Source organism: Rhinolophus ferrumequinum, chromosome 20 (genome assembly GCF_004115265.2).
Source record: "Rhinolophus ferrumequinum isolate MPI-CBG mRhiFer1 chromosome 20, mRhiFer1_v1.p, whole genome shotgun sequence".
Classification (NCBI taxonomy): domain Eukaryota; kingdom Metazoa; phylum Chordata; class Mammalia; order Chiroptera; family Rhinolophidae; genus Rhinolophus; species Rhinolophus ferrumequinum.
The window spans coordinates 33,157,765-33,301,943 of record NC_046303.1 but is presented as its reverse complement, the minus strand read 5'-3'; the positions used below and the strand labels follow the sequence as shown (position 1 = coordinate 33,301,943).

General features: G+C 38.0%; 3 protein-coding genes and 1 long non-coding RNA gene across 8 annotated transcripts; 1 reads left to right on the top strand and 3 right to left on the bottom strand.

Annotated features, from left to right (window-relative positions):
- Nucleotides 1-43,401: 43,401 nt before the first annotated feature.
- On the bottom strand, nt 43,402-61,745 carry SAMD9 (sterile alpha motif domain containing 9). 2 transcript variants are annotated; one of them, XM_033088795.1, is made up of 3 exons: nt 61,603-61,745; nt 58,598-58,693; nt 43,402-49,703 (listed from the first exon to the last, which is right to left on the bottom strand). In XM_033088795.1, the coding sequence occupies exon 3, from the start codon at nt 49,693-49,695 to the stop codon at nt 44,938-44,940; it is 4,758 nt and encodes a 1,585-aa protein (XP_032944686.1). In that variant the 5' UTR covers nt 49,696-49,703; nt 58,598-58,693; nt 61,603-61,745; the 3' UTR covers nt 43,402-44,937. The 2 variants fall into 2 exon arrangements, with proteins under 2 accessions (XP_032944686.1, XP_032944687.1); XM_033088796.1 differs by having other exon boundaries at nt 58,598-58,690.
- Nucleotides 61,746-68,466: 6,721 nt separating this feature from the next.
- On the bottom strand, nt 68,467-80,269 carry SAMD9L (sterile alpha motif domain containing 9 like). Of its 4 annotated transcripts, none has more exons than XM_033088723.1 (4): nt 80,078-80,269; nt 76,292-76,422; nt 75,651-75,732; nt 68,467-73,545 (listed from the first exon to the last, which is right to left on the bottom strand). In XM_033088723.1, the coding sequence occupies exon 4, from the start codon at nt 73,522-73,524 to the stop codon at nt 68,770-68,772; it is 4,755 nt and encodes a 1,584-aa protein (XP_032944614.1). In that variant the 5' UTR covers nt 73,525-73,545; nt 75,651-75,732; nt 76,292-76,422; nt 80,078-80,269; the 3' UTR covers nt 68,467-68,769. The 4 variants fall into 4 exon arrangements, with proteins under 4 accessions (XP_032944614.1, XP_032944616.1, XP_032944615.1 ...); XM_033088725.1 differs by having other exon boundaries at nt 68,467-73,541; XM_033088724.1 differs by lacking the exon at nt 76,292-76,422.
- Nucleotides 80,270-108,572: 28,303 nt separating this feature from the next.
- HEPACAM2 (HEPACAM family member 2) lies at nt 108,573-141,630 on the bottom strand. The gene is given in 14 exon segments (XM_033088009.1): nt 108,573-108,650; nt 108,652-108,687; nt 111,820-111,893; nt 113,244-113,281; nt 113,375-113,399; nt 113,486-113,506; nt 113,509-113,610; nt 121,666-121,962; nt 130,156-130,272; nt 130,275-130,379; nt 130,382-130,435; nt 133,777-133,998; nt 134,001-134,126; nt 141,492-141,630. Coding segments are annotated over 14 exon segments (1,374 nt in total). The 5' UTR covers nt 141,571-141,630.
- Nucleotides 134,630-136,788, top strand: LOC117012098 (uncharacterized). The gene is made up of 3 exons (XR_004421123.1): nt 134,630-134,775; nt 134,939-135,070; nt 135,871-136,788. It is a non-coding gene; the product is annotated as an uncharacterized LOC117012098 (long non-coding RNA).
- Nucleotides 141,631-144,179: the final 2,549 nt, after the last annotated feature.

Genomic DNA, 144,179 nt, shown 5'->3' with positions numbered 1-144,179 from the left:
CAAGGTCACATAGCTAGTTGGCAGCAGAGCCTAGGTAAAAACTTAGCTCTCTTGACTCAAAGTCCATTACTTTTTCCAGTATCCCATGTTACTGTGTGACTAAGATGTTGGAGATTTCAATAACTATGGATCCACACACATAAGGACACCAGAATAGGAAGAGGTGTAAGGTTACACAAGAAAATAACAGTAACAGCTGCAAACCTAAAATAATACGTCTGATTAATCCTTTAAGGTTGTAAGAAACAACAGCAGTCTCTCCAAGCATGAGGAGAGCAGAAAGGTGTGTGTGGGGGGGTGTTATTTGCAGACGGGTGCTCTGGGCCTTTATTTGCTGTTTAGCTCAGGAAATTGTGTTAAGAACGCAACTTTAAGAAAAACCTTCCAGTGATATTTCTTTCTCTCTCTCTCTCTCTCTCTCTCTCTCTCTCTCTCTCTCTCTCTCTCTCTCTCTCTCCTTTCTCTCTGTCTCAGACACACACAAAGGACAAAGGAAAAGTCCAATTAAGGAGCTTATCGGATAGAAGACTCTAGCACACTGTTCAATAATTATATTGCCCTTCTAGTTGCCAGGAAGAGGGTGGAGATCTGTTAAAACTGTACAATACACACGGCACTACAAGGCATCCAGATAACAGCCAACAGAACTGGTTATAAAAAGATTAGAAGCACTTGAAGTTGACCAAACAGGAGGAACAGATAACACACATCTGCAGGTTCTGAAGGCATAAGCGAGGGAATGGGTGAACCTAGGACTGCAGCCTACACAGCATCGAGGACAAGGCTGAGTAAGAATGTGACTCCCCTCAGATGTCACCTAAGATATTTTAGTAAAATAATTTTCTAAACAAAGTTGGTCTGAACAACTGGTCCTCGTTTTGGACAGTCTTCTGAAACCGAGTCACAAGACCTTGAGAAAGGGCACTCCAGGGACCTCTGATTCATAAAACTGAAGTGCAGTGTTCTAATGAAGTGGAAATAGAATGCAGACATTGACCACCTCCTGCAAGCAGGCGCTCCGCTAGAGTCTTGATTCTAAGACCCTCCCAGCTTAGGTGATATCCCTATTGCTCAGACCTCACAAAGGATTGATTAATTTGGATGAGGCCATTCCACTAGTAAATAAGTTATGGAGCAAAATTAGTCCTGGTTGTGTCTCGTGCCTACCCATTTCTCTCTCATACACCACAAAGTAGATCCACGGGAAGAGTTGTAACTTCTCATTTTCTTTTCTGCCAAGGTTGGAGCTGAGCGAGCTGCAGATGTCGAGAGGATGCAGATCAGTTTACCTTGTGATGGTTAATGTGCGCTTGACTCTACAGGAACGGATATGCTACAAAATTCCCCAAGTAGTTTTTAGGGGAACTTAGAAAGAGGTTGCCTGCCCGACTCTGGGCTCCCCAAACTGTACAAATAGGAATGGTTCCCCTATAACTACAGAATGAAATTTAGCATCCAAATTTTACATTCTGGCATTCACAACCCTCCAAATGAGCAATTGTGTTTAAACAATTTTTGTTGTGAGTTACATCAAGTAAATACAAAAGTACATAAACATGTATGTACAGTTTAAGAAATGATCATTTATAAGAGTAGCTATTATATTCTCGGCACAGCGATTAGTGCTTCCTTCCTATTACTATATTTCATCTTCACAAAAACTTCAGGTAACCTTATTTTATGAAGGAAAAAGCAGACTCTGAGGGTGGGTTGGTGTGGGGGGGATTTAAGTAATTTGTTCAAAATCCTAGAGCCACACAGCTAGTAAGAGAGAGAGGGTTTAGAATTGCCATCTGTCTGAAAGTAGAGTTATGTCCTTCCTATTTGGCAAAACATGTCTTTCCGACACTACTTAGGCACATCATCATCTTTTTCCTTCTCTATCTCCATCCTCATCAGACTCAGCCTTGGGGAAGAAATGGTAGGAGGCCAAGATTTATGCATGGGGGTGGAGACCATCTTGCTATTGCTTATTTGCTTTAGGGCAAAAAAAATCTTCCCAGCTGGGCTGCTCATATTGTTTGGTCCCTGATAGGGTTGACAGATAAGTTGCCAGTATAAGTATGTTCCAAATATTTCCAAATGGAACTAAAAAGTTATGCATAGTTTATATGAACTCCAAATCTAACTGTGTGCCCTGTATTTTATTTGCTAAATCTGGCAATCATAGTCTCTGAAGAGAAAGACTTCCCATGGCCTCCCATTCTTGAAATAAAATAAAAAAATAAATGAAAACAGCTAAAGTAAACACAGAGCTAGAAGCAAATGAGTCCGTGATCCCTAAAAACAGAGAGCAAAGCTCTCCTCTCTTTCAGTTCTCCCTCAAACTCTTGTACTTGGGGCGTCACAATTGAGGCAGGTGCTTTAGGAAAAAGATCTGTGTCAACTGGAAGTTGGACTTCTAACTCTAACTATGAACTTGCGCGACACATTTACTCTCGCTGAACCTAGTTTTCTCATTTGTAAAATTGAAACATGAGATAAAATAACCGCTGAGGTCTTTCCAGTTCTAAAGGTATTCTCCTTTTCATAAAGTGAAAGGAAATCAAAATGTGGTGAACATATATTGATTTCCCACTATTGTAAAAGATACTTTAATATCTTACCCTATTTAATTCTCAAAATAATTTAGAGAAGCAAATTGTATTATCTGTACAATCACTACATGGCTGCTTCTTAATGATGACCTTCATTTTGAAGAAAGACTAAGCACTTAGATGCTTTGCAGAAATGCGTTAAATTGTGTAACACATTAGTGAGAAATGGATAGCTTACTAAAGATTTGGTGGGGTGAGAGGTACCACTACCACACCAGGTCTTCCTGCTCTTAATTGTGAAGTTCCAATCTGGCACCAGCTACCATCCTTTTTTCTCAATTCTCAAGTTCCTTTCTTCCAAAAATTTGTCAAAAATTAATCAGCTATATACGCATATGGGTGGATCTACTTCTGAGTCTCTTCTATATTTATCATTATGCATAGCCTTAATTACTGTAGCATCATACTAAGTCTTGAAATCAGATGGTGGATGACCTCCAACTTTCACTACACTCTTTATAGAGTGATAAAATTTGGAAATATTGGGAGGGGATATTGCTTTTTCTCACGTAAGTACTCTGAGCACTTGTAGATATTCTGGAAGCATCCCTTTGCTTCCTGTAATAATTTACAACAGTTGCTACTAAGCTTTAAGTATTCCAAGCATTCATTATAAGTTTCTGCTTTCACGTTCTCTTTCGAATGAACCCCTTAAATGGATCACTTCGTGTCCATGACGTGTGCAATTTGTCACGCAGGTCACTAATGCCAGGTCTCCAGCACCATGGGAGGGAAGTGGGCGGCATTACTGAACAGTCTACTTTTCAGACTGTCAAGTTATCTGGCTCTCCCATGGTTTCCTGATGCTTGAGAGCCTGGCTCCTCACTTCAGAGGCTTTGAAAACAGGTTGTGCAGGTTGCATTTGAAATGGCAAAGCACTCACTTTTAAGTCTTGGAAATTCCAGAGAAAGTAGAATCACTTTCACCAATTCAACTCATGGAAATGAGGGATCAAAAACATTAGTCATACGAACTATTATGTAACAAATCAAAGGGATTTATGCTGCAGACAGACCCCAGCCTTGTCTTTGGAATGCAGGGACCCTCCCCTCTATTACCAAAGGGGTTTCAGACAGAAACATTTCATTTGCTGGAGTGTTTTCACAGTGGAAGAAGTATGGATTATATCACACTTAACCATTCTGTAATTATTTTCCTACCTGAAATTTTCTCTCCCCAAACTAGTGAGGGCCAAAACCTGATAAATATGAGTTTAATGGTGAGTGACAGTTGTCTTGGCATAACAGCAGCTCATTTGTTTAGCAATATTATTGAAGAAATGTAACAAAGTATGAGATCAAAAATTAAACATTTTTTTCCTAAAATGAATTGTATACTTGTCTTCATAATGGAACATGCTGAACAAATTTAATCTTACCTGGTAACTCAGGGTCTGTTGAGGATGTAGTGTTGTCTGCTCCTGTATGAAATGGTCCTGAATTATTGTATGTTTTACTTCTTGTGTTCGCTTAATAGCTTCTCTCCCCTCCTGCTGGCATGCCTATTTGCGATAAAATAATGAGATTACTGAACTACTATATTAGAAATAAGATGGTTGAGCTGGACAGAATTGTGAGAAAAGGAACAGCATATGAGTTCTGTGTAAGGCCCAACGGCTTCTCCTAGGAGTTCATGGTTTTTTTCATAAACTTTCTGACATGTTTTGTCTCCTCAGAGACTCACAGATTCTTGGCTTTGTAGTAGATAAAATTGCTAGAAATAACCAATTGTGTGTGTGTGTGTGTGTGTGTGTGTGTGTGTGTGTAGGTCTGGTGTGGTGTCTATGTGCTAAATGTGTGAGAGGTAAGTACATGAATATATACCTATAATATGTATTTTGAGTTCCTTAAGAGCATCTCTATAGACCTGTGCTTGGTATAAACTAAACCCTCAATAAGTGGTTATTGAATAAATGAAAAAAATACATGGACTTTGCATTTATCGATAGGTGATAGCCATAGCAACTTCGACAATTTTCTAATTTCTGCTGCAATGTGGGAAACGTGTTAGGCCCACCCTGAAATGATGCCCCAATTCCTTTTGGAAGAGATGGTTATTCTGAGAGCATTGTCATGACTACTGGCCACACCAGCTTTTGAGACTAAACTTCCAGGCAACAAGCTTTGTGTAAAAAGGTGTTAACTGCTCCTCGTGCACACATCCAGCTCAAAACCCCTCTCTAGGGACTGGGGGCACCTTTAGTTTAATTTTCCTCAAAAATTAAAGAGCGTATTGGCCACTTTCTAGATAATAAAATGCTATCTAGAATACTGGTATCAAAAGGCAGTAGCTACATCAAGATTTCCATGCTGCTATTGGATTGAAGGGGAGTATGTTCTTTAAATACTAACGCTATTAAGAGTCGATATAACAAAGCAGAATGTAATGGTTTAGAAGTTATTAACTGTATTTCCCTCCTAGAATCAACCAGTAAAACACAGTTGATCTGAGAGTGAAGAAAGGGTTATTGGACCCAACATCTCACATACTTCATCCGATAAATAAAAAAAAAAAATTAGGACTAAGAAAACTGAACTGTCTCCACCACGAAATAAGGTATTTGATTTGATAGGGTCTTGCTTAAAAAATTGTTTTCATTAACTTTTTAAAACGCTTTTTAATAATGTTTGGGGTCTTCATCCATGAAGGAGCAGTTACTGGTGATGATATCTCTAACATATCTCTCTTTAATGCTTATTAAATTAGTTTTGCATTCACATGTTCTTCTAAATAATACCAGTGCACCTTCATGCTTAAAATGACTAGTTTAGATCTCCGAATTGCTTGAAGTTGACAGTGATTTTGAATTGACTTACTTTACCTATAATGACAAGTCATATCAGCAGCAAGGAAACACTTAGATCACACTACAATCCCTGATGTAAAGATCACAGGCAGAGAGAACACAAAAGAAGACAGAATCGCAGGAGGCTCCAGTGCAAAACCTTTGATGATCTCTTTGTGAACTCAGGGGATCTGATCTAGCACCCCACAGCCCAAATCTATACATCCTTCTCATCGAAATACTCCTGAGGTTTTATCTGCTGGAACTCAAGTTCAAGATTAAGTGGAAGGACATGATGAAGAGTTAACCTTATGATATGGAAATCTTAATACAACATGACTCTTTGTAGAACTGTAACAGAACAGACTTTCTCACTGCAGAGATATAGTCCTTCTTTGAGCCTGGACATTGTACTACTGACCCAAACTGTACTCGTGCAGCATTCATTTTGTAGGAAAAGGTACTGTTACCAGTGGTGGATGTGTTGGGAAGCTAATGGAGCTTAACCCTCAGGACCCTTCATTTGCATGTGCCTTTTCTAAATAGATCTTCATTCACATCCATACATAACTTTGTATTTGTTATTTAAAACAATGCTTTTTCTTAAAAAAGCCCCAATGTGATATAAGCATTTTGCTCACTAGACCTGGCTTTGCCCAGCCATTTATTATTAATGGGGATTCTACCTGTGGATGATGTGATGGAAATGGATGAGCCTCCGTTATTTCCAACCCACTCACATCTAAACATTATCCTTTTGTTTCCACTGCTTATCCAACTTGGTTTTGTTTCTAATTCTATGTGTTGTTTCATAGCTTGCAGTATTTGTTTGTCCAAAGAGCATTTCTCTAGTCTGAATTTCCCTATGTCTGGCTGGTCTACCCATCTCTAATATTTCGGGGAAAGCCATGAATACCTCCTTCGATAGTGACGCAGCCAACAACAGCTCAGGCATTGTGCTCGCATCTAGTCTGGTGCAGGTAGCAAATCGTCAGCCTTGCTTGGGGTTTGGTGGATGGGCTGTTAAACATGCGTACCGTGTTTCCCCGAAAATAAGACCTAACTGGAAAATAAGCCTTAGCATGATTTTTCATCCCCTGAACATAAGCCCTAATGCATCTTTTGGAGCAAATATTAATATAAGATCTGGTCTTATTTTCGGGGAAACACGGTATCTTGCAAATCTCAAGTGCTTCTCATCCTTGGAGTTATGTGTACCCATTGCACAGAACTTGCAAGTATTTTTCTCTCCAGTCAACTGTCCTCCCAAATATTATCAAGTGTATTATTGTTGGAAACATTTTTGTGTTTGAGTGTCATAGAATCTCTACTATTACAGGATTTCTGGGGTTAGACTGGGGAGACAAAAGTTTGAAAAGTAAAGGCAAATTATTTTGTTATTACAGACAGTAAGCATTTTAAAAAATAAAAGTAAGCATGGCCTTTCCTGGACCTGGAGACCCAGTTTTCTTGGATGTTTTTAGAAAGCTTGAGGGGCACTGATAGCTGTGCAAATATTTGAAAACATATCACCTTGTCTGAATTAAGGGAATTTTCATACTGTCAGTTTGGATGGCACTGGTAAGATCTATTCATGATTGCCGTGTTGTGATGCTGCTGGCAGTTTACAAATACACTTTCCTACCTGCCTGATGGCCGGGGTCTAGACAGAGGCAAGGACTCGCTTCTACTTTGCTTGGCTCAGAACTCCCACTGCTGGCTTTTCAAGTGCAGCTGAATGGCACACACTGTGGGAAAACCATCATCCCATGTTAATTTTCAGAGCCAGTAGAAATGAACAGAGTTCCTCTCCCTGTTCCCCAGGCTGGACAAGAGCTTTCTTCTCACCAAGGCTGTCAGAAAAGCCAATCACTTACAAACAAAGCCGTCTGGTTACAAAGTATAGGAAGTTTCTGGAAAGTTCTGAATATGCTCTTCAATTAGAAAGTCGGACTCTGCTGTCCCTTCTTAGACATAATGCCCCTTGACTTTAGTGGATGTCCTGCATGAGGGAGGACTCTGGGATTTGTTTTTTAAAGAAGATAAATGTTGTAAATTGTTAAGGCTGAAAACTATCCACATACCCATTGACTAGCTCCTTTTCTTTTCAGGTTCCTATGAAAATGAGATGTCTGTTGTGACCCAAGGATGAGGCAATAAGTAATTAGTAAGATAAACAATTTTATACAAGGAAGAGTAATGTTTTTTCTCCATGCCCGCTAATTTAAAACTCTTTCTGAGCCGACATGGAATATCCCAATGCTCTTCTTAAAGAAAGATTAAGTATTAAGTCCCCTACCCTTCCCATCTGTTTCTTCTTCTTAAAAATGTTCTCAGGCTTTCTTCTTGCCACTTTTCCTGAGATCATGACAGAAGTACACAGATGAAGATTGATTTCAAAATAAGCATGTCAGTGCAAAGAAGTGAATAAAGAAAAAAGAATGGTGGCCTAAAAGAATGTGGAGGTTTACAAAACTGATGTACCTCCTGTAAAAATCGTAACTGCTCAGAGAGTCTCGGTTTCATGGAATGCCTCTTTGGAATGATTTTTTTTTTCAGTGGCTGCAATACATAAAGGCCACTGAAACTTGCTGTTACCCTCCCCCTGCTTTTTATAACTCCTCAAGTTCGGGTCAGTTTTCATGCATCTAAGCCCGGGTGGCAACTCTGGTTTAAATGCCATTTCATGCCTGATAAAATTTCATTAGGCATTTTAACTTTTAATTTCTTTTATTGACTTATCGTGCAGATGGAGAGAAATGTTTAGAAAGGGAAAAAAATTTAAACGGGGATTTACTGAAGTCATGTTTCAGTAAGGAAGGAAATACCATTGACTTTATTACAGCTGCCTAATGTTTTCCACAAACTGTAGAAATAATGTGTTGTATCTTGGTGACCTACAATAGCAGCTGACTGCTTGCACATGATGGAAATGCAATTTGGGTTTGCTAAAAATTAACTATTTAATGTCCTGGTGTCCATGTCTCATTGTATCTGTGTTCGGTTTGTTCTATATGCTCTTTCCAAGTTGTGGACAGTCACTTACTGCAGGTTTGAATGCGGGTGTGAAGCATCTTCAGAAGTGGCTGGGGTCAGATGGGGAGCGGCCTCACCAGATACCCATGAGTCTGTGCTCTCCTAAGGACTGATGTGACGATTTCTTCTGCCTCCTTCCTGAGCCCCCTTTACCTGCCCCCCGACCCCCCACCAGCCAACCCCGCCCAAACCCCTCCCTCTCTTCCTCCCTCTCTCCGTTCACTGGGCCTTATCTGGTATGTTCAGTGATGTGATAAAACAAAAAGGGAAGTTTTTGATTGCACGAACACACCCTTTGGAGGGATTCCAGCTAGAGAAGAGTCCGTTAAGGAAAGTGACAGCAGTGTAGGGAGGCCTAGGTGCCAGGACTGAAGAAAGTGCAAGCTTCAGAGGAAAAAATAATAACATGCTAGAATGGTGGTGGTGGTTTCGAGAGGTCTGGAGGGTGGAGGGAGTTCAAAAAGGAACTTGCCTAATGAGGCCTCTCTGAAGATTTACTGCTATGGCTGCTGCTAAGAAGAGGATCCGGAGAAAAGATGTTTTGCCCTGACGAGCTTCACAGGAAGTCAGGCAGGGCTTGTATTCTCTGGCAGGCAGAGGAGAGACTGCTCAGCCAGCAGCATCTAGGGACTTTCAGTTTAATTAGTTTTAAAGAGCCCCCTTCCAAAAGGCATTTGCGACATACATATTATATACTTTCTCAAGGCAGAAAAACAAAGAAAACATTCTGGACGAAAGCCATTCCTCGTTTGTCCTAAGAATGACCACATCAATTTCCAGAGGACCGTTTCCTCCTCTAACTGCACCTCTCCTGTAGCTCAGGGCTCGTCCTGCAGCCATCAGCTTCTTGGCTGCGGGGACATGACAGGACATCCATGGAGGGTGAACTGCTGTGTGTCCTTTACCCAGTGGAGGGCCTGGCCTCTCCCCAGTTCCCCCTGCACGACCCAAAGCCCCTCTGTCTTCCAGGGACACGAAGTGAAACTCCGGTGTAGATACCACAGCAGCGGGCAGCCTGCACTTAAATGGAGACGCTCCCTTCCTGCTGAAGGAGTTACGGTTATGAAATCACTAGTGGAGAATACTTTCTTTCAGGTGAAAGAACTTCATCTTTCCATGTTTGGAGCACACATAACCACTGCCATTTTACTTATGGGGAAATGGGCTTAGTGAGCAGAGTGATCTGCTCAAGGACACAGAAATATTTGGCCTTGGAACACTGCTATCCCGTTGACCAGGGGAGCCCACAGGCACCCCACTTTCGTGGACTGGCTGGTGCCATCCTGAGAACTCATTCTCTGGAATAAATCAGTGTCCTTCAAGAGGAAGAAAGACAAATGGGGTTCTGCGTGTTTTCTCACAAGAGACAGGAAAGCAGTCCATCTGGTCCACCATGTAAATCATAACAAGTGAGGCAGAATACGGAAAAAGATCCAGAGTTGGGAATTCTGACCCCGTCCTACAAACAGGATGAACCGGGCTTGAGTCAAGTAAACTCCACTCACCAGGAAGGCTCCAAGGTAGATGCAAGGTAGGGCTGAGGGCAGCCACGGTGGCGTGGGGAGGAAAGCAAAGGAATTCTCAGATGGCAGCCGGGTTCTTTGCTCATTTTGTAAAACAGACTGAGAGAAACAGAGCAGTGGGAGGACGGTAGTCCCCTTTTCTTCACGCAGTGGTGTGAGGCAGCAGGCAGAATGCCACGGGCCGGGAACCGTGCTTGGGACAGGTGAGTGTGGACGCCACGCGGGGGTCTGTCAGCTGTTCCTTAAAGAGCAGCAAGGGCCTTGGCAGGGTTGCGCGCGTGCGCGTGCGCGTGCGTGTGCGTGGGTGTGCGTGGGTGAGCAACTAAAAGGCAGGGAGACTGAGAGATTCACGAATTTGCAGAATAGGGCCTTTCATAGAGACATGCTTCTTTCTTGACTGAATAGGTGATAAAAGAACTCCCCACGGAACCGTAAGTAGAAAAAGAACTCCACGAACATCTTTTTTCATAAAAAGATCCAGAAGACTGCTAGTTGCCTACTCAACATATTTTCCCTTTGTTCTTTCGTAACAAAAACCTGATTTTTTGGGGGGTGGGGCTGAGGGTCGGCGTGGTGGTGAGGTGGGGTGGGAGAGGTAAGTTGCCTGCTTAGCTAAAGTTTTTATTCCTCAACCTCCTTTGCTGCAAAATTCTGGCCAATGGGATGTAAAGTAAATGTATTTGGTGGACTATCTAGGGAAGTTCCTTAAAAGAAAGACAGATGGCAGCTCTCATGTCATCACAAAGTGCAAAGCTAGATGCTGAGGATGTCAAAGCAGAAAGATAGAAATAGCCTGTGTCTCTAATGACGGCTTGTTGGCTGCATAAAGATTCTGGATTTCCTTTCCCAGATTTCTTTTACAAGAAGGGATGAATCCCTAATGTGTTTAAGCCACTTTGACAGGGTCTGTGCTTCTAATAGTCAAAGCCAGTTCCTAACTGTTGCAGAAGGCAAGTTGCTTGCTTTTTTCTCAATTTGTGGGGTAGTACACAAAGAAGAAGTGGGTGCCCAAACTATAAAGTAAGTCAATAAACAGAAGGGGGCAGATTCTAACTCAGCTCTATTACATTTAATCTTTAGATATGAATGTAATAACCTTTAACTTCCCAGACCCTTTTGAGAAACTGTAGGAAGCTGCAGACAATCTCCTTAGGGAAATGCATATATACATTTACATAGAAAATCTTCACATACAATCTGGAGAATTTTATGGAACCAGCAAAGCTTGTCCCCAGAGCCCTTGCTAAGAATTCTGCATTAGATTACAATTACTTCAAAAGTCAGAAAAGAGAGGATTAGATCTGGTTTGGTTAAGGGTCTGTGCAGTCAGTCTTTTTGTTCGTGAAGCTCAACATTAAATTAGGTTACCTGTATAGTCATATGTCTTTCCAGGGCCTTCTAGGAGAGCAACCCTCAATCTTCTGGATTTGGAGTTGGCTGGCGAGACATTTGGTGTCGGAGAAATCAGATGCCCCTTTGAGGCCTGGTAGGCCCCCAGGACCCAGGGACAGGACAGGCCATCACAGGGAGCTTCAAGAGGCTTCTGAGGCTAGCTGTAGCCCACGGTAAAACAAACAAATAAGCAAGTTGATTTATTCCTTAAACCTGAGCAAAGGATTTTGGGAAAGGTTTTGTGTCCAAATGTGAACTGTCTTTGGAAAAGTATCCATTCCTGTTCATTAGATTTTAGTAGATTTTGAATAGTTTTACAGGACTTTACATGTTTATGTGATACACTGACAAGACATTCTAAATGGTTGGTTAATGAAAATGTAACAAGATATTTTACTTATAGAGCAGCTGTTCCAATGTTTGGGCATTCCATTTCAAGCTGCTATGAGCTGATCTAGTCCAAAGAGGCTTTACTGAGAGTATGTTGTAATAAATAGTGTCTATTAGGTAAATTTGCCTAAATATAATAGTTGTTTGTGCATTTAGGTCTATGGGAAAAGACATATGATATTTTGGAAACTATTTTGCTTTGATTTCCCACCAAAGTAATCCTTCTCTCACAAAATTGTAATTATTATGCCATAGAACAGGCTTAATCCAAGGTGTAAAAATGTGTAGGTCCTACCGTATTAATCCCCTTTTGGAAGACATGTATAACTCATTTCTTTAGATCTTTATTATGCATGCTTTCCTCTTGAACTATTTGCATATCTTTCACTCCCTTTAAAAAAAACAAAACCTCACATACAAGGCAACAAATATCCTGATTCTATTTATTTCAGCCTCCATGATTACATGAGGAACATAATAGCATAGTGTTTGTGGAGAATGTTCTCATTTTTAATAGCAAACTAAAATATTCTGGGGCTGTTGTTCTCAAATTTCAGTATGCAAAAGAATACCTGTGGAGCATGCTAAAATGTAGATTCCAAGGCCTCTCAGAGCTCACATTCCGGGGGTCCATGGTATAGTTGGTAGCTAGCTGTGGTGTTTTAAGACAGCCACAGTTTGCATTATAGAACCAAAGCCTCTTTTGATGAAAGGTTGAGATTATTTGCTTCGCTTATGTGATTCTTTCCATTTGAAGATCTTGGAATGCCATGCAAAAAAATTAAAACAATCTTGTGCTAGACAATAATGGGAATAGTGACATCAAGGAGAAAATAGGAGGGAAAAAGTTTGGTTCTCATAGCCGCTTTGCCCTGGGTAGGATACAGGGTTACATTTGACAACATAAGAGATCACGTATATGCTGAGAAGATACTTGATCATTGGGGTGAATTCTGATGCACCCCATCATTCCTGTGGTGCCTCCTAAATATTGTCATTTAGCAACTGAAAACACCCTTCTCAGACTATTCAAGTAATGATTTAATTGATGACAATATCAGGAAGAGAAACGTATAAGCATTTCTCAGATGCTATTGCATCTGCTTTAGGTCATAAACCCACAGATGGTCTTTTCTCTCTTTTTAGGGACTTCTAACATTCTTGTTTTACAATGTTAGGAATTAAAATATATATGGTATGCTTCTCTGAAAGTGTCATTTATGTTTGTAATATACTGTCTTTTAACCTAGAGCACGTGTCATGTAAACTATAGATGTCTATTATTTTATATTTACGTGGAGGGTCTCAATTACTTGCTGTCTACTTTTACTAAACCTTAGTGTGCAAAGACTTTTTCTCTATATGTTTGACTCCACTTGTGAGAAGCAGGGCAAAGCTGGGTGGACGAATGGGGCTTCTCCTGAGAGAGGCCTATACTGAACAGGGGGTGTAATCCATACTAAACAGTGTTCAAGAGAGAGCAAGGCCAAATCAGGAGAAGCCCAATGTGTTCATCATCAGGGAAAACAGGGTGTGGATAGTCAGGAATGAGAAGAAGAAAGGCCAGATAATAGAAGGGGCAGGAGCTGATAAGAAAGGTGAGAGAGAAGTGAGAAGGTCCAGGCCATTTTCCATGAGTGGGTCTGGGATTCTCAAAACTCATTTTGAATAGCATAAAATCCCATTTGTAGGCAATACAAGCCTTTGTGAGTCACATTTTAAGTAATCATTCAAGGCTTTTAGCTCTTTCATCTACCTCCAAACAGGATCTGTAACAACTTTAGAATCTCATCTATTTATTCACAAAAGGTTGAAAGTATCTAAAGGGAACTCACACAGTCTCATGTGATTTTGCTACAGCTTCTCTGTTGATTTCGGCCACCTTTGAAGGCATTGAATGGTGCCACCATACTATGGCTACTGTCTACATGTGGGCACTGATGCCTTCACCTGGTATAGAGGTCCCTCGATGCCTTTCAAGCTGCCAGCCCTTAACATGTATGTGTGTCAGGCCCTGAGTACAAGGTGTCCCATGCTCTCTACACAGATTCCAGTCAACCAGTGCTCTAAATGCATTGTGGGGAGGGGACTAGCATAGCTGTGGCACGTAGTAGACGTTTAAATACTTTGAGTCAATTAAGGTTCTAGTCGTGGATGTGCAGACTATGTTATTACTGAAGGGATTTGTGTTATTGTATCATGGTACAAATCCTAAAAGCATTTCATCCATTCAACAACTGCTATTGAGCACCTACTATGTGTCAAGCACTGTGATAAGTACTTACTGTATGTACAGTAATATTAGAAGTTGATAATGTCTCTGCACGTGTGGAAGATTGAGTCTAACAAACCAAAACATGATACTAGTGGAATTTAAAATACTCTGTAGGGAGGGAAATAAACTTTGGGCATCCTCCTTCTCACAAATTACTGTATTTTATTTTTGGTGGGGTTTGGTGAGAATGATGGAGGGGAAAAATTTAGGAGGATTAGGACATTAGGTGGAATGATGGTGAGTAGTGGATTAAAAGAGAATTAAATGGACAATTTAAATTCTAAGTAAAAGATCATTCTGACAGGATGAAAATAATCACACACAAGCAGCCCCAAGTTTAAATGGTTTTTGATATTCAAGATGGCAGACTAACTCCCCAAGGTAGTTGGGACTCAAATTCAGTAAAACATGCCTCTATGGCCTGACTTAGGACTATAGTCATTCCATAAATATAGATATTCTGGAAAAATGGAAATTGGCATTTTTCTTAAGAATTTTATTGAAAAAAAATTCTCTTCTCCTTCAGCAATCAAATGCATGCACTTCCTTCTTCCTCTATAAATAAATTAGGATATACAAAAACGTAATAAAATTACACAAATACTCATAAAATTGTTTAAACCTTTATGAGTTACTTTGCATAAAACCGCCACATTTCACCTAAAATAGGATTATGTAAGAACAAAAAATTTTTATTATAAATTCAACAAAATTTTGAAACTTTGGAAGGACTAATAAATTTTGTGCAATATGTAGTTTTATTAGTCTCCAAATATAATTGGTTTTTAAAGGATTTGGAACTCAAACACTAAGGTGTCCTCCTACAGTGGACCAGACACTGTGGTAGGTGCATTTATAGCGATTTTCTCTTTTAATCTCATTTTATAAACAACATCATCCTGTGAAGAAGGTTTTATGCTCATTTTACTGGTAGAAAACAGGCTTGGAAAGAGGTTAAGGGAGTGGCCCAAGGTCATCTGGCTGGTAGGTGGAAGCACCAACATTTGAACCTCCAGTCTAGAGCTTCTTCCACTAGACCAAGTGGTGGCACCCAAGTCTCTACGGATGACAATTGTGACAACGTAGATTTTGCCTTTTATCTGAAATTGGTTTATAGTTTCTTTTCTAATTATAATGTATAAGGGATGTGGATTAAGTTATCCCATGGAAGCAGTTAGTCTGGTCTTGATTTAGAATCACCTTTGTATGACAAAATCACAACATCCTTTAATAATCTGACCTCTGGGTTGCAAGAAAAAGAGGGGACCAGTGGGCAAAGGGCAACAGGGAAAGGAAAGAATAATAAGCTTTTGGTGCAGCAGCAAGGAGCAAGAGATGCTGATTCCCATGAGAAATTTCCAGATGAATGAGGTAGAGACTCTTGCTCAGTCCCTAAGGACCTGGTTACCTACCTACTGTAGGCTCCTGAGGGCCACATAAACTTTTATATTGGGAATCTAGTAGGATAGTATCAGGACTGTTTATACTGGAAAATGGGCATTAGAGATTAGATATCTCTTACAGCAGGAAGCTCACTGAAATGTAACACTTTGCATTCATACTCATACAAAAACTAAAACTACTAAATACTGTAAGATTTTGGATGATTCCTGGAAATATACGACATTTGGTTTCAAGTATGTGCAGACGATAATCTGTTAATTTCCATTTCTATCCAGTGCAGAAATCAATGTGATAGACCAATTTTTTCTTAGATATATAAATGTTCCAGACCTGTATTGCATTTTGATAATTCCAAACACAATAAGAACCAGCAATAACTGTAAGCTAAAACCGATTAAAGAGGTATTTGAAATCCAGAATCAGTATTTACAATATAGCTATAACCCAGTTTTCTGCATGACAGGTGGTGGACATTTTAGTTGAATTTTAAAGACATTGCCCATTTGGGGCATATATACCTTCAAAGCAGAAAAATATGGAATATTAATATAATTTTGAATTTGCAGTTTATTTTTTTAAATTTCTAACAAAATTGTTTTTTTTTTACTATCCCTTTATTTCTATAAATTATTTGTAAAATGACTTAAAAACATAAAAAATGAATGCATATAAAGGATTTATTGGCCAAGATGATAAATTTTGATGACTTTTTCCTGGTTTACTAAAGGTTATTGTGCTCTGTGATATCCCAATGTGTATCAATAATTGAATGGATAAAGGAATGAATCTAGACCCAATTAATAAGAATGTGAAGGGTCTTCAAAAAGAATATACAATAAAAGGTGAAATAGCGAGATCAAACTGAAGGAAAAATCAATTTTCAATTTTCAATTTTAGGCCTTGAGAAATAGAGACAAATATGGCTACAGGTTGTAGAACCACTGAAGTCTTTTTAGCTGCAGAGAACTCTGACCATTTCTGTTCTTCTCACCAGTATTTCAAAGTTACATGGTAGATCCAATTCCACAGGCAGTTTAGTTACAACGTTGAAGACAGAGCTTTGTGTATCTACAGGTATGTTATGTGAAAGAACATATTCTTTGTGAGAACAAAGCTGTCTCATGACTGTGAAAAATAATACATTAGACACCCAAATGCAACTTTTAATGAGTCCACTTTCTGTTTCTGTAAGCCAGTTGCAGCTCACTGCTTTGCAACTTGCAGCTTTATACTTTATGCAACACCTGTTCTTCACTTCTAGCTGCCTGTTTGTTTCCACAGAGGCAACTGCATCTGATACAATATGCTTAAGATTTGTGATATAAGTGCAAGGATGTTTATGGTAGCATTATTTGTATTACTAAAAAATTTTGGATAACTTAAATGACCATAAATATAAGAAAGATTAAATAAACCACCATACATTGATAGTCTGGGGTATTATAGAACCATTAAAAAATAATGTGTGTTGTCCATGATACATATTTTTGAATAAAAATAAGTAAGTTGCAGAATAATATATTTAAAAGATCCCATTAAAATAATTCCTCTCTATATAGATATATTACATATATATTCCACTTATACGTGCATATGTAATACATATATACTTATGTGTGTATGAAAAGTCTGGAAGGATACTCATAGATTTATGTGATTATTTCTAGGGAGTTAGGAAATGTTCATTTTTAAAAAAATATTTCTGTATTGTCTTTTTTTTACAAGAAGGTAGTACATTTATAATTAAATTTTTTTAAAGTTACAGTTTTAAAATATCTACTCTCAAGATTATACTTTATAAGTGGATGTCCACTTTTTCGCGTTTTCTCCAGAAATGAATTGTGTGTAAAACTGGGTCTGCAGTACCTGATTTTTCATCCCTGGCTCAAATAAGTTTCCTAGGCTCTTAGAGCTGCCATTGTCATTTTCTGTCTGATGCAAAGAAAAGGCAGAGAGGTAAAATGATTTTTTAAATCATCATCCAAGCTCTTGGGGAGGCAGGCTTCCTACTTTTATATTCCAAGGCTACATTGGCAGTCAGGAGAACCTTTGAAACAAATAACTGGACAAATGAAAAAAACAATAACTCCCCCCAAACAACCCAGTGCCCCCAACAAACAAATCAGAATTAATATTTTGATTGGACACCAATGAAGTGATATCAAATTTTATTACATATGAATTTAAAAAACTCATAATGTCTGACACAAGCACAGGTCACAACTGCCTGCAAGACTTCACAGTCACTTCTGAGAAGTCCAGCTCTAAGAATGACTTGGGTATTTTATTTCCACTCTCACTCTCATCCCCCAGACAACAGTTATTGGGAAAACACGAAGCTGAATTTCAAATTATTTTACGGGGACAATTTTTTTTTTTTCTCCCCACTTTCAACTTATTTAAGGAGTACTTTTTTGCTGCCTGGTTGCCTGACTGTAAGATATCTTCATGTAAATTGCCCAAGAATGTAATCATGAATAGATATAATAACACATATGGACCTGCTGTAATTTTCCAGATATTTATTTGCCTTTTTCGGAAATACATCAGTTCTTCCACCCTCTTTTTAAAAAGTCATTCATTCATTCAGTTCTGCAAAGAGTTAGCGCCCTTATGTCTGAACATGAGCTTACATATCTACGCAGGCGCGCGCGTACGCGCACACAAGCTGAAGAATACCCGGGTACTAGCATGATACTGCAGGCCCACGCAGTCAGCCATTTACTAAACAAATCTAGGCTGAAGGAACCGTGGTCCGGTAGTGCTACCGGGAGCTTAGTGTGTGCATCCCGTGCGAAATAGTGCAGGCAAACAGTTCCTGAAAGGGTGAACAGCTCATCTGTAAACTGATCGCACGACAGTTCCCCTGCCGCTGCAGCCCAGCTCCAGAGCGGGTGAGGCCAGGGAAGCGCCCTCCCCCAGGCGGAGGCCGGCCGGGCAGAGCCGCAGGAACATGAAACACATTCCAGCGGTTCGCATCTGGGCGCTGAGCTGCCAGGCACAGCCAGTGTGTGGCCCTAGGGCAGCCGGTGCAGCGGGGAGGGCTGGGCAGGGCCAGCGGAAAGCGGCCGCCGGCCAGTTCGGCCCTGCAGGCTCAGGCCTGGTTACTGAGAGCAAGTTTTATCTAGAAAGCGTGCTTGGGGAGGCTGGAATCCCCCTGTGAGGCAAGGGCCTAGAGGGCAGCTTTGGCACTCCCGAGGCTTTGGGGTGACTCAGGCCAAAGGGAAGCCCCCGAATTACCACAAAGCCATCCCAGCCCTGACTTGGCATCACCAATCAGCTAAAAGCAATTTTTTGATGAGGCTTCATCTAGCACTTAGAGTGTTTGTGTCCAAGTATGTGTGTATACCTAGGCATATTTTAAAAAGTGAATTCTCCTGAGTTTTATCTTTGCAAATAGTTTGAGGTGGCCGGGGGAGAGGGTAATGCCTATTGGTACTTGAAGGGATTGGTTTTCACATGAAAGAGCTTCAGAAATGAGAAATTGCTGCAATTATGTGGTAGCAGTTTCTGAGGGACATTTACCATGGATTCACATTTTAAATCTCATTCACTCGAAAGCCAGTATGTTAAATTAACCCAAATCTAAATTTAAAAAAAATTCCTCAATTCTTCCAGGCCTACTTCACATCATCAAACTAGGCCCCGCCGGAGGCCCCATTAAAATGGCAGCTCCCACTGAGAGAGAGACAAAAGCCCCCTTTCTGAATGGGGATGCTGAAACAGTGATGGACTCTCAGAACTGCTTTTTTTTTTTTAATCCATTAAAAAAAGTTACCTCTGTATTGACTGTGAGAGAATATTTATTTAGCTCTTCACACTGTGGGAAACAGAGACGTTCTCCCTTAAAAGGATACCCAGAACTTCTTGGGAGAGAAGAGAAATATGAATCCATAACATGGCTGAACAAATTCCTCCTCGTAACTGAATTCATGGAATGTTTCGGTCTTGAACAGCTTAATTTTGGTGTGGTCTGGGACAAATTAATATGACTCAAATCCCACCTCACACAGGAAGCTTCTCCTGATGAAGTGGGTGGGGTGAGTACACTCACTTCCCTCAGAACTCTAACAATCGTCTCTATTACATTTAGATGTGGTGCCCCCACCCTCCAGCAAGAAAAAACTTTAAAAGGGAACAGAGAAATCAAGAACATACTAAAAATGTATCTAAAAAACTTAACTGTGCAAAATGTTCAGCACATGAATATGTTAAATTTTGGCTATATGAATGATACGTGAATTTTTATGCAAGAGTAAAAGCTCCTAGAGGGTAGTCCAGCACCTTTGTATCTGGGGAATAAATATATAAACAGTGATTACTCTTCCATTTTTATCGTGAAGCCTCTGGGACGGGTATTGCAATCATACAAGCTTAGGAAGTAACAAGGAACTATTCTCTCTTCCAGAAGATGGACAAGGCTTTCACCTTAACTAATCAGACACTTCTTTTCTCATAGAGAACCACTCTCTTTAGCAGTGAAGTACAGTTACCTCCCTCTTAAAATGAAATTTGATGTCATCTTCTCCAGGATTAAATTTTTTTACTTTTGCAAAATGGGGATAAAAATAATTAACTAACATATGTGGGAGTAGGTTCTCCAGTGAAAGCTACTATAAATATACCATATGTGTTGTGGATTTAGGAACTCGCAGATTGTTCACACACATCTCTTTAGTTACCTTGTATTTAAAGAAAGTTAGTGACAAAGATTACTTCTCAATGATCAGTAGTAGAAGTTAATTGTATTTGGCTTTGAATGCATCATATGATTATTCTTTTTGTAGATTTATGCACATAATTACATTTGGGTTCAGTTAGTGTTAAAATTAGATTACTTTCCCTGAACAGCTGATAATCAGGAGTGGTTCCCCCAAAAGCAAAATGGGTTGTTAGTCACTTAAGGATGGAATGGCAGGCAATAAGCCATTTTTGAGGTGCCTTTAGGCTGATATAAGCAGATGAGGGTGGTAAGACTTAGAGACCACGAACTGTGGACAGCATCAGCTGACAACATCACTCAGCTGGACTACGTCCGTGGTGGGGAGGGCTGTGTATGCAATCTAGGACAGTGCTCCATTCCAGACTAGGCTTTACAGAACATAAGTGTCTTTCCATATGCATCTGTAGTACGTTATTTTTCTATCAGAGTAGTGTTTTGGTCAAGAATCAATAGGGGAAATATGTAATATCACTGATAGGAGCCTCTGAAAAATGTTTATCAATAAATGGTGTAAATTTATGCATTCCTTTTTCATTACAAGAATTATAGACCTTTGGAGGTAGAAGGAACATCCTCGATAAAGGGTTTCCAAATGCTTTTTCCCTCTAGTAATGGACTCCTTTTAAAAATAAAATTAAATAAAAGCCAACATGGAATTCCAACATGTTAAAAAATACTAGGGCATCGTATTGAATTGAGGGAACATTTATAGTTCCAGGAGCTCATTTTGAATATCACTGTGTTAACGTGGTTTTTAAACTTCCTGAACAAGAAGCTATACAAATCATCTGAGAATGCAAAGGGACAGTACAAACACAGATGTCCTAAAATGTCAGGGAAATGGAATCATTGTACTCTGAGAGCATGTGCTTGACATATAGACAGAGAATGATGGTTTGCAGCAAGTGGACAAAGGTTGCACAGCTACTTTGTGACAAACTCAGGATCCAAATTCAATTTTTCCCCCCACTTGAAAACCACTATGTGATGCAGTCTCTGGAGTCTGGAATGCCTTTGAAATCAAGCTGTATGACTCTCTAACCAATTTTAATGATCTAAAGCTTTTAGACCTTGATGAAAATTTTTATAGCAAAGAGCAACTTTCCACATTGTTTTGTGATGTCACAAAACTCAATCATTATTTTCAGGGATATTTTTATGTTGATAGTAACCGTTTGTTATATTTATTCCGTCTGATATACGTGGGTTAAACACAGTCACTTGTATTCTGGAGTTGGACATGGGACATGACATCCCTGACCAGTAAATCCCTTGAATGAGTACATTTTCTCCTTCTGTGCATGTCTCCTTCTTGTCCATTGTCTGTCTTCTTTTCATGCCTGTCAGGCGGTGGCCATGACTGTGCACTTATAAAGGTCAGTGACCCAGCAGAGAGGGCAGGCCCTGCAGAAGGCGTGTTGATGAAGCATTCAATGCACACTGAATTTGTTAGCTCTCTGGCTTACTCCCAGAGGCAGGCTACAATTGTTTCCTGTGTGGCATGGCACCCACCCGGATCTCTTATGGTATGGGCCATTCCAACCAGGAATCTCTAAACTACATCCTAACAAAATAAACTCCTCACATTTCCCAGCTCACTAAATTCTTCTACCTGGCTCTCCTTCCTTTAATTTGTCTAGTATATTCAGTAAAACTAATTAAGACAAATGTTTCCCTTATTTACATGAACAGCCAGTAATGGGGATGTTTTCAAGGGAATATTTGTAAAACTGCAACACCACATAAACAGTAAACTCACATCTTTCAGGTTGAAGAATTTTAGAAGGCTGAGGTCCCAAGTTTCTATTACAAGTACAAAATTAAATGAAAGTAGACATGGTATTTTATTTGAGATTGTCTAAGGGAAGGCAACATTTGTCTCTCTCTTTGGAGCATCTACGTTTTAATAAAACAATGATTATCTACAAGTGGAAACCAATGATTCGAAAATGAAAGGCTTGTCCCCAAATTTTGAACTGTTGCAATATTTGCTGCCGGTGAAGAAAGCAGCTCTACTTAGGTGAAATCAACTGAAAAAGTTACTTATGTATGTTCTGGTTCTCGTCATGGTGGAATAGACTGTATTAGACTGTCCTTCCTATAGAGAGCAATTATAAAGTCTAGGCAGAATATTAAAAGACAAGTATGTAAATGTATTGGAGAGAGACCAAAGTAGGCAGAAACTGGAAGGAATTTGATCCTCAATATGAGGAACCACATTGGATAAGATCAATACGTTTATGGATTTTCCCAGGGGTACTTTGTAGTCTACCTGGTTCAGGACAACTATAATTCAAGTAGAAAGCCACAGTCTTATTGGCCTGAGGATTTGGAGAATGGAGTTTGGGGGCTATCACAGTAACTGGAAATTGAGTGGTAAAAATCCCAGAAAAAGGGATCACAGAGGAAGTAGGCTCCAAATGTGCTTGTATCATCCTCTTAAATCCTTGGCTGACCCCTGAATAGCACATGAGCAGGAGAGACTCCTAAGAGCCCAGTGGAAAACTGTGGCTGGGAGACTGAAAGAACAGAACAGAGATTTCAGCTCCTGTCCACTGAACGGAGGCAGAATTTAGAGTTTGAGTCCTGCCAAGTTTGAGAGGCTTGGTAATTTTTCAAGATTTTCACTTAAACTTTAGAAAAGTCATGCCTTAGGTATAAAGACTAGATATTATAATTAAAGGATTTGCCCTAGGGCTAATGACAGAATTGAAACAGAACCCATCAAAGCATCAACCAAGCCTCTCTAAGTTCAGAGTGATCAGCCACTAGTTTAACTGTCAGCTAGAAAAAAATTCAATACAGCTCAGAGAAAAAACAACCAGAAACCAGTGTCTATAATATATCCTCTACAATGACCAGTATATAATAAAAAATTACTAGACATAATGAAACAGAAAAATGTGACCAAATAGTAAATGATAAAAGATGACCCAGATATTACAAAGACTTTAATGCAAGTATATTTGTTTAAATATACTGTTTAACACTTATATTTGTTTGAAGGATGAAATAATTATAATGAGCAGACAGATGGGAAATTACAGCAAATAAATGGAATCTATATGAATGGACCAAATGGAAATTCTAGAACTGAAAAGTATAATATTTGAAATAAAATTCACCAGATAGACTTAAGAGCAATGTAAAGGATCAGGAAATTTGAAGGCATCAATAGAAACTATCCAATCTGATGAACAGACAGAAAAAGAAAAAAGATTTACAAGTATGTGAAAAGAATTCTAGTGCCAGTGAGAAAATATCAAACAGTATACCATACACGTAATTAGGTTCCTAGAAGAAGAGGGAGAAAATAAAAAAGAAAGAAATCAATTAAAAAAAAATAGATGAAAATTTCCCAAATTTGATGGAAAATATTAAATTACAGATCCAAGCATCTTAGAAAACCCCTAGCAAGATAAGTACAAAGAAAACCATATCTAGGTACAGTTTATCCAAGTTTCTGAAAACTAATGGTAAAGAGAAAGTCCTGAAGAATTGTTACAGGAAAAAGATATCATAAGGGGACAATGACACAGATAATTACTGACTTTTCAACAGACATTGGGGGCAGAGACAATATAATAACATCTTTAAAGTGCTGAATGATAAATTCAGTCAATCCTGAATTCTACATGTAGCAAAAATGTCCTTCAAACATGAAGGTAAAGGCTGACTTACTAAAGATAATATTAAAGGAAACTCTTCAGGCTGAAAGAAAATGATAGCAGGTATAAACTCAGACTAACAGAAGGAATAAAGAGCACCAGAAATAGAATTTTAAAAGTGGGTAAGTATAAAATATTTTTCTTCCAATTAAAACAAATAATTCACTGTTTAAAGCAAAACTTATAACATTGTATTTAGGTATTTATAATATAGTGGGTATATAATATGTGATTGGGCATTAATGGACTTTTATTGTTGCTGGGTTTTTACATTTTGCATGAAGGAGTAAAATATTCACTCAAGTAAGGTGTGGTAAGTTAAGAATACATATTATAATACCTAGAGCAATCACGTAAAATACAAAAAAGTAGAGTTAAATCCACAGGGAAATTAAAATGAATATTTAAAAAATGTGATTAAACCAAAATAACTGGGAAAGGAGAAACAAGGGGAAAAGATGGGACAAATAGAAAACAAATAGCAAAATAGTAAACCTAAATTTACTATATCAAATGGTAAACCTAAATTCAACTATAAAGTGAACACTAATTAAAAGACATATACTGCCAAACAGCATAAAAAAGCAAGATTCAACCATATGCAGCCTATAAGAGGTGCACTTTAAATATAAACAAACAGATGGAAAATAAAAGTGAAACAATCTATCATGCAAACTGTGAGCCAAAGGAATATGATAATATGGACTTTGAGCAAAGGGATATTACTAAAATTTAAAAACATTTCATATGATAAAAAGATCAATTCAACAGGAAGATATAATAATCATAAATGTGTATGCAGTTAGTAAAAGTGCTTTAAAATATATGAAGCAAAAACTGAGAGAGAAATAAATCCACAACCACAGAGACTTTAACATCACTCTCTCAGTAACTGATAGAAAAACTAGATGAAAAATTAAGGATATAAAATATTTGAACATTATCATCTACCTCAACCTAATTGGCATTTACAGAATACTATACCAAACAACTTCAGGATACATATTCTTTTCAAGTACACATAGAACATACATCAAGATAGACCATATGCTGGACCATAAAATAAGTCTCGAATTTCAAAGAATTGAAATTTTACAAAGTTATTTTCTTACATAGTGGAGTTAAATTAGAACTTAACAACAAGATATCCTGAAGACTGCTAGATGGACTGGGGTCAAATAAGAAATAAAAAAGGGAAACTAGAAACTACTTTAAAATAAATGATAATGAACATACAACATATCAAAATTTGTGGATTGTAGCTAAATCAGTACTTAGAGAGAATAAACTTTAAATGTTTATATTTTAATAAAGGAAAGACAAAAATCAATGATGTAAGCTTTCACTTTAAATTGCTATAGAAAGAACAAATTAAACCATATATACATATATAATGTAATTAAATTATTAAATTATATGGAAGGAAATAAAAAAGGTAAGAGTAGATATCAGTAAAATAGAAAATAATAGAGAAAAACTTTAAAAGCCAAAAGTTATTTCTTTGAAAAGACTAATAAAATTTACAAACTACTAGCAGGGTTAATCAAGAAAAAAAGAGAAACACAGATTAACTATATCAGGAATAAAACAGAATAATACTATAGATAAAAGAAAGTAAGCATTATACTTTTATGCCAACAAATAGTACTAGAACAATTGGATAAACATACAGAAAAGTATGAGCCTTAGCTCCTACTTCTTACCATACACAGAAATTGAGATACATTTTATATATGAACCTAAAAACTAAAATTAGAAAGTTTCTAAAAGAAAGCATAGGGGAATATCTTCGAGATCATAGGTTGGCAAAGATTTCTTAGAGGTGAGAGAAAACACTAAACATAAAAGGAAAATTTATAATTTGGACTTTATCAAAATTTAAAAAATTCTTACCTAAAGGACCCATTAATAAAATAAAATAATAAGCCAGAGACTGTGAGAAAATATAATACATGTATATGAGAAAGGACTTACATAGGGAATATGTGAAGAACTTCTACAAATCAATAATTAAAAGCCAAACAAGAATTGAAAAATGGAAAAAACACTTGAATAGATGCTTCACAAAAGAAATATTTGTATAAGAATAAATGCTCAAATATCATTAATTGTCAGAAAATTGCAAATTAAAACCATAATAATATATCATTTCATACCAAATCTTGGTATGACTGTGGAATGCCTAAAACTTTCATACAGTATTAGTGGGAATATAAAATGGTACCATCTGTATGCAAATTTTTTATGAAGTTAAAACTACTCTATCACTCAGTAATTCTACTCCTAGATACTTATTCAAAGGAACTGAAGATATGTCCATAAAAAGATGTGTGTAGAAATATTCATGGAATTTGGGTATAAGGGAACTTTCTGTGGTGATATAAATATTCTCTATTACATTTACCCAAACTCATTGAATTGTATAGTTTAGATATGTGAGCTTCACTGTATGTGAATTTACCTCAAAAAATTAAAAGGAAAAACCATTATTGTCAAGATGTCAGTTATTCCCAATTTGATCTATAGGTTCAATGCAATACCAGTCAAAAATTTGCAATCTAGCAAATTATTTTGTGGATATTGACAAACTGATTCTAAAGTTTATATGGAAAGGCAAAAGACCCAGAATAGCAAACATACTGTGTTTCCCCGAAAATAAGACCTAGCCAGACCATCAGCTCTAATGCATCTTTTGGAGAAAAAATCAATATAAGACCCGGTATTTATATATTATATTATATTATATCTAATATTATATTATATTATATTATATTATATTATATTATATTATATTATATTATATTATATCCTGTCTTATAGTAAAATAAGACCCGGTCTTATATTAATTTTTGCTCCAAAAGACCCATTAGAGCTGACTGTCCGGCTAGGTCTTATTTTGGGGGAAATACGGTAGTAGTGAAGAGGAACAAAAATGGATGCTACCTAACTTAAAGAGTTACTCTAAAGCTACAGTAATCAAGATTGTGGTACTGGCAAAAGAATAGACGTGTAGATCAATGGAATAGATTAGAGAGCCCAGAAGTAGACCTATAAAAATAGAGTGAACTGATCTTTGATAAAAGAGCAAAGGCAATACAATGGAGAAAAAACAATCTCTTCAACAAAGAGAACAACTTGACATCCACATGAAAAAAAAATAAAAAGAATCTAGGCATAGATTTTACACCCTTCACAAAAATTAATTCAAAGTGGATCATAGACCTACATGTAAAAATGCAAAACTATAAAAGTAGAAGGTAATACAGGAGAAACCTGGATGAACTTGGGTATAGAAATGACTTTTTTTGTTTCCCTTTTAAGGAGGGCACAGCTCACAGTGGCCCATGTGGGGATCGAGCCAGCAACCTTGGTGTTATTAGCTCCACGCTCTAACCAACTGAGCTAACTGGCCACCCTCAGCAATGACTTTTTAATACAATACCAAAAGCACAATCCATGAAAAAATAATGAATAAACTCAACTTCATTAACAAAACCTTTGAGAAAGACAATGTCCAATGTCGAGAATAAGACCGGCTACAGGCTGGGAGAAAGTATTATTTGCAAAGGACACAAGTGGGAAAGAACTGTTATCCAAAATATATAAAGAATACTTAAAACTCAGCAGTAAGAAAACAACCTGATTATAGAGACCATAACAAACACTTTACCAAAGAAGACATTCTCATGGATAAATAAGTGTATGAAAACAAATGAAGCAAACATTTGTTTGCTTCACAACAAATGTCAAATTAAAACAACAGTGAGGTAAATGCAAATTAAAACAATAATGGGATAACATCTATTAGAATGGCCAATAGCCAGAACACTGACAACACCAAATGTTGTCAAAGATGTGGAGCAACAGGAATTCTCATTCATTGCTGGTGGAAATGCAAAATGGTACGGTCACTTTGGAAGACAGTGCGGTGGTTCCTTTCAAAACTAAACTAAATTTATGTTATAAACATATAAACATAAATATGATCCAGCAATCACATTCCTTGGTAGTGTGATTTACCCAAAGGAGTTGAAAACTTATGTCCACACACATATTTCTAGCAGCTTTATTTGTAAGTGCCAGAACTTGGAAGCAACCATGATGTCCTTGGTGAACAGATAAATAAACTCTGGTCCATCCAGAAAATGGGATATTATTCAGTGCTAAGAAGAAATGGGCTGTTGAGTCCTGAAAGTACATGGAGGAAACTTAAATGTATGTTACTAAGTGAAAGAAACCAATCTGAGAGGCTACATACTGTATGGTTCAACCATGACATTCTAAAAAAAGCAAAACTAGGGAGATAGTAAAAAGATCAGTGGTTGCCAGGGGTTGGGCTGGTTGGGGATGAATCAGTGAAGCACAGAGGATTTTCAGGGCTGTGAAATACTCTGTGTGATACTATAATGATGGACACATGTCATCATACATTTGCCCAATCCCATAGAATGTACACCACGCTAGAGCTTTAATGTAAACTGTGGATTTTGGGTGATTGTGATATGTCAGTGAAAGTTCATCAGTTGTAACAAATGTATCTCCCTGATGGGAATGAGGATAATGTATGTAGGGGGGCAGGGAGTATATGAAAAACCTTTGCACCTTCCTCTTAATTTTGTTGTGAACCTAAAATTCCCCCCAAAAAATAGTCTTAAAAAAAAGCCAAGAAACAAATCAACCCCCTGCTTGCTACTTTTTCCCCATGAGATAAAGCAAACATTTCACAAAATTTTGGTAGAAGGATGCAGAAAGTATCCTTAAATGATGATCCTTAAGCTTTTGTATATTCTCTGTTTGTCATTCCTGTCTTCCTGTTTTGTGGCATAAGAATGGTTTCCAATTCATGTAAAGAGTTAAAAATAAAAGCCAAACTAAACTGTAACTTCGTAGAAACTCTTGAAGGAGAATTTCACGGGCCTATCAAAATTCTAATTTCTATATCTTTGACCCAGCAATCCCCATGTAGAAACCTGTCCCTAGAAATACATTAAGTGCAAAAAGATAAATGGGCAGGGAACAAATTGGAGACAGTTTGCAATGGTTAACAAATTGTAGCACATCAATGTTAACAAATACTGTGCAGCAATTAAAAGAAAGTATAAACATTAGATGTCTGTGCGATACTAATAGTTTTGTGTGAAACAGTTTACAGAACAGTATGAACAATATTATACCAGTTCTGTAAAAATGACTCCCTCCCTTCTTTCTCTTCCTTCTCTCTGCTCCTTTCCTTCCTTTTCTTTGTAAATGCATAGAATATGCCCTGAAGGATATGCAACAAACTATTATCAATGGTTACCACCTGGAGACGGGATGGAGAGACAGCAAGTGAGCACTTCACTTTTTTACTTTCTATGTGCCTATACTGTTTAATTTTTCTTCTCAATGAATGTATGGTTTTGTTATTAAATTTTTTCCAGTTTTACTGAGATGTAATTGACGTATAATATTGTATTAGTTTAAGGTATACAACATAATGATTTGATACATGTTTATATTGCAAAATGATTATCTCTATAAATTAATATAGCTGAGTTACTTTTTTTCTTGTGATAAGAACTTTAAAGATCTACTTCCTTAGCAACATTCAAACATGAAATACAGTATTATTAATTATAGTTATCATGCTGTACATTGTGTCCCCAGAACTTACAAGTTTTGTACCTTTCTCTTATGTCCCCATCACCTCTCCCCCTTCAACCCCCACCTCTGGTTGTTTCAAAAAGAAAGGAAAAGGAGAAAAAGACAAACAGAAAGGAAGAAAAAGGAAGGGAAAGTAAGGAGAGAGAGAGAGAGAGAGACAACAGGTGTTTGTATTGCAGACGCCAAGGATAACCTAATCATCAGAGTTTGCGCTCTTGGATGAATGATTCTTTCTAGTCCTGCCCTGACTTCAGGTAGGGCTAGATTTGACCACCACAGATGATTGTGAATATTTTTTATTTTTAGAGACAGAGTATTAGTGTCCACAACTTCCCGTGGTAACTATTTTCATGTGTAATGATCCCTCTTGTGAAGGACTGTCTTACATTTGAGTACCTCTGTCCCTTATAGAAACACCCATTAAGTCACACAGTGTTAACTGCATTACCTATGTTAAGGTTAAGGGAGGAGCAGTGACTTGGATGAGGAAACCCACCTGCCTTCTGTTTTTATGTTCCCTTTTTAGAGCCCACCTCTGTAAAGCTTGAAGAACCTGAAGAACAGAGGTGTAATGTACTAGCCCAGACTCGGAGTTCGGAGAGAACTGAAAGCCCAGCTTGGTCTCCTACCAGCTGTGTGCCATTGGGCAAAGTAATTAACCTTCCTGAGCCTCCATTTCCTTATTTGGAAATGGTTGTAATCATAATGGTAACAGTGATGATAATAATGCCTCCTACCTTGCAGGACAGTTGTAAGCATTATTAGAATTACAGCATCTTGCTGAAAGTAGGTGCTCAATCATGATTATATTTAATCCAACACCCTAAGGTAACTGAAATGCTAGTGGGGTAAAGTGATGATAAGAACCCATATCTCTACTTCAATTCAAGGTCAGGTGTGTACATTACAAAAAGCTTTTATTAGTCTCTTTTAGCACATTAACTTTGGGGTAGTTTTTACTGACCTGACAGTTGCTCATTGCTGCCTCTCTTCTTGAAATCCACTTTGTAGTTCATGAGAGCCTTTTACGCGTATTCCAGGATGTAAAGGGTTATTCTCTGCGTGAGGATGGTGCGCAGTTTATTCCTTCATCCTCATTGGAAGGGTTCACACTAGAGGAAATGGCATTAAACTTCACCAGGAGGGATTTAGATTAGAGGGGAAGAAGAACTTCCTGAGTGATGATTTCCTTCCCTGCAGTCTTTAAAAATAGAATAGTTCCCAATTTGTCAGTTTTTAAGATGCAGGCAGTTAGAATACATAGATGATTTCTCAAGATCTTTTTTAATACTGGTATGACTTTGTTATAGAGCTGTATTTCTAAAAGGAACTCACTTTATGTACATATATGAATTGAAGACAATTTAGAAGGATATTTTCCCCAAAAGCAATAGGAAATATGTTTTGTTTTGCTTTTTCTCTTGAAAGGCCTACACAATCATGCAAAACTGCTTTAGTAGGCTAATAAATAATTCAGAGAAAATATATGGAAACTTTTGTGTAATAAAAATTTTTATTTTCATAGCATGAAATATTATTTTCTCATTAGGTATTTGAGTCAAATCTAAAGGGGTTTATAGGGCTGGGTCTGAAATCTAATTGGTTGAACTGGATGGTCTTCCGAGCACCACACCGTGTAGGCAAATGAGAATAAATATAAAGTAACACTGACATCTAGTGGATTTCCTGTGTTGCCACCACTGTTCGAAGTGGCACTTAAACTCAGGTCTAATTCCAGTACGTATTCTACAAATAGGTCTGGACAGGACCTGGAAATCTCTTCTTATTTTAAGAATACATTTAAACAAAAGTTTTCAAACGCACGTTAGTGTTTAAAATTACTATTTTGTTGTTTTCTAATTTATTTTTATTGTGGTAACAGAATGTGATCTTTGTGATGATGACTTGGGATTTGTTAAGACCTCTTTGGAACGCTAACCTGTGTTAGTTTTTTGTCATTGTTCTATGTGCATTTGAAAAAAACATATACAGTAGTCCCCCCTTATTCGAGGTTTCGATTTCCTTGGGTTTCAGTCACCCATAGTCAGCTGTGTTCCAAAAATATTAAATGGAAAATTCTAGAAATAAACAATCACAAATTTTAAGTTGTGCATAGTTCCGAATGGCATGATACAACCTCGAGCCTACCTGCTCCTTCATGCCCAGGATGTGACTCATCCCTTTGTCCAGTGCTTCTGTTCCATGTACACTCCCCGCCTGTTAGACTGGTTATCAGGTTGACAGTGCTGTGTTCAAATAATCCTTATTTTACTTAAGAATGGCCCCAAAGCACAAGAGTAGTGATGCTGGCAATTCGAATATGCCAAAGAGAAATTGGAAAGTGCTTCTTTAAATGAAAAGGTGAATAGAGTTCAATAAGATATTTGGAGAGAGAGAGAGGCGTGGAGGGGTGGGGGGGGGAGGAGGGAGGTGCAGGGGGAGACCACATTTGCATGACTTTTGTTACATTATATTGTTATAATAGTTCTATTATTAGTTATTGTGGTAAACCTCTTAGTATGCCCAGTTTTTAAATTAAACTTTATCATAGGTGCGGCCGGTTAACTCACTTGGTTAGAGCGTGATGCTCATAACACCAAGGTTGCCAATTCAGTCCCCACATGGGCTACTGTGAGCTACACCCTCCACAACTAGACTGAAACAACTACTTGACTTGGAGTTGATGGGTCCTGGAAAAACTCTTAAAAACAAAACAAAACAACAACTTTATCATAGGTATGTATGTATAGGAAAAAACATAGTATTTATGGGGTTTGGTAATCACAGTTTCAAGCATCCACTGGGCAATCTTTGAACGTATTCCCTATGGGTAAGGGGGGACTACTGTACTTTCATTTTGTTTTGTTTCTTGCAGTGTTCTATATATACCTGTGAAGTCTAAATACTAATTTGATTGTTCAACTTTTCTATATCCTGTAGATTTGGGGGGTGGAGAAATTACTCAATTTATCATATTGTGACATAAATGAGATAAAAATCTACCTCTTGATTGTGGGTTGTCAATATCTTCTACTTTTGTCAGTTTTTTGCTTTATGTATATACATTGTTAAATGCACATAAATTCATGGCTTCTAAAGAACAGAATAAACGAACAAACAAATCAGAAATAGACTCATAGACACAGAGAACAAACTGAGGGTTACTAGGTGGGAGGGGTTGGGGGATGAGTGAGAAAGGTGAGGGATTAGGAAGCACAAATTGGTAATTACAAAATAGTCACGGGTATGTGAAGTGCAGTATGGGGAATGTAGTAAAAAATGTAAAACTGTATGGTGTCGGATGGGTACTGGACTTAGCGTGGGGTGGGGATATCACTTCATAAGTTGTATGGATGCCTGTCCACTGCACTGTACACCTGAAACTAATATAATATAGTATTGAATGTCAACTATAATTAAATACATAGCGGGGGTGCCAAAAAATGTACACACATGACTGGTATTCATCTTTTGTTATCGGTATATATTATTACAATTTTAATACAATTTTTTCCCTTCTTAAAATGTGTATACGTTTTTTTGGCACCCTCTGTTTATATAGTCACGGGATGTGAAATATAGCATAGGGAATATAATCAATCGTATTGTAATAGTTATTACCTACAGTGTCAGATGGGTAGTAGACTTGAGGTTATCAGTTTCTGAGGGGTATAAATGTCTAATCGTTATGTTGTTTTGTACACCTGAAATTAATTAAGAAAAATTCATGACTGTTCAGTCTTCTTAGTGAAATGTTCTTTTTTAATCATGAAGTTTCCCTCTTTATCCCCATTATTGCCTTTTACATTAAATTCCATTTCGTATAATATTAATATAGCTACAATAGCTTTTCTAAGGAAAGAATTGGCCTCATATTTCTTAAATCTCTTAATCTTTAACCTTTGTGTATCATTTTGTTTAAATTGTATTTTGTAAGCCTTACATGGCTGGCTTAAAAAAAGTTGGAGGATCTCTGTCTTTTCATAGTGACACTATTCTCTTTACATATATTGTGATTATTGATTATTTAAACTCCTACTTTTTTTTTTTACTTAGACATTTATCATTTATATCCCTCACACTGTGGACCCCCCGCCCCCCATCCACTATCTCTCTGACATTGCACCGAGCCATCCCATTTCCACTATCTCCACTCCCAATGCTGTACTCTGCCTATTGTAAATGTATACATACCTATATATACATACCTATATATACATATATATATATATATATATATAATATTGTAGTTGGCATTCATTATTGTTCAGCTTCAGGTGTACAGTGCAGTGATCAGGCATCTACATCTTCCCTGAGATTTTTTGTTTTTTTAATTCATGTTTTTCTTTGTCTTTTATTTTTCTTTTTTCCTGTGATCTTTTGGATTGATAATTTAAAAATAAATTTCCCTCTGCCATATTAGGATACATTGTATTACTATTTTTTCTTTTATATGTTATCTTTTACTATTAGCTATTTTTATTAAGAAATCATTCAACTCTACAGATAAGTATATGACAACTCGTGTTTCTACCTACCAGCTTTCCAAAATTTTAATAGTCCTAACATTTAGCTGTAAGTGCTTTAGATTTATTAAACAAGAAAAAAATAACGATTCAGTTGATGCCCCTGTGTATAACCTCTTCAGTCTCATTTTTCCTTCTCTTCTTCTTAAGAGTTAACCTCTGTTATGAATTTGATGTTTATTAATTCTATGTATATTTTTAATTTTTTTTCTGTTTTCTAGTTAAACAATTATAAGTCAATAGCTTTAAATATTGTGCTGGTTACAATACAATATATAAATGGTATATTATAGAGATGTATACTTGAAACCCATGTAATTTTAGTAACCAATGTCACCCCAGTAAATTTCATAAATAAATGAAAATCATAAATATGTGTCTTATCAACATGGTTTTGACATTCATTCATGTTTATTTATATACATCTGGCTTATCATTTTAGTTATTGTATAGTAATATAGCATATATATACATTTTTTCCTACTCATTCTCCTGTTGATGGATATTTTGATTGATACTGTTTTTGTTACTTCAAGCAATGTTAGAATGATGTTCTTTTACATTTCTCCAAGTACACATGCATGAGAATTTCTTTAAAGCAACTCTTTTGTTTACGTACCCCCTAAAATAATCTTGACAAACTATGTGATTCCTTGCACAATATTAAGATAACATCTAAATTTTCTAATGTCACATTTGAATAGTGGCAAAAATGATTTTTGGTTTTTTGTAAGTATTGATATTACAAAGTACAGCTGTTCAAATATCAAAACGGGTTGATAGGCACCATCATTATCGATGTAAAGAAACATAAGAAACTCTGTCATGTCAGCCTGAAATTTCACATTGTTTTTATTTCCTCCTTGAACTCACATTTCCATTCTACTCCACAGAATTTTACTCAAATACATTTTTTTGATGTTTGAAAATATTTTCTCAATCGTCCTATCATATTTCTCCACAACTAAATATAAATCAAAATTTTAAAAAGATTGTTTTCTTCATGACTAAAAGACTCTAAATGTTAAAACATTTTATTCTGAATTGAGTTATTACCACTATTATTAGTAGTACAAAATTGGCCAAGGCAACATAATTATTTTGGTGAATAGTTATTAAAAATAAATATAAAAATTTTATTAGAAACATTTGATACAATATATTTGAGTGTTAAGTTTATATATCCATGGAAAAATAATAGTTATTACTAGAAAGCTATGCATTAGCATCAATTCTATTCCTGCTTTTTATTATTATAGCTGAAGCTGTTGAGAATCTTATTCACATAAAAAAGTGGATGGGAATGGAATATTTTGCTAAAACTATATGAATTATTTGAACTTATGTTATACTTAAAAAATGTAATTATCTATCATAAATATTAATGAACTGTCATCTGACAACTCAATTAGATCTGCCTTCAATTTTATTGAAAACAAAGATTTAGAAACAGCCTGACTTGCAAAATACTTTGTTATACAGATATTATAGTCACCACATGCTCAGTTTCTGGGAAATACACTAAGAAAGTTTTAACAGTCCAATAGGAAAACTATTAATTAAAGTTGTTGCATTTTACTTGGAAGCATCTTGTTTAACCAAATATAATAAAAAAGTTTGGGAAAATATATATGTTCTTAATTTCAATATAGTTTCGCTAATACAATTTGATAAAATGCTGTACTCTCATGTTTTAAAGACATTTTCATCAAAATCTTAGAACTATAGATTTATCTTAATTCAATTTATTGAAAGTGGCAACCTGAAATTTAATTTGCAAAGCTATCAGCCAAATTAATCTTTTTGTTACGAAAAATGTGACTTCATTTTTTAAAATTCAAATATGTGTTAATACACATTTCAGTGTGAAAGCCAATGAGAAATGCTCCCTTAATTCAAAAATAGGTTTTTACATTGAGGGCAAATCACCATAATATAGTTTAGAATGACCAAGGGCTTGTCTTTGTATTAGTCAGGATAAGCAATTTATGTGGTAGTGACAAACAACCCCCACATTTCAGTGGTTTAAAAGCAATAAGTTCTAATTATCTCACCTTACATGCCATCTTGGATTAGCTGGGGCTCTGCTATACATTATCCCCATTATGGGATCCAGGCTGATACAGCAGCTGCCATCCATGGTGTTGCCAGTCGTTGTAACAAAGGGAAAAAGAATTCTGGAGTGGTTTTCTCTGGTAATTCAGTGCTCTCAGCATTGGAAAGTCAGAAGGGTATTTGTAAAAAGGGAGGAGGGAAAGACAAACTATGTGAACCATAGTGGATGCAGGAGGCACTTTTTAAGGTAGATCACTTTTAGGAAAGAATAGATATGAGAATTGAAACTCTAAAACTGATTTGTTTTTCCATACCCAGGTATTTCCTGGAATACTTTCACATAATCTCAAAAAACAAGTATTCTGGTTTGAAGATTGACAATTCAGGGGAATATAATTAGAAGTGGAATTCCTGGATTAGAAGATGCACATATTCTTCTTTATAGTATATAGCTAAATATATCATTATGTTATAAGTATATTATTTATTTCATATATATAAATAATCAATAAAGAAACATTGAACTTGAACTGTACATTAGGCTAAATAGACTTAACAGATACATACAGAACATTCCATTCAACAGTAGCAGGATGCACATTCTTTCCAAGTTCACATGGAGAATTCTTGAGGATAGATCATATGTTAAGTCATGAAACAAGTCTTAGCAAATTTAAGAAAAGTGGAATCATACCAAGCATCTTTTCCAACCACAGTGTTATGAAACCAGAAATCAATAACAGGAGGAAAGTGGGGAAATTCACAGCTATGTGGAAATTAACATACTCCTGAACAACGAAGAGATCAAAGAAGAAAGCAAAAGAGAAATAAAAAAATATCTTGAGATGAAAAGGGAAGCATAACATACTAAAACTCATGATATGCAGCAAGAGCAGTTCTAAGTGGGAAGTTTATAGTGATAAACGTCTACATTAAGAAAAAAAATAAAGATCTCAAATAAACAATATAACTTTATACCTCAGGAAACTGCAAAGAGAAGAACAAACTGAGCTCAAATTTAGTAGAAGGAAGGAAATAACAAAGATCAGGGCAGAGATAAATAAAATAGAGATCAGAAGAATAATAGAAAAGATCAATGAAACTAAGAGCTTTTCTTTTCTTTGAAAGAAAAACAAAATTGACAAACCTTAGCTAGACTAGAAAAAAGGAAAACTCAGATAAAATCAGAAAGAGGAGACATTACAACTGATACCACAGAAATACAAAGGACCATAAGTAACTACCATGAACAATTATAAGCCAACAAATTGGATAACCTAAAAAACAATGTATAAATTCCTGGAAACATATAACCTATTAAAACTGAACCATGAAGAAATAGATAATCTGAATAGACTAGTAATGAGTAAGGAGATTGATTCAGTGATCAAAAACCTTCCAACAATGAAAAGTCTAGGACCAGATAGCTTCACTGGCAAATTCTACAAACATTTACATAAAATGAGTGCCAATCCTTCTCAAACTCTTCCAAAAAAGTGAACAGGAGGGAACACTCCTAAACTCATTTTACAAGGCCCATGTTACCCTGATACCAAAGCCAGATAGGGACACTACAAGAAAAGAACACTATGGGCCAATATTTTTAATGAATATATATGCAAAAATTCTCAACAAAATACTAGCAAACCAAATTCAACGGCACATTAAAAGGATTATACATCATTATCATGGGGGAGTTATCCCTTAGATAAAAGGATGATTCAACATACACAAATCAATAACATAATACATCACAATAATATAAAAATCACATGACCATATCAATAGCTACAGAAAAGGATACATTACAGAAAATTTAGCATCATTTAATGATAAATACTATCAACAAATCAAGTATAGAAAGAATGTACCTCAATATAATAAAGGACATTAGTGACAAGCCCACACGTAAGACACACTCAAGTGTGAAAGTGTTCCCTTTAATATCAGGAACAAGACAAGGGTGCCCACTCTCACCACTACTATTCACCATAGTAGTGGAAGTCCTAGCCAGAGAAATTAGGCAAGAAAAAGAAATAAAAGGCATTCAAATAAGAAAGGAAGAAGTAAATTTGCTCTATTTGCAGGTGGTATTATATATGCAAACCCTAAAGACTCCACCAAAAAGCCATTAGAACCAATAAGCAAATTTAGTTAAGGTGCAGGATGTAAAATCAACATACCAAAATCAGTTGTGTTTTTATACACTAAAAATGAAATATCTGAAAAAAGTAATAAAAAACAATTCAATTTACAATATCATCAAAAATACTTAGGAATAAATTTAACCAAGGAGGTGAAAGATCTGTATACTGAAATCTGTAAGACATTGATGAAAGAAATTAAAGAAGGAAAGATATCTCGTGTTCATGGATTGGAAAAGTTAATGTTGAAGTGTCCATACCACCCAATACCATCTAATAGATTCAAGGCAACCCTTATCAAAATTCCAATGTCATGTTTCACAGAAAAAGAAAAAAAAATCCTAAAATTTGTATGGCAACGCAAAAGATCCTGAATAGCCAAAATAATCCTGAGAAAGAAAAACAAAAGCTGGAGGCATCATGCTTTCTGATTTCAAACTATATTACAAAGTTATAGTAATCAAAACAGTATGATACTGGCATAAAGATAGACACATAGACCAATGGAACAGAATTGACAGCCTAGAAATAAACCCACAATATAAAGTCAACTAATATTTAACAAAAGAGCCAAGAATATTCAATGGGAAGAAGATAGTCTCTTCAAGAAATGGTACTGGGAAAACTGAATAATCACATTCAAAAGAATGAAATTGGACCCCGATTTTACACCACTTATAAAAATTACCTCAAAATGGATTGCAGACTTAAATGTATGACTTGAAATTATAAAACTCCTAGAAGAAAACAGGGAAAAAGCTCTTTAGCAGTGGTCTTGCCAATTTTTTAGATATGGTATCAAAAGCACAAACAGCAAAAGCTAAAATAAACAAGTAGGATTACATCAAACTAAAAAGCCTCTGCACAGCAAAAGAAACAATCAACAGAATGAAAGGGCAACCTACATAATGGGAGAAAATATTGGCAAACTATCTATCTAATAAGGAGTTAATATCCAAAATATATAAGGAACTCTTACAACTCAATAGCAAAACAAACAATCTAAGGACATGAATCTCATTTTATGCCCCATCTGCATTCATGAGTTTCTCTGCATCCTCCCAGAATTTGGTATTGGCATTCTTTTTTTATGTTAGCCATTTTAATAGGTGTGAGTGATAACATGTTGTGGTGGTTTTAGTCTGCATTTCCCTAATGCCTAATGAGGGAAATTTTCCTGTGCTTAGTTGCCACGTGTATATCCTCCTGGATGAAATGTCTCAATGTCTTTTCATGTCCCTTGCTTCTTTCTAATTGGATTCGGTGTTTCTTTCTTTCTTTTTTTTTTAACAGTTGAGTTTTGAAGGTTCTTTATATATTCTAGATACTAATCTTTTATCAGACATCTGGTTTGCAAATATTTTTTTTCATTTCTGTATCTTGTCTTTTCATCTCCGTAATAGGTTCTTTCACAGGGCAAAAGTTTTTCATTTTGAGTAAGTCTGGTTTATCAATTTTTCTTTCTGTGGATGGCACTTCCACAGTGCTAGATGTTAAATCTAAGAATTCTTTTCCTTGCCCTAGATGCCAAAGACTTTCTCCTGTTGTTTTTCTAAAAGTTTTGTAATTTTATAATGTTAAAATATATAATTAAACCTAACCTGTGACCCATTTTTAGTTCATTTTTGCATTAAAAATGTGAGGTTTAGGATGAGGCTTATTTCTTAACCTATAGATGTACAGTTGCTTCAACATCACTTTTTTTTTTTTTTTTTAAGATTTTATTGGGGAAGGGGAACAGGACTTTATTGGGGAACAGTGTGTACTTCCAGGATTTTTTTCCAAGTCAAGTTGTTGTCCTTTCAATCTTAGTTGTGGAAGGCGAAGCTCAGCTCCAGGTCCAGTTGCCGTTGATAGTTGCAGGGGGCGGAGCCCACCATCCCTTGTGGGAGTAGAGGAATCGAACTGGCAACCTTGCCAACACCGTTTTTAGAAAAGGCTTTTCAACCATTTAATTCCTTCCTCCATTGAATTACTTTTACAACTTTGTCAAAAATTAGTTGAACATATTTATGTGAGTCTATGTATAAACTCTCTATTCTGCCCCATTGATCTCTGTGTCCCAGAGCTGCCCAATACCACACAGTCTTGGTCACTGTTTAAGTCTTGAAATCAGGTGTTAATTCCTCCATTTTATTCTTCTTTTAAAAAATTGTTTTAGCTATTCTACTTTCTTTGCTTTTCCATATAAATTTTACAATAATCTTGTTTATAGCTACAAAGAATCTTGCTGGGATCTTGATAGAAATTGCATTAAGACTATGTCAATTTGGGGAGAATAGATAACTTTACTGTGTTGAGTCTTCTAACCCATGAACATGATGAGTCTGTCCATTTTTTGAGATCTTTGATTTCTTTCATTAGTATTTTGTAATTGTCAGCATAACAGTTATGCACATATTTTGTTAGACTTACAATTAAATATTTCAGTTTTTAGTGATTATAAATGGTATTGATATTTTAGAGTCTGTATGTTCATTGCTCATTTGTAGAAAAAAATTGACTTTCGTATGTTTATTTTGTGTCCTGTGACCTTGCTGAACTCACGTATTAGTTCTAAGTAGGTTGTTTTGTAGAGTCCATTGGATTTTGTACCTAGAAAATTATGTCATTTTTAAATGGGAAGTTTTATTTCTTCCTTTCTGATCTGTTTTCATTTCCTTTTCTTGCCTTACTGTATTAGATTGAACTTGCAGTACAGTGCTGAATAAGAATGGTAAGAGCAGATATCTTTACATTTTTCTCAGTCTTATGGGAAAAGCATTCAGTCTTATACCATTAAGTATGATGCTAACTAGGTTTTTTTTGCCGATGCTCTTTCTTAAGTTCAGGAAGGCCCCCTCTATTCCTAGTTTTCTATGAGATTTTATCACAAATGGATGTTGAATATTCTCATCCTTTTTTCCCCGATCAGTTGATATAATCGTGATTTTTCTACTTTACCCTGTTAATATGGTAGTTGATTAATTTTTGATAGTTGATTAATTTTTGAGTATTCAATCAGCCCTTTATCCCTGTATAAACCCCCTACACTTGTGTAAATAGTTATTTTATTAAAATCTCATTAAATGACTCCTTTTGAATGTGCCATCTTCTTCCTGTCAGGACGTATACTTGTAGATCATCATCTTAAGTGGATCACTAAAATATGGACTTGAACTCTATTTCCTGCAACTAGGAAGAGATGATGATTGCATCCCATTTTAGGGTAGATTTCTAGATTTCAGAATGAATGATTTCCTTCTTCCACTAATGAAAGGAAATTCACTTTTTTACTTATGTGGAAGTTTTCAGTGGAAATGTAGGACTGTCAAGCTATAAAGGCTGCCTTAGAATTGGAAACTTGGCTACAATACTAGAATGATGGTGTACGTACAGATTTAAGTTTTAAAAACACAGAAAATAACAAGGAATAATAGTACACATATTTTAATTCTTGACAATAAAGAAGATGAAAAACATTTATAAATATTTCAGTGCATATGAACTCTTTTCTAGTATATTCTAAATCATGCAGCAGGGATATCTTTGGAGGAGCAAGGAATATAAAAATAGTATAGAAATAAGTGAGAAATTATTTTATTAAGAGAAATTAGTTTGTTTAATAAATGATTTCCCTTTGGTATTACTTTCTGAGAGCTTTTTTGCTAATCCACATTCGAAATAGCCAAGAATAGAATTTTGTAGTTTCCAAAGCTCATTTTTCCAGGCCACCATTTGTTTTGGGAATATTTTTAAACATTTACTTTTGAACACTAAATTAGGAAACTGCTGTATTATAATGACCTAATCAATGATTTTCAAGGGGACAATTAAAAAAAAATTCTGATGCCTTCTCACTCTAGGCTCTGTCTAAATAGGGAGATAGAATATGCAATTTGGAAAGATCTACTGAGGAGTTCTTTTCAACTGAGAACGGCTGGCCTATGGAAGAGTAGTTTAATTAATATTTAAATCTTACCTGTACAAATTTCTATTTTTCAAGACTAAATTCCATAGACTAATGGAATGTAGAAAGCTGACTGGGTAAAGAGTATTATGATAGATCAATATGCTTGTCAAATTTATCCAGCATAATTTGGCTGTGTTTTTATTTGCAAAAGGAAAACTCATATACATTTATTACTTTGCTGTTCCTTGGAAAAGTGGACTTGGATTATTATAATGTGAAAAATAAATTTTGTGTTAAAAGGTTGTTAAAATTTTAGCTTTGTCCCTAAAATGATAGAAATCAGATACCAAAATTAGGTGATACCCAAAATGCGTATTTTCTAAGTATATATGCAAGAACCAATTAGACAGCTGACTTAAAATAAAGACATACGAGTTGATAACATAAAGCAGGGGTCAGCAAACCTTTACTGTAAAGAGTCAAATAATAAATATTTTAGGTTTGTGGGCTATATGGTTTCTGTTGCAACTACTCGATTCTGTTGTTGCAGTGCAAAAGCAGCCAAACAATGACTTAGACAAATTAACTTAGACAAATGAGTGTGGTTGTGTTCCAATAAAACTTTATTTAAAAGACAGGCTGGATTTGTCTCACAGGCCATAGTTTCCCCTCTGCTGGCATTGAGGAAAAGAGGGTTTGTGAAGAGATTCTTTTGGCAAAACTTCTCCCAACCATCATGAGAATCTCATCTTGAGCCTAGAGAGCGAGAGTGGGGTGTGTGGGTGCTTCAAGAGGTCTACTTGGTGTGCTTGACCTGTGTCGTCCTGACTTTCATGGGGCATGTTGTTCCCAAGACTAGAAGTTAGCTGCACTTCCTACAAATGGTAGAACAATCATCCATGAGTGTTTCCTGTGCACCCAAGGTAGGCTATGGGGGAGAGAATACCTGCCTAGGCTGATTTAAGTTCCAAAGAATCACCTGCAAAGGCAAGAGGCCTTCAATAGAGACAGTTTGGTGTAGAGTAGACTGAAACCTGGGGCATAGTAGGAAGTGGCCCCAAAGAAAAATGTGATGGGACATTCTCATTTTCTGAATTGAGACTATGTTTGATGAGAGGATTTTTTCTTTTTCTTTTTTTAACCAAGAGTGAGCTGATAATATGGAGCTGAAATTTCATGTAGGAGCAAGGGAAATACCTCCCCTAGTGAAAAAATTTGAATGGAATTGTGAAGACAAAAACAAATTGCTTTTTTTGTTTTAGAAACTTTTTATAACAGAAAAATATATATTTTCTTTTTTTTTCAGTTACAGTTGACATTCAATATTAGTTTCAGGTGTACAGCGCAGTGGTTAGACACTTACATAATTTATAATGCAATAAAACCCCCCCCCCCGCATTAGTCTAGTATCGTCTTTGCACTATACATAGTTGTTGTAACATTATTAACTATATTCTCTATGCTGTACTTTCCATCCCTGTTTCTATTTTGTAACTACCAATTTGTATTTCTTAATCCTTTCACCTTTTTAACCCAGCTTTCCCACCCCTCGCCCCTCTGGCAACCATCAGTTTGTCGTCTGTTATCTATGAGTCTGTTTCTGTTTTTTTTTTTCTTTTTTTAATAACAGAAAATTCCAAAAGCACAGTTCAAAGAAGAGAAGAGTATAATGAACTCCCATGTATGCATCACACAGCAATTGTTAACTCAGGTCTGATCTTGTTGCAGCGGTACTGCTTATCTCGTTTCTTTCACCATCCCCATACCCCATGCATGGAATTACTTTGAAGCATATCCAACATCTGTATGTCCTTTCATTTTAGAGAAAGATCCAGAGGGTTGATCAGATGCAGGTTCAATTATTTGGCAAGACCATCGCATGGATGACGTGTGCACTCTGACACTACCTCAAGGCCCGTAACATCTGGTTCTCTCTGCAGTGTTAATATTGATCAGGATTTAGGAAAGTCTGATTCATCTGGTATAAAGTTTTAATCAGCTTTTTATCAGTTTTGGCAGCCATTGGTGATTGTCCACGTTCATAATGTTACTAGCGGAAAATAACATTTTGATTACATCTCACTCGTGCTTGTTCAACATGTAGGTTATATGTATATCTTTCCAGTAAGTTGGGATCCTCTGGATGGCGGACAAATTAGTCTTTTTTCACAAGAGTCCTTTTCCTTCATTAGCTTTGGAGTTTCAGTGTATTTTTGTTTTTTTTTGTAGGTCTGTATGCTCATTAGCTGTAGACACAAGTTTCACTTTTGCTCCACTGCCTCCTACTGCGTGAAGAGGCAGTCTATTAATTCTCTAGCCTGCTTTGGTAAGATCTGCTGACTTCTGGGGGTATGATCTTCAGAGAATTAGTTGGTCCTGCTTTGAAAGATCTTTGAGTGCCAAGTACATGGTACATTTCTGATCTGCTTGGTAAGAATAAATGTTGCTCCTCCATCTGAGAGGATTTGGCTTTTTTTGTCAAATGGTTTCCCAGATATCGTAATGTCTTGGAATCATAACTATTTTTTCTTTTCCTATTCTGAAAAATGTTTTAAATTGAGAAGAAAGGAGACAATATTCCTTAATTCATGTCTTGGTTGGGTAATGGGGGAACTGGTGGGGTTTTGTGTGGCTGACTTACTATTAATACATTCACCTCTCCTAATTCCATCCATAGCTCCTTTTTGGTGGTATCTTGTGCTTGATGGTGTTATCCAAACCAAGGAAGATATTTGAAACTTTCCACATTTCTCACTCCATTTTTTTTCACCACAGTCTGTGTAGGGCTCATAACATACTTAAGAGGAAATTTAAAGTATAGGTCTTGGATCTAAAAAATATTTAGGTGGTACTGAGACCACCTGGAGGGAAAAGATCAGGTTCCTAAATCACTTGAATGTCATAAGCCAGTGGGCCTCCAATAGAAAATCCCAGGTAAAAAGACACCTTTTCTATGCTTCTGCCACTTCTTAGTTGACCTAAGAAAGCAGGTGTGATGGGGATTGTGATTTTTTCATTGATTCCATATTCTACGTATAAACAATTATTTTCAGCTCGTCCCTTTAAACGAAGCAAAAGTTCTTTGACTTTTTCTTCTTTCCATACCTCTCCACTCTGCCACAAGGAATTAATGTCAGGTGTCTTTTCGAAGCATTGATCAATTTTCCCTTTGTGAACAAGTCCGTTCATATTGTTACTTTTCCCGAGAAAGAAATATGCAATTGGCTGCTTTGTACGATACATATGTTTATATTGCCCCCTGAAAGAATTTTGCAGCGACTGAGCATACTTTTCCATTTGTTTAGAATCTTGATTTAGTTGTTGGTTTTCTGGCCAGAATAAGAGGGAAGCTAGGAAATAAGGTTCTGAAAATCGATAAGTCAGTCCTACTTGTTGTAAGACTTCTCGAAGCTGATCTTTCAGTTTTTTAATTGGCTTCACTATTTTGGAGGTAGGTTTAATACAGTAGAGAATGATGTTAGCCAAGATGAAATTTTGCTTGTCCTTTGTCTGGATTCTGACAGTGCATTGTTCAAAGAGAAAAGTATATTTGCTCACTATATCTTCCATGGTGCTAACAGCATCTTCTTGACTTTTGATAAGATATTCCAAGAGCCCAGAAAACTTGTCTGCTTTTAAAACTGCTAAGCTTCTCCAATACAGCTCTGCTTGAAGTGGCAAGCTAAGCTTTGATCTGAGATCTCTGTTTTGTGATTCCTCTAAGGGACCAAATATATCTGCATACTTCTTAAAATATCCAGCCACCTTTCTCCGAGTTTTGGACTCTTCATTTTGCTTAATGTTGTTCCTTGGTTTTAGAAGAACAAAATAATCATCAAAAAAATCAAAGGACTTTTTCAAAGAAAATTGCAAATTAGTTAAATAAGGAATAAAGTTTTTGAGGGCCAATTTAAATTCATTATTTGAATCCCCAGGAATATCACTAGTTCCTGATATAAAATTGATCATATCTCTTTTAGATAGTTCATTTTGATTGTCAAAAAAAGGAATGAGCTGGAGAATCTGGATCGTGTAGAACCCAACTTCTATCTCCCCTTGATAACCAGCAATATTGTAAGTATCATACCGCCTTTTTGATTTCTGATAAAACCTTTCCGTCGCTTCATCCTCCCTATCTTCACTTTGCTGTTGAGATTCTTTGAATGCATTTGAGGCATGTACTGCTAACTCCAAAAGATCAGTTAAATCATCAACTGAAATGTTCCTGTTTCTTCCATTACTCTCTAGCCACCATCTTATTTTACTTTTGTAGACTTGACCCAGTGTATCTGAGATGTAAGAATTGCTAGGTTCTATCTTTTTTGCTTTATTTGCCCAAGAGAGGGCACTGGCAAAGTCTTTCTTTTTAATGTAGAAATGTCTTGCTAAGGCTTGGCAAATAAATGCATTTGAGTTGAACCGATGAATACCTTCAAGCAATACTGTTTCAACTGCCAGGTTCCCTTCGTCTTTATGTAATGCTTCAATGAATGGGGAAAACCAAGTTCCTGTTTCACCTTCATGTTCATTGCGCTGCCTTGTGAGCAGCAGTGTGTGCATATCTTGGACAAATTTGCTTCTTCCCATACCACTATCATAGAACAAATTTTCTTGGAGCATATCCAGCATAATTTGACTTTTATCCAAATTATAGCTTGTCTTCAATTCTTCCAGTGAGCGCATAGCAATCAGACGGTGAATGATGCGTACTCCCTTGTAGTTTCCACATTCCACCACCTCTGTTTTGATCAGAATTGTAGAGTAGGTGCCCATCTTGTCTTCAAATTTTTCTGTTCCCCAGAAAGCCTTCTTATTTGCGATTCCTAAGAAATTTTCGCACTGCGATAGTGAAATGGTGGTATCAGGTACATATGAATTAAGAAGAGCCAGAAAAGAAAAGAGCTTTGCTTCCTTGGTGGAAATATTTTGTCCTTTCAGGATATTTCTGACCACATTTTCTATGTATTTTTTATCAAAATTGGTTTTCATGATCATGAAAGAATAAAAATCTTTAAAGTTTTTATGTTGCTCTTCAATTTCTTTCAGTTTAAGCTCAAAAGCTCTCTGGTCTTTGGGAGATAGTTGTTGTATTAGGGCGACACTGTCTGAGGTCTTTGCACATTTTTCAGGATTCTGTGATCTTACACAATTTAGGATGATCACTAAAGGTTTCTCATATCGAATGTACTTATTAGCTACAGCTGTTTGAATAGAGGCCTGCAGAAGATAGACATTATCTTGTTCTTCAAAATCATCAACAAGAAGCAGTACAGGTAAATATTCCTGATGGTTTGTTGTCCCATAGGTGATTAAATCAGTCACTTGTTTTCCAATGTCAGAAAAATCCGTTGTCTTATTTTTCAGGACAGCACATCTGAATTTCTTCCTTAGTTCCCAGAGAATATGCATAGCCAAGGTTGTCCCACCACAGCCTGGATGATGATACAGATGAAAAATTTTGACACATATTGGCTTACAAGAATCTCCCCAGTTTTGAATCATTGCTTCAAGACTTTCATATTTTTCCCTTTTGACAAAAGGAGAAGAATAGTTTTCAGAAGAAAAGTAGAAGTTCCACCAGGATACTTTACCACCTCGATAGAAGTCTTCCTCTTTGGATGCTATGAATTCACGAAATTTATCTTTGTCCTTCTCTAAGAGTGTACCTTCACATTCATTTTCACAAAGAATTTCCAGAGCAGTCATAGTATCTTCTTCCTTTTTCAGAAGGACAGTAGATGAACCAATAGATGGCAAAAATCTCTTTAAAGATTTAGTCACAGATTTTACTTTAAGAATGGTGCCATTTATCTCTTCAAGACTTAAAGCAGAAATACATTGGCTTGATAATTCATCTTGTTGTTTTGTTAATCTTGCTTCAAGTAGATCTTTCCATCCCTGACATATGTATGAGTTAACACAAATGCATAATATATTTTCCATTCCTTTGAGATCTTGGTAGAAAGCACAGAAGGTCTCGATGAGGGGGTCTCTTGGGTCATCCACGGAGGAGAGTAATAGAAATACCACTAAAAACTTCCCTCTTGGCATTATGTCTTCATGTGTAAGAAATGAAATCAATTTCCTGACTTCAGATGCTTTTTCTCTTTGCCAGGTACTTGGATCTAAGGGTTTATATTTTTCACTGTCAAGATCTAACCTGCCATTGCAGAAAATCCAGCTGGGTTGTTGATAAAGATTCAGACTAGAAATCTTCTCATTTGGTGTGGTTGTCCCATCCAGATACTGACTTGGCAAGTGAAGGTTTGCTACTCGGCTTTCTTTGTAAACATTGACTACCCCCTTGCTCACCGATTCAGGATCAAACTCCAAGACAGCAAACCATTTAATTTCCTTTAGGAAATCTAAATGTTTTATTTGATTTGGGTGACATTTATTTGTTACAAGAATGTACCATTCATAGTATGAATTATCTAACAAATCCTGATTTCCTGTCAACAATTTAATAAGTTTTGGTCCCTCACTCTCTTTTTTCTTTGTTTTTACTCTGCATTTTTCTTCTGCTTCTTTTCTAGACTGCGCAAGTGTTTTTAAATTTAATTTAAATTCTTTGAAATCTGCACTTTTTTTCCTGATGTCTGTAGAACTGGCTCCATCCCGCACAAAGACTGAGAATTTTGATCCTTGTTCCCATTTTTGGTTGTAATTTTGCATTTTAATCTGGAAATAATCATCTTCACATTCAGAGTATTTTGGAATGACATCCACTTCAATAACAAATCTGTCAGATGGAATACTATTTGGAAGTAAAACTTCTACAAATCTTGGCTCCCGAATGCAATTTTTTGCTTTCTGGACCTGATGGTTTTCAAAATACTTGTGGATCATCTGATTGAAGTGATTAATGAGGGCTTCCTTGGTGACATGGGTGAGTTCCACACCAACAATTTTTCCATGGGGTTTGTCTTTGACTCCAAGATGAATGGTGCCATTGGTCCGTGAATTCATACAAGCTGAGGCAAATCGGAAAACTTCATTGCTAAATTTCATCTTAGCATCCTCTTCTGTTTTTGTATCTGTGAAGGCTTTGAATTCATGTACTGGATCGATGAGATTGAGTGGTCCTGTTTCAGGCTGTAGACAAAAATTCAGTTTGTAACGATATGGATCACTGAATTCATCAAAAGGGTATGATACACATGTCAGTTCTGTGGATGGCTGCTTTTCCTTTGCATCATCTATTTCATCTTCCATGGACTCATTTTTTAGCGACTTAGAATCTTTAGTAACTGTACTCATTGTAGAGGCATTAGCCATATCTGATTTCCGTTTATTCTTTTGTTTTTGCTTTGAAGCTTCTTCATTTTCCTTTTGCATCGAAGTTAGGGTTTTAGGAACATTTTTACTGTCTTTTTTCTTCTTACATGCCTGAACAGGATCTTCAGAGGATGTTTTCTGCAATTCTTTGAATAGATGTTCTATTTGGATAGCTGGTCCATGTGTTATGCCCATATCAACAAGGTGACTTTTAGTTAACAACTTCAAGATTTTTCCAGTCACATCTTGTGCAGTCAGGATTTCCCTGTGCTTTTGGTCAATTTCATGACTTTCTAACCACCGATTTACATCCTCTTTCGTCCAGTCATCTGTGTTTTTTGGCAGGTTCGGTTGCACTGCCATTCTGATACCTGTATACAGAAAAAGAAAAATGACTTAGTATTTTTATAAGTAAATTTTAAATACTCAATTTTTCAATAGGTAATATGTATGTCTTACACAGTTTTAAAAGTTTCCTCACTAATGGTTGTATGCTGTAATGTCTGTTAGCTATATTATTTTATCATAGGTGATGTTGTTATAGAAAATAAAAGAAACAAAGGATATATGAAACTTATGAAACTAAATACAGAAAGATGTATGAGATAAGGAGAATATATGAAACTAAGTACAGAAGCAAGTAGCGTGTGAAACATTTTATGATAGGTGTAGATAAAGTAAACAGAGCATATGAGTTTTACACATGAGAATGGAATAGGAGGGCTAAATAGTATATTAAATATTCATGAGACACTTGAAGCACTTGATATTGTTGAGGTCCTAATTGGGTCACTCATTAGTGACACCGTTCTGATCCTTTGTATCCTCTACTTAAGAAATGTAAATAAAATCCAGTACAGCTTCTCAGGCTAATTGATGAGCTATAGCTGAGGTCAGACATTTGTGTAACTCTGCATCTCTGATTAGAGCATGTGTAGAGTCAATGGATTGACTCAGGGCGTCTTCTATCAGTTGATTCTCCTTGGACAGACTTCAGAGTGTGTTACCCATCTCTTTCCCCATTTTTTGTTGTGCATTTCAGTTGATTTAATAAGGCGTGTGCCTTAAACATCTTAATTTAATGTGTGAACGGTTCTGTTCCATGACTTCTTGGACAGCTTGCTGTCATGACCATTTCTCAGATAGTGAACTTGGAGGCTACTATTATAGTAAAGTAATTTTTCACATAATAATTGGTAATAGTTGATTCTTGGGCAGTTAAAAAAATGGCATTACTATTTGGTCTGCAAATTGGCAGAGTACTCTCTGGTAAATTAATGGCAATCTGGGTTACAGAAATATAGCAATGGTTAGAAAAAACAAAATCCAAATAATGATAGTCAGTTTTAAATACAATTCAAAAATGTCTTTAAAATGTGAGCCATTCCAATGACTCTATCATGGGAGAAATCAAATTAACAGAGAGATATGCCTGAGGAATTATAGCACATAGATTATGTAGGCCCACTTCCATAAAATAATGTATGTAAATATTACCTCCCAGTGGTAGACACAAATTCAGGATTAGGATTTACCTTCCCTTCCACACAAAGAAGCCAGAGCAATGATTCAAGGTTAAAGCTATTATTTTGTTGTTGTTAGTAACTTCTATATGCATAGAAATTGAATAAAAATATATATCTTACAGCTATGTTAATACAAAATAGGCAAGGATATGCAAAATTCATGGAAATTTTACTCTGTTACAACACTATGGCAATGAGAAACCTAGAAGATTTAATGCCTTCTGAAAAAGTGAATTAGATTTAATTTCAGTAATTTGGCCTACAGAGATTAAGAAGCTCAAATTTAAAGGGATCTGGGAAGAAAAAAAAGAGTGAAGGGGGTAAAATTGCTTTAGGTGTACCAATCTTTAAGCCCCTTTTTGAAGTGCTGGCAGGCAACACTGTTTCTTTGTGAAGCCCTTCCCCCACCCAGCCTGCAGGCACAGGTAGGTGCCAAATCTGAATTCTCCATCAACATGGCTAACACCATAACCCTGCCTTGGTGATCTGAGACCCCCATCCCACCCAACTCATGACCAGCCAGAATCTTTTCCAGTGGCAGGTCCACGCAGCTCACCCTGCAGACTTTCCTAAAATCTCTCAAAGATTCAAAAACCCCAAACAAGCAGCGTCAGGCCTTGGTGTGCCCCATACTTCTTGCTAAGAGGCTCCAAGCCCTGCACTAGTGGCAGCTGGCCTCAGTTCACAGCTGAGCCTCTCCCAGGTGCCTCTAAGCCCAGAACAGGTGGTAACAACATGCAGATCACTTTATAGCTCCTATGAGGTGGCCCAGGGCTGGGCACAGGCAGTAGCTGACTTTGGCCTGCACCAGAATCCCCTCCCAGGAGGCTGCAGAACCAACATACCAGGTGGCAGGCTTTAGACCACACTAGAGCACCACCCAACTAGTTCCACAAACAACACATTCAAAGGGTGGATCTGGCAGGCACCAGTGCCCTACTAAAGTGAATCCTGATGCGTGGGGTCAGCCCTTGCACAACAGCTTGTCTGCTGTTGTCATGACCATTCCTCAGCCAGTGAGCCTGAGGGTCAGTCCCTCTCACTGACATCACAACAGCAGTCAAGGCTCAACTACAAGAGGATACACAGCCCACACAAGGGACACCCTTGGAGCACCCGGCTCAGGGAGACTACTACTGGACTCCACAAGGCATCTACTACATAAGGCCACTCTGTCAAGACCAAGAACTACCTAATATATATAAACAAACACAGGGAGGCAGCCAAAATGAGGAGAAAAAGGAACATTTCCCAAATTAAAAAAACAGGACAAAACCCTCAAAAAATAAGTGTGAAAAATGGAGACAAGCAATCCACGAGATACAGAGTTCAAAACACTGGTTATAAGGATGCTCAATGAACTTAGGCAAAGAGTATATGGTCTCAGTGAGAACTTCAACAATGAGAGAAGAAACATAAAAAGAGCCAGGCAGAAATGAAGAATACATTAGAGGGAATCAACAGTAGATTAGATGAAGCAGAGGATCAAATCAGCAATTTGGAAGAAAATGTAGCAGAAAACACCCAATGAGAACAAAAAGAAAAAAATAATTTAAAAAAATGAAGATAGTGTAAGGGACCTCTGGGGGAACATCAAGCCTCCCAATATTTGTACCATAGAGGTGACAGAAGGAGAGGAGAAAGAGCAAGGAATTGAAAACCTATTTGAAGAAATAAGGACAGAAAACTTCACTAACCTGGTGAGGGAAATAGACATACAAGTCCAAGAAGCACAGAGAGTCCCAAACAAGGTGAACCCTAAGAGGCCCACACCAGGACATATCATTAAAATGCCAAAGGTTAAAGATAGAGAATCTTAAAAGGAGTTAGTTACCAACAAGGGAGCTCCCATAAGAATGTCAGCTGATATCTCAACAGAAACTTTGCAGACCAGAAGGGATTGGTAGGAAATATTCAAAGTGATGAAAAGCAAGGACCTACAACTACTAAGGAAGGCTATCATTTAGAATTGAATGAGACATAAAGAGCTTCCCAGACAAGAAAAATCTAAAGGAATTCATCACCACCAAGCCAGTATTACAAAAAAATGTTATAGGGAGTTCTTTAAGAAGAAAAAGAAAGGTAAAAAATATGACAATAAAATGCCAGTAACTACATACCAGTAATTACTTAATTGTAAATGGATTAAATTCTCCAATTAAAAGACATAGGGTGACTGAATGGATAAGAAAACAAGACCTATACATATGTTGCCAATAAGACACCCACTTCAGATCAAAAGACACATGTAGACTGAAAGTAAAGAGATGAAAAAAGATATTTCGTGCAAATTGAAATGAAAAAAAAAAAATCTGGAGTAACAATACTTAAATCAGACAATAGCCTTTAAAAAGAGACACATAGATCAATGGAACAGAATAGAGAACCCAGAAATAAATCCACACCTACATGGTCAATTAATCTATGACAAAGAAGGCAAGAATATACAACGAGGTAAAGACTACTTAATAAATGGTGCTGGGAAAACTGGACAGACACATGCAAAAGAATGATACTGGATCACTTTCTTACACTATATACAAGAATAAACTCAAAATGGGTTAAAGACTTAAATGTAAGACCCCAAACCATAAAACTCCTAGAAGAAAACATAGGAAGTAAACTCTTTGACATTGCTCTTAGTAATATTTTTTTGGCTATGTCTCCTCAGGCAAGGGAAACAAGAAAAATAAACCAATGGGTGTACTTCAAACTAGAGTTTTTGCACAGTGAAGGAAGCCATCAACAAAATGAAAAGACAACCTGTTGAATGGGAGAAGATATTTGCTAATGATACGTCTGATAAGGGGTTAATATCCAAAAAATATAAGGAACCCATACAACTTAACGCTAAAAAAATAAACAATCCAATTAAAAAATGAGCAGAAGACCTGGATAAATATTTCTCCAAAGAGGACGTATAGGTGGCCAATAGATATATGAAAAGATGCTCAATGTCACTAATCATTAGAGAAATGCAAATTAAAACCACAATGAGATATCACCTCACTCCTGTCAGAATCCCTATCATCAATGTCAACAAACAACAAGTCTTGGTGAAGATGTGGAGAAAAGGGAACGCTGGTGTACTGTTAGTGTGATTGTAAGTTGGTGCAGCCACTATGGAAAGCAATATGGAGGTTCCTCAAAAAATTTAAAATAGAACTACCATATGACCAAGCAATTCCACTTTTGGGTATTTATCCAAAGAAACCCAAAACACTAATGAAACCCAAAACACTGTGTCAAAAAGACACAGGCACCCTTATGTTTATTGCAGCATTATTTACAATAGCCAAGATATGGAGGCAACCTAATTGTCCATTGATAGACAAATGGATAAAGAAGATGTGGTACAGATATATAATGGAATATTACTCGGCCATGAAAAGAATGAAATCTTGCCATTTGTGACAACATGGATGGACCTAGAGGGTGTTATGCTAAGTGAAATGAACCAGACAGAGAAAGACAAATACCATATGATTTCACTTATATGTGTAATCTAAAAAACAAAATAAAGGAACAAACAAAACAAACAGACTTACACATAGATAAAAGAGCAAACTGATGGTTGCCAGATAGTAGGGGGGTTGGGAGGATAGGTTCAAAAGGGGAGGGAATTACACTGTACAAATTGCCAGTTATAAAAATAGTCCCAGGGATATAAAGTACAGCGTAGGGAATATAGTCAATAATGTGTTAACTCTGTGTAGTGTTAGATGAGTACTGGACTTATCGGGGTGATTACTTCATAAGTTATATAAATGTCTAATCACTATGTTGTACACCTGAAACTAATATAATATTGTATGTCAACTGTAACTAAAACTTTTAACAAGTTTTAGGAAAAGAAACAAAAGGAGTGGCTAGAGGAGCATGCTGTCAGCAATTGCTCATAAGCGCCTGACGATTATCCTCTCACGGCTAGAGTTCAAAAATTAAAGGGGATCCACATGTTTAGTATGTTTATGATGGGGATACTCAATGTCATGTGATCTTTTAAAAGGAAAAAACATATATCACAACAAATTTTGGAGATAATTAGCCTGGGATTGGCTGAAATTATGATACTAAACTGAGGGACTTGTTAAACTGAGAGTTTGGAAGAAAGAACAAATAAATAAAGTAAGCCCCTTTTGTGGGACTACATCAAACTTAAAACTGTGCATCAGAGGACACAATTAACAGAATTAAAAGGCAAGATATGGAATGGAAGAAAATATTTACCAATCGTATCACTGATATGATAATATCCAGAATAAAGTAAAAACTCTTACAACTCAACAACAAAGCAAATAACCAAATTAAAAAAAAAAAGGGCAACAGACTTGATAGCCATTTCTCCAAAGTGAACATACAAATGACCAACAAACATATGAAAAGATGCTTAACATCACTAATCAGTAGAGAAACTCAAACCGAAACCACAATGATACATCATTTCACATCTCTTATGCTGACTACTAAAAACAAAAACAAAAACCACGCTGAAAATAACAAGTATTGGCGAGGATGTGGAGAAATCAGAAGGAAATTCTTGTGCACTGTTGAAATGTAAAATGGTGCAATGTACATGACTTACTCTAAAATAATGGTTAAAAGAAGTTCTCTAAACAGAAAGGAAATGATCAGAGAAGGAACCTTGGAACATTAGGAAGGGAAAAAGAACATGATAGGCAAAAATATTGGTAAATATGATAGACTTTCTCCTTTTCGGTTTTTCTAAATTATGTTTGATTGTTGAAGTACTGTGTGATACGGTTCTAAATATAAGTAGTAGAAATATTTAGAATAAGTTTAAGTGGATAGTATAATGGAATATATGGGAAGAAAGATTTCTACACTTCACTCAAACTAGTAAAATAACACTATATACATATAATTTATAACAGTCTAATAGTGTTATTTTACTAGTTTGAGTGAAGTGTAGAAATCTTTCTCCCCATATATTCCATTATCCTATCCACTTAAACTTATTCTAAATATTTCTACTACTTATATGGGCGGGAGGGGTGGGGGGTGGGGGGGAGGGTGAGGGGATTGGAGGGCAGTCGGTGACCACAGGATGGCCACGGGTTTGAAAATTAATCTGGGGAACGTAATTTGGTGGTTACCAGAGGGTAAGGGGGTTGGGGGGTGGGGGATGAGGGTGAGGGGGATCAAATGTATGGTGATGGAAGGGGAGCTGACTCTGGGTGGTGAACACACAGTGTGACTTATGGATGATGTGATACAGAATTGCACACCTGAAATCTATGTAATTTTACTAACAATTGTCACCCCAATACATTTAAAAAATAAAATTAAAAAAAATTATATGTATATAATGTAACATTTAGAGCAACCAGTAGAAAAAGTAATACACTCAAAAACACTGTAGATAAAAATGGAATTGTTAAAAAGTTTTCGTTAATGCACAGGAAATCAGGAAAATAAGATAGGGAAATTAAAAATAGAGAACAAACAGAAACAAAAAGTGGTATTTAAATCCATATATTAGAAAAGAAGAAAAGTCTCAAAACAATAATCTAAGCTCTTACCTCAAAAACCTAGAAAACATTGAGAAAGAAAAGCAAAGTAAGCCAAAAGCAAGCAGAAGGAAGGAAATAATAAAGAACAGAAATTGATTATATAGAAAAAGAAATATACTGGAGAAAGCCAATGAAACAAAGATTTCCTTCCTTGAAAAGATCAGTAAAATTGACAAACCTCTAGCAAGACTGCAAAAGAATAAAAAAGGAGAAGACACATTTACCAATCTCAGAAATGAAGCAGTGGATATGAGTATAATTTTAAACCTTTCAGACATCAAAAGGATAATAAGGGAGTATGATGAGCAACTTCATGCACATAAATTTGACAACTCATATGAAATGGACCAATTCCTCAAAAAACACAAACGTCCACAACTCACTTAGTAAGAAACAGATCATTTGAATAGTCCCATAACTTGAAAGAAAACTGGATTTTTTAATTAAAAAAAAAAATCTCCCCCCACGTCTCCAGGCTCAGACAGATTCACTGGAGAAATGCTACCAAACATTTAAAGAATTAACACTGATTCTACACAATCTCTTCTGAAAAAATAGTGAAAGAGGGAATACTCTCCAATTCATTTTATGAATCTAGTATTATCCTGATAGCAAAACCCTTGCAGACCCAGCCTCCCCATGGGCTCCCATGGACCCAGACTCTGCCCACCCCAGTGCCAGGCCGGTCCCTGAAGCCCTTGGCTCCAGGCAGGCTCCTGCAGATCCAGGCTCCCACGGCACCTCATTGCCAAGCGAGCTCCTACAGACCCAGACTTTCTACTTACCCCAGTGCTGGGCTGGGCCCCATGGACTCAGACTCCAGACTGGCTCCCATGGACTAAGGCTCCCAGTCTGCCCCAGCCTCCAGGCTGGCTTCCAAGGACCTAGGCCCGCCAAGCACCAAGCTGAATAATAATAACGATAATAATAATAAAAGACAACAGATAACAAGTGTTGGTGAGGATATGGAGAAAAGGGAACCCTGGTATGCTGTTGGTGGGAATGTAAATTTATACAGCCGTTATGGAAAAGACTATGGAGATTACCCCCAAAATTAAAAATAGAACTATATATGATCCAGCAATCCCACTTACGGATATATATCAGAAGGAAATGAAATCCGTATCTCAAAGAGATATCTGCACTCCCATGTTTGTTGTAGCATGTTCACAATAGCAAGATATGGAAACAACCTAAGTGCCCATCAAAAAAAGAACAGATGAAGATATGATATATTAGGTTGGTGCAAAAGTAATTGCGGTTTAAAAGGTTAAAAATAATTGCAAAAACCGCAATCACTTTTGCACCAACCTAACATATACAATGGAGTGTTATTCAGCCATGAGAAAGAAGGAAATCCTGCCACTGGTGACAACATGGATGAAATTGGAGGATATTATACTAAGTGAAATAAGCCAGAAAGAGAAAGACAAATACTATCTGATCTCATTTATATGTAGATTCTTAAAAAAAACAAAACAAAAGTCAAACTCATGGAACAGTGGCTACCAGGGGCTGGAGAGGGAAGGGATGGACAGATACTGGTCAAATTCTACAGATTTGCAAGTATGTAGGATGAACGTCTAGAGACCTAACATGATTATACTTAGTAACACTGCCTCGAGCACTGGAAATACGCTAAGAGAATAGATTTCAGGAAACTCATCATAAAAATAAATGGTAGCTATATGAGGAGTGATATATTAGCCTGACCATAGTAGTCATTTAACATGTTTATGTGTATTAAATCATTATGTTCTATACCTTAAATATATACAATTTTTTTATTTAAAAATGCTACATTTGAAAACTTGTAAGATACAGTGTCAACAATACTTGGAGAAGGTACTATAGCCTTAAATGCTTTTATAAAACTAGAAGAATGACTGAAAAGCATAAACTAAATGTCAATTTAATAAGTTCAAAGAACAACAGAATAAAGCAGAAGTATTTAGTAGGAAGGAAGGAAGGAAGAAAAGAAGGAAGGAAGGAAGGAGAAAATAAAGAAAAGCAGAAATCTACGAAATGGAAAACAAAGTTACAACAGAGAGAATCAAAGAAATCCAAAAGTTGTTGAAAAGAGTAACAAAATTGACACACCTGTGGGAAGAGTAACCAAGAAATAAAAGAGATGTCAAAAATACACTCTATCAGATGCTGTAAGACTGAAGGGAACTGACCAAATTTTTTGAAAAATGTACGTACCAAAACCGACTCAAGAAGAAATGGAAAGAGCAGAGCCCCACTTCCCGGTGTGATGTTGTAGATCACAGCAGGCCACCAATACTCCCACTTCAACAACTAGAAAAAAATCAGATAAATTACAAAACATATTTTTGAAGTTATCAGAGTTTTCGATGGACTTGATGACACAGACTAGTTGAACTAAAATTCCAGAGAGGGAAGATCCCTTCCTAGGTAAGTTTGAGGCATTTGCTGATTCTAGGCTTGGGTTGAAGACTAGACTTGGCCTATTAGCAGGAAGAGAAACCAGTGCGGCTTTTGACAGTCACATGGGTGGATATGATGAATTGGAATCAGAAAGTGATCCAAAATCTTTGACTATCATGGAAATGCAAAGTAAAACAACAAGATAATACTGCATAGCTTACAAAACGGCTAAAATTAAAGTCTGACAGTACCAAATGTGGATGATGTGGTGGAGTCAGTAGGACTCTCATGCATTTTTAGTGGGAATATAAATTGTTTCAGTCACCTTGGGAAACTATTTGGTAGTTTTAATGAAGTTAAATGTGCTAGTAACAATAGAAAACATATCGTAGGATTCCATTTATATGAAGTTCAAGAACAAGCAAAACGAATCTATTGTAGTAGACGTCAGAAGAGTGGTTACCTTTTAGAAGGGAGATGCATTCTGGGAAGTGACATGAGGAAAACTCAGTGTGGTAAAAATATTTTGTGAAAATTAATAAAGGAAACCTCATTCAAAATGGAATCGGGAAGCCATAAAGAGAGAGTACACTCATGCACTACACCTTGTTGTAGTTTACATAACTAGAAAGAAGGAAGATTTCTTTCCTGCTTGTCTCAGCAACAGCAACTGCCTTTTGCTCACTGCCAGTAAGAAACTGCCACAACCTCGTGCTCTGGTTTCCCTCCCCAGTATCCTCCAAGAACCCCCCAAAAGATAACCTCCTTTTTGTCTCTTTGGATTTACCTCTTTGGGTTTGCCATAGTTCGTGTGTCCCGAACTGTAATTCATCTGCGTTACCCAAATAAACTCATTTGGTGCTTGATAACCTTTATTGTTTAATTTTTAAGATTGATACTTTTTATCTTGATCTGGTTAGTGGTTACACTGATGAACACATAAAAATTTCATAGAGCCATACCCTTAAGATTTGTTCATTTCATTTAAAGTGTATTGCATTTAAAAAGCTAAGGATGCCTCCAAACTACATGATAAACAGATGAATAAAATAAAAGAGGTTACTTGCATAGAAAGAGATGATGGTATGTTACCAATCAGGAATAATGATTAATTCAATTCTGGGCATTGAAGTCTGAAAGTTTTACTAGAGGTTTATTATTGCGGCCTCAGATTGTGGGATTAGCGTTTGGTTTTATATGCCACTGTTGATTCATACTGGTGTCATAGTTGTCTAAAACCTGACTCCACTTTCCTCTGGTAACTCTGCTAAGTCAGTTTTATGTTTCCATCTGTTAAGTCACATCTACTCCACCCTGTCAAAGTACAGCTCACTTCTCTTGTATCTCACCGTGGTAACACCTAAAGCACGGGGCGCCCCATCATTCTGCTGCTGGCTGTGTTAGGCTCCCAAGCCCTCAGACCTGCAGTTCTCATGCCACATCTCTTGCCACATCTCTTGCCGCTTCTCCTGAGGTCTCCCTCCCTGACTTCCAGTCACAGTTACACAAACTCAGCCCTTGTCTGCCTCAAAAACCAGATTATGACACTGAGTGGTGAATTAGTTGGATTATTTGATTTATGCCTGAGCTGCATACCACATACATGTAAAGACATAAAGCCAGGTGGGTCGGGACCTGGGCCTGAATGTTTGCTTGGGAATGTGAGCAAATTAAAAAGGAATGACTTTTGACTATTGTCTACCAGATTATGGATCTTTCAGTGATGATTGAACAGTTTGCACTTTCACACTGCTTCCTTTAAAGCCTTTAGCTGTGCCTTTCAATAACTTACTTTAAAAAAAAAAATTGTTGAAGATGCCATTCTGGGAGAATATACACAAGAGGCATGATTTCTATCTAACATCTGTGTTTTCCCCATTTACATCTCTGTTCAGAGGTATTTCATATTATTTCTTTATACCCTCCTTGTTCCAAAGTGGGTTTTAGATCATTCAGAAAATGATACAGGATCACACATATATGAAAACCCTTCGGTAAAGAAATCAGGGGGAAGGCTAATTAGGGGGATGACAGGAAGGGGAAAATGAAGCCAGGAATAATGTTAGTGCCTATAATAACTGTTTTCAATTCTATATACTTTACTAGAAGTGGCCTGAAAATTCAGTTCTGAGTTGCTCAGCAACTAATATAAAAAAAGAAACAATTTGTTACAGGATCAAACCCACATGTATTGACTAACTGACTAACTGTAGGGTTTGTCAGCCTTTCTAAAGAGAGTTGAAGGTCAGGTCTTTATTTGGAAATGTAATCTCCTTGCATTGCCTTGTTCCTTGCTTTGGAGGAAACCAGACATAAACCTGTGATACTGAGCAGGAACAAAAAGCTGCCTTAATTTCAAGGACTTCCTGTAGCAGTCCATCTGTCTCTCTCTTTGTCTGTCTGTCTGTCTCCATAACCTGACACGAATATCTGAGAAGCTATGGTGGAGTTTTATTTTCTGGCAGTTGCCTATTTCTTAGAGTAGATAGTGGAAGGTATCTTTGATTGATGTAAAGTACATCTTTAAATTTTTATTACATACTTTTTTCTGAAGATACTGCTAATGCCTTAGGGGATTTCATCAATAAAAGTGCCGTTAGTTTACAATTGCATTTTTTATGGAATGTTTGACTCATTTTTTCAGCTAATATAAAAGCAGACTTCTGTTACAGCAATGAATAGTCTAGAATTTCTAGGCTTAAAATATTATTTTTGGTTTTGGGGTATATTTCAATTTTCTAATTGAAAAGTAGATTCTTTCCTACTCAATAAAATGCTGCTATAGATTGTAATAATAACATTAATAATATTGTACTTACCCGATTGTCTTGCAAATTTCTTCTACATAAAAGGGGAAAATCATGTACTTCGGTGCAGGAAATATCTAAATTCTGTGTTTTCTTCCTCCTCTGATGTTAGAGAAAAAAATTTTCTTACCGCTTTTATGAATGTGTTTCCTGCTTTTACCTTAGTCTGCCCTCTAATTGGCTTAGAAACAACAGGGTGTGTCAGAAATGGGAGTGTTGAAAACGGGCTGGTAGGGAGAGGAAGCCTGCAGTCTGCTTTTAGTTTCATTTTCCTGGATCTGAGTTTACAGAAGTGATTTTTTTTTTCTCTGTGAAATGCTTTTTTTTTTTTTTTTTTTTTTTTTTTTTTTTTTTTTTTTTTTTGTAAGCCATTACCCTGCCAACGTCTGGTCTGTTTGGTTAAAATCCAAAGGTTGCACATCTGTTCTTTGCTTGAGAGTTTCGAGGACTGCTGAGAGCCCTGTCGTCTTGGCTACAGACAAACTCTGGGATAGGCTAAGTGGCTCCCTTGGGAATACTGGTTTTCATGGCTACTGGGAGCCTTGTGGAGCTCCCAGTAGGAAGCAGCCTGTGTTGGTATTTCACTGGCCTTCCAGGGTGGACTAACCATCCCTCTCTGTCTTCTTAAAGTATAAAGGAAAGGCTTTCCGAGAGTCCTTTCAAGCTCTCTGCAAATGGTACAGGCCTCTGGGTTCCTTCTGTAGGGCAGGCTGGGATTAGAGGTCCCCCATGGCCGCGTTGCAGGGATTTTTCTGTTTAAGGTCAGTTTCAGGGCCAGGTAGAGAACTGCCCCAGTGAGAGCCACACAAATAGTTAACATTGAAAAAAACGACAACCAGTAAATGCTAACACTTATTGTGTGTGCTCAACTAGCTTTTGGTTTTCGCATTCCACAGTTGAGTCACACAGGTTTTTATCTGGTTTTTAAACATTTATTGGGCACTTTATATGTACCAGGCACTGTTCTAGGTACCTTATATTAACTTTTTTTGCTCTTCACAACTGTCCTCTGAGATAGATGCTATTATTACTCTGTTTTACAGCTGAAGAAACTGAGGCACAGAGATGTTAATGTGATTGTATATATGTTTAAATGTGTATGTATATAAATATATATATGTATATACACACGTATCTCTATTTGTATTTCCTATTGGTTCTGTTTCTCTGGAGGACCCTAACTAATATGACCAGGAAACAAATGGTTAGACAGACCTAAATAACCCACACCCCAATCTAGATATAGAACATTTCTGTTATGACATGTCCCTCCCCAGTCACTCCTAACTTCCTCCTGTTTTTTTTTGCACCATAGATCAGTTTTACCTGATCCAGGTGTACATGGAATCATATCGTACATACTCTTCTGTGACTGCCTTCTTTTATTTAACAAAATGTAATTGAGGTTGGTCCCAGTGTTGCATGTATCAGTAGTTTGTTGATTTTCGTTGCTGAATAGTGTTCTGTTTTGTCACTATAACACAATTTACCTATTCAGTTTCCTTGAAATAGACATCTGAGTTATTTCAGTGTTTGGCACTCATGCATAAAAATGCTATGATTATTTTCGTACAAGTCTTTTTGTGGACATATGTCTTCATTTCTCTTTGATAAATACCTTTGGATGGAATTGCTAGATCAAATAGGTGTGTGTTTAACTTTATAAAAAACTGTCAAGGCTCTGTTGGAATTTGTACCAGAAGCAATACTCTTTAAGGCGTGGTGAGTCTCTGTGTCAGGCCACTGTATGAGTCAAAATGAAATCAGGAACTGATGTTATCTCGCTTTGCCTGTTTAGGAATAAGGAATTAGTGATACTTAGCACATTGGTATCAATTGTCTGAGGGTCCTAGGCATCGCAAATTCTACCCCTCTCCCCACATCTGTGAGGAACAGGTGATTGAGTTTAATTGGTACCCATAATACCTGGATTGGTGTTAGAATGTCTAGTATGTTCTCACCATCTTAGGAGTGGTCAGATGTGGCAGCCATTAGCAAATGTTTGTATTTTTACAATATCTATAATATTATTTCAGAACTCCCAGGATGAACCAGCAAAATGAATCTGCTTCATCCATATCGAGTGGACAGTTAGAAATTTAATACAATTGGTTGAAAGAATGCAGTAAGGTGACATTATGAGGGTAACCTATGGATATTGTTTCCTATCAGCCAGATCTTGCTCCTTTTCACACAATTGAGATACCTTTTAAATAATAGCAGACCACATGGTTATTTCTTGTAAACTCTCTAGCTATAACTAATTTTTCTTTCTGGATGGACCTATAAATCATATGCCATACCTCACGTTGAGTGGTACTTTCCATTTTTCTAAGACTATAAGAATAGGTTGAATCTTCCTGCGGCTATTTATGCCCAATACACATCTTCAATTTTTTTTAACACTAATGAGGCTCCTTGAAGAGCTGGCTCCCTTCAGGAACTGGCTTGTGCTTTATGAGCATCAGATACAACATTGTCAACTGTCTACCCTGGAAGGCCCAACTTCCTCACAAGGACTAGGCATGTTTGGACAACAGTCTCTGTTCCACAGAATATTAAAAAAAAAAAAAATTGGTTAGACTATACAGGTATGCTTTATTTATCCGAGGGTTATTCAGTTTTAAGCAGAGACCTTTGACCTTTGGCATCTCTTTAAAATGTCTTTTCTTCAAATACCATATGATCTCACTTATATGTGGAATCTAAAGAAGAGAATAAGTGAATGAACTAATCAGAAACAGTTTTGGAGACATAGAGGAAAACCTGAGGGTTGCTAGATGAGAGGGGGGATAGGGGAGAAGGTGAGGGGCTTAGAAAGCAGTCAGTAACCACAAGATGGCCACGGGGATACGAAAGTCAATTTGGGGAATGTAATCAATAATGTTGTAAAGATTTTGTAGGGTATCCGATGGACACTTGTCTTATTAGGGAGACCACCTCAGGGATGATGTAGATGCCTGATCACTGCACTGTACACCTGAAGCTGAAGCTGAACAATAATGACTGTCAACTACAAGTTTATATATATATATATGTGTGTATATATATATATATATATATATATATATATATACATACATACATATATATGTATACACTTACAAGAAGCAGAGTACAGTATTAGGAATAGAGACAGTGGAAATGTAATGGTTGTGTGCGACGTCAGAGGGCTAGTGGATGGAGGGAGGGGGGTTGACACAGTGTGAGGGATATAAATGATAAACATCTAAGTATTACTCTGTTTTGTGCACATGAAACTAATAAAAAATAAAAAAAAATTAAAAATAAATAAAAGTGTCTTTTCTTGTTATATTTCTCTTTGTTAAGAGTGTGTTTGGTAACTTTAAGTGCTAGTCACATGATTATAACGCCCACATTGGGTGTATATTTCATATCATAGGTATTTCCAAGCTAATATGGCAGTTATCCCTTCAGAAGTTACCAAGCTTAATGTAAGTTTAATTTTCGCTAATCAGTCTCTTGGTTTACCTCTCTCTTTAGTCCTATGCTTTGAGGAAATATTGAGAATATCGTTCATATGGGAAAATAGAACGATCGTTTCCCAAGGGATTTGCTGATCTGAAGGGCCTGTATTTATCCACCCTTTAGGAGATATTGTAATGAGGTAGAAGCCAACGATGTTTAAAGATATTCTGGCTCTTAGCTCACTCATGCATGTTTGATACTCAGGAATGATATTTTCTCTCTCAAATAAGATTGAAAAAATAAAACATTTCAAAATGTTTGAAGAAATATACTGGGATTTTTTTCCTCAGTTCATACTTAATTTGGGCATGAGTATGAACTAAAAAAATAAATCTATGGGTTTGTTTTTTGTTTTGTTTTCATCTAACTGTTCAGTTACCTGTTTCCAATTTGATAATTAGTTTTTTAACTATTGAAGACATATTGTTTTTATTTAATATAAATTGATATACTGCAACATACCTACATGTGAGGGTGAGTACTGGAAAGGGGGTAAACAATATGGCGAGAAAACTAGGGTTATGTGGTTAGGGGAAGGAGCTTGAATTAGAGTATTTGATCAGTTCCTTTAATCAAAGACTGAAATGGACTAACAAAGATAGCTCGTGTTTAAATTGAAGAAGGCCTAAGCAAAGTTGGTAAAATACACCCATCTTAGATCAACAAAACAATATTCATTTAGTGCTTTGTAAAAATAAATTGCCTTTTTGGATAAACAAAATGTGGTATACCTATACAATGAAATTTTATTTGACAACACAAAGGAATGAAGTAGTGATACGTGATACAACATGGATGAACCTTGAAAACATGATGCAAACTGATGAAAGAAAGCCACTCACAAAAGACCACATATTGTCTGACTCTAATTGTCCAGAATAGGCAAATCCATAGAGACAGGAGATTCATGGTTATTTGGGGTTGGGGGAAGGGTAAATGATGACTGACTGCTAGTGGGTACAGGGTTTCTTTTCGGGTGATGATTACGCTGACGGTTGCACAATGAGGATATGCTAAAAACCATTGAATTGTATACTTTTAATGGCTGAATTTTATGGTATATGAATTATCTCAAGTTGTTTAAGATGGCCTTCTAATAAGAGCCTATGGAGTGCCAGACATGTAACTTATGCTATCCAACTTAGTCCTCATCAGATGCTTGCAAATAAAGTTTCTTTTCCTCATCTTACAAATGGGAAAACCAGGGTTTTAACTTAACGTATGCACTAACTTGATGAATGACTGGCACAGTTAGGCTTGCATTATAAGCCTGGCTATTTTTTATGTATGAACTTCGAACTTTTTTCACTGGCTGTCTTGGTTCTCTTTGTTTCCAAATCATAAGACCTACCGGGGTAACCATTTGTACTGCTATCAGTTGTGGGTTAATTTACCTGTGTGGGTAGAGCTGGTGGTTTATGGGTGAGGTGGAGCCCTAAACAGGCTGGAGATAACAAAGGCACTGAATCTTCATGAGTAGGGCATTGAGGGAAGTAGGAGAATTTACACATAGTATTACAAATACTCGATCCAACAATTTATTTTCTTACCTCCAGTTTTCCCTGATGACAACTAGGAAATAAGAGAAAAGGGAGGGAGTTTGAAGAAAAGAATCAGTTAAAAATTATTGTTTTTATTTTTCAGTGAACTTCCCTGAGCAGAAATTGAATTCCAATATTTTTGAAATACAGGTGGTAGAAATGGGAACAACTAGAATTTAAGGCTAAGGTTTTCTGTTTTCTCATAGGTAGAACAAAAATTCACCTTGGAAGAAAGACTAAGCATTTGTTTTGGGGAAAGCATTTTTAGCGTTCTTCGATTCTAGAAGAGTAAAGCAAAGAATCTCTTCTGAAATGAGAAGTTGAATTCGCTGCATAATAATATAAAACCTTGTCCTCACTGAAGGGGGGAGTGTGTGTGACATATCTACGTTTTATATTTCTTTTCAGGAAAAAACAATTATTTCTGGGGACTTTAGAGGGTCTGTAGCCTAATCTATGAATCAAGGATTCATGTTTAGGGGTTATCTCATCTGGGAGAGTTAAGCAAGGGCCACCCTACAATATGGCTGCTGAAAGGGGGGCGGGGGAGAGAGAAGCCCCCTAAGGAACCTTGTGGAGGAGCTGGGCCTATAAACTCTGAGGATAGTGATGGAAACAGGATAGTCATGGATACCAGTTTTTCTTTCTTCTATTATAACTTTCTTTCCTCTTTATGTCAATGCTTTAGTTAAGTCTTGCTAAATGCTGTAGCACAGTCTTAGCTGAGTTGCGAAGGATAAGGGACAGGCCTATGAACACTTCCGGGAGTGTAGCGCCTTGTGAGGGCCTGCCAGCAGATGGGCAGGTGGACTGCAGAAGAGGGAAGCAGTGCTTTGGAGCTGTATCAGCAGCAGATATGGCTTCTAGCAACAGGGACATGTGCGTGGACCACGTGAGTATTCCCCAGAGATTCATAGAAACTGGTGAAAAGAACCCTGCTAGGAAATAGCTATCTTGATGACAAGAGGAATTGGATTTGAAGCCTGGAATAGCTAAGTTACATTATAAGGAGATAAAGAAATGGATAAATGAACATATATTTGTTAAGCAACTTATATTAGTGTGTGTTTCACTTTATAGGTAGTAGGTATCTCTTAAAATCCAAGCTCCAGATTGCTGTTTGCGGCTGTTCTGGCTGGTATATGTCTAGGAGCAAGCTTCTGGGATGGCGTTCCTGATGCTGGAACGTTGAGAGCGCGTATTGCCATGAGGAGGTCATCCAGTGGTGGTGGGGTGCGGGGACAGTGGTCAGGGGAGACTTCCTGGTGGTTACTGGAACTGAGTTGTGATGGAGAAATCAGAATCGCCATATTCTGAGAACGTTGGATGAAAATAAGGGAATATTGACAGAGAGAACAGCATTCATATCACACAGGCTGAGAAGTAAAGAGAGTAAAGAGGGTAGTAAATGGAAAAAAGAAGCCAGAGGAGATAGGAACTAAAGAACTGGTGGAGATAAGACTGTGTTGACAGGAGGCAAGAATGGACAAAGACATAAATTCATCTGTAAATGAGAGCAAGAGGATGGTGGGAGTTCAAGCTTCGGTTACTTTGTTTTCTACTCTCCCACCTCCCAAAGCAGTTTATTAAGAGAAGGGAAGGGGTACAAGGAATTTGTGTGTGTGTGTGTGTGTGTGTGTGTGTGTGTGTGTATTTACCTTCCATGTATGTTTTTATTGATACCAAGATGAGGTAAGTGGCACTCTGCTGTTGATCTCTGGGTTTGAGATCAACTAAGGAACTAAGGAGGGGCTTCTCTTCCATATTCATCTTATTTACATTTCTGCTTTCACAGTGAAGAAATAACTCATAATTCAGAAAATTCATGAGAATGATAGAATTAAAACAGATTTTATTGATCTATAATCAGTAATGATATGCAGTGGATACCAATTGAAACTTCTTCATTAAATATGTTAGTCTGAAAGTACATATTTAAAACATTGAATAATTGACTCTACTGTGTGCCCAGCTCTCTCTGTAGACCTGTTTCATGCCCTGCAGACTTATAATTTATTTGGGGAGACAAAAGCAAAATCTGTGATTAAAGGTAAGCCAATAATGTCATCAAAATGCCATGAAAATAGAGAGGGAATCAAATCAGAGAGAGATACAAATAAACATATTTGAGCTAATATATCTTCTTACCTTACTTCATTACTTCTATATCATATGCTAGAGGACCTTCAATGGAAAACCCTAGGTAGAAGGACACTCTTTCTATGTTCCCACCACTTCTGAGTGGACCTGAATAAACCGATGTCACTGGTACTTTTATTTTTTTATCTGTTCCATATTCTATGAAGATTGTCTTGCCTTCAGCCAGACCATTGAGACGACGTAGGAGGTCTTTGACTTCATTTTTTTTCCACACATCTCCACTCTGCCAGAGGGAGTTTGTATTTTGTACTTTACTGAAGTACTTCTCTATCTCGGCCTTGTGAACTATACTGTTGAGACCCTTCCTCTTCCCCAGGTAGAAAAGTGTGCTCGCCTGCTTGGACCTGCACATGGTCCTGTAGTGTCTCTTGAAGGATCTATTTAAGGATGAAACATACTTTTCTATTAGTTTGGCATCTTCATCTAGCTCATCATTTTCTGGCCAGAACAGGAGACAGGCCAAGAAATAAGGGTCTGGATATTGATGACTTTGTTCTACGACTTGCAGCACTTCTCGGAGCTGTTTTTTAAGTCTGCTAAGTGGTTGAATGGACCTGGAGTTGGGTTTTAGACAATTGAGAATAATGTTGGCCAAAATGAAGTTTTGTTTCTCCTTTGTCAGCCGTTTATTTGGGTTTTGCTGCAAGAAGATATTGTATGTGTTCACTATATTTTCCATACTAGTTCCAGCCTCTTTGTGATTTGGATTAAGATATTCTAGGAGTCCAGAAAACCGATCTGCCCTCAAAGCTTCTAGACTTTTCCTGCAACGTTCCTCTTGGAGTAACAGAGTCTCTTTGCTGTGTAATGGACCCAAATGGCAGAAATGGTCCACGTATTTACTGAAACAGCGACTGATTTTCTTGCTTAATAAGATTTCCGCTGTTTCTTTTTGGATATTCCTTGTTTTCAGAAGACCCATATAATCAGCAAAAAAGTCAAAGCACTTTTTCATATCTGATTGTAAATTTTGTAAGTGGGATGTGAACTTGCTAAGAGCCAAATAATATTCATTTTTTGAATTTGTAGGAATATTCCCCTTTCCTGATAAAAATTCTTCCATAGCTTTTTTAGATGATTCATTTTCTTTGTGGAAACAGGGAGTGAGCTGAAGAATCTGAATAGTGTAAAGACCGACTTCTATTTCACCCAAGAAACCAGCAGTATTATACATGTCATATTTTCTTTGGGATTTCTGTGCTGACCAGGTCTCTCCTTCGTAGTCTTTCCTATCAGTTTGCTCTTGGGATTTTTTGAAAGCGCTTGAGGCATTTTCAGCAGCTTCTAGTAAATGTTTTAGATCATTAACGGTGATATCCTTACAATTTTTGTTTTCATCCAACCACCATTTGATTTTACTTTTGTAGACCTGACCAAGTGTATCTGAGATATAGGAATTTTTAGGTGCTCTCCTTTGGGCCTCATTTGCCCAATCCAGAGCAGTTTTAAAGTTCTTCTCTTTAATGTAGAAATGTCTTGCTAAGGCCTGACATATAAATGCATTTTGTGGGAATCGAATACTTCCTTTAATCAAGACGCTTTCCACTTCATCATTCTTTAAAGCTTCGATTAATGGGGAAAACAAAGTGTCTGTTTCATCTCCATACTCTTTGCGCTGTCTTGTAAGCAGAAGAGTTTGCACATCATGTTGAAATTTGTCTTTTCCTATTCCAGAAACATAGAATAAGTTCTCTTTTAACATCCTCAATGCAATTTTGCACTTATCCAAATGATAGCTTCTTTCCAGTTCCTTTAGACAGCAAATGGCAATCAGAGGGTGAATGATACGCACTCCTGTGTATCTTCCATATTCTGCAACTTCTGTGTTTATTAGAAGTGTTGAATAGGTTCCCATCTTGTCTTCCACGCTTTCAGGTTTCCATGGTGTATTAGCGTTTGCGATTCCCAAAAACATTTCACAGTGTGACACAGATATTGTAGAATCAGTAACATAAGAGTTGAGTAGAGCCAGGAAAGAAATGAGCTGTGCTTCCTTTCTGTCAATATTCTGTCCTTTCAGAATATTCTTGACTACATTTTCGATGTACATTTTATCAAAATTTTCTTTCACAATCATAAAGGAATAAAAATTTTCACAGTTCTTGTGTTGATCTTCAATTTCTGCCAGTTTGTCCTCAAAAGCTCTTTGTTCCTTGGGGGAAAGTTGGTATTTTAGTGCGATGCTGTCTGCTGATTTTGCACTTTCATCGGGATTCTGGGATCTCATGCAGTTTAAGATAATTACCAATGTTTTTTCATACCACAAACCCTTCTCTGCTAAAATGGAGTGGATGGTGTTCTGCAGAATGTAGACATTTTCTTGTTCTTCAAAATCGTCCACTAGTAGAAGCACAGGGAAGTAATCCTGGTGGTTGGCTGCCTTAAACATAATCAGACTGGTTACTTGCTCTCCAATTTCTGCAAAACCAGTTGCTTTGTTTTTCAACACGGCACATCGGAAGTTTTTCTTTAGGTCCCAGAGAACATTCATAGCCAATGTTGTACCCCCACAGCCTGGATGGTGATACAGGTTGATGATTTTTACAAATATTGGTTTAGGAGACTTTGCACAACACTCTATCAGATCTTTAAGGTTTTCATAACCTTCTCTTTTGACAAAGGCTGAAGAATAGTTTTCAGAAGAAAAATAGAAATTCCACCAGGATACTTTGCCACCTCGATAAAAGTGTTCTTCTTTTGTTTTCCTGAATTCTTGGAATTTAGATTTATTTTTCTCAATGTCTGTGTCTTTACACTCATTTTCACAGAGAATTTCCAGTGCAGTCAAGATATCCTCTTCCTTTTTCTCTAGGATAACTGAAGATGATCCCCTGGAGGGCAAAACCCTTCTTGGTGACTGAGTCACTGGTTTTAGTTTAAGGATAGTATTGTTTATCAATTCTAAATTTAAAGTGGAGATACTGTGGTTTGCTAATTCATCTGCCATTGTCTGTCTTGCTTGTAGCAGATTTTTCCATCGTTCATAAATCTGTGAGTTTACACAGATACACAGTATATTTTCCATTCCATTTAGAGTTTGGTAGAAAGCACTGAAGGTTTCAATGAGTGGATCTCCTGGGTTTTCCACTGGAGAGAGTAATAGAAACACTACCAAAAATTTCCCTCTTGTCATTACATTTTCATCTGTGAGAAATAAAATCAGTTTCCTGACTTCAGAAGCTCTTTCTTTCTGCCATAAAGGTGGTTCTAGAGGCTTATACCTCTCATCATTGAAGCCTGATCTGCCATTGCAGAAAATCCAGCTGGGCTGATCGAAAAGATTCAGACTAGAAATTTTCTCCCTTACAGTACTCGTCTTTTCCACGTACTGATTTGGAAAGTGAAGGTTTGCTACTCGGCTTCTTTTGTAAGCTTTGACCAGCCCTTTGTTCTCAGATTCAGGATCAAACTCCAACACAGCAAACCATTTAATTTCCTTTAGAAAATCTAAGTTCTTCATTTGGTTTGGATGACATTTATTTGTTACAAGAATGTACCAGTTGTAGTATGAATTATCCAGTGAGTCTCGGTTTCCTATGAGAAGTTTAACCAGCTTTTGTCCTTCACTCTCCTTCTTACTTGCCTTCACCACATATTCTTCTTCAGCCTCTTTTCTAGATGCTGCTAGTGGCTTTAAATTTTCCATAAAGGCTTTGAAATCCATATCCCGTTGCTTGACATTGGCCAAGATATCCTTAGAGCTGGCCCCTTCTCTCACAAATAGTGAATGATCTTGGTTTTGTTTCCATGTTTCATCTTTACAATTTTGCATCTTAATGTAGAAATACTTTTCTTTACATATAGAGTGTTTTGGAATCACATCTACTTCAATGACAAATCTGTCAGACGGTGTATTGTTCTGCAGTAGGACGTCCACAAACCTTGGCTCCCTAATGCACTTCTTGGCTTCATTGATATCACTGTCTTCAAAATACTGTTTGATCATTAGATTGAAGTGGTCAACGAAAGCATCCTTACTGGTTACCTTCACACCGACAATTTCTCCGTGGGGTTTGTCTTTGACTCCAAAATGGATGGTGCCATTGGTGCGTGAATTCATACAAGCTGATGCGAATCGGAAGACTTCATTGCTAAATTTCATCTTAATGTCCTTTTCTGTGGCTGTTTCTATATTTGTGAGGGCTTTGAACTCATGTATAGGGTCTATGAGATTGAGTGGCCCTGTTTCAGGTTGTGCAAGAAGATAATGTTCTATGTAACTTTTGCTCTCATGGAACTGATCAAAAGGATATGGCATACAAGTCAACTGTTCAGTTTTTAGTTTGTTTTTTTTGTTTTTAGTGGTTGCTACTTCATTTAATGTACTTTCTTCTGTAGGAACCAAATTTTGTTCTTTGGTGTTGCTGGGCTCTCTGAGATCATGATCGATATTGGATGACTCTGAATATCCCCCTTCCTTTTTTGTCTGTTGTGGCTTTTTTTGGTGTTCTTTTTTGGAGAGTTTTGTGTGATCTAATTGTCCAGAATCCTGATTGTTATTTTCAGAGGAACTGTTATTCAATCTGTTGTACATACGTTTTATTAAAAGTGCTGGACCCCGTGGTAGCCCCATGTCTCTAAGGTCCTTCTCAGTTGATTCCTGCAGGACAAATCCTGTCACTGCTTCATTGAGCAGAATCTGCCCGTATTTCTCATCAATCTTAAGGTCTTTGGTTACCCATTGTTTCACATGTTCTTTGGTCCAGTCTTTGGTCATTTCAGGTAGATTTTCTTGTTCATTCATATCAAAGCTGCAACTTTCTTCCTTGGAAAGAGTAATACAATAAATATTTTAGTATTACACTTTATCATTGACATCACATAATCAGTTAAATGTATATAATCTCATATAAATAATACATTAAATATTGTTCAAGGTTGATTCTTAAAACTACTTGTTATTTATCTTAACTGTTGTATAGTCCCTATTAGTGCCCTTATTTTCTAGGTGATTTTATAGCTGTGGTTCTGAAACAAGCGGCAGCTTCTAACTCGGGTGACACACCCCTTTTTCCCTATAATAATTTTCCTTTTTTAGGCTTAGCTTGGTGAAAGTTGTTTTTTTGTAACTCAAAACCAGAATCTTAAGTAATTCAGAAATTGGTTCCCATAGCTGAATATTGCAGATAAACTTTAAAATATGAAACTGGAGAAGTGGAGGTGAATTGGAGAACAGGGAACTCCGCTTGCAGCTAGGAAGCTGGCCATCTTTGTTACACAGTAACGAGCCAGTTGGTGAACTCATCACCTATTGTCTTTTGGAACTCAAGCAGTTCGGCCACCAAGGCTGGAGCTTTAGGGGATGTGGTAGCAAAATGTTAGAATAATCAATTTGGTTGGCTAATTCTTGTGGCCCTTGGAGGTACCAAAAGAGTTAACTGTATTTCAAACTGCCTGTCCTGCCTGAAATTAGATAAGGAAAATAGTATGCATTTTTAAGATTATTAAAACCAATGATCTGAGACTAATTATGGTCCTACAATTATGTACTTTGCTGAATTACAAGCGCTGTATATCCTGGAACACACTAGTGAAGGGGTTCTCAACCTTAGCTGAACATCAGAATCATGGGGGGGCTCCACATTCTGAGACTCTGATTTAACTGGTTGAGGGAATAGGAGTGGAATTCAAGCTACGCACCCTCTCCTCTGGGCACCCCAAAGATTATAAGCGGAAGCTCTAGATTTTCTCTTCTGGTTTAGCCAGTGATTATAGCAATTGCACTATGCTCCAGCACTCCGCAAGAAGCAGCAAATGAAGGATTTCTTGCTCATTGGCCACTGCATGCCCAGAGACGCTGTGTGTGTGTACGTGTGTGTGTGTGTATATGTGTGTGTGTGACGTGGGGATGGTGGAAGGGCTTGTTTTTGTGCCACCTTACAGGGAGATGCTTCCCCTCATTTTTTCCTTTATTGTTTGAGTTCTGCTGGGAACCCCCAGGGAGATCGAAGCTTCTGTCTCAAATAGGATGAATGACATCTGTCTTCCCCAAACCCGTCTTTTTATCTCTACCTCATCTTACAGGTTCACTTGTTGTTCAAATAAAAAACTTTCTCAGTTGTCCACTCCTATGATGGGACCTGAGTAGATCCATAATAATTTGACGCTATTATATATTTGGTAATGCTTTCACATGAATTTTGTACCATGTCAATTATATGAGCATCTTGTATGGTCTATGATCCATATTTGGCCGGAGCCATATATTTAACTCAAGGTGACAATGATTTGGGCAAAGAGATTTTAACAAAGCCTTGACATAATTCCTTGGCACAATCAGTGTCTTCAGCCTAGTTTTGGGTGATGATTTGTTAATATTTATATAGAACTTTAGGGTAGTTCACTGTCCTGACGCTTACAAATTCCTTTTGTGAACATCATCTGATTGGATTTACATCCTGAAGTATCGGCATATTTTTTAAACACAAAGGAACTTCATGTTTGGCAAGAAGCTACATGATGTAAATAAAGGGGGAGAAGTTGTGATCAGGAAGACAACATCATGATTAAACTGTGTCTCCTCTCAGCCAACCTGGTTTCCCGTTCATGGTGTAAGGAAGCTGGACCACAGCCAGTGTTGTCTCGGTGATGGTGGTTTGTTTTTGTTCTGCGTCTTCAAATGGATAAAGGTGTTGCTCTGGTTGGAGCTGGGGAGAAGACCTCAACCTTATCTCCTTTATTCTGTTCTGGGAAAATTTTGAACCCCCAAGTTTTCCTTATGAGTACTTTACTTCAGGATCTGTTCCCCAAGGATTTATTTTCTCTCGGGGAGCTGATCAGGAAGGAGCAAACCCGCAGCTTTGAGGGCGAGCAGGGTGCCCAACCCTATCTCTAGGAGGCTGGGCCTCCGCAGACCGCAGGTGCTCTTACCTCCAGGAAAGAATGCTGGCAATCCTGGCTGGGGGCCCGCAGGCACACGCCCTGCTCTGATGTTCTTCAGAACTGAAACTACCTACAAAGCAAGTTGGTTTCATTTTACAATGTGTATGTTAAAATTATGTACTTTTTCACACACAATCTCTGTACAAGCTAGTAGTGAAGGAAAGTCTTAAATAAAATAATTAAACTTGAGAGAGTTTAATCTTTACCTAGATGTAAAGTTTTGATAAATTATCTTGAGGTATACAGGACAGGATTTGGCATAGCTGCACTTGGCTACAATTTTTTACACAGTTTGGTATGCTTCAATTCCTGATCTTCTGATATCTGTTTTATTTAGGTCTGTCAGCCTCATCCCCAGAGCTTTCCACCTCCAGAAACATTCTGCACCATGCTTGTGGGAAGGTTTATTTTAAAGAATTCTGCAGTCAGTGCAAGTCCCATCTAGCAATATGTATATGAAAGCAGTGAGATATCTCTTCACTATTAGAATTGTTTCGTTAGAAATAGCTTATGTACACTTTAAAGTATATTCGTTTTCAAAGTTCTGCTTTAGTTTTTAGAATTAGTTTTTAAAGGTAGCTTTTAAAGAAAGTTGATGAAACAGTTGTCTTTAAGGATTAGAAATTTACCAGGGCTTTTCTGAAAACTTCCACTTTTTATATCAACAACTTGAAATAAGTCTTCATGAGGTTCTTTGATCTGGAGCTGTTAGATTATTTGCTCTTTTTTGCGAATTTGCAAGTCATCTTCCGGAAAGCATCTACGAGAAAGTAGAGATGTAGGCAGAACAGACCTGATCCTTTTCTAGTTTCACCTGAGGATGTATTTGTTGAGAATCTGTTACCTCAAAAACTATCACAGCAAATTAAAATGCAATTGATTGCACTGTGGCTGTGGAATGTTTCGGGGACATTTTCCCCTTAACTTTTAACCATGAAAATTTTCAAACGTATAGAATATTTGAAAGAATAGTGAAAGGAACATCCTTCACCTCGTACATCTCTTCTATATTTAAATACTTTCAATAAAATAAACACACAACCACAAATACGTTGTAGGCATACTTTCCCTCTCATCTTCCACCTTCCACCTTCACTGTGGAGCAAATCATATAGGTTCTATCTTTAAAACATACCCAGCATCTGACCACCGGCCACTACTGCCACCTGGTCCAAGCCCCCATCTTCTCTCCTGGATTATAGGGGTAGCTCCCTCGCTAGTTTCCCTCTTTCTGTTGTTGATCCTTTGGGGGACTTCTCAAAAATAGCAATCAAAGTGACCCTGTTCAAATGTAAATGACATACCAATGTTCTGTTTAATCCCTCCAGTGGCTTTCCATTTGACTCCTCTGAAAGCTGAGTTCATTATGAACTCCAGGTCCTCACATGACCTGGCACCCTGTTAATTCTCTTTTTTTACTTTTAACTCTCTACATTTTACTTGTATTTCTCCCAGTAGATCTGGCCCAGCCCCCTGACTTTCTTGCTGCTCCTTGCTGGTGGTACCTGCTCCTGCCTCTGGCACTGCACTTATTTCCTCTCCCTGGACTGGCCTTGTATTTCTGCAGCCTTCACACACCACACTTCCCTCAGGTCTTTTATCAAGTGTCACCTTCTCACGGAGGCACTGCTTGCCCGGCCTCCTGAAAACTTCATCCCATCTCCCACCATTTCCTCTTCCTCTTCCAAGCTTTTTTTAAAAAAATCTCCTTATGACCTATCACAATCAAATATGCCTTTTATGCTTACCTATTCATCTTGTTTATTTCCTTTCCCATCCATTACTCTGTATGCTTCATGAGGACAAGAACTTGTGTGCGTGTTGTTCACTGTTTTACAGGTCCTAGCACTCAGTAGCGTCTTAACCAAAATTTGCTGAATGAACAACATATTTTCTTAGAGTTAAAAATAATGAATTTTTGAAAACTCTTGAGTTAGTAATATCTGTGGGTCAAAGGACTTGGCTCATTTTGCTAGGGCAATGATTTCATTGGGCTTAAATCCCAGATAGAAATCTGGGGAAATCTCTACTGTGCTACCCGTTAGGCTGGAACTAACTCCAGCTTCAATCATCTGGCAACAAAGCGTAAAAAGGAAGTTTATGGAAAGGAAAGGAAAAGTAATGCATGTCTTCTCATGCAGTCCCTGTTTCATAATACCCTGTGTCAGTTCTCTGCTGTGTCATCCCCAGTTCCCGAACAAGGCCATTTCTTATACAGGGTTCTCCCCGCAGGAGGTCCTTTCCTACTCCAGGTCCTCTGTGTCAGAGCCTCAGCACCGCTGCTCTTTTCATGTGTTGTCTCTGCTCTGGCAAGCTGACCTCCTGGTGAGGGGCTTGCCCACTTCCGCAGACTCACTCTGTTCAGGCCTCACACAACACTGTCTCTTAGCCAGAGTCCTCTTTTAGTAATTTAGTCCCCTTTTTAGTAATTTACCCTCTTGCTGGGTATTCTAAAGATTGAGACGTCAGACTCCAGATTTTCTCTTTTGGTTTAGCCAGTGATCACAATATTCAAATAGAGCTCAACATTCTAGAAATGAAGCATCACATCAGGAAATTTTCACTGCGTTCCTTCCCTTCTTCTTACAGCTCTTTGGACTCTCTGCACAGCTGGTGACTCATTGTGTGCTGTGTAGTGTGGACGATGTTGCAAGGGGAACTTTGTGCCACCTAATAGGTGGCATCATTCTCTTACTTCCTTTTGTTCGGATTCTGCTAATAGATACCAGGGAGATAGAAGTACTCTTCTCTAATAAGGCCAGTGACATTTATTCCCCAAATCTGGAGCGCTTTTTTTTCCCTATTGTAGTGCAGGGGATCCTGCCGACTTCGCCATGTGTCACGCGGGGTGTCTGGCGGGGTCTCTGGTCCCACTCCCCACATAAGAACGCAGGACATGGTGAGGCCAAAAAGGAACACCCACGGAGCCATAAGTAGGGGAGTCATATCTCTATACTCTCGCTGGCGGCTGGGTTGGAGACACAGGAACCAGGAGCAACACAATTCTCAACCCTCACTGCGCCGCTTGCAGACTCAGCCACCATCTTCTTGCTAGCCCCCATTCTCCGCTAGCGTAGCCACGGCAGTTATATTCGTGGCCAATGGCTCACTGGTTACAGCTGACGGCCAACTAGCCACAGCTGATGGCCATTTGATCACAGTTGATGGCCATTTACTACCTGAGCCAGCACCTTTCGATGTGAGGCCGAGAGCCTGGAAACTGCTTTTTGGGGCTCTGTCCCCACACCTATTAAATGGAAAAATTGACAGTATCTTCTCTCAATATAATAAACTCTTCAGTAGTGCCCGTGGACTGATAATCATGTCAAAAGTTTCTCAACTTCCTTTCCCCCACATGATAACAGTGATGAACATATAATGATTTGAACTTAATTCTATTCAGTAATGCTTTTTAAACAGTTTGTACTTTGTCAACTTTAAGAGCATCTCCATATATATTATTGGAGCTAAGTAAAGATCAAAATAACCGTGACTGGTATAGACAGATTTTGAGAATGACTTGACATAATTCTGGGCTTCCTAGGGTCCCTAAGCTTCCTGTTCTGAAACAATCGTGAACATAAAATTTCTTACTAGTAGCAGGAACATTAATTATTGGCAAAGGAGCTGTGGGATGCCATTCTTGAGTGACTACTCCAGATATTACTTCTCTCTCTCTCGATATTGAACAGGAAGTACCAAATCAGCAGAACTCTTAGGGACAAGCGCTGGTACCCATCCACCCTCATCTCAGGAGAGTCCTCAGGAGCACCCAGATATCCATGCCTTGAGAAGTTGTTCTGCTCTGCAGGACTCCTCTTGCTGACTGCAGAGGAAAGGCACTTCGGAATCTTGGCTCTTCGCCCAGGAGGCCGACACACATACTCTAGTCTGAAGAACTGAAACTACACCCAAACAACTAAAGTTTCGTTTTCTGAAGTTAAGTTTTCATTTTAGTTTTTAACCAGATTGTTGTATGAGACGGATTTGAAGGAAACGTTTACAAAGAACAATAGTTAACCTCCACCAAGTGTTATCTTTGATGAAATATAAAACGATTAATAACATCTTAAGTTATGGAAGACAGAATTTTTCATGTATTGCACATGACCCCTGATTCCTTTACAATCTTTTAGGCTTTAATTCCTGAACTGCTTTGTATTGTTTCTCTGTCATCTTTCCCCTGCCCCACCCAACCAGAAACACTCTCAGCGCCCTAAATACACTTACAAAGTTAGCCTCAGTTAAATATATTGATATGTATTTAAAACATTTATATTTCTAGTTAATTTCAGTATTTTTACAAGTAATTATTTGTATACAAACACATATATTTATATAAAAAGTACATCTGGTGTTTTAAAAAATAACTGTCCCTCATAAGCATAAAAATAAAGTTTGATTCAGTAACTTACCAGGATTTTCCTGAAAACTTAATTTTTTTAAATATCAAAAACTTGAAACAGTTGATTATAACCGTTGCTGTCTCAGTCCTCTTCTGATGGCTAGGAGACATGTAATTACAAGGATCCTTTTTAAAAAATTAAGCCATGAAGTAGTGAAGCTTCCCGGTCTCCTGATGCTCTGACTGTTCGTGAGGGTGTGTGAGAGCAAGTGGCAGGGCAGAAGCAGAATGAGGAAGTGGAAATGCAGAGTTTCAGTTTTGTTTGAGAATGTCTTTGTTTCGATTTGGAAGGAGGTAGAATGTTAAAAAAAATTGACATCCCCAAAATTGTCAATAAAGTCAAACAATTGCTTAGAAACTATTCACCAGAGTTTTAAGTCATAAGAATAAGAAATCACGAGGGGAGAAGGGGGCACTCTACAGAAAAACAAAGATAGAAATACTGGGAGAAAATGAAAATCTCAGTGTGATCTAAGTGCCTGTTATGGGCTGAATTGTGTCCCTCCAAACTCATATGTTGAAACCCTAATCCTCTGTACCTCAGAATAGGACTGTATTTGGACATAGGGTCTTAAAACTGTAATCAACATAAAATAAGGTCGTTAGGGCGGACTCTAATCCAGTATGATTGTTGTCCTTGTTAGAAGAGAAGATTGGGATACAGATACACACAGAAAGACCGGGTGAGGGCAAAGGTGGAGGAAGCCTCCTACACGCGAGGGAGAGAGGCCTCAGAAGAAACAATCCTGGATCGCAGACTTCGCCTCCAGAATTGTGAGGAAATAAATTTCTGATTTTTAAGCTGCCCAGTCTCTGGTACTTGGTTATGATAGCCCCAGCAAATTAATACAGTGCCCCTAAAGTCTTCTGTGTGCTGGGTCACCATTTATTTCATTATTTTTTGAAAATTAAAACATTTTTTTAAATGTGAATATAATGAGTTCATTTTCATACTTAAGACATACAGAATATACCATATTATCCAAACACAATCTCTGTTTTCCTTTATTTCTTTCATTTTTTTCTATACATACTTTGAAAATACATAAATTTAATATTTGAGAAATTTTACCAGGTCCTGAAGTACGTAACTTCAGGTTGGCAATGTATACTTCCCAGTAATCTATAGTTCTAATAAGCTTTGGCTCTCTTTCTCCGGATGAGCATATTTTCATAATTCTGTGCTTCCCACCCTTGCAGTTTTGACCACCATCGCTCCCACCTGATGACATTGCTTTCTACCTAGTGGACAAAATTGAATCCATCAGATGGGCTTTCGCGCATGCTCCAGTCTCCAGATCCGCAAACTCAACCTGTACTCCTACATTCCACTCTTGCTTGTCCCTGACAGAGCAGTGGTTTCAACCCACACTCCGCATTAACCTCATTTGGGGAGTTTTCAAGAAAGCAGATGGACAATCATGTATCTCTAGGAAAAGGTCCAAGCATCAGTCATTTTTAAAAGCTCCTAAGCAGTTCTCATATACAGCAGGGCAAGAACATCTGGAACACAATGAATGCATTCTTTCTCTTCCTTTTCCCTTTTCTTTCTCTTCCCTTCTCTTCCATTTTCAAATGATTCCATCCCGAAACCATTAAATGGACAGAGGTATCTGATGGAATAATGGGGAGTTCAGGTGGCCCAGAGCTGAAGGTTGGGCCTTCAGAGGGGTGAGCTCAAGTGGGGAGTCAGAAGCTGGACAGTGTGAAAATCGTATCCACCAGCAGGCGTGACCCAGTGTGGGGAATCAGAGCCTGAGTGGAGTGAGGAGGGTGCACATGTAAGGGACAGCCACCATGTGGTGTCAGAGCTCGGGCTGGGTGAGCATAGTGTCTAAAGGGAGGGCTGGCCTGGTGTGGCATATCTGAGCCCAAGGAGAATAAGAAAGTGTCCCTCTGGGAGAGTAGCCTGAAATGAAGTGTATCAACACAAAAATTTCACTGGACAAAGTTAAATAGGCAAGGAAGGCTTTATTCAAGACTATGGCAATAGAGGGGAGAGGGACTGAAGCAAAAGGTAGGAAGGTTCTAAGCCCTGGGGTGAGCTATTGGAAAAATAGTGAACTACGGGGGGAACGTTGGTCAGCGGGAGCGGGGAGCACACTGAGTTACTCCTGAGTTTGCCAGTGTTTTCTCTGTCATTAGGCCATCTGGGTTTGCTAGCTGGCACCCATCTAAGTTAGGCCTCTACCTTCCCACGGAGACTGGGAGACAGGGTTGCTCTCGCCTTTGATGTTTACATTCTGAATACATGGTTCTCTGCTGCTTGAGACACACAATCCTGGGATGTAAAACTGGCAACAGGCTGGGAGAATATTTACATACATTTTAAAGGAACAGAGAAAGAATTTGCAATTACATGTTTTCTAAAGTAAATGATGTTCTAAGAAAAGGGAGGCTTTTAGTCAGATGCCTGCGGTTAGGAAGACACCTGTAGGAAGTTCAGTCAAGCTGAGGAGATCAGTAAGGCCATCTTCTTGGTCAAGAGTGAGAGCTGAGTGAGGAGAGGAGGGCACCTGGACTGGACGGGATGGCAGCATTGAGGTAGGAGGTCGATCACATAGCAGAATTGATCAAATCAAGAGTTACATAAAGAAATGAAGCCAATGTCTCATTATTGGTGAAGTGGGTTACAAATATGGAAAGAGAATACCTTGTGATAAGGTATTAACAATTGGAGATACCTGTGAACTCATGGTTTTCCATGTATTTAGACACAGAAATCAATACAGCTGTGCATGTATCGTCCAGGACTGTGCATTGAGAGGGCAGGTGAGATACCGCGATAACAATGAACCCAGCTCACACCAGATCTTGGCTTCTACATGCTGCTGCTGCTGTTGTTTTTTGGTTTGGTTTTTCTATAAAGAACCAGGGAACCTTGGAAAAATGGCTGATTCCAGGGACGGGATAGGAAGAGTGTGAGATAAACTTGGAACATTGTTTGTGCCAGAAAGCAAAGAAGGGCATAAAGAAAGGTGTGGACGTGTCAAAACGTTTCAAAGGCCCCCAGGAGCCAAATCTGGGACCATTTGAGCATTAAAATAAATAGTGTAGTAACAGATTTAACCCATTGAATGAAATGGAAAACCGTAAGTCCACACAAATATAAACAAATACATGAAAAGTTGAGTGAGAAATAGCATATTTAGATCTTTTCAAATAACCTCCCTACAAAACACTTACTAACGTAAAGGGGAGAAAGGCTAACGTCACAGTGGAGAAGCCTGGTCAATATGCCCTTTTCAGTGATGTTTTCAAGTCATCATGGTGAGCGTCACTGGTATGGGTCAAATGAGAATCATGTTCCACCTGAGAGGAGGCAATGAGAACACAGCACACCTCTGTAGTATTTCCTGCGAACATGCTTTTTTAAATTTATACTAGAAAATTTCCAATAATTTCCCTGCTAAGACTTTATGTTATGAAAAATTTCAAAACCATATCAAGATATTTATACAAAGATATTTACTGAAGCATTTTGGTAATACCAAGGAAAATCTGGCAATAACTTAACTGACCATAAATAAGAATTAGTACTATATTTATACAACTGAAATACAGCCATTAATGATAATTTTAGTCCATCCCTATTGAAATGCAGTGATTTCTAGAATCCAAGGGAAATAATGCAGGGGTAGAGCAAGTTATATTGTATAATCCCATTTGTGTAACATTTTAAAAAATTATATAAAAGTACATAAACATAGGCTCTGCATACACACGTGTAGACAAAAAAACTGTTTTGAAAGGTAGCAGGAAACGGACATGGTTATATCTGAGCAAAGAGACTGGGGCTTAATTTCCTTTGAATTTTATTTCTTTTATTTCTTTCTGTTCTGTTTGATTTCATCCATGTCCATGTATTACTTTTATTTATATATTATTCATGAAAATTTTGGACTTGCTAGAATATAGGATATAGATTCAGATGTGTGAGGGAGAGGGAGAAGGCTCACATCATTCTTAAATATTTAAATTTGAGAAACAGGTTGAATGGTGATCCAACAAATCAAATACAGGCGGGAGGTGAAAAGGAGATTTTGAGTTCAGTTTCGAGACTGTGTTAAGCCTATGGCAATTGTCCAATCTGTTGCTAAAGCCAGCACCTTTCATTTATCCATTAAATTGAATAGTTAACACAATTCTAAGGAAATTATTTAAATTGCTTCTTTTATATGTAGTATTCCCTAGTGAAAAAAAAAAATCTATCTTTGAGCTTATCTTTTCACAGCAGTAGTACCAGAGAAATAAATTGAGGAACTTTTCACCCACTACACTTTGTGACAGAAACTATAGAATTTAATATTGATAATAGTGTATATTAATGCTGTTATGTCAGATAGAACATTAGTTTATTTGCTCAAACTGTGACCCAAAGTACCAGTGGCTTAACGAAGACAGAAGTTTATTTTTATTTCATAAAAAAGTCAGGGTAGTTAGACCAAGGCTGGTATGAAAAGTCCATAACCATCATGTTCCCAGCTTCTTCCATCTTATTGCTTTGCCATCCTCAACACATGGCTTCCATCTGGTGGCTCAGGAGGGCTGCTCTAGCTGTTGTGTTACAGCCATGGTAGGTGGGACAGGGTAATAGCAGGCACTCCTTTATTGTGAGAGCATAACCTAGAAGTACAAAAGCAAGGTCATACCTAAGAGTGTAGCTAAGTAGCTTGTTTCTATATATGAAGGGAGAGGAGATACTGGGAAACAATTAGCCATGTCTTTCATAGATGTCTATTCACAATTCTGACTCCTAAGAAAAACCATGTATTTCCCTAAGTGAAGCTGGAATCTATGAAAACTAGCTCCTATACTTCAGAGTTTACAGGTCTAATAGGCTTTTCGGGCATAGTACAAAGCAGGAAGAAAAAAGAACACATGACACAGAAAAAGTTGAGCTTTGTACAACGAAGCCTTTTAAAATATTGGAAGATATAGAAGAATAAATGTGCTGATGGCTTCTGTGAAGAGAGAAGTTTTAACAATGTTTCCGTGTTTGACATTATTATGGGCCAAACTCAGACACAATAATACAGTACACTGAGGACCAATAAGTAGGGTCAGGTCACAGTATAGACTGAGCAGGAAAATTAAAGCCTGAGAATACAGATCCCCAGAAGTATAAGACCTATCCCATTTACCATCAGAAACCAGGTTAACACACGTGATAGTAGATCTTAAGGGCATTGCATGGTGGTGTGAAAATGGCAGAATATAAGCCTGAATGGGGAAATTTATTGTCGAGGTGGACTCTGGATTTAATGTCCTGGCCATGGTATTCTATAATGTCTAATAATAAGATAAGTGGAAATGCTGGAATTACTTTGGAAGAATATTGAAAAAGAGGTCACAATGCTCAGGGAGGAGAGCAATTTAGAATACATTTATTATATGACCCCAGAGAACCCACTATTTGTTTACTTTCCCTGGCAACTAACTCACCAGAGGATACTCCTTTGCTTAAGGCAATATGGAATGCACGGACAAAGTGGTAGCAGCATCTTTGAAAAGCTCAGTGGTGGCTATCTGCTGAGGGCCAGCGTTGACAGTAGGAGATAACGGCCTTAGAACTGGGCTCAGTAAGGATGATGGCATTCTGGTCTGGCAGTGTCCCAGGGGAAACACTTACATAGAGAAGCAAAGTGGAAAAATAAAAATAAGTGTCCAGCAGAAACAGAGTGGCAACCAGGGGCTTGTGGTTTGTCTAAGAGCTCACAGTGTGTTTCCAGGAATAAGACTCAGAGGCAGTCAAAACCTGTGATAAGTATGACAAGTGTGACTAAACTTGCATCATCAAAAACATCAAGAGCTGGAGAGCAGATGTCAGTCACCACATTAGAAAATTATGTGCCACTAGCCAGTTTCAAGATCAAAGCTAATTTAGAGACCTAGAGCTCAATGATCAAAGGGAACTTTTTTTTTGGACAAGTGGTATTCTGGTTTTTTGTTTGTTTTTTAATTTTTTTATTGGGGGATATTGGGGGACAGTGTGTTTCTCCAGGTCCCATCAGCTCCAAGTAGTTGTCCTTCAATCTAGTTGTGTAGGGTGCAGCTCAGCTCCAAGTCCAGTTGCAGGGGGCACAGCCCACCATCCCATGCGGGAATTGAACCAGCAACCTTGTTGTGAGAGCTTGAGCTCTAATCAACTGAGCCATCCGGCCGCCCCTCCGGAAGCTCAGCTGCAGCTCCTTGTCTTCAATCTAGTTGTGGAGGGCGCAGCTCACTGGCCCAGGTGGGGATCGAACCAGCACCCTGGAAATTCAGAGCTTGAGCTCCAACCAATGGAGCCACCCGGCCGCCCCAAAGGGAACTTTCTCTTGATAAAGGTCCTGCAATGTCGTAGCAGCTGAATATGATAAATACTTCCCCAGTCTTTCCCCACAGGGCCTGGTACTCATTTGGCTGAGTGAAGAACGGGGATTACCTAGATCTTTTGTGGGTTGTTGGATATAAGATCTGAGCTGACACTGATGCCAAAGATCCAAAATGGCATTGTGGTCCTCTGGTGAGAGTGGGGGCTCATGGAGGAGAAGATTGATAGAGTCCTGGCACAAGTCCATCTCACAGGTGGGTCCAGTGCATTTCTAAACTCACTGGTGGTTTCTCCAGTCCCAGAGTATGTAATTGTGATAGATATTTTTATCAGCTGGCAAAACTCTTACATTGTTTTCATGACCTGTGGAAGAGGAGCCATTATAGTAGAAAGGGCCAAACAGAAGCTCCTAAAGTTGTCCATATGTCCTCCTTCTAATAGTGTGAACCAAAGCAGTACTTTATTCTGAGGAGAACTATAGAGATTAGCATTCCCATCGAAAACTTGAAGAAAGGATGAGTAGTGGTTCTTACAATATCTCCATTCCAATCACCTGTATATGAAAGTAGATGAATGAAACATACAGTGGGGCCTACCCTAAGATTAACTAAGTGGTAGTCCCAAACATAGCTGCCCTGCCAGGTTTAGTATCTCTACTGCAATCAACCAGACAACCTCTGGGACGTGATATGCAGCTGTTGATCTGGCTAACATACTCCTTTTCAATCTCTGTCAGCAATGACAAAAACAGTTTGCTTTTACATTGGATGGAGAGCGGTGCATGTTCATGTGATTGCTCCAGGAATACAGTAAGTCTCTTAATACAGTAAGGACCTGGGTGATGCCGATACTCCACAGATCATCAGACTTGTTCCTAGCATCCTGCTCACTGGACTTAGTTACAGGAAATGGCAGGTACCTTTCCTTAGAAAGGCAAACACATACCAGAGGGTGGAAGGTACACCATGCAAATTCAGAGTTCTGTCACATCAATGAAGTTTTTAGGGAATATTATGGTCTGTGAAGTCTAGAGGGAAAAGAAGCTCTGCAGAAGATCCAGTCTGTGGTGCACACTGCTCTGTTATCCAGATCTCAGGTATCCATTGGAATAAAAATGCTTCATGGGGTCCCTAGCAAGGCCTAACATGAATGACATGTTGCAGATTCTGAGTGCCTGACCATGGGATAGCACGTGATGATATGACTAGAGGTTCTCAACACAAACTGTATGTTATCAGATCCAATGAGTCGTGAAGTCAAGGCAGTGCAACAGCACCCTGTGAAATGGTGGAACGGTACATTCAGATCAGATCTGAGCAAGTCCAGAGGTTACAAGTAATTATAGAAAGAGGTGCCTCAGAATGGCACATCATCAATCTCAAATTATCCTTAAGATATTGTGGAGACAGAGCCAGGAGTGCAGTTTCCAGGCTCTCGGCCTCACATAGAAAGGTGCTGGTTCAGGTAGTAAATGGCCATCAACTGTGATTGGATGGCCATCAGCTGTGGCTAGTTGGCTGTCAGCTGTAACCGTGAGCCATTGGCCACCAATATAACTGCCTTGGCTACACTAGCAGAAAGCGGGGGCTAGCAAGAAGATGGTGGCTGAGCTAGCAAGAGGCAACAGCGGAGTGTGGCGGAGTGTTGATTGCGGATTCTGTGGCTTCTGCTTTCTGTGTCTCCAACCCAGCTGCCAGCAGGAATATAGTGGTATGACTCCGCTATCTATGTCTCCGTGGGTGTTCCTTTTTGGCCTCACCATGTCCTGCGTTCTTATGTGGGGAGCGGGACCAGAAACCCTGCCTGCCGCCCTGCATGACAGATATCATGGGGATTTCTCATGACTAACAGAAGAGGTAGAAAATAAGGCTTGGTTTACACAGATGAGTCAGCTCAATATATTGGTGCTAACCAAAAACCTTCTGTTGCCCCACTACAGCCACACTCAACAGTAACCTTGACAAAAAATAGTGAAGGGAAATCTTTCCAGTAGGCAGAGCTCTAAGCAGTTAAGTTGGTCACTCATTTGTATGGATGGGGAAATTGTCTGAAGTATGGATATTCATGGACCCATGAGTAGTGGCAAATTGCTTAACTGGCTGTTTAGGGACCTGGAAAGAGCAAAATGGAATCTTGGAAACAGGGAGTTTGAGAAACAGGAATATGAATGAACCTTTGGGAGTGATTGCAAACTGTGGATGTTTTTTACCTTATATTCTGCCTATGAGAAAACATCTACTGAAGAGAAGGCACTAAAAAACGAACCTGTCTACCTGTGGGGACAGCCCCAAAAAGCAGTTTCCAGGCTCTCGGCCTCACATAGAAAGGTGCTGGCTCAGGTAGTAAATGGCCATCAACTGTGATTGGATGGCCATCAGCTGTGGCTAGTTGGCCGTCAGCTGTAACCAGTGAGCCATTGGGCACTAATATAACTGCCGTGGCTAGGCTAGCAGGAAAAAGGGGGAGCTAGCAAGGAGATGGTGGCTGAGCCTGCAAGCAGCGCAGTGAGGGTTGAGAATTGTGTGGCTCCTGTTTCCTGTTTCTCCAACCCAGCCGCCAGTGAGAGTATAGTGGCGTGACTCCCCTACCTATGGCTCTGTGGGTGTTCCTTTTTGGCCTCACCATGTCCTGCGTTCTTATGTGGGGAGCGGGACCAGAAACCCCGCCGGACGCCCCACACGACAAATGGCGCAGCGAGCAGGGTCCCCTGCACTACACATGGCGCAGCGAGCAGGGTACGGTGCCAGCCAAAGCTCTCCGAAGGGCAGTGGAGCAGTTTGTGTGTATGAACACTCAGTCACAGAAAGACCAGGAGGAGAGCTGGACCTGAGAGCTGGACCCCCGTGGAGGGGAGGGAAGACGTGGACGATTCCCCAACCAGCAGAGGCCGGAGAAAGCGAAGGTCCTTGCGGGCCCCGTGGGCTGGGAAGTGCTTGCTGAGGCAGCCCGGATGCGGGACTTGTAGTCCCAGGAGGAAACACTTGCTGAGTCCTCCGTGGGAGCTGAGGGTGAGGTCAAGGTCATCCCTCACCCCCAGGACAGCCCTGGCGAATGACTGTGGACTATGGGGAATGGGGAATTGCCTTCCATCCCTAATTTAATGGACAGCTTGACTGTTTGGGAACATACCACCATGTAGAGGAACTGGCAGATGTTTGCTATTGTGTCTTGACCGGCCACCATTGAGAATATGTAAGCATCTTGACTGTGAGTCGCTGTTGTTCCAGCACGGTACCCTGAGAGGCCCAGAGAGAGTGGCAGTGCCCTGAGAGCCCTGGCTGTGTCCAGGAAGTCTGGCTGAGCCCAGAGAGTGGCAGTGTCCTGAGAGCCCTGGCTGAGTCCAGGAAGTCTGGCTGAGCCCAGAGAGAGTGGCAGTGCCCTGAGAGCCCTGGCTGTGTCCAGAGAGAGTGGCAGTGCCCTGAGAGGCCTTGGTTGTGCCCGGGGAGACTAGTGGTACCCTAAGAAGCCCAGGAAGTCTGGCTGTGCCCAGAAGTACTGGTGGTGCCCTGAGAAACCCTGGCTGTGACCAGAGAGAGTGGCTGTGTCCAGGAAATAGCATTCACCTCCAGGTTCCTCGCACAGGGCCCCTTGTGGAAGATGCTTGTCACGTAGATTGTGAGGTGAGACCCTGTAGGGGTGGAGTGTGGGGACAGAGCCCCAGAAAGCAGTTTCCAGGCTCTCGGCTCACATAGAAAGGTGCTGGCTCAGGTAGTAAATGGCCATCAGCTGTGGCTAGTTGGCCGTCAGCTGTAACCAGTGAGCCATTGGGCACTAATATAACTGCCGTGGCTAGGCTAGCAAAGAATGGGAGCTAGCAAGAAGATGGTGGCTGAGCCTGCAAGCGGCACAGTGAGGGTTGAGAATTGTGTTGCTCCTGGTTCCTGTGTCTCCAACCCAGCCGCCAGTGAGAGTATAGAGATATGACTCCTCTACCTATGGCTCCGTGGGTGTTCCTTTTTGGCCTCACCATGTCCTGCGTTCTTCTGTGGGGAGCGGGACCAGAGACCCGCCTGACACCCCGCACGACAAATGGTGCAGTGAGCAGGGTCTCCCACAGGCCGCTCTGCATGACACTACCAGACAGGGCAGCTCATCATGTAGATGTCAGCCCCTCTGCTCTTGGCCACCTCAGTCCTTGCAGAGTAAGATCTTGAGTGGAGTGGCCAGAATGACAGGTTTTGAAGGCTATTCATGTACCAGCCCATGGACTCCCTCTCAGAAGCTGGATCTAGTTCGTTACTGCTCTTGCTCGTTATCCCAGCTGCCCATAGCATAGACTAACGCTGAGCCTCAATATGACACTACGTATCTTTCGAGGGTATAAGCCAGGCACTTAGTGGTAGGTTGATTATATCAGACTTCTTCTATCCTGGACTAATTTCTCCTTACTGGAACTGACACCTGCTCTGCGTATGTATTTGTCTTCCTGCCTAGAGTACCTCTGGAGTGCGTAGTATCTGAGTGATTACAGAATGTATGATTTACTGACATGGGATTCCACAGAAAAATGCATCGGACTGAAGAGATCCATTTCAAGGCAAAGGAAGATTTATTGTCCTGGAAGGATCTGGGAAGTCCTCAATTATATACTAGCTTTGTTATCTTGGCTGTGTCGTTTAACCTCTTTGCCTTGATTAATGAGAGGGATTTTATTAAGAGGATGACAGACATCTAAAGAGCATATGATGAGATGATGTGTAAAAAAATTCCTTTAGATGCGATCAGGTATTATGTTAGAGTGAATTCTGGATGAGGAGCTGTGGTTTGTAGGCGTAGTTTATGAGAGAAGAGGTGTTACACGTTACGGGATTGTCCATCTGATAAGGGAAGGAAATGTGCCTATAGCAGCTCATACGGTCCTGATATGGGTTTCAAGTGTTTGGGAGCAGATTCTAGATGGAGGCAGATTTTTGGTTTCATTTCTCCGGCAACTAACTTCCATGTACAGTAGTCATTCCAAGTTGGTGTGCTCCTTTTGTTTTCTCTGAACACCTTAAGTAACTCTTTCCAGTTTCCTGAAAAAGAACAATCTTGGAGGCTGCCTCTTTCTGTTATAAATAAACTTTCCTAGGGATTCAAGTATTTTGGAGCCTGGAATTGATTGGCTAAGTCATGAGCCCATGAGATTCAGTGTTCATGGTTGAAGTTCTATCTTATTCAAGATGCATAGCAAACGGTAATCCTGGGAGATGTGACCATATCTTCCAAAGGACAGAGTCTCTGAGCACCAGAGACTCCTCAGTTTTGCAGCTGTTTACATATTAATACTTGGCATCGTTCTTCCTGAATTATTCTTGAACGTTCTGAGCAGCACAGTGTTTGGTTAGGCATGTCTTAAACTTTTCATGTCAGCTTCTCTGCATGTTTTACTCAAATGGCAGAGAACAACGACGCAGAAACAAATAACTAGAAAAACTGAACTTATCTGTTATATTTTTCTTCCTTGCATTCTCCTAGCCAAATCATGATCTGTGGAGAAAAGGGGATCCATTGTCACCAGTTTTCCTGGGGCATATGTTAAGGGGGTCGTTGTTAGAACTTTGTGTCTTCACATGGTCTTTCTTCCCTGTATGTGTCTCTGACTCTTCACATGTTGTTCTTTTCATAAGGACAGCAATCATATTGGACTAGAGGCCCACCTTATTCCATTATGACCTTATCTCAACTAATTACACCTGCAATGACTATTTCCCAATAAGGTCACGTTCCTAGGTACTAGGAATTACTAGGAGTTAGGATGTCAATATATGATTTTCTTTTTGGTGGGCGGGGGCAGGGGTCACAATTCAACCTAGAACACAGACTAACATTGAAAAAAAAGCAAACATAAATGATAATATCAGAAATGAAAGAGAAGTCATCACTACTTATCCCACTGACATTAAAAAAATAATAGAGGAATACCACGAACAACTCTATGCTCCCAAATTTGGAATCTTTGATGAAATAGACCAGTTCCTTGTAAGACACAAACTATTAAAACACGCAAAAGAAGAAATAGCTAATCTGAATAGGCTTAATTTTTTAAGATATCAAATCAGTAATTAATAATCTTCCAAAAAAGAAAGCATCAGGTCTAGATGGTTTCACTGGTGATTTCTGCCAGACCCTTAAAAAAGAAACAATACTGGTTGTATACAATCTCTTGCAGAAAATGGAAGCCAAAGGAATACATCCTAACTTATTCTATGAGCTAGTATTGCCCTAATACCAAAACCAAACAAAGACATTGTAAGAAAGGAAAACTATGGACTGATCTTTCATCAACGTAGATGCAAAAATCCTCAAAATGGTATTAGCAAATTGAATCCAACAGTGTTTAAAAATAATTATTCATCACAAGCAAGTGAGATTTATTCCAGATATGAAGGCTGTTCCAACATTTGAAAATTAATTCATGTAATCCACCACATCAGTGGGCCAGAGAAGAAAAATCATACAATCTTACTAATTGATACAGTAAAAGCATTTGGCAAAATTCAACACTCATTCATAATAAAAACTCTCAGCAAACTAGGAGTAGAGGAGAAATTTCTCTCCTTGATGAAGAACATCTACAAAAAAACCTACAGCTAACATCATACTTAATGGTGAGAAACTGGATACTTTCCCCCTGAGATCAAGAACAAGACAAAGATGTCCTCTCTCCAATCCTACTTACCATTGTATGGAGGTCCTAGCTAGTGCATTTAGACAAAAGAGTAAATAGATAGTATACAGATTGGGAAAAAGGAAATAAAACTATTATGACTGTTAAAATTAATCAAACTGTTGCAGTAATGCAGATAAGAGATAACGGTGACCTCATTCAGTATGGTGGTGGAGACAGAGGAGATGGATTTAAGAGGTAGGAATTAGAAGCAACAGAGTATGGAGATGGATTGAATATGCATGATGAAGGAGAGGGAGGCATCAAGAATGACTTAGGATTTTGGTTTGCATAATTGATGGTAGGACCATTTATAGAATTGAAAGAAGGGACTAAAAGACTAAATTTGGAAGGAAAATCATGAATTAGGTTTTGGTCAAATAGGGATTGAGATGCCTTAGAGACCTCTAAGAAGTGAAGATATATATTTATATTTATTTATTTATTTTTTTTACATGTGTTCCTAGAGCTCAGGGGAAAGCACTGGGCTAGAAATTAAGGTTTGTGAATCATTTGTGTATAGGTGGTAATTGAAATCATAGTTATAAAGAAATTGCCTTGGAAGAGATTAAGGAGTGAGAAGAAGGCCAAAGACCTTCTGTGGTATTTAATGGTGAAGGAGAAGATGAGCAGCAAGATAAACCGAGGAGTGGCTAGAGAAAGGAGGGAACCAACAGTAGGAGTGTTTCAGGAAGGAGTCATTAGTCAACAGTCTTGGCTAAGAGGCATTGGTCAAGATTATTGCTGAAACACTGCAATGAATACTGGGGAAAAAAAATCCATGAATTTAGTAATGTGGAGGTCATTAGTGACTTTACAGAGAGCTGTTTTAATGGAGTGATGGGAGCATATACCAGACTGGAGTGAGTGTAAGGCTGAACAGGAGGTGTGAAAATTATGATAACAAATATAAAAATTAAGAAGATTGTGAAGTGAGAGCTAGAGATTGGAGTATAGTTTGCTAGAAGTGAGGAGGTGGAGGTCATGTATTTGAGTGAGGAATTATTATTATTCATTATTATTATTTTAGGTAACAGACACTTGAGTATATTTTAAAGCTGGAGGAATACATTCAATTGAGAGGAAAGGTTGAATATACAAAAGAGAAGAAAAGGGATAATGAATGGTAAAAAGTTTTAGAGTAGGTAACAGTGTGGATCCCAAAGCAGAGGTAGAGATTAGGCGCTTCTCTGACAATTAGATGCAGAGCAGGATGGAAACCCAAGGGAAGTGTGTTATAGTTTAGAAAGAAGGAGTTTCCTTCTAGTGACTTGTGTTTTTTCTAAGTAGGAATTTTATCTTGTTTATCTTGACTGATGTATATGCGAAAGACAATAATCTCTTCCAGCATATTTATACATTCTATTTTCTAGGCACATGGTTTTTTAGTTTTGTGGGTTATAAATTATATTGTTTTTGGTGTGCTATTGCACAATGTAGAGTTCTATATCTCTTTAGGGTTTTGTCAGTTTATAAAAGACCTAAAATCTTTTATAAACTCATTTTTATAAAAGAAAAATTATGGAAAGTAACTAAAGGTAATTTCCCTTTTTTGACATATTTTAGATGGCTGCATCATATTCCATACCATATATATGTTATAATCATTTGAACATTACGTTCCTTTACATAATACTGGAATAAATATTTTTATACACTTGTCTTTGTTGCTCATCATTTCCTAAACATGGATTACTGGGTTAAAGAGTCTAAACATTTTAAAATGTCTTAATGGATATTGTCAGATGCTCTCCAGAACAATATTTCGTTCATTTAGTCAAACCCAAAAGGCAAAATATAATTGAGTAATAAATATGCTAATTTAAAACCAGGATACTGTTTTAAATTCTAGTATCTAGAATTTACATTTTAAAATGACACTTTTTAACTTGGAACCATAGGTGGCACTAAAGGATCAAGGAATGGAACCATTTCCAGACTCCTAGGTTGGAGGGATTTTGAATGAACATCTCAGCCACCAGCTTTTATAGCAGCCACGCTATAAACAACTCTAAAAAATAAACGTTTCCATTCTTAACATCATCTATAAATCACTTTGGTCACACTTAATCGTGTACTCTTGGTCTTAATTGTCTGTCACACTTGAGACTCTGTTACAATGCAAACCTATTTGCATTTATCTTGTCTTCTAGACCGTGGAGTATACTTAACCATGCCATGTGCAAATTATTCCTCAATACCAGTTGTCATATGCAGAATCTTTCATTCTTCTGCTTCTATAATGATTGTCTTTTTAAAAGAAGGAAACAGTCATGAGTCAGAAAGGTAAGGAACTCTTGCATGATCTTATAAAAATTAGCACTGTAACACTCTGGATATAAATTTACGTGACATACTTAGTTTGCTAAGTTGTATAGTGATTTTCTAAGTGTGTGAAATTGTGTTTTAAACAAAATATACAACTACCAAACTGGTATGTCCTGGTAGAGACGGTTTTTGCATGCCCCTACTGTCCGCGGTTTACAAACTTAGTGGGATTTGCTCAGCTTTTCCTGCTGTTCAAGTGACTTCTTACTCAACATTTCTGGATTTCATAGCCCAGTGACTGAGAAGCAAACAGGCTTGCAGGGTGCCTGCTTTCCTTATAAGATTTAATAGTCCCTACTGGTACAGATGAAAGGTGTTACAATTAAGTTCACAAACTTTGTTGCAACGATGTTGCTAACCTTTTTTTATATCAAAGGGATTATTCATTATGAATTTGCACCAACTAGACAAACTGTTAACCAAATTTACTATTTGGAAGTGCTGAAAAGGTTGTGTGAAAAAATAAGACAACCTGAACTTTTCACCAACAATTCATGGCTCTTGCATCACGACAATGCACCAGCTCACACGGCACTGTCTGTGAGGGAGTGTTTAGCCAGTAAACAAATAACTGTATTGGAACACCCTCCCTACTCACCTAATCTGGTTCCCAATGACCTCTTTCTTTACCCGAAGATAAAGGAAATACTGAAAGGAAGACATTTTTATGACATTCAGGACATCAAAGGTAATACGATGACAGCTCTGATGGCCATTCCAGTAAAAGAGTTCCAAAATTGCTTTGAAGGGTGAACTAGGCACTGGTCTCAGTGCATAGCTTCCCAAGGGGAGTACTTTGAAGATGACCGTAGTGATATTCAATAATGAGGTATGTAGCACTATTTCTAGGATGAGTTCACGAACTTAATTGTCTGGCCTCATACTTTATACTGCTTGCCTTGACGTAGCTTGAAGTGATAATCTGGGGGTTAGCTTTTCCTCTGGAACCTACTTCAGCAATGACAGTAGAAAATGTTGCATCACCCCCAATTTGTGGTTGGGAGATACAGGAAGGGGAGAGAAGCAATGGGAAGTATTCACATTGGTGTCTTTTCAAAGCTATGTCACAAAATGCTAACCCTTACTACTTGCCACTCACAATAAAAATACATTAGATACAGAGGACATGAGAATTAAGTTTACTCATTAAAACTAGTTTACACTAGTTTAAACAAGTACCCACTTTCAGAGTGACATTAAACACACACCCTTCATCTGGGCCTTCTTGTTTCCATATAAATAAAGGTCTCAGGACAACATTCTGGGAGCAGCTTGGTATCAGAGAGATGAGTTGAAATTCTGGGTACCGAATTCTAGAAATGTCAAGAACACCATCTTATCTTTCTCTGCAGATAAAGAAGTCTGCAGTCTGCCTCACTACAATGGAAACTGCCTGAATATATATATATATATATATATATATATATATATATATGCACACACACACACATACATATACATATATATTTATATAGATTTTTCTATCTAGAAATAAATACATTTCTATGTACACATGAGTATATATTATATACATATTAAGAGAGAAACATACTCCTTTTGAGTCTAGTTCTTTGATTCTGCTTTATAACAAAAGTTGCCATTTTTTTCTAGTCTGTAATGTGGAAGCCATCTGAGCACTGAACAAGTTGAATAGATGATAGTCTACAGATGTTTGATTCCAGAGAGCTTAGAGGCCCTAACTGGAGACATTGTAAGTAAATGCATGGCTTCATGAATCCTCCCATGTAATTTCACAAAGCAGTCTTTGTTGGATTGGGCCAGGAGGTGGCTGAGACTGACACAGACGTTTATTTATTAGTTGGTGACACTGAAGGGGTGAACGAACTTCTCTTCACCTCAGTTTCTTCATGTATAAAGGAGGGATAATGCTTCACATAGTTATTCTGAGAGTTAAGAGAGAATATATTTTAAGCACCCAGCAAAATTTGGCATATATTGTACAATAAATTGCAATAATATGTTTACTTTTATAAGTACTCACCAGATGTCTTCCAAAGTAGCTGTAACATTTTGCGTGCCCACCAGCAATGAATGAGAGTTCCTGTTGTTCCACTTCCTGTTAAGCATTTGGTGTTAGTGTTCTGGAGTTTGGCCATTCTAATAGGTGTGTATCTCGTTGCTGTTTCAACTTTCATTTTCCTGATGACATTGGTTGTGGAGCATCTTTTCATAACACTTGTTTTCCATCTGTATATCTCCTTTGGTGAGGTATTTGTTAAGGTCTTTGGTCCCTTTTATAATCAGGTTGTTTGTTTTCTTGTTGTGTTTCAAGAGTTCTTTGTATATTTTGGATAATAGTCCTTTATCAGATGTATCGTTTGCAAATATTTTCTCCCTGTCTGTGGCAAGTCCTATTCTCTTGACATATTTTTTCTCAGGGCAAACTGGGCATTTCTCAGGGCATTACAGACTGTTTGTAATTTTAATGAAGTCCAGCTTGTCCATTATTTATTTTTTTTCATGGATCTTGCTTTTGGTGTTGTATCATTGCAATACCGGTCATCCTTATTATCTGTATTATCTAGGAATTTCTTGTTCCCTTCCTTTAAGCAGATAATTTGAAAAAGAAAAAAATTCAAAAATACTGACTGGAAAAAGTGTGAACATTTTACCGACATACCGCTACACTGTAATTACTTATTGGTGCTTACACTAAGTAGTGCTTCATAAAAATGAGAAAGGTACAAGTGAGATGCCATGCTGAGTTCTCAAATGAGAAAAGAAAACCCTATGATGTCTACCTCCTGGTTCAGTTATTTAAGCAAAGACAGCAACTTCATGAAAAGAGCTGGATCTACAATATCTGTCCACAAAGAAGATACAGATATTTGCAGTAAATTAATAAAATCATAGGCCACGGAATTTAAAGAAATTAAAGATCTTGTTTGGTCCTACCCTTTCATACTACACATTAGACAACTAGGACAGGGCAGTAAAAACAGTGTTTAGTTTTGCATGTATGTTGCAAAATACACACTGATATTTTGCTAATATCATTTCTACATTTGTAACCTGGTAACAAAATGCTATTTCCTTTATTTAAGATTGTTTCATCCATTGTCTTGTAGGGGAAAGCAGTCAATGGCCAGGGCTCCATCAGAGTTTTGTGGACAGTACTGTGCAGTCTTGGGTATTACTGGGGCGGCTGCACAGCACAGATGGTACTGGCACTGATAGTTTTGAAGAGTAAACTGGTATTTTCCAAAAGGACGGGAGGCAGATCAGATCTTTCCATGTACGGTCAAGATATAATTTATTGTTCAAATGGGGTATGTTTGAGAATGGAAGGCGTGAAGTGAATGCATTTTAAGTGTGTGTGTTAGAACAATGGGGAGATAATGGGAAATTATATTCTTATGATATGGGAAACTAAATCAAGGTCAGAGGTTGTTTGATGAATATGGCATCAAACAAATATATTTGTCTACTGACGTCCTATTAGGATTGCTCGGCAGGTCAGTCTTCACTATTGAGGGTTCGAAACTAAGAATCAGGACTCCCAGTTGGTAAAAATTAAGTTTAATGGTATATTAAGAGCTTCACTAACGTAGAACTGAGAAAATGTGGTTTTGGGTGGTGGTCATTGTAAGCACAGGTACCTCCTTCATCAGGAACCAGAATATATAAGACCACCCTCCTTCTTAGATATCTGTGGATACAAAACAATAAAACTCCGGTTCAGTTTCTCTCTCTCCCTGCCTTTTTAAGGTGTGCCCAGATTATCCTTTGTTTTGTCTTGTTTGTTTGGGGAGGCAGCCAAAGTCATGCTGAGAAGCTGCTTTTGTCTTTGCCAGCAATTTGTTTAGCACAGGTTCGCTGTGGGAGTGATAATTTCACAAGCCAACAGCATACAGGATGATGTCTCTTAATAAGTCAAATAAAGACATAACATACCCCAAACAAATAACAGGTTGATCACACTATTGTTCCAGACAAGGGGAGGTGAAGGAATAAAATCCAAATTTAATATGGGGTGTACCTTTTTATACCAGGACGTACTGGGGGTAGAGTTGGTGACCAACCAAGAGCGGATTTCCAGCTGCTGGTGCAAAAGAAAAAGTCCCATGTTGCTAGAGCACGTTGCTAGGGAATGAGGATGCCAGTGTTGGTAGGTAGGCTGATCTCTTTCAAAGGGCCACTGAGTGGGTTATGACGACTGCCTATGAGGAGTGTCTCCCCAAGACAGTAGTGAATGCTTCAAGGGTCTTTAGAGAGTTTTTAGATTAGTGAAGAGTCACCTCATCTAAACCAAAACTCTCAAATAGACCTCACAAACTCTCAGTATTTATAGTCTAAATATCCCCTTGCCATAGTTGCTGCACCTCACTACGTGTTCTTATTGATAAGCCCCACGGGCCCCTCAGAAGTGAGGCTGCTGATTGCTTATCACTGACAACAGATGTAGAATGATGCTCTATCTCGGCACGACTTACTTCATATTTATAGCAAGGCAACTTTTTTTTGGTCTTTGTCCTAAACAAGTGGATTCAAAATTATATTAAACCTACACGCAACATCCTTAAGTTTCTTTCGAAGTTCTCTTGTTCCCTTAACTACTGCTTCTTGACCTTTCCTGGCTCTTCTTTAAATTCCTGAAGTTGGTGTCTTCAAGGGTGTTTCCCTCTTTACTTGCTTTCAATTGCATCCTCTTGCATCCATTTCTTCATGTTCTTCACTTCCATAAAACTTCGGTTTTATTCAGATGTCTACTTCACCCAGCCCTGTACTTCTGGGGATGCTGGCTTCATCTCCATGCCCAGAAGGGTAAATTCTGAGTGTCATATCAATCGAAGTAATCTCATTCCTCTTGCCAGTAATTCCTTAGGAAAGAATGTATAATGTGGTCAAGGAAGCACTACTGGAATTCTGGTTAAGGCTGCTGGGAAAGGTTTCCTTACACCTAAGAAAATGACATGAGAAAAGATGGCTTTTTCCACATTCTGGATTTTGTGGTGTCTGGATGTAATTTTTGGTATTGCTGCAGCCATGCTATCCCATGCGGGCAGAGCAGAGAAATGAAAAATAACTTCGATTCTTGATGCTATTTTTGAGGCATTAAATCAACCAATCCCAGCATCCACCTTGCCTTTTAACTTCCTGTCACTTGAAATAAATTATTTTTAAGCCAATTTTTGTCCGAATTTTCAATTACTTGCTGCCAAAGGCATTGTAAGTAATAACATGATTCAATTTTATTTCTTAAACCCAGATTTTTCCTCGAAGTTCTCACTTTGGATGTGCAACTGCCTATCAGACATTTTTTTTTTTTAAAGATTTTATTGGGGAAGGGGAACAGGACTTTATTGGGGAACCGTGTGTACTTCCAGGACTTTTTCCCAGTCAAGTTGTTGTCCTTTCAATCTTAGTTGTGGAAGGCACAGCTCAGCTCCAGATCCAGTTGCCGTTTTCTAGTTGCAGGGGGCACAGCCCACCATCCTTGCGGGAGTCGAACCAGCAACCTTGTGGTGAGAGCCCACGCTCCAACCAACTGAGCCATCCAGGAGCTCAGCGGCAGCTCAGCTCAAGGCGCCATGTTCAATCTTAGTTGCAGGGGGCAGAGCCCACCATCCCTTGCGGGACTCGAGGAGTTGAACGGGCAATCTTGTGGTTGAGAGCCCACTGGGCCCATGTGGGAATCGAACTGGCAGCCTTCAGAGTTAGGAGCGTGGAGCTCCAACCGCCTGAGCCACTGGGTAGGCCCCCCTATCAGACATTTTTATGTGGAATGCTAAACTAATCTTGACAAGTGTGGGTCTTAAACTAGCAGTTATTTTATAAGTAAGGAGAATAAAATGTTATAGATACAAGCACACTCTCACGACTCCACTTTCTGAAAGATGAATAGTTTGATAGGATCTCAGTTAACTACAAGGAAAAAGAGCACCCATAGTTATCAAGCACCTCTGAGAGTAAGTCTCAAAGGAACTTGGTTATTGGGAACGCAGTCATTTATTTGCCTCCTACAGATGGTGTCTTCATTGAATATACAGAGGGCGGGTACAATTCAGTAGAATTCAGAAAATATTGTCTCTATGCTAAAGTGCATATGATGGGACGATGCCATTTGGAACATCAGAAGAGCTGGCTCTCATGGAGGGTCTGTGAAGTCCTTACCCTGGGGCAACTGGTTTTGAAGACTTTAAGGTCCTGACTGCCCTGAAGCCTCCGAAGCCTCGGTCATAAACCTAAAGTGGAATTCTGCTGCAGAGAAGAAGCCATCTGCCAGTTTATGTCTTACTGTATGGTGAGAAATTGAGCTGTCATCTTCCGTAGGAGCATATTCAAATGAGAAGGTCTCAGACACAAACGAAAAACAAATAAGTAAACTATTTTCTGGGAGACCGATAGTAATTGAAACTAGTGAAGTTCTTGAGGTAAGGCTGACAGAAGTAAGACGGGCATGTACTCCATGTCCAGAGAAATCATGTGGGGCCTTGGAATTGACTGTGACTTGGAGCCAGAGGTGCTCTTTAAGGGTCAGCTCTGCCATTCACTGGTTTGGTGACTTTAGGAAAGTCTTTTAAATTCCTGAGTCTTTGTTCAGTCATCTGTAAGTGGGCATGCTTGCTCTAGCCCACAAGATTCTTGTGAAGATCAAAGGAAAAAAATGGATGTGAAAGTGTTATAAACTTTAAGCTTAACATGGTAACCCCAATAAACAGTGTATCTGGGAGTTAAGAAGGAAGGAGAGTAACAGCGTTAAATCCAAGTGCTGTGTTGATTTCCATGTCTGCTTATGAGAAAGAAACCTTCCCTTCAACTAAAACATACACATTCATATATATTGAATGTGAAGTTTAGAGGAATATGTAAGAATGACACGGGATTTCATAGGATACATAGCAATATAGAAGCAGAACATAAAAACTTTCTAAAAATAACCTACTATGTAATAATACATAGTAAAATAGCTACCTATATGCCGTGTACTTTATCATTCAATTTTATTATTTTAATAAAATGTCATAAGGTGCATGATCTCATAGAACTGAGGGATCACATGGACCTTCTTTGAGTGTGTGTGAGCAGTTTATTTTAACTGAAATTGTCTTATTAACCTGGTAGTACACAAATGTCAGGAAAACAAGGAATTGTGTTTTATTCATAAGTAGTATTTTAGTTTCCTGCTTAAGAGTCTATCAGTAGGATATACTCTTTAAAAATAATATTCACTAGGAATATAATTCTATTCCAAGTTAGAAGCAGTAATATGAAGTTAAACACCAACAGCTAAGATTAGTGATCAGGAAAGAACTTTAGGCTGGTTTGTAAAGATTAATTTGTTAATTAGGTGAAACATCTGGGTTTGGTTCATTACTTCCCTTGGAAACCCTGATTAATTTATGAGATTTCATCCTCATTTACTAAAAAAGCAGTGAGTCATCCAGTGTTACACACCAATGACAGCAAAAGTTAATTGGATTCTAGATCCTTTCACATTTCTCCCTTCAGCAATTCCTTGCTGCCTTGAGTGGAACCATGCGCCGATAGTTTGTGAATTTTTGTGTGCGTGAGAGAGATAAGAAATGAGAGGAATGACAAGTAATTGAAAGTGAATTTGAAGAAATAAGACTATGTTGTATTTTCTTTGGCTGTGGGAAGAAACTCTGGAGGGACACACAAAAATAGCCAAACTGAAAACTAATAAAAACAGCTACTTTGGCGTATACTTTTTATAGGATTTTGACTTGTTAATCACATGAATGCATCATTACCTATTCCAGAAAATGTTGCTGGAGATTGTGGTTTTAAAGTGTTCCAGGGTCGGGTCTAGGAAGGGGAAACACAGATCCAGCTGTAGCTCACTGTAGTTAGAACCTGCTCTCCAGGCAAGAGATGGAAGGGCCTCAGGGAGGGAGGGGATAAAAGACTGAGGAAGGAGGGGAGAGGTGCATGGACCTGGGATAAGGGGTTGACTGGGAAAGCTGACCTGCTGTCTCCTAGTCCTGTAGTGGGATTACAACCTTTCTTTGGCTCTGATACTTACAAATTGCATTCAGCTTAGGCATCCACCTGTATACTCTGAGTGATCACCACACTTAAGATAAAGAGGGATTCACCATCCTGGTTGTTAACCTCATTTCTGCTTTCACCTGGCCTTTGTAAACTGTCAATTTTCCTCCACCCTGTTTTCTTTATCAACTTAGTATTTTGGGGTGTCTTTTATCTTGTTGTATTATGCATTTATATGAGTTTCATAAATTCTTTTTGAAACTGGACGGAATGTGAAGAAACATATGCATAACTAATTTCAGAATGTTGCTAATAGGTTATTTCTGAGAGGTGAGATTACAAATGATATTATTTTTTTCAGCTTTACTGAGATACAACTGACATATAACACTGTGTAAGTTTAAGGAGTAATGATTTCCCATAAGTATATATTGTGAATAATTACAATAAGTTTAGTTGAGACATCCATCACCTCACATAATTACAATTTTTTGTTTTTGTCATGAGAACATTTAAAATCTATTTTCTATGGTGATTTTAATTATATTGTGGTTAGCCTTCTGCATTTCCAAGTATATATTTTCATATTTTTACAGTGGGCATGAATTCCTTTTCTAATGAGATAATTTTTTTTTTTTTTTACCAATTGCAGAAGGAAATATTTGTGGTAAGACTGATGGACTTTTCCAGCAGAAAATATCTGAGTGGTAGAGAAAGAAGACCAGGAAGGGGTTGTGGGACTTAGTCTTAACTTTCTTTTCACTATGTGCTTCTGTGAAAATGTGGGTATACAATGTGACTATAGTAGTTCATTTGAAACATGGGCTTTACTTTAAAAAAGAAATGCTATTCTTTTCAGAAAATGCTATTTTTTCTTCCTGATTTTTTCTTCTGTGTAATATAGTAGGCCATGAGACATAGTTTAAAAGTCAGTATCAATACAGTCGTTGATCTTCTTTTTAAATAATTGCAGTGTGAATCATTGTATGGATCTAATGTCATCAGTGTCATTTCAAAATGCCCTATTGCTGGATATTCAGGTTGTGTCTACCTTTATTTGGCTGGAATGAAATCCTAAAGGGTGGCATTGCCAGGTCAGTGTTTGCAGCCAATGTGATTAAATGTAAATATTCGTCTTTCATCTCCAAGACCTCTGCAAGACTCAATGATGATCACTCTGTCCCCAGGCCCTGGGCCTCACTGCACCCTGAACAGCTGTTGTACCTGCTTCTGTCTAAGCCTCAGGCCACCCTCCCTTCAGAGTTTCTGCAACCTAACCCTGGGTTATCTAGTAGTTTTATCTCATAACTTTTATCTTGCAGTCTTGCTTAATGATGATTGTTACCCGAATCAGTTATTTCTTTGGGGGTTGTGAAATGGTGTTATCTAATTCTACCACTTGGTCTCGCACTGATTTTTTTAAATTCAGAAATATACAAGGAGCAAGATCTTTCCCAGAATCAACAGTTCAATATAGTAAGCCTGGGGGGGGGGGGGAAGCTGTGCGAGAGCAAGATTCTCATTTCAGGAGTTTTCAATAATCTGCACTTTATTGCACAATGAGAAATAAGGGTAAAATATCTTAATTCTACAATCTGACTTCTATGTAAAATTTTTACTCTACAAGACAAAGAATTAAGGCCATGTAAAAGCAAAAACAGAATAATTTATTTGAATCCATCTTTCCTTGAACAAAAATAAAAATAAGACTTTAATGACTCATTTCCTTTAGCATTTTACAAGTCTTTTCAAAAACACCATTGGTGATTGACAACCTAGGAGAAGGCACAGTCTTCTCCAGTTTTTGAGACAACCATCATTTTCTGTGGCACAAATATCAAGAAGAAATTTGGGGATGAAATAAAAAAATAAGTACAGCAATCTTCACAGTAATGAGAATTTAATAAAACAAAGCCTGCTGAAATTTTTCCAAATATAAACTTTCTACATTGGTAGGTTAGATACGATAGTGTCAATATTGATGCAAGTGAAAGTATAGATTTAGAACTAATTGAGCCTTTTATAGAAACTTGATACAGAAAGACTGATTGGAAATTCCCAGCCTTTTCTTTCTCTGAGTCAACATGATAAAGACTTTTTCCCAGCCATGCTTCTCTGTAGCACAGTGTGTTGTGTGTATGCTGGAAAACCTGCAGTCCAATTTTTATAAATGACTCTAGTCTGCATTTAAAAGTATTTGTAATGAGTAAGAGGTATTGGGCTTGATTTCTTCACTGATTCCGGATGAATATACATTTCCACTGTTTTTCCTCCAAATGTTCTTTCATTATTTCACTCCAACACACTGCTTTGCCTATGAATGCTCACCTGCCAAAGAAATGTTATAAGATATGTAAACGACTCTATAGATTTCCAGTTCTAATGGTAGAAGAACCTTAAACTCTTTTATTCCTTTCCATAGCTACAAATAACATGAGGTTTTGAACTAGTTCAAGAAAATTACATTTATAAAGCAATTAAGTATAATGAGTAAACAATCGCTAAATTCTGTACATGATTTCCTTTTGCAACTAAAGATTTACTTACTTGAATGTCTTGTTTTTCAGGATACGAAAACATTCTTGGGTTCAAAATAAACTGTGCCAAGAGCATTTAATGAGGTCAACAGACAGCATTTAAATAAATCCAGCCATAAGTTCAAATAACAAAAAACTAGGCTGAGTGCGAGAATATGAACACAGGTCAACTTACCAATTTGTTAAACACAAGTCCAATTAGGTACTAGACACATGTAGTAATGAAAACAACACTGCTAGGATAGTCTAAGAGCCAAAGGAAAAAAGCATTTGGCTGTTTTTCCTATAGCAGAAGCAACTGTCAAATAGAAGTAAAAGAAAGCAGTGTTAGGATCCTTTACCCAGAGCAGACACATTCACTTTGGGAATGGGGGTTGGGAGAGATTCACTAACCACGTGTAATACTGCATTATTCATGAAATTGATCTTTGAATTTAATTGGACTGAGAGCATAAAACCACAGGCAATCAGGAGAGAAAAATGGTCTCTGTATGTTTAGGCCATGTTTATCCTACTGAGGAATATTTATTCTACTAAGGACCACTAGTCTTTAGTTAAAATAAGCAAACAGGAACCCACTAAAGTATGAAATCCTTAAAAGCCTGAGTCTTATTTAATTTCTATCCCTAGTACATAGTTAATGTCCTGGAAATGTTTGTGGATTGATGTAAAACAAGTAGAATATGTTCTTTTTATTTCGGAAATAAAAAGATTTTGTTTTTTATTTTATTTTCCTGATTTGTTTTTAGAATAGGTAACATAAATCTGCATTCAAGGAAAATAACACTTTTTAAATTTAAAATGTTGGCTCCCCTTTGGGATGAGTTGGAAGAGAGACAGAGGAGGAAATTTTTAAAAGAGTTATTAGAGAAAAGGGAGACAGTTTTACAGAGAAAGAGAAGAAAAGAGAAGGGCAGATTCAGAGGGAGGACATCAAAGGATGCAGGTAGAGGAAGAGAGAGTCACAGGAAAACAAAGACACACAAAGAAAGACTCAGAAGATGGGGAAGACAAAGAAAGAACTCAGAAGATGGGGAAGAAGATGGGGGTGGGTCACTAGGGCTGGGATTGAGTTGGGTTCTTGGGTTGACTGCCTCTCGAAGGAGCATGTCAATAGCAGCTTTGAATAGTCCTTTACGTGCTGGAAAAAGAGCATTTCTGCTTTATTTTCAACCTTCAAAGTATTTCCAAAAAGTTGTAAAGACATTGCTCATATCTGAAAGCATTCTAGTTTCAGAGGGTGTTTTGCTTTTTCGTTAATTTAAAGATTTGGTGTTTTTGCATTCAAAACCAACCTAATCACTTTATTTTGTGTTCTGAAACTATAGCTGCCATATGCCATAGTTTAAAATCAGCATTTATTTCATTATTGGGAGCCTTAAAAGTTAAATCTCAAATTTTCATTTGGTTTGTTTGCATTCTAATTGGAAAAATAGATATATAGAATAAAGGACATATAGGGAAAAACAGACAAAATTTTTAATGAGACACAATCTTAAAATTAGGAAGCAGACATATTCTCAAAATTCTTCCTATTCCTTATATTTAACAAAGAAAAAGATCCCTTAATTTTCTATTCCAGAAAGTAAAGAGGGTTAGGTATAATTTTAGAGAGTTTTTTTTTTAAACTGTCATGGAATAAGGTTCCACTCTTGTCTTTTACTGGATTATAAATATAATGCTTTAAAACAATTTTCTTTTTAAACCGGAAGTTCCTAGCTCCATCAGGGTCTGCTCGTACTTTACCTGACTCCCTTTTCTCCAGGCTCCTTGGGACAAGAAGGAATGCACTGGTGGAGTCCTCTGAGGGGCTCCTGCCACTTATTTAGCCCTTAAATGACTGCATAGCCTCCCAGGACTGGGTCTCCTGTGCGTCAGGTGATTTCCCATGCATTCATCCACTGCTACCTGTTATTTTTGCTATTTACTCAGAGGTGTGCATGAATTACTTGCTAGAAATGTTTCTTTTGCCAGAGGGAAGTTCCTGTGTGTGGTTATTAATGTTCTTTTCAAAGTCAATAAATGACAAATAAAGAAATGATGGAAGATGATTTGTGGCAGTTATGCCTGCAGGCAACTATAGCCACAAAAAGGGAAGTTCCTTCACTATTTCAAAAGGCTATAGGTTTAGTTTCTCCAAGGCTGGGAAGGTTGCTGACGCCTTAGTGTCCTGGCACTGGCCTTAGCTAAGGTTTTATCCTCTCAGGGGGAAGCCTGTCCTCAGGGAGGTTCTATTCACGGGGGAATAGACTGCTTTGAATCTGTAAGAGGTTGAGCATTTGGATGGTAACAGTATTGAGCACATTTTGTAGGTTTTTTGTTTTGTTTTGTTTTCCTGGTCGTATTTCTAGTGACAGATCACTGGCTCTAAAACGACCATAAATACTGGAATTGTTAAGAGAACCAAGATGGCACGAGAACTGGCCTGAAAATCCTTTTCATGCCCAGATACGGATTCACTGGGGGAATGCTAAATTCTAGAACTCTCCATTTTGTCCACTGGCCCAAATGTACAGCCCCAGAAGATACCTGTGTGTTTGCCTCTTTTGTTTCTTCAGATTATTTTCAGGTGGGGAAGTGTGCACAGAAGCCATAATTTCCCATTTAATATTTTTCTTCTGAGGCTTACAGTAAATTCTGGGGAAAGCAAGGGCTGAATGCCGAGCCGGCCAAGGCAGGGTCATCAAAGGCAAGTTCATACTTACTCCAGATGGTCTTGCTGTTGGGCAGGGATGTGCTGAATAACTTCGTAAATTGTGCTGTGCAAATCTTGCCCTGATTACACCATCAGAGGCTGAAACAGACCTACTTGGCATCTAGAAAATGTAGCACATTAAAAAATAATTAGCAGACAAGTAAATAGTATTTCCAGCATGCTGCACTGTTGAAAACAACTGGAAGTAGTGATGAGTAGAGAATTAGAACTGTTTATCTTCCCTACAATACTCATTTCTTTTTTGCTGCAATTCCCTGCACTTACCCTGTGGTGGTTAGTGCGTAACATAGCTATGAGGTCAGAAGAGGAACTGCTTGACAAAGCTATCCCTTTTTTCTTCATTTAAGAAAAAAGCTGGCAGTACTGCAAAGGAAATATAATAGAAAGAAAAAGTAGCAAAAGAAAAGATATCAGGAAAAGCTTAGAATCAGAGAGCAGGATTATCTTTTCTATTACATCTGGATTACCTTTTTCACACTATTTGCTAATTACATGAGTAAGGATGGTTGAAAAGAAAGAATAATGTACAGCCAAAAACCCTCATCACATTAGTAAAGACAGTTAGTAAAGACAGTACCAAGAAATATAGAACATAGGAAAGGAGATGATTTTGTTTGAATGTACCGTGTTTCCCCGAAAATAAAACCAGGTCTTATGTTAATTTTGCTCCAAAAGATGCATCAGGGCTTATGTTCAGGGAATGTCATCCTGAAAAGTCATGCTAGGGCTTATTTTTCAGTTAGGTCTTATTTTTGGGGAAAGATGGTAGTAATGGGCTTTAAAAGCTAAAGGCTTGGATGAATGCGGAAAATACACTAGTGTTTCTGTCTGGGAAAAGCCAACATGTATTTTATTGAAACTGGAATTGATGTTTTATTAACTCCCGTTCCTTATATTTTATAATTTTCTTCTTCTGTAAATACTGCCTTCCAATTATTGAGCTAAACTCTGGTCCCGCTCTTATCCCAAACTCTTCCAATTTTCATCATACTTCTGATCACTTTCTGTCCTCTATATTTATACAGCTCCACCTAGAGAACTCTTGGTCCTGGATAAACCATCTGAAAGTTCTTTATCTCGTCCCAAATTGACATGTTAGGTTGGAACATCTTAGCTTTATGTTTTCTGGAAATTGCCTGTTTCCGTTCCACTTGCTAAAGCTCTCTTGGGAAGCCCAGGATATGTGATTCATCCTGTCATTTTTGTATCAAGGAGATTTTGGTTTACAGTTTGTACTTGAGATCATCTCTTGATTTTCTCTGGTATGGAGGTGTTCTGGGGCTATGATAAAAGCAATCTATAGATGATAATTAACTCACTCACCTACTCTAATATTAGAGCTGTTAACAAGTAATAAATGTGTTCATTTCATGCCATTGCTTCTGTCCGCCTTCTGAAAGAGGTGCTAAGTGGACAGTGAAATGCACAGCAAGTGAAGGGAGGAAGAATATTCCATCTGTACACATACCCTAACAAGGGTGATTCTGATTTTTAAAACTCAAAAAGTTAGTAACTCAATTTATTTCCCTTAATTTCAATTTTCAGGTCTTGATTTTATTATTTTTCCTATTCTTCTCAAAACCATTGCATTTGGCTGCTAATCTTCACACATAGCTGCCATTCTGGCTTCTTCTCACACATAGTCTCCTACATCCCAGTTCTCATCCTCCTCCCTCGGTTGTTGGCGCTGATTTCTCACTTCTTCTCAAAGCACCTGGCACCACCAATGAAGAACCTTCTGATTTCTTGTGGGTTTTAGCTTTGAAGATGGGCATGGCTCCAAATCAAGTTATTCTCCTATGGCAGAAATAAGCGAGGCTTCTGATATGTAATCAAAGCACTCATTTCTTTGCCTCAGGTTCTTGACGACTGTAGCATTTTCAGCAAATAGAGGTCCTCCCCACAAAAATCTTCAAACTGAGTACTGATGAATCACAAGGCTAAACTTAAAGCTTCTTATATAGATCTCATTCTTTTCTAATGAATTCCTAGGGATAAAACCTGTGCATGATTTTAAATAAAGAAACTCCTGACTTCAAGAAGTCAGTGCGAAGTCTTATCAGCTCTTTCAGTTTTCTCCTCTCCCATTTGAAAGCCACACCAGAGATGGGTGCTTTCTGCCATGGTGAGAAGCTGTTTGAAATAACAGATCCACCAAATACCCGTTTTTGTCCTTTTGGTTATAGAAAGTGAGGGTGAGCCAACCAGGTCTGAGACTGAATAGGGCAATAGGACATTGCAAAGCTTTTGCAATGCAGTTCTGCCCTTTACCCGTGATGCTGTGGGCGCTGGTGCTACTGACACACCCTCAAGGAGGGTGAAATCCAATCAGCCCCCTCCATGACTCACAGGGCATTTGTGAGATAAAGTCCGTGGCCAGGAAACTTAAACTGGATGAACCTTACATTGATAGAATTCTCTGAATAAGTGAGGAAACCCTTGTGAGGTAACTCCCGAACAATCGTTTTTCAAATGTGCAGTCGTCTGTTATGGCCCTTCCTTAAGTAAACTATCATAGGGGAATAAGGAAGCTGAGAAAAAAATTGGCCCGACACAAATCTATAAAAATGTTAATGAACTGAGTAGCTCAGAGTAACATTCTGCATTCTGTGAAACACAACTGATTGCTTTAAAAGACCTTGTCTTTGCGGACTGAAAAAAATGGGTTCAACTGTATAGAAGCTCCCTCTCTCACATCTCCTGCACCTTTAGGATAAAAATAAAGAGGTGTACCTGCGTACTTGGGTTTATATGGTACCTTTCTTCTGAAGAGCATAAGGTGCTCTCAGGGGTACGATGGGTTATTTTTCAATGTCCTCAAGAGATACGAAGGGGAAATGAAGGGGAAACTGAGGAACAGAGAGAGTTCAATGAAGTGACAGTTTGCAGTCACTGAAGTGATACAGAGTGATTTAAACCAGGGTCTCCTGCTTCCCTATATACTCAGTTGTCTTGACCTTCTACCTGGTTAGTTCTCTTTTCACTGAGCTTACCCGGTAAAGAATGTTTATGAATGAGTGTATCTTCCTTATTTGTGTTAGCCTTACTTAGACTCTGAGAAAGATGCTTTCACTCCCCTGATCTGGCATCATTATTCATCCCAGAGGAAGTAAGCACTGCGGAGGGCGTGCAGCCATCTGACCACACTGCCCGAGTGCTTCAATGAGTGCTGCTTACACCGCTGGTGAAGCAGATGCTACTTCTTTGCTAATCAGCCACTAGGGACACCAACCCTGGGAACGCCAGAAGCATCTGGAAAAGCAACAAATTCATATATTCCGAAGTCATCCAGAGCATCTTCATGGCCTGAAATGAAAAATAAAAAACACTATTTACAAACCAAATGCCTCAACTTGCCATGGTTTTTAAGCCTTTGTAAAACTTTTCTTTATTGTTTGCTTCAAGTGGTATGAGTATAAAACCAATTTAACATTTCCTAATCCCCTGTAGTCATATTGCCATTAAGCAGTGCTGGAAATCACTCCTTCTGAAGCTGAGAATTGAAACTGAATTGGGATAGTTATTCTTAAAGTCTGATGTGGGAACAGTATATTACATATTCAGATAAACACATGCGGGCTGGCTTGTCCTTTGTAACTCTCAGTTACCAGAGATTTATGGCCATCAAGGCTTTAGCCTGGCAGTCACAGCAGCCCTTAATCCACCCATCATATCTACTGTACCCTGCTAGATCTAACAGAGACCACCAGGACTCCTAAGAATACAGAAGTAACTATAGCTGCCCAGACTTACAAAATATAATACAACATAATGTCAAGACCACCTAAACTATCATCTGAAAAATGGCAGGAGTGGGGTGGCTGGGAGGAACCAGATGGTCTGTCTGGGGCCTTTCCCAGCCCCAGCATTCTGTCATTTGTTAGAAAGGACGAGATAAGAGGACGAAGACCCACATCTGCTAAGCATCCAGGCATCATATTAGGCCTTCCACCTACATCAGCATTTTTAATTCTCATAGCAACCCCGGGGGGTGGGGGGGATTATGATCTTTATTATATAGGTGAGGAAGATGAGGTCAGGAAAAGTAATTTTCCCAAGGTGACATTGCAGGAAAGTGGCATATATGGGACTGAAACCCAGCTCTGTGTGACTCCAAGGCCTGAGCAAAAGTCCCCTGGTGAACTTAGAACGTAGGGAATCAGTAGTGATGGCAGTGGTAAGCTTGCTGGGAACAAAGAAGCTGCAAACCTGTCAAGGCACCCTTTCCTCTTCTCCCTGGGATGGAGCTGCCAGCTTTGTATCAGCCTTAGGAATTAACAAAAGGAGAGAACCCTGGGCATTTGCAAAGTAACAATAATAGATCAAGGGAATAGGAGTCAGCAGAACTCAGCGAAGGTGGGCAAGTGACCTAATCTGTCTCACCTTACTTCGTTCTCGTGCCTGTAGAATGGAGTTGAGTGCCTTTCGCTCTTAGGAGCACTTATCTTACAGGCTTGTGTGACTTACATAAAACCATACAAGGGATAGCACTTTGTGAAGGGAAGGCACTCGTCAAAGGTAAGGGATTGTTAGTGTTACATCAATATTAGCTTATGTGAATTCTATTACGTCAATAGTACATTATATGTAATAATACCAACAATATTAATGAATATACATTACATTGATAATAGCCCCTTTCAGCCTGGCCATTACCTGAAAATGTTTGCGCTTTCCTGTATTCTGTTTCTGGCCTGAAAAGACAAATTGGCATTTCTGTCATTCTTAATAATCATGGGGAAAATATTCAAGAAAAAAAATTATTTTCATAGAAACGTATGCATTACCTGCCTTCTAGTTTCTGTTTTATCACTAAAACCAAGAGAGAAAAAACACGTAAGATACTTTTTAGTACATATATAACACTATTTAAATTTTTTTTTCTAATTTTAACCTACCTTTGTAGGGTTGATATTTTTCCATAGGAGAAGCAGACACATGGATATAATCAAAAAGAGTGATATTCCAGTTATACTTGCTAAAGGGGACAATGATTTCCCTTTGTGTGCAAGCTTCTCCAGTCCTAAATGAAAGGGCAAATATATTTTTAGTACTTTATTGAAGATCAGTAATTAATTATAGTTTGCCTTGTTTCTGTTTTTATCTTAAATGAGACACTACTGTAAACATATATATGTATATGTATATGTATATGTATATATATACGAGACTGGAACATATGTTTTATATATATTATATATATGAGAAACTATGAATGCGAGAGACGAAATGAAAGGAATACACTTATTTTAGAAGACATACAAACTCTCTAAGGATATCTGGAACTGGAAATGTGATGAGCTGCCCAGGATAATACTGATACGTTGCACTCGATACAGCAAATAGCTCATGTCATACTTTTCAGTAGTGTTCGCCACCATTTAACTTAGATCTGTTTGATCTCATTGTAGACTAGATCCCCAGATGTTAGGTTGTGCTCTCTTCTTCCATCTCACTCTTTCAGTATAATTCAGGTACCTGAAGTCTCTAGAGAGGTTGTATGTGATAAAAGGTGCAGAAGGGGAGGTGTTTATTTCAAATACATTGTACTAATTTTGACCAATAAAGAGCTTTCAATCCCTAAAATAGAAGGTGTGTATGATTGTCCAAATACATAAAGTCCCTCCTTGTGATTAAAGTTCACTTTGTTTTGCAAGTCATTCTTTTTATTAATATTCCTATATAAAATACAGTGCTGATAGCTAACATCTGCCAAGCGCTTATAATATGCCAGGCTCTGTTCTAAGAGTGCATGATACATGTTGACCCACTAAATGCTCACAACAATATTATTAGGGAGGCATTATTATTGTTAATTATCCCCTCTTATAGGTGATGAAGCTGAGGTTTGCCAAAGTCATTCAGGTAATAAGTGACAGAGTCCAGAGGAAACCCCAGGCTCTTGACACTTTGTGCTGCCTCACTTGAATGTTATTTTAACACAACTTATTAACCAGGGCAATGTTAACCCTAGTTCCAGACTATAATAGGTTTAATCAGAGAGTAAATCTATAAAGTGGGAAGTAGTTGGAACCTCCAACAAATGCGGGTAACAGGTGTCTTTCGTATTATCGTGTGAATCAGTATTGATGTGGAAATGAATTATGGAAGTTGCCTGTCTCTGTCCAGTGTAATGTAGTAGTGAAAGTCAGGGTGGAATGTCGCTTCAGTTCCTCAGGCGAGCACAGCCTGGAGAATCTGGGTTTGGTGAAGCACATGGTGGCCACTCAGCTCTGCAATAAATATCCAGCCTGCACCCTGTTGTCTTCCGCTGTAAAACTTCTGCTGATGTAAAACTTCTGCTGACCTACTGGACTCTGAGGGTCTGTATTTTCACATTAGTAAAATAAGGAGTTTAGAGTGGTTGTCCTTTAAGATCTTTTGTCACTCTGATGTTATATGATGGGGCAGCCAGAGAGGTATACATGAAGTTTATTAACGTAAAGAGGACATTATATTCACCGGCATGCTAGTAACCGAGTCTCAAAAAAACTGTGCACATGCATATACAAAGTTACAATTTTGACTGATATAAAGGATGTATATAGTTCATAATTTAGAAATAATAATAAAACACACAATACTCTTTTTTTAATTCCATATAGCTAATTGATTCTCATGGGATGCTTTTGTTGAGCAAAATGTATGACCATTATATGTATATAAAACCTGACATACATTTTCCCCATTTATTTGGTATAGATGTATCATATCAGTAATAATGAAAAAAAATTAAAGGACCATTTCTAGGTACAGATAAAGAAATAGTCTCAGGGAAAGTAAAATATTGGCCACAGTAAGTGCTAGAACTGAGACTGGAACATAAGTTTTATCTGACGGCAAGTTCAATTTTTCCCTGTTAGTCTGTGGCCAAGGAATGGTTTTGTAATTGGCAGGAGGCTCCTATACAGTTTTCCCTCTAGCCTTTTCTAACACCAGACTTGATATGCTTCAGCTCTCTCACTTCTTGGTAGCCAGACCGCCTTCACCAAAATTCAATAACTTCTCACCCCTCAAAAAAGTATTCAATGCTAATTTAGTCAAGTTTTGCAATATGTTTTACCACAGAAAAACATTTTAGTATAGTCTCAGCTTTTTCTCCCTCTGAAACTTGAAAATATGCTAATAATTAGTATTCGGAGCTCTTCTCATTCTGTGGTGATGCTACACCGGGGCCTGCACTGGCTCTCTGCCATGCACTTTCAGGACTGTGAAGCTTGGTAGTAGGTTTCATGTACAACAAATGGATGTCTTACACGACATAAGACACGTCTTCTCCCCTCTTCTTTAGGTTTAACTTCTTGTCACTTTTGATATGTGTTCCCTACAATGACCAGACTTGCACATTCTGTCCACAGAGCACTCCTCTCATTCTGTTTACCATTACTTCCTTATTTCTTTAGACTCCTTCCTTATTGTCCTCTTGCCTCTCTTCCCCTTGGCTTCTGTTTGCTCTATATCAGAGAACCAACCACCTTGTAGTGAACAGTGCCCGTGAGCCCAAAACCTTGGCTATGCCAAGGGCCAAGCGTCCCACCCAGAACTGAGAAACAAGGGTGGTCCTTTTCTCAGCACACGTGATCTTTCTTGTTAGGCCCCCTTCTCAGAACTGGAGCGCATCTGGGCTCTCTGCTCTAACACTGCTTCATTCTATCTCAGGACACACAAGATTTACCTGGTCCAGCGTTTGAAATTTGCTCCCTTTCACAAAATAAAAAGAGCCAAATATGTCAAGGATCAAATCCAGGGGCATAGTTGCGGTCGTCTCAGCTCTGGGCAAGTGTGTTTAGGAGATATGCACTTCCAGAAGCACAACTTGAAAATAAGACAGCAGGGAAATTCTGACCCGATTGCCACAGAGAACGTGTAGGGATCCTGAATGCAGTTCTGGACACTTGCAGGGGCCCCAGTGTGTCTCCTTTCTACTCTTTAGCATATAACATGCCATTCTCCCCATTATGTAAACATGATTGACTCATTTACCAAAGCCCTAGTGCAAATGCTATTTGCCCCCTCCTTAGGCAAACAAATAAATGAAATAACATATTAAGTGCAAATATGGGCGAGAGGTGTGGTATCCATGGTATCGCAACCTGGCTGTTTGAGAGACTGCACCCATAACAGGACAGCCATATGCTACTAGTCAGCATGCCTATTTCTAGAACAGAATGGAGTTCTGAGATAGCTCCCATCCAATCTGTTTGCTGATTATGGCAGCTGATTCCTGTCCCTGCAGAGATGAAGGTGCCATATTGAGGGGCGTGCTATTTCCACACTCCACCATGGCGCCATCTGACAGACACAGTTATTCTGTGCTAGATGCTCATGGGGATGTCATCTAAGGTCTCAGGGTCTGGATGTCAGAGCTGTAGTTCTATCTCAGTTGTTATCTCTTGTGGCCCAAAGTGAAATACATCTCCTGGACATCTTAACCTGAGCTATTTCGAGGTAGATGGAAGAAATTAGCAAATTCATTTTCCTGCTTTGGGTCATTTTCCTATTTCCTTTTTTATGAAAAGATGTGTAATAGAAATAAATACAAAAATGAAAGATTTCTCAGGATCACATACAATTTAAAAACATTTCTATTAGTCTAAATCTTAAAGTATAGTCATGTAGACATTGAGAACACTAATAATTTATACATTTGAATGTCTTCATTAAATGTGAACACTTGAATTCTAATCATAAACAGTATGTGTGTGTGTGTATATATATATATATATATATATATATATATATATATATGATGGCACAGTAGTATTTAGAGCCCATTAAAATTTAGAAGTAGGAACACCTGCATTCAAGGATGTCCTTAATTAAGGTAATAAAGTCATTGTTTTTTCAAAATACAGATGCTAATTTACTATTTTAATTACTATTCTTTCCTTGAAAGTTATATTCTTGGTATTATTTTTAGTTAAAGATATTTTATAATTTCTCATTAATATGAAACTATATACGTATCATGGACAAACCAGAGTATGTCTTTCTATGTAACATAAAATTAGTTAAGCTGATGAGAAAATGCACACTATCCTGTATATGTGACATATATTTTAGAAAGAGCATACTCTTACTGATATTCTCCGTCAAGAACATCAGAGGAGAGAGTTTGCATAGTGGCTTTGAATTCACATATTATTTTATCACTTACTATCTGTGTGACCTTGCCCATTGCCCTGTGGTTTTGTGTGTGTGTGTGTTTAAGGACATCTGCTCTGAGATACAGAAAGGTCAATTAATATCTCAAGTTAGACGTGAATCATAGCCCACAGAGGTGGAAGGCACCAGTTGGTTTAGTCTTACATGGGCAGGAAAACACAGAGCTAATTGTCACATTCTCCTGCCTTCCTCTCCCCAACTGAAAGTCCCCGATAAAACTTTTGATTATTTCCTGACCTTGTTATTTTCTTTCCATATTCATGACCTTGAAGACATCTTTGACTCCTTTTTCCTTTGTCCTCCATATCTTATTGCTAAGACTCTGGCCACATTCTTTGCCTCATTAAAAAGAAAGAGGTTCATCTATTTCTTATAACTCAATTCTGGTTACACCAAACACAACTTGGTTCTGAAAAACATCCCAAAGCAGGTATGTTATCTCTCAAATTATTTCAAATTCTCCACAGATCTTAATACAGATTGCTCATCAGAATGGAGGGTCAGTAAGTATTCAATTGATAGGTACGAGTAATGCTAATTTTTTCTTCTTCTTCTTTTTTTTTTTTTTACTGTTGACTGGTGTACACTTAACCTGTGTTGCAGAGATTCATTCATTTGGAAAACCTTTTAAAACTCAAATACCAAAAACATCAATACTACTCATTTTTCTTTGCTATCTGCTGCTGTTTTAGTTCAAGTTCTGTGGATATTTGGGAGTTGAAATATAGCTCTAAAAACCACAAAGAGGTTACTAATGTCGACAGCCCTGAATCCCTCTGAAAAAATAAGCACCTGCTCTTCTTATTTACTATAATAACAAATGCCTGGTCTTTGTACAGGTAAAACGGGTTTTTTACATTTTGCAGAAGGCAATTATTTGATAGTAAGACTGTAGCTGCCTTGAACCGGAGTAATAAGATCTTAATCAAATATTGGGGGCATCTGATATTATGAAAATACCTTGGCTAAACATTAATGGAGAAAGTTTAGGTAATGGTGAAGACTTCGATGCAGTATGCATCTACATATTATAACCATGTTTCACTTGAAGTAAGCATGAAGAGCAAGTCTAAGATGACATCCAGATTGCTGATAAACTATTTTATATGCTCAATTACGGCTTGCTTCAAATTTTTTGTTTACTGACTGAGGTAAAAAGCTGCTTACGCCTGTTAAAATTTAGTAAAATAGAAAGCAAAGGATGCACGTTAGCTGCTTACGTAGCTGCTGCCCATATTAGGTTATGAACATGTTGTTAGCAGGAATTATTTTTTCAAATGACATTCTTAATGCCACGTAACACCCCAGTATTTGGCCCATAATGTGTTAAATAATGAATGAATGAGTGCCTATGTATATCACCCTACATAGACATATGCATTGGGATCTATAAGGGACATACAGAGGGTGCCAAAGACAAATGTATACACATTTTAAGAAAGACAAAAAACTGTATTAAATTGTAATAATATATACTGATAACAAAAGATGAATACAAGTCATGTGTATACATTTTTTGGGCACCCCTGGTATATTATTATCTACTGCCCAAATGAAATTCAGCTAAAAATTCCAGAGCTGTATTGTCCAATATGGTAGCCACTAGACACCTGTGGTTATTATATTTAAATTAAAATCAATAAAGAGGAAATCTCTAGTTCCTCAGTTGCAGAGCCATATTTTAAGTGTTTAAAAGCCAACTGAGACTAGTGGGCTACCATATTGGACATTTCCTTCATTGCATAAAGTTCTACTGGATAGCACTCTTCTAGAGAGTGTGCTATTTTCTTCATATTAAGAAACAAACAAACCCAAAAGCCACCATGCCATTACATAAATTCCAATACACTCGGATGATTTTGCAAATCTGAGTAACCTCAACTTTAAGGAGCCCTAGGAGGACCACATCCGCGATATATTTCTTTATCAATCTGTAGATTTGTGATAGTCTTATAATGTCAAAGTCTTATCAATTTAAAAGGCAATAGAGGGGGGAGGAAAACCACCTTAAATAAGTGGTTGTCACACATGTGCTTGCTAATGATTCAGCTTCTCAGATCCTAGCTGTGAGATCTTGATCCGCCAGGTCCGAGGTGTCTTAATGAAAACACATTCTTAGACCGCCCTAGGTGACTTGGATGCACATGATCCAAGGGCCACATACTGAAAAATTTCGCCTAAGAATTACAAGAAATATAGTCTTGACTCATTTATTCAACAAAATGTAATGACTCTATGTTATAGGCCCTATTCCAGGCACGAGAGCTATACAGACAGAAAGAGAAGACATCAGTGGAGAAGGTATTAGTGGCGGTACCTTTGCAGACTTGTTCCTCCACCAGTCTAGGCCCCCTGAATACCACTGTCTGTCCACACCTGCTCCCAGGTGTCCCCCAGGTGGAATCTGGCTTGTCTCTGTCTGTATGCTACAGTGCATCCAGGAAGGACTTCATAGTAAGAATAGAAGTATACTAATAGTAGGAGAGGAAGGAGTAAAATAAGAAGAAGTTAAAAAAGAAAAAAAGGTGGAAGAGAAGGGGTGGAGAGGGAGAGGGAGAAAGGGCGTGGGAGAGGGAGATGGAGTGGGAGAGAGAGGGGGAAGAAAAGAAAGAAACGGAGCAATAAGGAGAGGCGAGAATGGGTTTGAGAAATGGGAAGGAAGAAGAATGGACAAACGTTGTGATTGGATATTGGGCAGGGCAATAAACAAGAGAGAGTCTGAGATGGCATTTAAATTTCTGACTCAGGTTGGTAGATAGTAGGGCCACTCACTTCAACAGGGAATACAGAAAGAATCATAATTTGGGGTAAAGAAGATGGTTCCGTTTTGGTATGTTGGACCTGTATTCTGCCTCTGGTACTTCATAATGAAGACATTGAGAAAGCACATGAGTATACAGTTTAGAGCTTTAAAGATAGAGATTTAGGATGCACCAATGTTGCATGAAACCAAGAGAGTGAAGGAACTCATAGAAGAGAATAAAATCACACTGTAGAGAGAGAAGAGGAGGCTCAGAAGGATGGGAATTTGGTGAACATAAATATTTTAGGCAGTGATTCTTACCCTTTTTTGGGTCCATGAACATGATGATAAAATCTGATGATTTCTAGAGAATGTCAAATTTCACAACTTACAAAATTTTGTAGTTTCCAAGGTATTGAGACCCTTTTTGAGAACTTCTACTGATTTGAGATGTTTAAATTATGAAAGAAGAAGGGAAGCCCATGAAGGACAGCGAGAAGGGGAGTCAAATACCATGTTTCCGCGAAAACAAGATCTAGCCGGACAATCAGCTCTAATGCATCTTTTGGAGCAAAAATTAATATTAGATCCGGTCTTATTTTATTATAATATAAGACCGGGTGTAATATAATATAATATAATATAATATAATATAATATAATACAATGTAATATAATATAATACTGGGTCTTATATTAATTTTTTCTCCAAAAGACGCATTAGAGCTGATTGTTCGGCTATGTCTTATTTTCGGGGAAACAGGGTAGTAGGAAAACTAGATTTCTAATTCATGGAGATTTATTCATCTGACCTAATGCAACTGTAGATATAAGACTTTTAAATCAGTAGCCTGCTTGTTTTATATTCCTCTTGGTAAAATCAGGAAAGAAAGAATGCATAATTAGAAGTACATAACTTACTGAATTCTGTTTTTGTTCTCAGTGCCTCAGAGTAAGCAATGAATTCCTTCTCCATTCTGTTTTGGGTTTTCTTTCTTTGACTCATAGAAGCCATGGCTTAGTTAACTCAGGAAAGAGAGTTTCTTAGAGTATATCAACGATCCCACAATGATATTCTCTTCCACATACACATAGGCATAAAATATGGGTAGAGCAAGGCCAGCATGCATTTGTACTTCAGTGGGATCCCTGCCCTTTACGTCATACTTACCTACGGAAGTGATGATGACTGTGAAACGAGTTTCATCCTGCCTCCCAGTGACGTTGTTGTAAGCGCAGCACACATAGTCAGTTGTCTTTTGGGCTACTTTCTCAGATGCAACTTCCAAGTGAGGCCCATGCTTAATGACATATGTTGTATTGTCAGTCCTCTGAATCCAGGAGTAGGTGTTGGGAGGATACGAATCAGCAGAACAATCAAACAAGATGGCTTCTCCGATGTCAACAGTAAATACTTCCCCTACCTTTAGTCCTTTATCAGAATTAACTCGAAGTCCATAAGGTCCATCTGCATTAGTTGAAAAGAAAAAATAAAGGGGTAACATATAAATAATCATGACATAGTTTATCAATTTGGGAGAGCTTAACAGCATTTTATTTTCTGTGAAGTCTTCATGTTCAATTTGGGCAAATAGGTCTTCATTTAGACTCCCAATTAATGATAAGGACCTAAAAATGTTTTATTCTGATATCCATGGAAATAGTAATTATTTGAGCTGTGATTGAGCTTATTGAAATAGTGAAAGCCTTGAAACCTAGTATACACAATTTTATAGACAGTGTCATGATTGTGCTAAGCTTTTGAGTAATATACTGATAAATATGCAATCTTGTTAGACAAATTCAAACTTTCTGAAACAGTAATTGCACTTGAAAGCATTTTAAGAATAGATTAGGGCCACTATTTTCTGTTGCACAATCATATTTTGAGTATTATATTTTTTCTCAGTGCGAGGATATGTCATGCAAATATTTATAAAATACATAGTTGCACATGGAACATAAATTTGTGCAAATAGATAATGAGTATTCCATATTTTCATGGCATTTTAACAGTTAAAGTATTAAAAAATTCCTCCCTACAAGCTAAGCCTAGAATTCCATTTGGAAAAAATACATCTTCATTATCATTAATAAATATTCATTGGTCATCAATAAACTACTTAATCATGACATCCCATGGTATTTTCCCTCACACTGCAATATTCCTGTAGACTTTTGCTATTTCTGTAGCATGAGCTTGCCTCACATGAAGACACATTTCCCATTGTTTTCTTCAGAGAATAAAGAGAGAGATTTAAAAAATATCCCCTAGCTAGACAGGCTTTTCTCCTTGAGTCTAAATCCTGGCTTATATTCTAAAAACTTCAAGTTTCAGGCATGGTTGTGCTCATTTTTCAGCTGATCATAACCACCATTTATTCGGTATTTGCCATCTGAAGGCCCTTTAAGTGTTTATGTAGGCAACCACAATTAATCTTTAAAGCAACTGCATGAGGTACATGTTACTATTCCCACTATAAGATGAAGCTAGAGATATTTAAAAAATTAATTTACCATGGTCACAAAGCTATTACATAACAGAGCTGGGACTCTAAAATATAGGCATTTAATCATTTATATTACCTAAAAGTGTGATATAACTTTCTATATCACAGTAGTTTCTTGTTGTCTAATTATGTATTCTACAATAAATTATTGTCTAATTATATATGAATTTGTACTTAGTTAATCAAGTAATCAATAAATACTTGTTTGAGAGGTACTAAGTGTTAGATAATATATTTAGTATATGAGAAATAAAAATGTAAGATGCAATTCCTAGTCTCAAGAAATTTATGAGCTAGATAAAGCTATGTGTCGCATCCAGCGCAACACGGGCAGTGAGGGTGCGAGAAGGGGGCGGCTTTGGGTTAAGTTTTTAAGAAGGAAACAAACAGAGACTTAATGTAGTTAAATCTCAGAAGGCCAGGGGTCTCCCCAGTTCTGAAATACTGGAGCCCAGAATAAAGCCGACTGGAGGTTTTTATTGATAAGTATACAAATACAAGAAAGTAACATTGTGTTTTACACGGTCTGTGAGACTCATACAGCTATGTATGGTTTGCTCAGTACCCTAATCTCCATGGTTCTGATTTTTTTAAAAAGTACTATTTCATTTCTCATTGTGTAGAATAATGGAGTGACTAGACAGTAGGATAACTAGGTTAAATCCTGACTTTGTCAGTGATTAGGTAAGTGTTCTTCAGAAGTCATTTAAACTTTTTGGGTCTCATTTTCATCACCTTTACTAGAAAAGGTTGACTAGATGACTAATTGTCAAAGTTCTTTTTACCTTTGAAACACCATGATTCATACCTCCTTAAAGCTATTTTGGATACTGGCCAGCTAGTCTCAAACTGCAGATTCCCGGAGTAGCTCTCTGTTATATCAGCTTTTTCTGACCAATCCTAGAACTGAGGAAACATGTTTCCTAAGATATAACAGAAGCTGAAGATGCAAAACAATAAATTCGATTTAGCTAGGGAATACACACTTTATACATATTTGCTCCCTATACGAAACCTATAGATTTATACTAATACATATTCCTGAGATGAACCTACTTTCATAAAGTAAACATAGAAGCTTGAAGTAATCAAGCATGGAAGGTGGAGTATTAAAGTGAAGAAAAATGAATGCCTTTTCCAGGGACTGCGCTGGAACCCTGACATCCTGTTGTCTCGCTTCAGGCTGTGATTTGGTCTCAGGAAAACCGCTGTTTTAGAACTGTGTGCTGTAAAACGGAACCCTCTTATTCTGAATCCCACCAAATAGCAAGTTGTGTAACAGGAATGAAAAGCTGTTTTCACTCATTTAACTAAAATCAGCGTTGAACTGTCACTGCGCACACGACACAGTTCCAGGCATGGTGAGGGAATCTGAGGTGTCATGGACATGGTCCTGTGGCAGCTGTCTCAGGCCCAGGGCAGCAGGGTCTCTTCAAGTTGTCATCACTGACAGAACATTAGGGAAGCAAAGGCCACCAACCAGTGGGCACTGGTGGTTATGAGTCACATAGTAGAAAACCACCTGGGAGATCAACTGAGGTTTGAACAATGAGACCCGAGTCTGTGCACCAAACCTAAAGTCTGAGAGCAGAACAAGGCGGTCTTGATAAAGGAGAGAAGTACGGTCAGAAAAATACAGCCATCCAGTTTCTGCCTTCTTACTGCTTTTCAGGGTTTATAGAATGTGACTATAAAAACAAATTGTCTGATAATTTAACATATAATAACGATATTTCATTCAAAGTGTGCTGACATTACTCAAAGCTTTTTTTTTTGAAACTTCTCATTTGGAATTGCCCTAGGACCCTTGCAGTGTAATGGAGTTTTCTCAAAAATAGGAATTCTTCCGTTTGGAGAGTGGGTTCGATTTGTAGAGAAAGCCACAGTCACTTAGAGAAGGCTGGTGAATAAGTTTGATGATCTAATTTAATAACATCACTCTAGTTTTAAAATAAAGCATGCTTCTAAAGAAAGGAATCTGATTATCTTAGCTTATCTTCCCTACACACGTTTCTTTTGCTACTTCCCCATTTGTTGGGTTTCGTGATTGCCATCATCATTTATCTTCTGTCTGTCTGAAATATGTATTGTATCTGTCTCTGAAGAGGCAGCTCCCCCAAACTCCCCCAGCCCCCAAAAGCATCTCTTACAGTTCTTGGAACCTAACATCTTGAAGCATTTATGCTTCTGATACGATTTCTTAAAATGTAACATTTTATTTGATTATATAAGAAATACATGTTCATTGCAGAAAATCTTAAAATTCAGAGAACAAAGATGAAAACTCATTTGTAATTTACCACTACTCAGAGAACAAATATCCGTATTTCACTGTATGCCATTCAAGTCTTTCTTCTATTTTCCCTCCCTTTCTCCCTCCTACACACACACACAGATCTATCTATCTTTCTATCTTGCACACTCTACACACTGCTTGCAATCTGTTTTCTTCTTACCACACTATGACGTTATTTCCTGTTTCATTTGCACTTCATGCTGACCATCCCTTTACTTTGAGGAACAGCTCAGTACATTATTCATGGGAATGAGCAATCCAATTGAAGACATTTGGAGTGATTCAACCAGTGTGGCCTCTATATTGAAGATGAAAGCAGAGGATAATTCTCTTTTGACTCTGGATTGTGGTTCTGTTTCTTGCCTTTGGCAGAGAACTCCTAATAGAAATGAACACTTTGCCTCAGGAATGGCTGTTTACTAAATGACTTGTAAAATAACGTATCATCTGTTCTCTTTAACAATTTATGGCTGGGCGGGAACAGTACCTAAATTTCCATCCTGATGCTGCTTACCACCCTGCTTGGGAGCAGATGGTAAGTATTTACTGTGAATGACCTTTTTTTTTCCTTTAATTTTTATCGCTTAGAGTACTTTCCTGCAGCCGTGCCATATGTTACACACAAAGTGCAGTGGTTACTGGGTTATTATTTACAACTGGAGCTGGAAGGCATATACATTTAGTGAACTGCCAGTAGATATTTTTCTGAATTAATGGCTTGACATTCTAAGACCAGTACTGGATTATGACATCATAACTTCATAAATATATGGTCAATCTTGATAGATTTTGTTATATTTTTCTGCCAAAATAAAAAATAATTCCTGCTTTCATGAAGGAAACTGTCATAGAAACAGTGCCTTAAGAAAACAGAATTCATGCTGACTTCTAAATTATGATGCAGACCAGTATGGTGGAATATTGGAATATGACATTTACTAGATTATTGAGGAATTTTGCTATGGTCAGACGAGAAAACCGCCAACAACGAAGGGCCAAAGCACTTTAAGAAGCTATTATCTTACAGAGGGTAATTTAGCCCCCGTACAGCATCATTAAGTAACACTGCAATCTGAAAGGGATATGAAGAAAGATAATCTGTTCCACTTTAGTCAAGTTCAAGAAACCTCTACTAGGTTCTTAATCTGTGTCAAGTATTGCCCTAGGGATACAAAGAAGAATAACGCAGAGCTCCTATTTGAGGTTGAGGCATTTATGAGTAGAAGAGACTCAAGGAAAATAATGACACAGTGAGTATGAGGGGAGAGATGGCATGGGTACTGCAGGATCACAGCAGACATCCTAGTGACACAGAAGAAGTGAGACAAAGTGGTGGCAGGTGAGCCTTACTGGAGAAGATGTGAAGGGAGGAGAGTGTGTAACTAGGTGAAGAAAGAGAAGTAGGAACTCTATCAACTAAGGCACATATTCCCAGATTGCATGGAATGACAATGATTGCAAACATGTTGATGCCACATTGACAAAAAGGATAGATGACAAATCTTCAGATTATATGTTTTATTTGATTCTTATAACACCAAACCAAAAAAACAAAACAAAACAAAAACAATAAAATAAAGCTAAAGTAGTGATAGTGAAAAAAAATCAATAAATTAACAAGACTGGGTTGTGTTTCTATATGTTACATATGTTCTATACATGTTTCTATAGGTAATCATTACTTGGCACAAACAAAACCATGGTGTTTGACTTTTGAATCAAATCAAACTATTAGTGAATGAGTGGATAAATGAATGAATGAGTGAATGAATGAATATCAAAGATGAGATGTTGAACAAGTGAAGGTTTTTGCATTTGAATGTAAAAATAAGAAAATAAATTAATAATACTATTGTCACAATTATTACTTAATAAGAGTAAAAGCCTTTCTTAAATCATGCAGTTATTCATCTTTACAATGTGAAAATAGAACCCACATTTGTAAATGTTCTCAATGTTCTTCTTTCTACTATCTTTCATTAGTCCAAACTCATGACAGACGTTTCTCTGTGAGATTTATTTCCAGACCATGTCTAAAAGAATGTAAAGAAGAAAGTTCAGTCTGTAAATAGAAGATATGTTTGTGAAATCTGAATTTATTCAAATTGGGATATTTTAATTCTTTCAAATAACACAGGAAAGGAAAACAGGTATAGAGTTTAAAGCATAATTTTTAACATTTACAGGTGTGATTATGGGTTTTCTCCCCATTTTTATATTTTCCATACTGTGTATTCGCATATTCTGTGATAATAATGATATTGGGGCATAAATTTGCACACGTTGAAAGAAAGATCTTGTTCTCACTTTGTTAGATTAAAATAAACTGCAGCAAAATGAAAGTGTAATTGAAGATGCAAATGATATTTTCATGTGCCTGTAATGTTATATACTTCCCCACCCCAGGAATTTTTCACTTAAATCTATGACTAGAGTTTAAAGATAGGTAGACAGATGGAGAGATAAATAGATATTATAAGAAAGGAGTGATGTAAAGAAAATATTTTCATGTAGAAAAATAAAGTATATTAAATTTAAAAATGGTAATGCTTGGGGAAGGAAAAAGTTCTTCTCAAGGTATTCCTTCAATTTTTCTCTTTGCAGGTATCTTCTAAATTATCCAGACTTGCCATAACTTCTTGCTGCCATGTTGCCAATTATGTCAACATAATTTTGGCTCAAAGTGGAAAAAAGAGCTAACAGTATTGCGTTCTTCCTATGCGCCACTCATTGACTTCTTTATACGTAAGATTTCACTGAATTCTCCCCATCCCTCTTACTTTGGGGACAGTGTAGATAAGGAGATGAGGAAACTGATACCCACAAAGGAGGAGTCACTTGCACACACTAGTCATGGCAGAACCAGGGCCTTAACCCAGGCAGTTTGAATTTACAGCTCAGGCCCATAACCACTGTGCTATCCATTGAATTCCTCAGATGACATGGAATTAACTAGAACATATGGTCTCAAAAAACATTGATCAGGTTTTCTTCAATAAACAAGGAATGCTCCAACACAGTCTCACTTCCTGTTGTCTCACCACATTGAATCATGGTTCCTCAGGATTAATATTCAGTAGTAATATCTGGTTGGTTTAATATCTTGTTTTGCATTTTGGTACCTTTTTATGTGAATGTAAACCATGTAGACAAAACAAGAATGTAAGGCTGGTCTATATAGCACTAGATTTGATTCACTTTGATCACATTTTCTTGCACTGTGTTTAAGTAACTTGAATGGTTAGGTCTGTGCTACTTGGAGTTGAATGGAAGTTTTAATTCATGTCAGAAATAACCTTATTCAGTCAAGAATATCACCACACAATAAATAGACTGTACCAAATCTGAATATTTCACTCCAATTCAATGCTATTCATGCAGATCGTCACTCCATATTTTCTCTGTGAATCTGTTTCTCAGCCTATGCTTTAGAGCAGACCGAATAGTTTCACAATGTTATCTGAATAAAGTTTATATAAAACTACTGTAAAATACAACTAAAGGTCAGCTATAAAAATAATACCATTTTTAACACAATATAACTAGCATCTGTAACAAATCTTATAATTTGCTTACAGTGTGTGGTGTTTAGGTATTTCTTGGTGAAAACTGTAATTTCCTTCTTGTTTGCCACTCTTTAATAACTTTTTTGTTTGTTTGTTTCCGAGTAAAGGAACTGGTTCATCTTTAACACACTGAATTCTGAATTTACCAGGCTTAATTCTACCCTTGTGGTTCAACCAGCTGAAATCTGCCCCCTCACACCACGGGGTGAGAAGTTGTCCTCTGCCGTGGCTCACTTTTCTCGTTATGCTGCTGTTGTCGCTATGCTCTAAGCTACATGGTAACTATAAGAAGACTTGTCCAGTGGGATAGGCCACTGGTTCTCAACCAGGGGAGATTTTGCCCCCTCTCCCTCCAGGAAACATAGAGCATGTCCAGAGACATTTTAGTTGTCACAGCCAGAGGTATGTAGTGAGTGGTATGTTAGTGGTATGTAGTGGGTAGAGCCCACTACAAGGGATTGCTGTAAACATCCTATAATGCATAGGGTAGCCCCCATAACAAAGAGATGTTCAGCCCCAAATATCACTAGTGTGAAGGTTGGGAAAACTGCAAACCTGAAATTAGAATGCAAAATTCAACATGTTACAGGTGGTGCTATGGAGTAGAGAGGACTGGGTTAAAAATACAATAAATAAAGGGATCTTGTTTGGGTTGGTGATGATGTCATGACATGAACTGAAGAGTTAGATGCACTTAACTCTGTACATGAGGTTAAATAACAACAACAGAAAAAAGAACCGAAGAAAATCGACATCTGAAATATCACTGTTCCCTGGGAAACAGAATACTTAGCTGTGGAATAATTAAGTTTTCTCTATGATCCTACACCCTGACTCTAAAAAATGGAGCCAAAAGTGGGCAGAGAAAACAGCTGTGCTTTGGAACACACTACCCACGCATTCCCCATAACCTGGGAATATTCTTCTTCCCTATGGTCAGCGACAGAGGCACATCCCTCTCCTAGTTTACCAGCTTTTCCCCTGGGGATGAGTACATTAGTGCCTTCCGCATGGTTCCAGGTTCTTGAAATTGAGGTTCCTATTTTCCACTAGAAGTAAAGTCACACAATTGACTTGTCACAAAATATATCCTGAAAATCCCCTGGCCAGTATCTCAACTTGATCGTCAAGAAATAGGGTTGTGTAAGTTAATACACTTCATGGTAAGACAGTGCCCAGGAAGTGTGATTACGACTGCCTACAATAATAGTGAAACCAGATGACATCTGGTGCTTACAGTCTTTGTGAGAACTTCCCAGAAGAAGACTCATGATATTTTTAAAACTTACAATATATGGTGGGCATAACGATGTCACTTTCCATCTCACTGACAGGGTTCTTCACGAGGCAACTGTAATTCCCAATGTCTTCTTTGGTCACTGGAGCAATATGAAGAGTGTTGTTTTGGGAGAAAAGGAGTTGGTGGGGCTGGTATGGACAGGTCTCCCATTTTTAGCCACTGGTAAACCAGCCGGTGCCCCTTCCACGAGGCATGTCAGGGTCATGTTCCCACATACTCCACAGCCCCAGAGGAAGGCTGAGTCTGCACCACCGGTTTTGTGACAGGGTCTGCAATATCAAGAGAGAGAGAAATGATTTTGCCACTACCGAGTTACACGGAAGTCTATGAGGTCTCTCAAAATAATAAATCCTGAGGAAATGATTCGATAGTTTTACACTTTGTAAATGTAGACAGTTCAGGCAATTAAAGAAGAGAATAAAAAAGTTAGAGAAAATGCAAAATGATGAAATATAAAAACACCATTTACAGCCAGAAATAACCACATTCTAGAACATACTGTTCAAAGATTTTCTAATGAAACTTTTGCTTTATAGATACCATACTTAGTGTAGAGAATATCTCAGCTTCCTTCCTGTTCATTGTGCTTTTGCCAACATCATAAAGGTTTACTCTCACAGACAAAATTAACATGGTTAGTCCCCTCTGTTGATTTTGTTCTAAGCAACTGGTTGGCGTGGATGTAGTGAACCCAAATTTTTATCTACTGTTGCAAAATATCAAGCTCATATATATTATACTTGTGAAGGATTGAGGGAAGTTTTAGAGAGTCATATAAGTATCACTTACTTGTCCTTCTATGTGAGCGAACTAATGATATGTTCATTGCTTTGCTTTTGTGTTGCAACATTACGTTCATCACTTTAACAACCAAGGCCTACATTTCAATACGGATTCAATTGAAAATAGGATAAAATGTGTTAGTGGGGATTACTTCAAGTTAGAGATATAAAGAACAAATCCAATAGAAATTCCTCTTGGAACTTCGAGACATAGGCAAAGTTTTATGTCATGAGTTTGATACACTGTAGTCGCATGATACCTGTCAAATGAATAAATTTCCAAGAATGAGTAAATATTTTCTCCCTGAATTTTAACTCTAAAATTGTTGGACAAGGGTGGAAATTATTTAAGTGTCCACAACCATTTTCAGCAACTTTCATTAATCTTTGAGATTCTGACTTTCTCTGATAAAGGACAGAGACTTGCCCAGAGTTGCTCAACAGTCAGTGGCAAAATGAAGAGGGCTTAAATCAGGCCTTGTTTCTCTCCAGCATTTGGAGGGAGATGCATTTAATAATATCCTTCTGTATATGACTATGCGACACAGAGAGAGTGAGATGATATATAAGTGACAGATGATTGGCTCCAGTAGTAAGATTTCAATTTCCTATCAAGTTTTTAACTGGGGTTGTATCTTCTTACGTAAATCTTTCTCAACTCATACAGTTTCCTATGGTGGAAAACATTCATTATAGAACAAACAGACCCAGTCTTCAGCCCCGAGGAGAAAGGAAAACATGACAGATAAGGAGAAAGGAGTGGAAAGGCATCCTTCAGGGCATCTGAGTAGCTCTGAAGCCTCCAGCCTTTCTCAAGGTGGGTGTGATCAACTGGCTTGTCCATTTAATTTAATCCTTTTTATTTTCTGGCAAGAATAGAAGATTTGGAATAGCTTTTGTTTACATTATGATTTAAAAAGAAAAATGAGTTGTGTACATTTATTACATTAAAAAATCTTATGTTTCAAATATGTCCGTGTGTGGAAATACACGTGGTATGAGGTTAAGTCAAGTAGGTAACATGTTGAAGGTCTCGTATGGGGAGAATCAATCATTGGAGTAGACGTTACTATTGCAATCACACATTACCTAAACAGTGTAACTCAGATGTGGAAGTTTCCTGAGAAGACTTTTTACGTGGCCTCTAACCCCTTATTAAGGCTTTTTGTTGCATTTCTCTAAACAGATGCCATTTTACTGTATGTTAACAGGTAATGGATGTTCTATTAAAAGTTTGGAAGAGAGACAGGATAATACAAAGGAAAATTTCATGAAAATTCCCTTTAGGATTTTCTCCTTCCACTCCCCAAATTTGCTCTCTAGGCATCAGCTCCCACATCCCATGTATTTGCTCCCTGGCAGTCTCTCTAGTCTGCACGCATTTACTCCACAGATATACACTGAGTACCTACAAATGGCCAGCAACAGCTTTCAGGCACTGAGCACAGAGCAGAAAACAATACAAAACCTCTGCTCCCATGGACTTTGTAATCTATGTGGGAAAAGAGAAACAATAAATAAATAAATGTCAGGTAGAAATAAGAGCTATGAAAAGAACTCAAGATAGAGAGTTGCATCTCTCTCTCTCTCTCTCTCTCTCTCTCCTCTCTCTCTCTCTCTCTCTCTCTCTCTGTATTTGGGGGAGTGAGGTTATACTTTATATAAGGTGGTCAGGAAAGGCTTCACAGATGAAGTGACATTTGGGCTGACACCTAAAGGAAACGGAAGGGGACCATGCTATTATCTAGGAGAAAAGCAATCTAGGTAGAGGGAACAACCAAAGCCTGAGGTGTGAGTGTCTTTGGCCTGATCTAGGAAGAGCAAGGAGACCAGTGTGGCCAGAACAGAGTGAGTGAGGGGAAAAGAGGTAGGAAGTGGGATCACATAGGTGTTGGGTACGTGGGGAGATCATGGTGCACCTTGTAGGCCATTGCTAGTACTTTGACTTTTATTCTGAATGAAAAGAAGGCTGTGAACGGATTCTAAGCTTCCGGGGACAGGAGTGGAAGCCGGGAGGCGAGGTGGCAGGCTATGCAGACAGTTCAGGCCAGAGCTGATGGTGGGGTGGAGCGGGGCCGTTGTGGGGCTGCTGAGAAGTGACTGAACTCTCGAATAGTGTGAAGGTGAAGCTGCCAGGATTAACTCATGGACTGGATGGGAGATGTGAAAGAAAGAGGGGGTCCACGGTGGTGGCAGATTTGGCATAAGCAATTGACAGAATGCAGTTGGTATTTACTAAAATGGAGAAGTGTGTAAAAAACAGGTTTAGAGGGCAAAATGAGATGTTGGGCTTTGGACATTGTGTATTGACGGTATGCCACTTATATACCTTAATAAGGGAAATAAGTATCTGAAAGTTAGCTGACCCCAGTCTCTCTCAGAGGACATTACCAGCAACTTCTGTTGTTTCTTAAGTATGGTCCTTGAGCAAGTCTCATCTTGCCCCAGTGTGCCAAAATAAAAATCTTTGTGACAAAAAGAGGGCTCTTCCCAGGGTGCATTCTGCTATTGAGAAAATAAAATTTTCTCCATCTTATTATATCAGCAACTTTATACTTGATAGTTCCCAGGCCAACAAAAGGCTCTACTTATTGCTTGATTACCCTTAGCTGGGCAACTTGCATATCCTTCACGTGCATGTCTCATTTAATCCTCAGAAAGCCTCCTGAGGTAGATAATGTCATTCATGATGAGACACTGGAGTTTTGAAGGTGAATTAATTGCCCAAAGTTGAAGAGCCAGGACCTAAAACCCAGGCAGTCTAATCTCCTGAGGCATTGCTAACGGCCATGCTACCCAGCTGCCCATGTCACTTATAGTGGACTCACCATCAACGGTGACTTGTATCTTCTGACGAGCTGACAGAGTTCTGTTTCCGTGAATGTTGACCTTCACGATGTAATTGCCTTCGTCAGTGAACTGCAGTGGGTTGATGAGCAGAGATGCATTGGGTGGCATCATGGTGAACTTGTGTCGGTATTCCAAGTCGGGAACCACAGACTTGTTCACAGAGCCCAGTAAATATTTAGGCATCGTGTGGGGTCTCTCAATAGCCATATGATCTGGACGTCTGAGGCTGAAGTGTGGAATCCATAGTGCACAGGGAGGTAGAGGGCCTGACCCCTGATGCCATGGACGGTGTGGGATGGCACTGCCACCTTCAGCCCCGAGCAAGCACCTGTCACAAAGGAAAGGAAAGCAGTCAAGACCCTGGGCCACATTTCACAACCTAAAGAGGCAGTGCAGAGAGAACCTGATCAGGCGATAATCCCTTTCAAAGAAGAAACGCTTCTAGGTACTGCACATTCTAGTACGGTTACCTGAAGAGGTAAATATTTGTCTCTGAAACCTGCATTTTAAAAACTCCCACCCAAAGACTATGTCGACTGCATGACTTCTTAAAAGGCAAGATGAAAAGGAAAAGCAGAAGTTATTATCTATGACTGTTAAAGAATAATGGGAAAAGGAGAACTGGGAAAGACTATTAGTTCTAAAGTCCATGAAACATTTAAAAACTTTTGAAATTGTGACTGTATTCATGTCTGAGTCATCGCATATCCTGATGAAACTAGGTTTTGAGAAACATTGAGGGGCTACTTCCTTCTAAGACTTCCTCCAAAGTCTTTTGAAATGGCTGATATTCCATTATCGGAAGTTTTTCCTTTGAGCTAACACCTTGCCAAATGCAGCTATCCCAAGGCAAGTTGGTATGAAACCATTATCAGTCATGATCAGTCATTCCTGTGCAGAGGCAGGAATCTGATTGGAGTGTTTGAGAAACAGCCAGAGGCAGGAGCCCATGGAGCGGAGTGCCCGAAGAGGAGCAGGTAAGACAGGAGGTCAGCAAGGTGGCCGCGGCCAGATCAGGCAGAGCTGGAGGGTCATGGGAAACACTTCGGCAGTTTTTGCGCTGAATGAGATGGGGGTGTAACTGGAGTTTTGTGAGCAGACAAATAAGATAAATGATCTTATTTATTTTATTTTTTTTAGGTCTAGTCTAGCTGCTGTGAGCACAGACTGAAATAGGGACAAGGGCGGGGTGGGAGACCACCCAGAAGGTGATTGCAATAAAGAAAGCAAGAGATGACCATGCTGTAGAGCAGGGTGATGGTGAAAGAGAAGGTGAGAGAAGGTTGGTGGTGCTGAGAGGATCTGAGGACCCACGGAGGGTGGGATAGAAGAAATCGAGTCAAGAATGATTTCAGGTTGTTGACCTGATCAACTGGAAGAATGAAGTTGGCCTTTATCAATGGACAACTAGTAATTCCATCATGGGGAAGACTGTGAGCAGAACAAGTTTTCTGGGAAGATCAGGAGTCCGTTTTGGACATGTTCCTTTTAGCTGCCCATTGGACATCCAAGGGGGAATACTGAAAGCGTATACTGGGCACGAAAGCCTGGTTAAAGTGGGTTTAAGAGGGAATGAGGGTCCTGGAGGGCCTTGGGCGGTGAAGCTCTGCACAGTGTGTATCCCTGGCTCCTGGTCTCCTGCTGGCCTGGGTTGTTTGGGCCCAGGTACTCACTGTTATGTCTGCAGGTTTCTTTCTAGTTGCTGGCACTTTGAGATTTCCCCATCTTTACCGTGAGCCAGGATATATTGTTTTACTTTATCTAGCATTTCTATGTATTTGCAGTTGAGAAGAGAGTCTTCCTTAGTTTAGGCTACCATGTTTCTAAAATCCTAATTAAAATCTCTTTGCTTCACAATCCTCATTTTAAAAGTAGCAATATGGTGCCCACTTCATAGGAACATTGAAATAGTGGGGGAGGGAATGGAAGGAATTTAAATGTGAAGTATTTTGAACAGTGAGGGAAAAAAGAAAGAATGGAAAGGAAGTTGGAGACAGTGAGTATAGACAACACTTCTGGGGAATTTTGCTGTGAAGGGGAGCAAAATAACATTCTTTTCTTTTTTTTCTTAGGATGGATGCTGAACAGCATGTTAGTAGCTACTGGAATGATGCACTAGGAAGAGAAATCTTGATGAAGCAGAATACAGATGGATGAAGATGGAGTGAAATCCTGGGTGAGAAGAGATGGAAATTTGGGCACAAACAGAAATATCTTGCAATTGTTATCTCACAGAAAGAGTTTGTCTTCCGGGTGCTAGCAGAGCCAAGTATTCAACAATGAGAACTGCGGTGGAGAAAGACTGGCTTAGTTTATTATGAATGGTGCCATCCAGGAGAACAGGAAGCTATGGCTCAAAGGCCGGAACTCCTCCCCGGCATGTAGGTTACAGATTATGTAGGGCAAAATCACAAGACATCGTGGGATAGGGGCTCGAGGTCATGTTGGGTGAGGATTGGTTGGAGGCGAAGTAAAGGTAATAAATCATTTCTTCAGGTCTTGAGGACAGCTCTGAGGTCTGCTCTGGCGCCCCTCTGTCTGGCTTTATGGAAAAGTAGCCAGGGGTTCGTTCCACCTTAGGGTTCAGGAGCTGATAACTTAGATCAAGATATTATCTTTAGCTTAACAGAAACCCATACCTTGTGACCCTTAGTCATGGCAGGGCCACTGTCTCTGGTTGCCTTGCGGGGGTTAACGACTAGCGAGGGAAAGGGCTAAGGCTCACAGGGCATGCTGGGAAGAAACTGAATAGAGTGTTGAAGCTACATATTAAGTGAAAACCATACATTAAATCAGGATCCTCGGTTTCACAATTTCCGTTTTCTCATATACAAAATGTTTATCTTTGATTGCTTCCCCTTTTCATCGCTACTAGGAAGGGGATCTTTAAGCTCTATCTAAGTCTTGTTATGAAAAGCCATCGATATGAGGAAGGGAAAGGTAGCAAGGCCTGTTGTACGATGATTTCTTTGGAGAAACAAAGATGTGTGTGGGGCGGCTCCTATGAGGAATCAAGTGCTACCAACAGTAAATCTCTCTCCTCCCTTCCCAGGTGGACAGGTCAAACCAAAGATTTCCATGTTTTTTGTCTTTTATTAGCTGTTAGAGGAGTGAGACTGTTGGGCTAGCAGGGAAGTTAGAACAAATAACTTAGGAGGAGAAAGCACAGAGAGGAAGATCAGAGCTAGTTAGAGAGAGCAGGGCCCCTAGATGCTTAACTGAAACTGACTATAAGGACTGAAAGTTAGGTGACTCTGTGGGAAAAATAAATATGTCTTTCAGTTTCCTTGGGCTCTGTGTGTATTTGTGATTGACTTGTAAGATTTTTTTTTCCCCCCCTGGTAATGGGCTGTACCTGCATGTTCATTTTAGTGATTTGGTCCATAACAAACGAGTTACAAAGGTATGAGGATTTGCTTCTGTTTTCTTTCCTGGCAAGTGCCGGAATGTTAAATTTGTAGTTGTTCCTAATTTGAATCATTAGAAAAAGAACGAACTGGTTGCGGGGAATTCTAAAGAGGACGTAAAGTGGATTGCAGAAAAGGAGTAGTAGTTTCTGCAAGGAAATCATAAGAGAGAGAAGGGAAGATGAGAGAGTAAATCTAGGACTTAAAACTGGTGATGTCTGAGATATGGAAAGCAGAGGCTGACAGAATGGAATGAAGTTCTCGAAGTCATAGATTTATAAAGACACCGGGCATTTTAATGGGAGATCAGTGCAGGAAAAGATTCCTCTCAGTATATGTGTTATCTGTGCAAAACAACATGCATTTACATGCCTTTCATTGAAATTGGTGACAGGAAGCCCTGACAAGTTCCTGGTAAGCCATACGTTAAAAATTAGATTTTTTAGTACCTATTATTAGTAACTTATGTAAAATGCAATTTCCACCGTATTTATTGTGTTGCTGTCTTCTTTTTTTTACTTCAGTGCATATGAAAATATTTATGAGGGTTTCATCATTCATTCCTGATCTTGGACGCCCTTATCCTACTTCCACCGTATAGTCTTAAATTGCCTTGAAATAAGGGATTTTAGGAGCTTATTTTCTAAACTTGCAGCGAGATTACTGTATTTGATACTTTGATAAAGTTAAAAATTCATCAAATGTGAGATGTTAGTAAAGGACACATGCTTGGGACAGAAGGGGGACTGGTTAAGTGACTTTAGTAAGTCTTTATTCTCTAGACCTCAGTTTTCTCCTGTGCAACAGGGGTGTAATATTAGATGAGGTCTAAGGCCTCTCTTACTCTTTATGTTGTTGACATTCTGAGGTGCTTTTCTCAGGGTAGCAGCTACCGTACATTTGAAGGTAAAGGGTCCATATTTAACTGAGAGAGGGCCCAAAGAATTTTGAAGTATCGAGTCTCAGGTTTCAGTCCACTTATTACGTTGTCAATCCCTGGATATCCTTTAATAAATTGGCAAGTCTGTGTTTCCTACCAAGGAATCAAGGGGATAGTGAGCAGCCACATCACTGTCTTGACAGAATGCACTGGAAAAAGCTGCATGGTTGCTGACATAAAACTCAGTAGTTGCCTCTGATAGTGAACAGTTTGGTCATTGATTTACTGATCCATTTAATGCATTTCACAGCCCAACCTAGAAACCACGGCTGGACTGAAATGTAGAACTAGATGGCCTGAACGCAATTCTGGCCAGTCTGTTCTTGTCGTTCCGGGATGTCATTGCAAAAGTCCTTCTTTACTTTTTTTCCTTTTTTGAAAAGGATAAGAACCATTTCTTATCTACTTTTTTTTGTACTTGTGGTTGAAAAAGATAAACCGATATTGCAATATTCTGAAATGGTGCAATATTCTGAAATAAAAAGCACTTTATTACTGTGGAGTGCTAGCACGACTAGAATAGAAATGTTGGTGACTTTCAGATCTTCAATCAGAATGCTGGATCTTAAGTATGAAAAGACTGATTAGAGAGTCGACCACTGAAGTTATGAGAAACAAATTTTATTTAATAAAATATTAAGTACGAATATTGCAGCCCAGGTAAAAATGAAACTACTTTAGTAGAAAATACATTTTATATGCAATTACAATATTGTTTAAGGAGGGTAAACTAGTTCTTCGGGCCATTTTAGAAACTGCATCACACCTTAAATAATATATTGCCATTAATATCTGGGAATATATTCAATGCTTATCACATTAAATGATACAAAGTCATGTCATCTGAATTTTTTTCAAATATATATATGATTGTGAGAGATGGCACAGCTGTTAACAATAGCTGTGTGCTTAGGGTGCCTACACCATTTTTATCAGATAAATTATAAGTAGCAAGTTACAAGAATGTCATCAAGGAATAAAATTTTCTTTATACAGTATCTTATCTAAGCCACCTAAAATCTTTCCATTTTGCAGGAAAGACATGAACCTGTTGATATGATGCAATCCTTACTTGTAGTGAACTCTGGGGACTGGACAGATAATTGGATGCTTCCTCTACGTTTTAGGAACACATACTGTCTTGCCATTGCTGTGTTTCCCACTACAGATGTGATGACTCCATGCTGTCAAAACAATAGTTTATTAACTTAAAAAAATTAGCTTCGTTCTGAGAATTTTTCTAGTGCTATTTTGTAGTTGAATGAGAAAACCGAAAGAACTCAAACTATTGATTTTAGAAAGTCAACCTCTGTGTGAATAAACTTCAATAAAATGACATTAAATTGATGCTATTTTAACTTCCTTTTGATATTCCAAGTATTTGGACTTAAATGAAAGTTATTATTAGATTAACTAATACTTTTTGAATATGAAAAAGAAAAACTCTTACACATCCTGCATATACTAATCTGGAGAAACATCGTTAATACCATTAATAATCTGACATCAAAGTCATTGCCATAATCTCCCCTGTAGAGACTCCCGTCAACTACGGAACAACAGCATTTTAAAGGAATGTCCAGTGTTAAGAACACCTGAAGTCGTATTGTAAAATTTATCTATATTCCAGCAACAAATGACTCCCTAGATGAGTTTCACTGTGTTGAATATAAACATCAGACTTCACAAAGTGACCTCTAGCTGAAGCTCAAAATAGTTGGCATTTATTTCCCCATTATCATGTATGATATTAGCAACCATAACACAACCATTGTTGACTGGAAATAAACTCTTGCGTCTTTATAAAAAATAGAAATTATGAAGTTTTACTTTGAATAGACTTTACAAACTACATATTGGACTTCCAATTTTTCAGGTTTTTTTTCTTTTTTTAAAGAGAAAACCAAACAGATAATTCAATATTCCAAAAAAATTATAAAGATTTCCACATTACCAATGGTCTTCACAACACACTACCAATGGAACAAAGTAAATTTGTGTAAGAAAGAAAGTCTTAAGGGATAATAACTGCTTTAACTACTTATGAACATGCTAGTTCTCTAAAGTATATTTTAATTTAGTTGAATTCCTCAAGTGAATTGTCTCTAAGGTTTTCTTAAAGCCAATTACAAAAGCATTACTTATAAAATGACAGCAGTTTTGTTGTTATAAAATTAAAAATAAGTAGTGCACTGACAAATGATAGTTTCAAGTCACAGAAATATGCACAGAGATAAAAAGCCAGTTATGATAATTGATTTTTCTAAAAATTAAAAGAAAAAAACAACTAAAAATCTACATAGGTTTGAATTTGACAACATAAAATACTGGGACAATTACAACTATGGAAAACTGAAACACTTTTTAAAAAACTCTATAAACTGTACATTTCAAATATGTGGGATATGTACAACATTAGGTATAAATACCAATCCCAGTTAGAATGAAAACTGTAATGAAATACACCAGTGAAAGCAAGGGTCTCAACTAATGAAGAAGGCTAAAACTTAAATTGCTTATTTAGCTAAGTTCTTAAAATTTAAGAAATAAAATCATTTTTGAATTCTTATCTGTTGAATAGAAACAAGAAACTAACTTGACTTTAAAAACTGATAAATAGAAAGAATGAAAAAGAGAACATCTAGTGAAAATAGTGATGGCCTAGAAACAGTGCTAATGTTGGGGAAAGACTCCTTTAAACGCTAAGGATGAAGAGAATGAGGAAAAAAATATTCAGGTACAGAAAAACATTTTAATAGCCACTGGGCAAAAAGAAAGGCTAAAGGCATTTTGGAGAAATAATACTTTTTAAAGCATATTTCTTCCAATTGTGTATAAGATATTTTTTGTCAGTTTGTCACCTTTTTCCATATTTGATAAGATAGGTAATTTGAAATGAAGTAGAGCTAACAGTTTGCTACAATATCTTTAATAAAAACAGCAGAAAAACATTTTCATAAGTTGTTTTGATTTTCACTATAAGCAGTCACAAATTCATGGCCTATAAGAATATTTGCCAAAATGAAATATACTAAAGACTACCGAACCTATATGTAAAGTCTGTAAAAAGAATAAACTCATTAGATTCTTAGAATGTTTTAACCTTCTTAATGAGTCCTATTGACAATAACTGTTGTTCTAAGAAAACAGTAACCATCTATTTATTGAACCTTATTTCTCCTAATGTTCCTGTTTCTTTGCTGGAACAAAGTGTGTTACTGTTTAAAAGGTTCCGAGCTGTTCTTCAATTATCTGAGTGAATCTACAGAATAAAGTAAATATTTACCTTACGTCCGCAATTTAAAAAAAACAACAACAGCTAAAACACAATTCATGCTTGCCTTACCTAAGAGAAGGAGGTATATTTTGCACTGAAAGACCCCAACGGTGCTGCTGACGGGCTCCATGAAAGCATCCTGTCCCATGCATACAGTGCCCTGTTTGTAGTGACAACTTGGTTCATGGACCAGCAGCTGCTGGTTTATTTGCTAGGGAAATTAGCAGTGAGGTAACAGACCCTATCCTGCCTCTTGCTTCTGTGATTTGAATACAGAATGAATGTGTATACAAAGGACACACCGGGAGTGGGAACACCTGTTATATGTTCTGCAAGAACACGGGCTTATGACTTTCAGAACAGCTTCTTAGCAATTATCAGTAATTGTCAGCATATTTCATGAATTATTCTTAGTTACTAATAATCACATGAAGGAAAACATCCTTTTGGTGACTTTACTGAGAAACAGTACGCTTTCCTAAGGAGAGCATGTTGTGAAATTTCCTGAAAAACAAAAGCTGTTTTCCGATCATGCAAAACTATGGCATTATTTCAAAATTTAAAAAAATTTTTCTGTGAAAGTTGAGGTAGTGCATATATCTGCTAAACAGTTATAAATCATCATGAAGTCATTAAGTAGCATGTGAAAGTTCTACCAAAGAATCAAAACACAGCACCTGAGTATCTTTAAAAATGTGTTTTTCTATGTAGTATTTCCTCTTACAAATGTCTTCCATGATTTTATTGAATCTATGGATTCATGTTATTTTAAAAAGCAAACCACAGGTGGTTTCCAAGTGACACTGAATCATGGGCTGGCATAGATATAATGAAAAGCCTATGCCAACAGATAATACCGTGTTTCCCCGAAAATAAGACTTAGCTGGACCATCAGTTCTAATGTGCTTTTCTTGGAGCAAAAATTAATGTAAGACCCGGTCTTATTTTACTATAATACCGGGTCTTATATCATATAATATAATATGATAATATAATATGATAATATAATATCATATAATATAATATGATAATATAATATCATATAATATAATATGATAATATAATATCATATAATATAATATGATAATATAATATCATATAATATAATATGATAATATAATATCATATAATATAATATGATAATATAATATCATATAATATAATATGATAATATAATATCATATAATATAATATGATAATATAATATAAGATCCGGTTCTATATTAAATTTTGCTCCAAAAGACGCATTAGAGCTGATTGTCTGGCTAGGTCTTATTTTCAGGGAAATACAGTATCTGAGGCCGCATTTTCACAGCTGAAGCACAGAGGAAGTGAACCAATGGCCCGGAGCTCTTGCCTCTACTATGGTGTCTGGGCCACAGCTTTTCAGTTTGCTTGCTTTCTTCACTACCTCGGCAGCAGGCATTTTGAACACTTCTGCTTAATTTACTAAGTTATAGGTTAACCCTCATTTCATTTCATTTCATTTCATTTCATTTACTGCAAGGCTCTAGTCCAACCCTACCACTATACAAAATAAAAAGTGTATAACCAAATCTGCATTCAATCAGGCAAAATTCCTTGCATTAATCATTTTTAACAATAAATTCTCACTGAAGAAGTACAGTGATAAGGCGGGGAAGGAAGAATATTCTTTTAGCGTAATTAAAGGTAAAAAAAGTATTAGTAGTTATTTTGGAATCTAAGTTTGGAAACACTTTCTGTATTAAAGCTCCCAACTCTTCCAGAAGTACCTCTGTAGGCAAAGAAAGTGAGTGACTGCTGGAAACCTGAGCCCTCTTCAGAGATTTCTCCATGCTTCAGAAAAATGGCAAGAGCTTCCCCCCAGGTAATTACTATACCACAACTTTCTCTGTGCTATCTCTAAATCGTATTGATGTCTATCGAAGTACTTATCTCATTAACCTCAATTACTCTTACTGCGTGTTTATTTTCCCTCTGGGCTTCTTGAAAACAGAGACAGCTCTTATTCATGTATGAATCCTTAGCACCCAGCATAATGCTTAACTAGTGTTTTTGTTAAGTTCTGCCCACCCCCACCCCCCAGAAATAACCCCAAATGCTCCTTGGCCCATGTCTTCTGATTCTCCGTTCATGCTTAAGAATTGCATGTAAATTTTAATATTGAATTGGATAAAATTCAATTTGGAAAGTAATATGGAAGTTCTATAGATTCCACATAGACTCCCTTCACATCTTTGAAATCAATATTAATCTCCAATTGCCTTTATTAAATAAGCTCTTTCCAGTTTCAAAACCAATGCTGGCTCATGATGAAGTTTTTTGGGTCCTGTGCAAAATGAGAGAAAAAAAATGTAGTTTTTCCTAATTTTAAATTTACTCAACTTAAAGGAGTGATTTTTATTGCGTGTTTTATGTTTCTTTGGTGTTACATTTAAAATATCCTCTTTTCTGACATAGGCGATAACAGACGCTATATAAATAAATTATGAATAAATAATTGGTAAGTAGATAAGTAATGTTACCAATAAATAAATAATTGGTAAGTAAATGACAAAATGAATCATAGTTGTGAGCTTGTCACGTCATGGCACACATTAAAAAATAATACCTGTACGGCACATCTTGGTAAAGAGCTACCTGGCATAACCATGACAAAGCGCCCTCTAGTGGCAGGTGGTAGGCATAAATCTTACCTGCCGGAGTAATTTCTGAATTCAGGATGTTTACACAGGAAGCCTTACAGGTAATGTTAAAATATAACCTCAACTGTTG

Excerpts from the sequence above, each read along its gene's own strand:
- SAMD9 (XM_033088795.1), bottom strand. The coding sequence starts at position 49,695 with ATGGCAGTGCAACCGAACCTGCCAAAAAACACAGATGACTGGACGAAA.
- SAMD9L (XM_033088723.1), bottom strand. The coding sequence starts at position 73,524 with ATGAATGAACAAGAAAATCTACCTGAAATGACCAAAGACTGGACCAAA.